At 45.0% G+C, this 129,012-nt stretch overlaps 13 protein-coding genes across 21 annotated transcripts in view; 10 read left to right on the top strand and 3 right to left on the bottom strand.

Moving 5' to 3' along the window:
• The window catches only part of npy8br (neuropeptide Y receptor Y8b), a 1,567-nt gene extending 1,226 nt beyond the window's left edge, over positions 1-341 (top strand). Inside the window, exon 1 of the mRNA XM_067227881.1 lies at positions 1-341. This exon is cut by the window's left edge and continues 1,226 nt beyond it. The gene's annotated coding sequence lies outside the window, so the exon portion shown is untranslated.
• A 4,922-nt stretch (positions 342-5,263) lies between these two features.
• Positions 5,264-10,289, top strand: LOC136932677 (beta-centractin). Its single transcript, XM_067227880.1, has 11 exons — positions 5,264-5,402; positions 5,899-5,963; positions 6,083-6,158; positions 6,271-6,396; positions 6,694-6,818; positions 6,920-7,136; positions 7,574-7,666; positions 7,768-7,942; positions 8,069-8,130; positions 8,379-8,419; positions 9,143-10,289. The coding sequence occupies exons 1-11, from the start codon at positions 5,355-5,357 to the stop codon at positions 9,243-9,245; spliced, it is 1,131 nt and encodes a 376-aa protein (XP_067083981.1). The 5' UTR covers positions 5,264-5,354; the 3' UTR covers positions 9,246-10,289.
• A 533-nt stretch (positions 10,290-10,822) lies between these two features.
• kctd9a (potassium channel tetramerization domain containing 9a) lies at positions 10,823-15,304 on the top strand. Of its 2 annotated transcripts, XM_067227912.1 has the most exons (12): positions 10,823-10,955; positions 11,147-11,268; positions 11,481-11,524; positions 11,629-11,725; positions 11,814-11,872; positions 11,966-12,094; positions 12,192-12,259; positions 12,357-12,452; positions 12,543-12,692; positions 12,989-13,094; positions 13,341-13,474; positions 13,637-15,304. In XM_067227912.1, exons 1-12 carry the CDS (start codon positions 10,908-10,910, stop codon positions 13,751-13,753), a joined length of 1,170 nt encoding a protein of 389 aa, XP_067084013.1. In that variant the 5' UTR covers positions 10,823-10,907; the 3' UTR covers positions 13,754-15,304. The 2 variants fall into 2 exon arrangements, with proteins under 2 accessions (XP_067084013.1, XP_067084012.1); XM_067227911.1 differs by having other exon boundaries at positions 11,814-12,094.
• Positions 15,305-15,722: 418 nt separating this feature from the next.
• LOC136932787 (progonadoliberin-1-like) lies at positions 15,723-16,317 on the top strand. Its single transcript, XM_067228042.1, has 4 exons — positions 15,723-15,736; positions 15,819-15,957; positions 16,052-16,150; positions 16,253-16,317. Exons 2-4 carry the CDS (start codon positions 15,820-15,822, stop codon positions 16,292-16,294), a joined length of 279 nt encoding a protein of 92 aa, XP_067084143.1. The 5' UTR covers positions 15,723-15,736; position 15,819; the 3' UTR covers positions 16,295-16,317.
• A 151-nt stretch (positions 16,318-16,468) lies between these two features.
• Positions 16,469-18,015, top strand: ankrd39 (ankyrin repeat domain 39). The gene is made up of 4 exons (XM_067228183.1): positions 16,469-16,879; positions 16,966-17,069; positions 17,173-17,376; positions 17,497-18,015. The coding sequence occupies exons 1-4, from the start codon at positions 16,789-16,791 to the stop codon at positions 17,644-17,646; spliced, it is 549 nt and encodes a 182-aa protein (XP_067084284.1). The 5' UTR covers positions 16,469-16,788; the 3' UTR covers positions 17,647-18,015.
• Positions 18,016-25,555: 7,540 nt separating this feature from the next.
• fgfr1a (fibroblast growth factor receptor 1a) lies at positions 25,556-50,480 on the top strand. 2 transcript variants are annotated; one of them, XM_067228231.1, is made up of 18 exons: positions 25,556-26,229; positions 29,291-29,468; positions 35,263-35,517; positions 35,679-35,765; positions 36,415-36,587; positions 39,146-39,269; positions 40,380-40,570; positions 42,171-42,315; positions 44,098-44,288; positions 44,717-44,862; positions 45,443-45,564; positions 46,857-46,967; positions 48,048-48,238; positions 48,447-48,569; positions 48,675-48,745; positions 48,845-48,982; positions 49,128-49,233; positions 49,345-50,480. In XM_067228231.1, exons 2-18 carry the CDS (start codon positions 29,384-29,386, stop codon positions 49,519-49,521), a joined length of 2,436 nt encoding a protein of 811 aa, XP_067084332.1. In that variant the 5' UTR covers positions 25,556-26,229; positions 29,291-29,383; the 3' UTR covers positions 49,522-50,480. The 2 variants fall into 2 exon arrangements, with proteins under 2 accessions (XP_067084332.1, XP_067084331.1); XM_067228230.1 differs by lacking the exon at positions 42,171-42,315 and adding an exon at positions 41,150-41,300.
• A 7,600-nt stretch (positions 50,481-58,080) lies between these two features.
• On the top strand, positions 58,081-65,130 carry lgi3 (leucine-rich repeat LGI family, member 3). The gene is made up of 9 exons (XM_067228232.1): positions 58,081-58,448; positions 59,670-59,741; positions 60,363-60,434; positions 62,465-62,536; positions 62,641-62,712; positions 62,820-62,989; positions 63,080-63,244; positions 63,432-63,522; positions 63,620-65,130. Exons 1-9 carry the CDS (start codon positions 58,234-58,236, stop codon positions 64,347-64,349), a joined length of 1,659 nt encoding a protein of 552 aa, XP_067084333.1. The 5' UTR covers positions 58,081-58,233; the 3' UTR covers positions 64,350-65,130.
• A 423-nt stretch (positions 65,131-65,553) lies between these two features.
• On the top strand, positions 65,554-68,585 carry chmp7 (charged multivesicular body protein 7). 5 transcript variants are annotated; one of them, XM_067227983.1, is made up of 11 exons: positions 65,554-65,578; positions 65,969-66,261; positions 66,376-66,547; positions 66,634-66,819; positions 67,005-67,138; positions 67,227-67,275; positions 67,359-67,478; positions 67,598-67,696; positions 67,793-67,850; positions 68,009-68,242; positions 68,334-68,585. In XM_067227983.1, exons 2-11 carry the CDS (start codon positions 66,005-66,007, stop codon positions 68,372-68,374), a joined length of 1,350 nt encoding a protein of 449 aa, XP_067084084.1. In that variant the 5' UTR covers positions 65,554-65,578; positions 65,969-66,004; the 3' UTR covers positions 68,375-68,585. The 5 variants fall into 5 exon arrangements, with proteins under 5 accessions (XP_067084084.1, XP_067084082.1, XP_067084081.1 ...); XM_067227981.1 differs by having other exon boundaries at positions 68,006-68,242; XM_067227980.1 differs by lacking the exon at positions 65,554-65,578 and adding an exon at positions 65,774-65,833 and having other exon boundaries at positions 68,006-68,242.
• Positions 68,586-68,825: 240 nt separating this feature from the next.
• On the top strand, positions 68,826-75,988 carry entpd4 (ectonucleoside triphosphate diphosphohydrolase 4). 2 transcript variants are annotated; one of them, XM_067228346.1, is made up of 13 exons: positions 68,826-68,973; positions 69,409-69,526; positions 70,170-70,367; positions 70,496-70,701; positions 70,939-71,089; positions 71,241-71,344; positions 71,471-71,530; positions 71,666-71,799; positions 72,419-72,585; positions 72,790-73,114; positions 73,432-73,517; positions 73,834-73,995; positions 74,490-75,988. In XM_067228346.1, exons 2-13 carry the CDS (start codon positions 69,519-69,521, stop codon positions 74,722-74,724), a joined length of 1,836 nt encoding a protein of 611 aa, XP_067084447.1. In that variant the 5' UTR covers positions 68,826-68,973; positions 69,409-69,518; the 3' UTR covers positions 74,725-75,988. The 2 variants fall into 2 exon arrangements, with proteins under 2 accessions (XP_067084447.1, XP_067084446.1); XM_067228345.1 differs by having other exon boundaries at positions 71,666-71,823.
• A 2,889-nt stretch (positions 75,989-78,877) lies between these two features.
• Positions 78,878-87,632, top strand: slc25a37 (solute carrier family 25 member 37). 2 transcript variants are annotated; one of them, XM_067228326.1, is made up of 4 exons: positions 78,878-79,139; positions 82,761-82,989; positions 83,327-83,383; positions 83,629-87,632. In XM_067228326.1, the coding sequence occupies exons 1-4, from the start codon at positions 78,945-78,947 to the stop codon at positions 84,156-84,158; spliced, it is 1,011 nt and encodes a 336-aa protein (XP_067084427.1). In that variant the 5' UTR covers positions 78,878-78,944; the 3' UTR covers positions 84,159-87,632. The 2 variants fall into 2 exon arrangements, with proteins under 2 accessions (XP_067084427.1, XP_067084428.1); XM_067228327.1 differs by having other exon boundaries at positions 79,131-79,139; positions 82,766-82,989.
• A 4,272-nt stretch (positions 87,633-91,904) lies between these two features.
• On the bottom strand, positions 91,905-93,095 carry nkx3-1 (NK3 homeobox 1). The gene is made up of 2 exons (XM_067228247.1): positions 92,826-93,095; positions 91,905-92,699 (listed from the first exon to the last, which is right to left on the bottom strand). Exons 1-2 carry the CDS (start codon positions 93,010-93,012, stop codon positions 92,302-92,304), a joined length of 585 nt encoding a protein of 194 aa, XP_067084348.1. The 5' UTR covers positions 93,013-93,095; the 3' UTR covers positions 91,905-92,301.
• Positions 93,096-95,779: 2,684 nt separating this feature from the next.
• Positions 95,780-98,703, bottom strand: nkx2.7 (NK2 transcription factor related 7). The gene is made up of 3 exons (XM_067228497.1): positions 98,415-98,703; positions 97,504-97,907; positions 95,780-95,785 (listed from the first exon to the last, which is right to left on the bottom strand). Exons 1-3 carry the CDS (start codon positions 98,701-98,703, stop codon positions 95,780-95,782), a joined length of 699 nt encoding a protein of 232 aa, XP_067084598.1.
• Positions 98,704-106,051: 7,348 nt separating this feature from the next.
• On the bottom strand, positions 106,052-108,916 carry stc1 (stanniocalcin 1). The gene is made up of 4 exons (XM_067228188.1): positions 108,802-108,916; positions 107,096-107,238; positions 106,660-106,871; positions 106,052-106,358 (listed from the first exon to the last, which is right to left on the bottom strand). Exons 1-4 carry the CDS (start codon positions 108,914-108,916, stop codon positions 106,052-106,054), a joined length of 777 nt encoding a protein of 258 aa, XP_067084289.1.
• Positions 108,917-129,012: the final 20,096 nt, after the last annotated feature.

Below are 129,012 nucleotides of genomic sequence, written 5' to 3'. Positions count from 1 at the left end.
ATTGATCTCCAGTTGTGCTGTTCAGTGATAACTAGCAGGGAGAACGTGTAGCTCTGAGACGTGTGTCACAGGCTTCTCTTCACGGGTTTTAGCGCTCGACCAAGAGGAAGTTGATAACAGAATTACGGTGCAAAGGTCTTAGTAATGTAAAGGATTCTAGAGAAAGGGCTTTGCAGAGGCATGCTATCGTTGTGTTATTATGTATATTACTAAATGTGTGGTGGTCAAACTTTTATTACACAATGGTATTTAAAGGATTATCTCAGAGATCCTCTGTATTGCTTTTTATCTTCTGTAGACTCGTTTTTAAGGGTCCGTAAAAATAATGATCTTGAGTAAAAGCTGGGGACAGTTCTATGAATATGAATCTATATTTCAAATGTTTTATTCTGTCATTTTCACTGTAGAACTCTTCTGGTGGGGTTCCTTGAGGGACACGTAGCACTGTAATGCTGTCTAAAATTCACATTATGCACATATTATCCTTGCAACATTGTTGTTTGTTCCTCTTCAGGACATTTTTGTGAACAACCAAGATTACTTTTAGTTGCTGTAAGTATTTGTGGTATCTATCCAATTCTAACCAATTGCGTCCAGAGGCATTTTTGGTCTGCGTCCGTTAATAACGCCACTTGGAAATCGAACATGAACTGAGAGGTTTCAGACAAATACACAGTGGAAAATTGGTCTGGCGTTGCCAGTTTGTCTATTCATCCTTTAAAAGAAAAATCCAATATGCCAATCCACTTCAGTGGATAAACTCGTGGGGATGAAGCACTAGTTCACTGATAGTATTCAGAGTGTATTATTTACTACCTTGTCTCTATCCAGTACCTGAAGTACCTATAACATAAATTACCTATTTTCCATTCAAAATATTCATGCATGATTTAGTGGTAGATAACATAAAGTCGATTTATGTTCAAAATAGGTTCATATTTTAATAACTTTTTACAGAGAAAACCTCGCCAAGGACAGACATTGAGAAATATTAGCACAGGCCACCATTGCTGCCGCAAACCATTACTGCCATTTTTCTTTCTATCCACAAAGGTTTACAGTCAAATATATCACTGTGTTGGGAAGGTTGCTGTAATAAAACCTATGTGCCACAACACAACTATACATCAGTGCCTGAGACAAAACAAGAAGCAATGAATGTATGTGTCCCCACTGTAAATAATCACCTTTTAGAAGCACCCACTGTAGATCTGGTGTCCAGTCAGACACAATGTGAACCGTATTTCATGTAACTTGTACAAAAAGGTCTCAGAATAATAACAGTTCTCTAAATTTTCCTCGATCCTGCTGCGTTACATGTGAGGTTCATCTCTTCCTCTGGTCATCCCACAGGAAGGGGGTCCATTTTGAATAGCTCACCCACACCCCTGAGGCTAAAGCATGGGTGTCTTAATATGTTTGAATATGGTCCATTTATATGGTGTTAATGAATCACGTCAAATTGAAATTGGTGAAATACATTTAAAGTGTTATGCATTTTCTCTGTCTACACACTTGTCTACTGACATTGTGTAGACATGCATTACCTTATATCATCACCCATTCATTAGTCCCACTCAAACACATTTAACAGTGTTGTCAAGATACCACAATTGTTCGTTAAGATATTCAACCTCTTCAAACTTAAACCTCATTATTTTTAATGAGTAACTGGCTCATAAGTTATTCCTGGTTCTAAAATAAGACAGACCACTTTGTGCTATTTTAAGAACGATTGTTGAGTACACCATTGATATTTTCTGAGTTTATCATGCAAAGAAGGTTTATCATTTGTTGTAATTACGTTGCCTGGTTGGGTATGTACATACAGCTCTTCAAAGATTGTTATAATGTACTTATGGTTTATTATGGCGTATGAAGGATATGTTTTATGAAAGTGATATTTAAAGCTTATTTTTGTTATGTTTAATGAACTGCCGTAAAATGTTTGGGCACTTGTGGTATATGCTATTGATAGTCATAGACATTATGTAACTTTTAAGTAAAGTAATACAACAAAACAAGGCTGTGTGTTTATTCTTCAAGTTCAATTTAAGTTCAACAACTACATATAAGCATGTACCCTGTTGCCAATCACTTTTTTGGTGTCTAACCCTAAACAGCAGGGAACCTCCTGTACAAGATATGAGTTCAAATGTTAATGAATTTTCTTTGCAGCCTCCTGTGGTCTCACAAACTCACAGCAACCTCTGTAACTTTGACTCCTTCATGGAAAAAAGACGGACAGGAACACAAGATGTGTTGTTCTGGCTCACCAGTAAAATAAATCACATAGAACAAGCTTAACTTCTTAAACTCTAATCTAAAGTACTGTATGTACAATAATGCAAATCCCACCTCAAAGGCTGGTGACGCCAGGGTCAAACTCACTTATGACCTTGGGTCAGACTCTAGTTCCTGTATTGTGTTTATAAATTTGCCCTAATTGGCTACAAAGTGTTGACCACTCTGATGCCCTTAAACTTAAACATCTTTTGTTTACTTTCGAGTTTGGATCCGTACCTCCCAAGGACGTGTTTTTCTGAATTCTCTGCGTCCGTTCATCATGCATCATCAAGATTTATTAAGAGTCTGGGCCTGCTGAAACATCTCAAGAATATATGTCAGCTCAACCTTTTCAAGTAAAATTCTACGGTGTGTAGAGTATTATTTTGTGTTAATAGCATCTTAAATGCGAATGAAAAGTCAATTGAGACAAGGGTATGAAACAGTCATGGCAGGAGGGTGCTTTGTCCCACTGTGATTGTGTATTGAAGTACAGCATGTCTTTGTCTCCAGTCACGTACCCCAGGGGATCTCCCAAGGCAAGAGAGAGGAATCTAAACAGAATCTCCTCATGGGAAAATGACACATATAAAGAGATTGGGCTAAAGTTTACTCAGAAGGAGGTTGTTTCTATTTAGAACATTGGACTTTGATGATAAAATGTGACTGGCTTGTATATGCGTTGCATTAAAGAGAGCCCAGTACTACCATATATTTCAAATTGCTGAACTCAACTAGTCAAATAATAATATGTAACTTACATTATATATGATACAGTCCTATGTCATATGAAAAGAAGAAAATTGAATGAAAAGGATAATGGAGACAAAAATGTTTTTAATATCCTGGCATGGTTGAGGAAGTAGAAAAACCATGACCATGTGCTAAATGTCAATTTTTTTTTATTCTTGTTGTCCCACACAGAATAAATAATTTAATTATTTACCAACCATTTTTGCATACAGTCCTTGATCAAAGCCTTGCCACTCTATGCATTAATTTATGTATGTGACTATGTTCTGCATAGGTGATGCTTAATCACACTTGTTGGCTTGGTGGTACTAGTGCTGGGTACCACCTGTGCTTTCAACGCACACACAAACACACATTTGTGTCTGCAAATATCTATTCCTGTCCTTGCGTGTGACAGAAAGTCAAGTTACAATATTAGTATCATTCTACTTCTAATTTTTTTATGAGATCTTATTCATTTTGTGTTTGGTCCATTGTATAATCTATGTCTACTTAAGCTGTGGTCATTACTTTGCTTTATCCTGAAGTATGGCTAGAGAGGTAATAGACCTTGGACTGGTTGCCTGGTTACAGCTTCCACAGGTCCACCAGTAGGTAACCTTGTAGCTACGGAGCAAAATCTATCAAGCAGTCTTATTGGACTCTGCATCAGAAGAACTAGCCCAAGCAGATGGCCTATCAAGAGAAGCACTCCATCTGATAACAACAATGTGTTTTCAGAGATAGGCGGGGGGGTTTCAGTCAGCACGACTGCACAGCGTTATGTGAAAAACAACCCTCTACCTAAACTGTACCCCTAAAAAACGAAAGAGAAATTTCTCTGCCAGGTTCTTAGCAATTGAGACGCGATATTTAAGTGAGAGTCCTTAACTTCGATGGTTATCCGGTCTTTCCTCACCAGGTGTGTTGTTGTAGAGCTCAACAGGTCTCTTTCTCTCCAGATCTTCCTAGCTTATTTCCCCCATCTAATGTGACACCACTGTGGGAAACCAATTAGAGCAACCCTGAAAGACCTTGCAGCTTTCAGAAAGCTTACCAAGTGTCTTTCCCTGGAACATGTGATGTGTGCTTGAGGTAGACTGTCCTAGCAGATCCTGAGGATATCCTTTGTCTTCTCATAATGAACAGTTAGTTATCATCTTGACTAAATAGAGTCATTACTAATGAGTTGATTTATTGACTCACTATCACAAATTGAATGTGTGACTTTGCACCTTATCGAATCACTTTCAATAAAGGAGAATACTCCATATACATGGTTCACGGTCTTCGATGCTAGTGGGTCACATTTCATCAACAGGAACTGATAATATGGCTTGTGTGTTAGCCCAGAATCAGCAGGGTGAGAGATAGACTGAAACACTTTGAACACCACCATTTATTTTGGTAGATAAGACTACATCCCCCCAACCTGTTCAATTGTCAACAGGATATTAAATGTCATTGTTTCATTGTCAAATTTATTTTATGCATAAAAGTGTAGTCCCATGTTTGAGTTCCATGTTCTATAAGATAATAACAGAACAACCTTTGCATAGTCTTTTCATGAGTCTTGAGACACTGCCCAATGTCATTCCCAGACCACCCATTTAAAATCACTGTATTTCTTCCGTTTGAGCAATAAACCTCCCTTGTATCGTGCTTTACTGTGTGCTGTGCCATACATTTACATTTACATTTAGTCATTTAGCAGACGCTCTTATCCAGAGCGACTTACAGTAAGTACAGGGAGATTCCCCCGAGGCAAGTTGGGTGAAGTGCCTTGCCCAAGGACACAACGTCAGTTGTACGAGACGGGTACTGCTGAGTGAGGTCCAGGTTTGACGACACTGCATAAGCGGATGGTGTGCTCTGTGCTGTGCCTAATTATCAATGCCACTTGCTGAATTCTCACATCTCCATTCGCTGTAACGAGTCTCATCAGGTGTTTCGCAGTGTCCTCTAGTGGTTAAAAGCTGTAAGTACACCAGTCCCGTCCCTAAACATGCCATCAATGTCTTCTCCACCTTATGATGCAAATATCTCTTGCCTTGATTTTTTACGTATTTATCCGTTGTGTGGCAGTAGTGGACTGCTGGGTGTGGGAACGTACGCTGCTTATATGTGTCGGACACGGGCGTCAAGATCCCCACTATAGAGATGGCGCAGATAGATATATAACAAATAGAACGCATTATGGCACCTTCCCGCAGTCAAATTCCATGTAGCTACAGCGTTTAGAATTGTATTTTTCTACATCCTGACCAGGCAGGTCTGGAGTGGAAGGGTATATCGAGTCTAGTAGAGAGTGGAAGGGTGTTGCTAGCAAGTTCACAATGGAGTCCTACGATATAATAGCAAATCAGCCGGTCGTGATTGATAATGTAAGTTAATAACGTCAATTAAAAGGAACAGTTAACGCTATGCATGTTGCTAGGCTAGTTTAGCTAACGCCTGGCGATATCAATGCATATACTAGCTCTAGCTATTGTATGCTGCTGAAACGCCAGTCTTGAACAATCAAAACGTACTGGTGGCTAGCTAGCTAGCCTAGTTTTGTTGACATACTAGCTAGCTCGGTGGCTAAAGTTGGGTAGCTAGATTACGCCGGTAGCTAGCTAGTTAACGTTCCTCACTGGTGGTGCTGGACTATTTAACTAGCACCACCATATTCTACGCCCCAACTAAGCTTATTCGTGAGGCTGGCTAGCTACATTAGCCCATTCTCATCAATTAACATTATTTGGGGATGGAGTAGCCTCGCTAGCTAGCCAGACAGCAACGTAACTTGAGTGTTTAGTTGCTGTTTAGTGGCGTTTCTAATAAACTGTATGCTGTATGACACTGTCGCCTATTTTGTGTCGTCTTATTTTTTTTCAGGGCTCTGGTGTTGTTAAAGCTGGATTTGCAGGGGACCAGATCCCAAAGTACTGCTTCCCCAACTAGTAAGCCATCTCCATCTCAAGCATCTGCAGGCCCCACCTTGAATGAACCCAAACCCCAACAAGATTCAAGATCCTTGCACGATAAGATATTAAATGAATTATGTTTGTTTTTGTTTTAGTGTGGGTCGACCCAAGCATGTTCGGGTGATGGCAGGTGCTCTGGAAGGAGATCTCTTCATTGGACCTAAAGCTGAGGTAACTCGACCCCATGACTCTACTGGTCTGTTATGTTCCTGACGGTGAGAAGTGACAAGTGCGGTTATTTTGGTTTTCATGTCTGACCATCCTTTTCTGTCTGTGGTACTAGGAGCACCGGGGTCTTTTGTCTGTGCGTTACCCCATGGAGCATGGAATAGTGAAGGACTGGAATGACATGGAGAGGATCTGGCAGTACGTCTACTCCAAGGAGCAACTTCAGACCTTCTCTGAAGAGGTAGGCCGTCAGGTGGCTGAGCGGTTAGGGAATCGGGCTAGTAATCTGAAGGTTGCCAGTTCGATTCCCGGCCTTGCAAAATGAGGTTGTGTCCTTGGGCAAGGCACTCACCCTACTTGCCTTGGGGGAGTGTCCCTGTACTTACTGTAAGTCACTCTGGATAAGAGCGTCTGATAAATGACTAAATGTAAATGTAATATATGATGCATAAGCGTCCTCGCACCTCAATGATTCACATACAGTAACCTTTGGATGTCCTGTCTTCCTAACATGTTTGGTATGTTCTACTTAATCCAGCATCCTGTGCTGCTGACAGAAGCCCCGTTGAACCCGATTAAAAACCGGGAGCGGGCTGCAGAGGTGTTCTTTGAGACCTTCAACGTACCGGCCCTCTTCATCTCCATGCAGGCAGTGTTGAGCCTGTATGTTTATATGTTCCCTCCAACATTTACAATTCACAACATGCAAACTATGAGTCACGTATCTGTGACCTACACCAATGCGCGGGGTGTCCGTTTTACAGCTATGCCACAGGGAGGACCACGGGAGTGGTGCTGGATTCTGGGGACGGGGTGACCCATGCCGTGCCCATCTACGAGGGCTTCGCCATTCCTCACTCCATCATGCGGGTGGACATCGCCGGGCGGGATGTCTCGCGTTACCTGCGTCTGCTTCTGCGTAAAGAGGGCTATGACTTCCATACATCCGCAGAGTTCGAGGTGGTCCGCACCATCAAAGAGGTACATACTTTGCAGTGACATGGGCGGTCAGATGGCTGAGCGGTTAGGGAATCGGGCTAGTAATCAGAAGGTTGCCAGTTTGAGTCCCGGCCGTGCCAAATGACGTTGTGTCCTTGGGCAAGGCACTTCACCCTACTTGCCTCAGGGGAATGTCCCTGTACTTACTGTAAGTCGCTCTGGATAAGAGCGTCTGCTAAATGACTACATGTAATTACATTCTGTCGAACGATGCATGGCACATTTGAATTCCACAGTCTTTCCTACAGTTCACATGGCACAATAAATCGTACATTTTGCTTATTTTGCTTCTTTTTTTGGGGGGGATAAAAAGTATCACATACAGCAAAGGATTAAGAAGCTGAAGTGCCTAATTGTGACAGAATTTCAGTAGTGAAGTCCTCTTAAGCCCTGTCACATTTTCTTCTGTCCTTCTCCAGAGAGCATGCTACCTTTCGTTGAACCCACAGAAAGATGAGACCTTAGAGACCGAGAAGGCGCAGTACACCCTCCCTGATGGCAGCACCTTGGATGTGAGTCATGTCTGTTGTTGTTGCCACAGTTTCAGTATTGCGGGGGGTGCTATGTTTCCTTTCGGAATTCTGAATCACATGACTGTCATGCCCCTGCGTAGATTGGTCCTGCCAGGTTCCGAGCACCTGAGCTTCTCTTCCGTCCAGACCTGATAGGAGACGAGAGCGAAGGAATCCATGAGGTTCTGGCTTTTGCCATCCAGAAATCGGACATGGATCTGAGACGAACTCTCTTCTCCAACATTGTCCTCTCCGGAGGCTCCACACTTCTCAAAGGTATTCGCTGAATTTCAGTGTTTCATTTCTTCCTGTGACAGCAGCCCACGTATCAAACATCGCAGGCCAAACTCCAAAGCATTGGGTCGGAGTTCCTAACTCTATTGTTTTCTTTCTATTCAATAGGTTTTGGAGATCGTTTGTTAAGTGAAGTAAAGAAATTGGCGCCAAAAGATGTAAAGATCAAGGTACATACTTAGAAAATTATCAGAAAACGTATTCATGTTTTATTACATTCCCCTTGGGAGTTTCAGCAAATATGTTGAAATTCATCAAGTATAAAACAGAACCCCTAACAGCACTAAACAAATCAAATTGCTTTGAATTGTCCACTAGAAATCACAATGGGGAATTTAAGCTAAATAATAGATTTAGATTTATTTCCGTTCTGAGTTCTCTCTGATGTCATGTCTACTGTGTTTTCCCTCCATTGTAGATCTCTGCGCCTCAAGAGAGACTCTACTCCACTTGGATAGGGTAAGTAAGGTAGAGGGGGGTGCATTTCACGACAGGCTTAATGCACCCCCTGCTAAGCCTGACTAGGAAAGTGGTACATGCCGGAAACTTACTGTGGTTACTCATACTAGTGCCCTCAGTGTACAGTAAGAATCATTTGATGCTGGGATATACAGAACAGACAATAGAGGGGGGTGCATTTCACGACAGGCTTAATGCACCCCCTGCTAACCCTGACAAGGAAAGTGTTGCATACCTGAAACTTACTGTGCTAACTCATACTAGTGCCCTCAGTGTACAGTAAGAATCATTTGATGCTGGGATATACAGAACAGACAATAGAGGGGGGTGCATTTCACGACAGGCTTGTTGTATTCCTTCTTGCCGTGAAATGCACCCCCTGCTAACTCTGACCAGGAAAGTGTTACATGCCTGAAACTTACTGTGGTTACTCATACTAGTGCCCTCAGTGTACAGTAAGAATCATTTGATTCTGGGATATACAGAATAGACAATAGAGGGGGGTGCATTTCACGACAGGCTTGTTGTATTCCTTCTTGCCATGAAATGCACCCCCTGCTAACTGACTAGGAAAGTGTCACTTGCCTGAAACTTACAGTGGTTACTCATACTAGTGCCCTCAGTGTACAGTAAGAATCTCTCCATCTAAGGTTTACAACACAAAAAAAACACATTTTAATTCCACATCTGTTCTTTTTTGTTTGTCCTTGTTGCATGTTCTAGGGGCTCCATCCTGGCTTCCCTTGACACCTTTAAGAAAATGTGGGTGTCAAAGAAAGAATATGAAGAAGACAGAGCTCGTGCCATCCATCGGAAAACCTTTTGAAGAAGAGGGAGGGAGAAAGAGAGAGAAGGAGAGAGCTCTGTCTACAAGCCTCTGAATGGAGTCCACCAACTACTCTACACTGTAATACCCCTTCCTCTTCATCTGCAAGGAGAGGGATGGCATGCCTTCTACAGAACCCCCTACACACATCCTAAACTGGGGAGACAGGACAGGACTGCCGATGTTGAGCAGAAAGATGGACATAGTTTCTGTCCCAAATGACAGCTTTAAGCGGGCATCTCTTGATTTTATTTAATTTTTTTAACGTTTATTGTTTAATGCAATGCTCATCATCATTTGAATGCAAAAGTATAATTTATTGTGCTTCTGGTTTACTCCATTTCAAGTAGAAGATTCACCAGTTGACATTGCTAAGTAAACAAGCTGCTTTACTTTATGGATTCCGTTAAGAAAAAACGTGTCCTGTTTGGCTTTGTAACTATGGCACTGCGTATATATATACTGTAGATCCCTAAAGAGCATGTTATCACTTCTCCTTTCACACAAAGACTTGACACAGTTACAGTGAATTGAAATTATACAATTATCAGTCACTTTCTGTTCCCTTGTCATTGTATGTAGTACCCAATGAACGGAAGAAGAAGAAAAAATTACAGAGCAGAAGCCATGGCAGCTTGGATGATGGTGGTGGTATTATTAGATGTTTAGAAGTACAAGCCAAGTGTATGAAACCTGTCCTGTATTTAGGTGATCATCATATAACCGTGTTGATAACAGTGGTATGGTTACAAATTCCTGAGGGTACCATAAAAAAGGCACTTTATAGACAGCGAATCAAAATAAAATGTAAAGTTGCTCCACAGTCGTATACTGGATGACAAGATGCACCTCAATGATGGTATTTTACAGTGTAATTGGAAATAAGTGTTAAACCTTGGAATTAATAATTTGACCTTGAAACATTTTGAACATACTCTTGTTCTCTTTAGTCTAAGATTTAAGTTTAAAGTTGATGACTGCTCTAAGTGATGGTTATTCATGATTATGTTTTGTATCATGGCAAATAAAGGTAAATTCACGTTTTATTGTGTTGTGGTTATTTTAATGGTACGCATTTATGAATTGGACTATTATATATACGGTGTTCTGAACATTATCGAAAAAACAATAAACCGTTCTCTGTCTGGGTGCCACGGACCACTTAACAATGCCCAGGCGTATTAAACGAGTATCATTCACTCGGGCCAGTGATTGGTTCACATAGTTTCTGATTCAAGATTCTATTGGTCCGTGATTGAGCATGAAAGTGTACTTCGTTTGCAATCACTGACCATTCCGTGGTGCAAATATCTTGAAATAAATAGCCAAAGAAATGTTATGAGGTGCTTAAAGGACATGTTTACCTACCATGGGCATACATAATTGCTTTTGAAATTTTACATTTCGGATACAATTTTTTAGGTATTAACAATACCTTCCCGAAATATTTATATTCTTCTTTATGTGACCGGGTCGCACCGTATCATTACCCAGTTGCGCAAAACGAATAAACCTTAAAGAGGTGACTACTGTCATGTCTTGTCTGTGGCGTCTCTATTACTGACTGCGTACAAATAAAGACTCGATAGTTTTGAACTAGCTAGCTTGTAGAGCTACATTTGTTCACACGTTGCATTTGATAATCAGGACTTGGTATAAAGAATGAGAAGAGTTACCTTATTTGCTAACGGTACATCCAAAAATGGCAAGGTACGTAGCTTCTAGCAAGTATGTATCTAGCTTGCCCCACACACATAGCCTACTGCTACTGCTGCTGTCAGCTAGCTAGATGGTTTGCTAACGCGGCCCATTAACGCATAGTCTATATCCATGTTTCGTGTACCCAGACTTTATATTTGAGCCCAAACTTAACAGCATTATCACTTTGCCTTCTCCAACAGGTTGTAGCTGTATATGGGACCTTGTCCGACTTGCTATCTGTAGCCAGCAATAAGTTGGGAATCAGAGCTTCCAATTTTTACAATGGAAAAGGTGGTCATATAGATGATATAACTCTTATCAGGTAAGGCTAGGCATCTTTTCTTGCTCTGCCCAGGACTTATAATATTAGCGAGTTAGCATACATATAGTCAAAAGTGTCTGTAGTTTGTTCAATTTATCTTTAGCGCGTTGCCTTGGGAGCTGAACTTGCTTCCAAGAAAGTGATGATTACAGCGATATTGACCTGACACGTGTGGGTGTTTGCTTTTGGTGTGATCTGTCACTCTTAAACAGGGATGATGACGTGTTGTATGTCTCAGAGGGAGATCCCTTTGTCGGTGAGTTTAGGTGTCTTTAATCATGCTTATTCTCTCATCCTCGCAAACCACCTCATTGAAAAACTAATAACTCCTGTATACTCCTGTATACGTGTGTATCGTAGACCCACAGAGTGATATTAAGACGACCAGCTCACAGCCTGGGGCACAGACTGATTGGTTGACTCTAAATATTGGTGGACGTATTTTTACTACCACACGGTAAGATGAAAACCTTGTTCCGCGATCTACCCACACAGTAGTGTTGGTTGGTTCACCCTGGTGTTCATGAGATCTCACCCCTTCACAGGAGCACCTTAGTCAGCAAGGAGCCGGAGAGTATGCTTGCACACATGTTCCGGGAGAAGGGTGAGTTAGAAGTCAAAGATGAACATGGTTCGTGTTTCTCCGGTTGTGTTATTCATATTACTAAGTTCAGCTGTATGTTTGTGTCCACTGTAGATGTGTGGGGGAACAAGCAGGATGAACATGGGGCCTACCTAATCGACCGCAGTCCTGAATACTTTGAACCTATTCTCAATTATCTGCGTCATGGCCAGCTCATTATAAATGAAGGAATTAATTTACTTGGTAAGTGTGGCATGCAAATTCGGGGGATATACTTAATCACTGAAAGACTAGACCACTGGAATTTTACCATCAGCAATAAACTTGCTATATCTTCCAGGTGTATTAGAGGAGGCACGCTTTTTTGGAATTGAACAGCTTGCAGAGCAGTTAGAAGTAGCAATAAAGGTGAGTGAACTGCTAACATGCCATGTTTATGTGCTGTTATAATTTCCCTAACATATTCAAGGTACCTGACCTATTTCCGCTGTGTGTCACTTCTTAGAACATCCAGCCGGCTGATGACCACTCCCCCATTTCTCGCAAAGAGTTTGTTCGGTTCCTATTGGCCACGCCCACCAAATCCGAGCTTCGCTGTCAGGTATAGGACAGGACTATTGCTCTAAAACCACTCCACCATTTAATACATATTCTGTCCATTAGGTAATAACAAGTGCCTTTCTCCGATAAGGGTCTGAATTTCAGTGGGGCGGATTTTTCTCGGTTGGATCTGCGCTACATAAATTTTAAGATGGCCAACCTCAGTCGCTGCAACTTGGCACACACCAACCTGTGCTGTTCTAACCTGGAGCGAGCGGACCTGTCAGGGGCCAACTTGGATGTAAGTTCCCCCTATCGTGGTCCAGCAGAAAACTGCCATCAACTACATTTACATTACATTTAGTCATTTAGCAGACGCTCTTATCCAGAGCGACTTACAGTAAGTACAGGGACATTCCCCCCGAAGCAAGTATGGTGAAGTGCCTTGCCCAAGGACACAACGTCATTTTGCACGGATGGGAATCGAACTGGCAACCTTCAGATTACTAGCCCGACTCCCTCACCGCTCAGCCATCTGACTCCCAACTAATACGACACAGATTCACTGTCCGCTGTACTCTCTGCTTGCTGTTATAGGGCGCTAACTTACAGGGGGTAAAGATGCTCTGTTCCAACGCTGAGGGGGCCTCGCTGAAAGGATGCAACTTTGAGGATCCGTCTGGATTGAAGGCCAATCTCGAGGGTAACCTATTGTATTTACATACCTACTGAGAGGCTATTTGGGATTGGTAGCAACACTGTTAAAACTGGAGGATAGGTACAGTATAGCCCAGTGGTAGAGAGATACACTGCAGATCAAGAGGTCGCAGGTACAAATCCCCCTGGGCTTTGAATGAAAGCATATGCTGAATGATTACATTACATAACAATGACATAACCATGACATAACCATCACATAACCACCGCTTGTGGATGTCTGACTCCTCAGGTGCTAATCTGAAAGGTGTCGACATGGAAGGAAGTCAGATGACGGGTATTAACCTTCGTGTGGCCACTCTGAAAAATGCTAAGCTGAAAAACTGTAACCTGCGGGGTGCCACGTTAGCAGGAACAGATTTAGAGGTAAGAAACATGAAAGGGATGTTGGAGGGGTGAAGGATTAATGGATGGTCGGTCCTCACAACCCATATCTGCTTTTTAATCTTTCATTTAATATATTCGGCGGGCACCGTTTCAAGTTTCCAGTCTTACGGTGCCATCGTTGTGTTTGCTGACAAATTCCAGAACTGTGACCTGTCTGGTTGTGACCTACAAGAAGCCAACCTGAGAGGCTCCAATGTGAAAGGAGCCATCTTTGAAGAGATGCTGACTGCACTGCACATGTCTCAGAGCGTCAGATAAGTCTGCTCGTTAACCCCCGACACATTCCACCTGGGCCCAGCCCAAACCTCCAGCCCTCCCCCCGCCCAATCACACCTAGACGCCATGGAACTTCCTGTTCGTCTACTTGATGCACATCCATGGCATTCCACCCCGTTTCTTTATTTTTTAGCTTTAAATCTCTTGCACTGTAGCACTCTCCATGGTTCTTGACCCTTAGTTGTCCCCAAAACCAAAATATCTAATGTTAGAACGTGTGTTAAATCCTCTGTCTACCTTGCAATCCTAGCAGTGACATTTTTTCATAGTTTATGCTTTGCACATAAATATCTATTTTGTAACTTGACAGCATTTGTGTAAGCAAAAAATGATGTTGAGAACGGGATTCCACCCTCCAAAGCTCGGCTTTATGGGACATAAATCAAGGCTGGAAAGGCCAAAGACTGATGTGATGAGTAACTGTCGCTGTGCAACTACATTTATATCAAAGAACCTATTGTTCAGGTAGCCTATGCTTTAAGATGACATTTTTTTTAATGAACAACAAGCCATAATAAAACATGGTCAACTTGGCCAAATATTTTATCAGAGTGCACCACACAAATACTATGCTATGGAGTATTCTGGAAAGAGGCTCTAAACAAACTTATGCAATGTACTCTTTCCAGCGTTCACTTGTCGGCTTGTGATTCTCTTGAATAGTATAGTCTGTCTTTTGTTTTTGTGTTCTGTAAATCTACCTCCTGTTTACCCTGCCAGACTGATTTGTATTTACATTTAGTCATTTTTGCATGCATTTCACTGTGGTTCTGCGTATCGTTGACGTGTTACATTGCATCTGCCATTCTCTATATTCAAATGTTATAGCAAATAATTCACCTGTAATGTAGTTTGATGGAAGGAAGAGTTTGTTATTATATACTGTCTGTGTCATGTTCTAGCTCTGTTAGGAGAAGGATAGTTATGGAACCACAGTCGTCCAGTGTGGACCAACTAATGGACTGGGAATATCATTCAATCATGTTTTGAATTTAACGCTTTGCACAAATATGTACAAAATGGTCAAACTGTTATGTCACACTTAATCAAAAACACCAAAAATGTGTATGGTGCTTGTAGATGGTAACCTAATGCATTTCCAAACCAGGGCTTCCAAGCAATCAACGTCAGTAGGATAAATGTTATTACTGCTGGACTGTGTTAGTCACAGAAACAATCGTATCTTAGTTCTTTAAGGACAGTGTCTGCATTTTTTGAGACTGAGTGTAATCATCTTTGATGAGTGAAGTTTTCTCTTGCTGTATCATAAAGCTCTTCAGATGCAGCATTTGCTCTGTTCTAAAGTAGGTGCCCTGCCTATGCAGATAATGAAGGCAATCATGCAGAATATTGCACCTTGAGTGTGCAGATTACACCAGGAGAATGTTATTAAACGAGCCATGGAATTTGTTTTGACACATACTGTATTCAATATGGCGAAAAGACAGTGGATCTATGAAGACTGGGGGATCCTCCCTGTCTATAATTATTGCACTCAACACGGAAATGTATTTCCATAAATAAAATGACTGTTATGAGTAAAGTGTCGAGCTCCTTTTTTTAAATTACTAATTGGCGAGTCATTTTTCTTAAGGTTGCGGTTAATGTCTGTTAGTCTACTTTGATGATCAGACCTGTGAAGATTAAAATGGCCGCAATAGGCTGTTCACTGTGTAGCATTCCATTTGTATTGTTTAATGAAAAAAAAGGCATATATATATATATATATATATATTGAAGAGCACTATCATACGTAAGTATACTTTAATCCTCTTCTTTAATCTTTTGAAAGTCTCTTCGGGGTGCCAGTGGGGGGTTTAGGACCTTGTGGATAAACATGTCTGTAATCCCACTTTGTTTTCACCTGCACTGGTGAAAGGTGAAGCTAGTAGGATCCTATAAAACCTCAGAGGAGACCGGGGGCTGTATCACTCACCCAGGACAGGTTAGAGAAGAGCCAGTCAGGTACAGTATCATACTACCTTGTTGTTCTGGCTTTTTAGTCAATGTTTAGCCCGTCTAAAACAGGTGATGTTGTCTCTTGTAGGATGGGAGAGAGGAACTTGGTGTTGTGGCTGCTGCTGTTGGGAGCACTGATGCCCCAAGCCTGCTGTCAACACTGGTCTTTTGGACTGAGCCCAGGGGGGAAGAGAGCTGCTGATGGCTTGTCAGAAACACTGGAAAGTGTAAGTACCGAACCTTGATGTTAGAGCACAATGCATTAATGCTGATACGTGGTTTAGTTCTGCTGCCTCTAATTCTGATGATGCATTTCTGCAGATTGTCGAGGACCTTCCCAAGATGGATGGACCCTGCAGTCTTTATGACTGTACTAAAGTCTGGCCTAATGTCAGACTGTACAGACTGAGGACATTGCTCGTGAGTTACAAATGATCTGATATATATTTTAAATTAAAGTATTTGTCTTGGATTCCTACAGAACATCATGACCTGATCTGCAATTGATGCATTTTTGTTTAGGCTGGCCTCACGGAAAAAAACAGTGGACGGCAAAATATTTAGCAAATTGTATGCAACATTTCTCCAATAAACTTTCACCGAATCCTTAGTGTGTCTATTATTTTTGCACCCAGGAAGGACCTGTAGTTCTGAATATGGATAATTCCTATGCATGTAATTCATGTACTTTACGACTTACGCAGGACCTTTATTTTGAAAGTGTACTAGGCGAACATTAGGCAGGAAGGCAGACAGCTAGCTAGGCTCGCAAATGCATGCTCTCAGACTTTTAGTAGGCCTAACCTACGTGTGTGAGTAGTTTTTCTTAGTTCATAAAATGCCGTAGATGTTGATACAGTTAAAATCCGTAATTAGTTTGTCTTGCTCAAGCCCAAGGGGTTTCCAAGAAAGTCATATGACCGCTGTTTACATCTGTGGTGTTAATTCAAGCTGACACTGCAGAGCTAGCCTCTTCCTCACAAAGTCTACTCGTCTTACACGCCGGGTTTGCCCGAATACGCAGATGATATAGGAGTCTTCTATCTTCTATTCTCAGGATGGAGTCTAGTCCGCATTGTGCGCATTGTAGCCTCCAAGCTGCGTCCGCGAGTACACACCAAACACTAGATGAGATGGATTTTGAAAGAGGTTAGTTTTCAATCTAGGCTACTATTTTATTTTACACAAACTGAGGCCCTTAGTTATAAAATGACTGTAATTTAAAAAACATGCAGGTATATGGTCAGCTGCAATGAATGGTGACTTGGGTAGGACACAAGCACTTCTCCAAAAGGGAACAGAGCCAAACCAAAGAGACTCCTCCAATTACACCGCCTTGGTGAGGATAATTTTGTCAAGCCGTTAAATAATAACACAACTGTTGCGTTCGGGATGAAAAAGAAAAGCGTTCTAACTGCGAGTGGTTTTGGGATTTGTTTCAGCACTATGCCAGTCGTAGTGGCCATGAGGCGGTTTGCAGATTGCTCCTTGACAGTGGAGCATGTGTCAACGCCTTGACGTTAGGTCGCGCTACTCCGCTCCATCGCTCTGCCTACTGTGGGCATCATGCCGTGGTGAGGATGCTGCTTCGCCACGGTGCTGACCCTCAGCTGTGTGATGACGATGGATCTTCTGCCTTACACAAGGTACAGCAACGAATCCAATTGTTGAAAAAAGCCGTGTCATTGGCAGCAAATTATACAAACTTAAAACAATTGCGGTGTTGCACTTAGCACAATGTTTTTGTGATCTGTTTTAATGAGCAGGCTGCGGCGCAGGGTCATCAAGAGGTGTGTGACCTTTTGATTCAGCACTGTCCAAATCTACGGAATTTAAAAAACAAGAAAGGACATTTACCTTACCAACTTGCACCAGAAGGACACCTACTGCAGGAACTTATAAGACCGCCTCTTTAAGTACAAGACATTTTTGATGACAGTCACAACATATAGCTATAACATTTTATATTAACTGCGACAGCCACTGATTTCAAGGGCACCTGTTTGGCCAATGTCATACATGTCAGTGATTTCTGTTTAGTGTCAGTGTAGCCAGCAGGGGGAGCTCGTATACCAGCTATCGTTTTTTACAGTCTCGCATACGGATGTTGGCATGTTCACAAAGTTCAATGTCATCAGAAGAAACTTGTGTCTGAATGTAGAAGAAATGTAGCTATGAAAAAGGTGGACAAAGACAGTAAATGAAAAAGTGAATGAGCTATCTCGTGAGAGCATTCTGTCATGTAACACATGGTGTCAGACCAACCTACAAAATAAACAGTTCAATATATAGTTTTCTTATATTATTTATTATACTAATATGGTATGAGGAAATTGTTTAGTATTTGTGTTTGGTGTATTGAGTGTTACCTTGAACGGTCTGTGATGCTACAATAGTTTATGTCTCACAGGCCCTGGATGCAATATTTGTTTACCAGTTGACCGGATGTCTTTGGGTGCTTATGTTGCCTTGGCTTGGAAGGGCTGGAGGCACAACATTATACCCTGTCTGATGGCTTTTCAGACTAGTCTCTCCTCATTGCTTCACTCATGTAAAACTGAGAATCCTGTTCTATCTCTTTCTACGTTTCTTTCTCGATTGTTTTTTAACCCTCGTGCTGCCTTCGGGTCACATGACCCAAAGGTTCATAACGAACGATCGTTGTGTTTACCCAATTTTAACCAATACAAAAACAAATAAAAATAATTTTCTTTTAACCTTTGCAATGTGGGGGGTCTGAGACAGCCCAACGGTTAAAAGAAAATGCTTCACTTTGTTTTTGTATGCGGTAAAGTTGTCGCAATACGACGGTGGGTCACAATGACTGATGGGTCAGAATGACCCGAAGATAACACAAGGGTTAACCTTATTTTCATTTATGGACTCTTCCATCCAGTCTGACTCCTCCATCCAACATCCCTTCCTTCCCCTCATCCAGTCCTTACCTTCACTCTTCCCTCCTCCTCCTCAGCCACCGCGCCTCCCTCTGTGCTCCTAACAGACGCCGTGAATGTGGACACATGACAGAAACCACACGCTGGATTCGGGGGAACTTTCATTGGGCCCGCTGGTGGGTGGTGTTTCCACTGTGGCCGGCTAACCACATCCAGCACCGTGACTGGAGGGGTGCCAGGCCACATCTGGAGCTCATTGCAGCTGACGCCACGCTGCATAGGGGAGGGGGGAGGGATGAGGGAGAGGGTGAGGGGGGGTTAGGGTTAGGGACTTAGCAAAGGGGTTCTTAAGCCTCAGTGGCAAGGAAGTCCTTCCATGTAGCTGTGGAATATAGGCAGAAGGCATGGGCTAAGCACTCATGTCAGTTCATTCTGTTGTCCCTTTACGGTTCATAGCGAGATATGGTATATGCATGCTTACTGCATGCAGTACAGGAATAATCTGCGTTTGTTCTTTGAGGTTTCCATAGAAAGCATCATGTGCCACATGAAATGGCTGACTTCAGATGGCACACAGATTATCATAGACATTCATATTTGATTGTTCCTCTGCCAGATTCTGTGAGAGTTAAACAATCACACTCAAGAGCTTGTGCTGTCTGAGGTTGGCCAATAAGAGAACTAATGAAAACCCCATGTGGAATCGGGAAACCGGAGGAATGTTAAAAAGCTTTTCTTTCTGAAATTTGTTTTCATGGGCTGGTTTAAATGGTAGAATTTCTGTCTTTGATGTGTGAAACTGGTGGATGGAAACTGGCTTGAGTTTAGCCCAATCTACTCCCTGTTTTACATGGATATGGCAAACTGTGTATACTGTACATTTCAGCGAATGCTTTTCACTTGCTCGCAAAGCCATAATAAGCCTCGTCGCCACAAACTGTGCTCATGGTTTTCCTGAAACCATCAACCAATCGGAACATTAAATGGGGACTCCTCACCACAACGAATGGGAATATGTCTCTTAAAGACATTTATTTGGAAAGCTTTGAAACGTCCTGGCTGAAGATCACACTTACTTGACAATGAGCCAGAGTTAAACCAGAACTGGAGGTTAGTCCTCATAGAGGTAGATCTGAGAGCTTTGGTTGAGACGTATTTAGTTAGACCTGGAGAATTTACAAACAGACCACTGGGTGGTGAATAACAGTGATTCTTGGACTTCTGAAATTAAAGTGGAGTTTAAAAACACTGTTGACACTTCTCAACACCAGAGTTTGCCACGAATATGTTGCACTTGTGGGTTGGTTCGCTTGCACCTTTCTGTCCATTACATCCCAAATCAGCTCAATGGGATTAAAGTCTGGAAATTGCTGTCTGACTGCGTCCCATAATTTGAAGCCAAACCTTTTGTTCTTTTCTTCTAAGGTAGCTCTGACATAGCCTGGAGGTGTGGCTTGGGTCATTATCTTGCTGTCGGATGAACCTTTGACCAACTAGAAGTATACCAGAGGGTATTTACATTTAGTCATTTAGCAGATGCTCTTATCCAGGGTATTACATGGCACTGCAATATACTGCCACAGCCTTTTTTATTTCAAGGTGCCACTCACATGGTGCCACTTGTTTACCATTTCAGTTCATCCACTGAATCTGACCTGCTTAAATGTAAACAAAAACGGGGGTGTTCTTAAACCTTTGACCGGTAGTGTATATGTTTGAATAAAACCGGTCTCATGTGTATTGGATGAGCAGTTGTGAATGAAAAGGGCCATCTGGTTTAGATACAACTTACTCCATGGCCTGGTCTCTGTCATCTTGACTGTGGGAAGCGTTCTTCTTCCACCTGTTCAGTTCCGGAGCCTGATCCTGGTCATACAGCTGTGGAGCGGAGCAGAGTAGGCCCTGTGTGACAGGCTGAGGTAATCAGGTAAATAGCTGGCAGATGGACAAATGTTTAAAAAGAGAGTGGAGTTCCAGACAGTGGCACAGAGTATTTCCCTCATATTATCTGATGTACATTGTAGGGAGGCTGGGGTGGGCTGGAGGGACATAATCAAATCTTAAGACAGCTGCTGCTCAGAGATCCAACTTAATCTAATTGTGCCCCCACTCTCCGCTTCAAAGCAGTATGTTTTCTGATTGAAGTGATGTGGGAGATCTTCCCTTCCTCCTGTCCAGGTTAGCTGAGGATGGAAGACACGGGTCCAGAGGCGGATGGGTAACCAGGGGAACCTGGTTGCCACCCGGGTGCCTCAGGGGTGTTCAGATAGTCATTTCAAACGCACCTCAGGTTGAAGACTAGTGTTGCCCTGCCTCATCACGACTGCTCATTAACACGATGAGAACATACAAAATTACCATGAAATTCATTAGCACTCATTTCGATTTTCCTAAATGGGTTAATAGCATTGACAATAAGGAGGGAGGGACACACATTCTACTCATTTGAATAATAATTACACCTAAAAAGAAAATGATGTGTAAACTATTACGACAGCAAGTTTTTGTCATACTAGTTCCCAGATGTAGGGAATAAGACTAGTTAACATGTTGAAATACAGACTACAGCAAACTTACATTCCAAAGCTATCAGAAATGTTTCTGAAACTCATTTTGTTTGTTACACTGTGAAACCTCTCTAGAAATGTTGTCAGTTGTTAAAAGTTTCATGGATAATAAATAATCGTAGTTTCCAGACACACAGGAGTAGTTTCACTGTATTGATTATGGAGATGCAATCTCCTCAAAAGCATGCCTATACAAGTAAACCCTATCCTCTTTACCATCACTCAGAGGACAGCTGTGGTGTTCCTGTTGCATCACATGGATCATATATCTCCTTTCTGGGTTCCATCATGCAAAAGTAATTGACAATCGATCATCCCCTTATATAAACATCAGGGATGCCATGTGAAAATGAGACCCAGCTTAGCAACTAACCCAGGTTGTTGTCATGTTTAAGACAGTGGAAGAACACTAGTGCGTGACTGGACTGAGCATGCTTCAGTATCTTTATCTAAAAACACACTTATTTTGGGGGGTAATTGTTAAATTCTTTGTTGTTTGTTTGTTTATGTAAATAGGTCTGGGGACAGGGAAAAAAAAAACTTTTGTTTTCCCAGGTGTCTTTTTACAACTCACTGTCAAGCTGGCTCTACATATTGTATGAAAGAGAACAATGGTTGACTACATGTGTGGGCAAGATACTGTCAAAGAGAACTTCAGCAACACCCTACTGTTGTCCTCCTCCTCACCTCGGATTTACCAAGCAGCTGTCCTTTCACAGTCATGTACTGCCCAGAGCCTAGAGACAGATAAGGGATGGTAAAAGAAATCTGGGGGAAATAGGCTCATTGAAAAAGGACGATCTGTTGCGTCAAGTGACATTGACCCCAGTTAGGACAATGAATCATCCAGCTGCATTCAGCACGGTAAGATCGAAACAAAACAATATGCGTGTAAACAATGGGGCCGCCTTTCACCCTGCGTACATAACAATTCCATGCTACACATGTAATTGAAAAAGATAATTGTGCTGATGAACTGAGAAGCGAAGGCACACAGGCCCTCTGTCAGCAGGTGCTGAGCACACACTAGGCCATTCATATGCGCATTCCTGTCCCTCCACTCTCTCTGTCCCCGGCCCAGCAGGTTCCCCCTGGCCACTCAGGACAGGGCTGACACACAAAAGGGTCTTCAATCTGTCTTAGACAACAGCCTGCATAAAAGCCCGGAAAAGCCACAACAGCGTGATGTCAAAGACCAGCGTGGGGGTGGGTGGTTGGTTGGAGTTGGGGAGCTGCATGCGGGATGGGGGTGCTACTGATGGATGGATGCCGGGTGCGTTTGGTCTGGGCGTCGTGGCAGGACTGACGGGGGGGGCTTTTTGTTGTGCATAAAAAGGATATTTGTACATGCCTAGTGACAAGGGAATGCAAACAGGGAAGGGAAGGCATGGACGATTAAACAACCCTCCTGGATGTGAGGAGCTAGGTAAATCAGTATGCAAACCTACTCTGGGCAGATATTGTTCAATAAGTACTCCAGGGATCCCCTGCTTGTTCTCATGCTGATGAGTAGTTTTCCATCTCTTTAGGTTTCTTTAGTGGACAGTGTTCGTGTATCAAACTGTCTCCTGGGTATTTTCTTACACTGAACAGTGGAGAGGGGTTGAAAGTAATGGGGTGCTCCGCCTTGTCAAACAAACTGATCATCAGTCCCATTGTGGCATAATGAACGTTCAACTGACTTTTAGACTGACTCAGTCGAGGCCCACCTCGAATGGAGATTCGACTCGATCTCCACGTGTGAGTAAACGCACGCTCATAAACCAGTTGAGACTTTTATGTTTCTATGACCACGGGGACATGAAAGCATTAGAAGAGAGAGTGGTTAATAATTTGTTAAAGGTGCATTTCAATAAACCTCCGATAACACAGGGTTCGGATTTTAATGGCCCCCTTGCATCACTCTTGAGCTTCTTGTCTTTGTTCTGTCTCCCTGTGCTGTAGTTAACCAACATGCCGGTCAGATAAATCTATCACCATTCCACTCACACCACCATTCCAACCCCCGCCCCAGACTTCAGTTACCATCATAATTCCTCATTAACTCATACTGTGTGCTACCCTCCTTTAAATAATGCAGAGGAAGAAGTGGGAACAACAACAAAAACATCTAAATAAAAAGTTAGGCCTACTTCTCTGCTCTTACAACAAACTGGGTAGTTGGCTAGCTTTACAGTGTGCATATCTGTCTCTTTACGTATTTTGCTTTCATATGAATAGGTGGTGGTTTTTCATGTAATAAACACACACAACTGTAATGATTCCCATTGTGTTCCTTTAAATCAAGTGACTGGAATAAAGAGACAAATAAAAAAAAATGACAAGAACCACCAGCAGATGTGGTGGCTTTGAATCTGTCTCTCATGTGTCTGGTCGTAATATATTTATTTAGAAGTCAAGGAACTCGTGCAAGATTGAGGGGTCCTTCTTATGAATAAGAACAAACAGAAAGCATATCTGGTTTGAAACCATCCTGTTTCCATAAGCTTTACGTGCTGAACCAAACGTTTGACACTGTGGAGGGTTGTGAAACAATCTGGGGATTTAAACTCCCCACTACTCTGCACACTTTAGTTTTTTTGAAACGCAAGCATCAGCTCAGCTTTCTGTTTATGATCTGCTCCCAGGTTTTCCTCCTCCTCCTGTTTGTGTGTGGACACTGAAAGAAAAGATATCAGGGTTTTGAGGAAATGGATCTGTCCAAAAGAAACTGTGTGCGCTTGCCTGGAGCTGTAACCAGTCCAGAATCCGAGAGAGATTTTGTTTGTTCACTCTCTCATTAAGCGTAAGGGGAGCACAATGCCATTGTCGTCTGTGAGATGGCTGGGGGCTGTTTCCACTCATGAAGCTCCACACCCACGTTTCTCAGTGTCAAATCATACTTAATCTTCAGCCATAGGGTCCCAACTCCCTAACACGCACATGAAAACAGCATTATCCACCTAAGGATGTCTATAAGGTTTGTTGAAATTATGATTGGTAATATAATAAATGAACCCCCTCTCATTTGGTAAGATGAACTGGGATCCAAGTCAGATGAAAATAATTAAATAATTGCAAAGTTAAAGAATAGAACATCAAAAAGAGAGAACACATGCTATTCCCCAGTATAAAGTATGTGTTTGATCAGCCAGCACTGGTTAGCGTTAGTGAGTAACAGGATCATAGGCCAATATTCTGATGGTATTTGAAATGGTGCCAATGTTCATATGATGTATTTTTGTATTACTTTAAAGATGCCATATGCTTATTACTGTCAATGCACATTGGTGATGAATGGATTTTTCTTCGTTTCATATCCAACATCTTGATCCCTCAGAGATCCATTAAGTACTGCTCTGCTCCACGTTAAAGAATGATATTCTGTTCTATTCTACTCTACTCTATATAGTCTAATGTGATTTCCTACAGACCATAATTCTTCATGCTGCATGCCCCCTCTCTCCTGACCTGTCTGACTGTGCTCCTCATTAGTCTCTGTTGGACTAGTTCACACCTCATTGCCACCTCTATTCACTGCTACATTTAGTGATAAGCGCTCTTTAGTAGGTCAATAGGGGTCTTTAAGATCCACATGTATGCTCTCAATAAGAGTAGGCCGGGATGGAGTGTGGGGGACAACTCCATAGATCTAATCTTTCTTTTACTTAGGAACTGTCCTGATTTACTCTTCTTCCAGAGAAGAGCAAGATCTGGAAGGTGATTCTCAAATTGTCTTCATTGCAAAAGTATTCCTTGTCTGGTGTGTTAATGTTGTGATAGGCCTTCATTATAACCACACTCAGCATGGAAACATTTAACACATAAAGGGATTTCTTATCTAACAGTCTGACTTCCACAGACATGCACTTTCCCTCCCAACTATTTTTTATTCCTGTTTCCTTTTCCTTTTTTAATTATTGTTTATTTTATGTTTCGAAATAATGTCTACCAAAATCAAAACAGTAAGATATGGGCTTCTCTATCTGTTCTACAGATTTGGGTATTTAAGATTTGTAAGCACAACTACAATCCCATAATGCAAAGAGGGTAAAATGTGATGTCTGCACGATTTGTATACCAGCTCTTGCCTAATGAAAAGTGGTTTCCAGCGGGCAGATTGACTGATAAAGCTGAAAGTGGCACGGACAGTGTTTATATGGAATAACAGAAAAAGGAAAAAATTAGGTTTGATAAAAGAAAATGATTTCCTTCAGTAAAAAGATGAATGATGATTCATCTATGATCCTAGATTTAAAAACTAAGGTACATACGATGCCTTCCCGGTGACAAGTTGGCTGTCTCCGGGATACAAAACGTGTACACCCTCTTCTACAGAGGTGTTGCGGATGGCAGGGGTTCCTTCCATCTGCTGCGAGATGCAACCAGGCTGTGCGATATTAGTGGGGGAGGCATCTGCGAGTACGGAATCTTGTTGTTTGAAAACAGTAATTTGCCCCAACGACGAAAACAAACTATGATTGAAAAAGTTACAATTGAACATCAAAGAAAGAAATGACCCATTCTTGCATATATCGTTAACGGTCAGTTGATGCACTTTTTAACTTTTGGAGGACCGATTTACTTTTTGTCAGGACGCATGAAACGACCGACTGAAGTGCTCTGCCGTGGGTCATATACACTGTTAGCTGCTGCGGGATTCTCATCTTTGGAAAGACAGCCAGTAGGTCGATGCATTTATTAGTGGGCAATCCTGAAAAGTCTGTCTGTGCTTTCATGTCCCAAATATTTTTGCGGTCAAGTAGTATACTTTTCCCCTCCAAGCCAAGGGAATCAAGTATTATTTTGATAGTAAGCTAGCTAGCAGTTCTTCTTGCGCTTCTTTTTGTCGTTCTTCCGAACTAGTAGGTTAAAGATGCATAGAGGTTTTGAGTTAGCTTAAATGTTTCATGTGTAGGTACAACGCCATTCGCAGTACTTTACGGTGGGAGATATACTGTTGGATATCTATTATCTTTTTGTGAAAAGTTTACCATCAAATCTCAGACTCGGAGTCCGACATTTTTCTACGCTGGCTGTTCCGTCGCCCTCAGACAAGGTAAATTCGTTTCAAGGTGCAGGCATGGCTATCTTTATAAAACACGTTTTTTCTTTTCTTTTTTCTTTACATATGTTGTTTACAGTTTTGGGAAGAATAAAAATTACAGACATACTCAGGATGTAATGTAGTTTAAATGAATCTTGTTTAGTAAGGACTATAGATGGTAAAACAAGTTTTTTTACGCGGTTTTAATTATTCGAGACTCAGTGTTTGGCAAACCAAGATTTGTTGTATCAATTATTTACATTACAAACGTTGTTTTAATTTAAATGGTGTTTGTTGGCATTCATTCCCAAAACAATGTTTGGAGACCACTTCAACGCACATAACTTCCGATCAACGTTGCATTCCGTTTATTTGCTTGCTGGTCTTTATCAACCTCATAACATAACACTTAATGAATCTTTCTGCTCTGATAATTCAAGATAAAACAGGTTTTGTGAAATTAGACGAGCCTTTTGCCGTTATCGTTTACAATGATTAGGGAATCCCGGATCTTAATCAGTCGGCCAGTGAAGGAGAAGATGAAATGTGGAGTTTAGCGCCATCTCCACCGAGAGTTCATCAGGAAAAAGTCCTCTTAAATTAGTCTGCAGAAGAGGAAGTGAGGAATTTTCGTTCCCTCTAATTTACCAGACGTCTGGATTGGCAGACTTATTGTTGCTTAAGTTAATGATAGTCTGTATTCTGTAGTGAAATATGACATTAGCTCAGTATGTCTCATCTTAGTAGACTTTTTGTGCAATTAGAAAGTTTTGTGACAGTTCTTAAAACATGATGTAGTCCTAGACCAGTTTATTTCATGACAATAGATTGCATGTAAACATTACCAGTTGGAACTTTCAAACTTTCCCTGAAACAGTGGTGACATATTTTAGGTGTAATAGAAAGACAGAGTAAGTATTGTAATAAGTATTCTAGTAAGTCGAAGCACTACAAGAGCAGAGCTTAGTACTCTAGGCACAGACAGACTGCTCTGGGAGTGGAGGAATGACTGGGGTTGTGCCACAGAATCAAACAGGGGAGCTGAGGAATTTTATGCATGGATGGCAGCGAACAGTAATTATGGGGCCATGCTTGAATCTCTTTGTACTCCCAAGGAGGGGAAAAAAGTGTCTTAATCCTTATCAACGAACAGGACCCTGCCCATCCCCGTTTTCTAGATTTGGACTAGGCTACAGCGACCTGCTGTATGACCCCTGCAGGTTGGGTCTCGTTACGGAAGGCTTGGTGCCTCCAGCTCAAACACAGTGCTGTTTAATCAGCCCTTATGCTGGACTGTTGTCTCAGCGGTCGTGTTGTTATGGGAGCCCAGGGAACGTGGTTGTGGCTGCATGCTTTTCGGCTCGTCTTCTGTCTGGCAGCAGAAGTGGATTCCTGGAGCCCGACCAGGCGCTGAGTGTCTGTGATGACCGCTCGTCTTCAGCCCCCAGGACCTCCTGATTCATCTCAGCTGCCGGAACAAGTCGTCGTTCTTGGAAAAAGTGAAATTCAATTGGTTTTTCATGAGGGCACACTCATCAAGGTTATCCGACGGTGTCTCTAGTTTGTGAATGAATATCATGAGACATTTCCTTTTGGTTTGTCACAGGTTTTTACCCTTTGGCTCTAGACCTTAGCTGCTACAACTTTCAAGTAGATGACGATATAAGTGACTCAACCACCTCGAGTGTAGTGACTCATTGGGTAACCACCGTAGCTTATTCATCCCAAACTACTATAGGGTTAGGGTCTGGTGCATGACTGTTCAGCCATTTGTTTGTTTTTTGCCGTTTCTCAGATTGAGTGGTTTTAAAGTTGATTCTCTGTTTTTTTTTCTTCTTCAGTAATGATGTGTTCTCTGAAACAAACCCCCTTACAACAAGCATTTGTTCCACCCCAACTTGACAGGCATGAGAGCAAATGGGGGTTGGGGGTCGGGTCACGTTGGGGTTGGGTCCAAAACCAACTGTTAGGTGATAGATCTCCGAGTGTGGAAACGATGTCTCGCCGGCCTCCCTACAAGGGTGTCGCGTAACAGGCCTTCGTTTTGGGTCCTTCGAAAAATTCCTCAGGGGGGATTATGAGGGTTACTGGCAAAGTGTTAATCTCGGAGGCCAGATGCAACAGGAGTGATGGTGCAAGCAGATGTACACAGGAGGGTCGACCGCAGCGCCGTGCCCACTTAGAACACACAGCCCTGCCCTCAGTGGCCTGTGCCCCACAGGAGGAGGGTCTACCTCAGTGGTCCAGACAGGAAACGTCATGAGAAACATCCATACTCGTAGCCTAGCGCTTCCTCTAGGAATGTGTCACTGCATCAACCAAACGGCAAACGATCCGGTGTCGTTAATGTGACACATTCATCGATGGATCCGTGTTTGTTTTCAGACTCAACCTGGCCTGCGTGATTCCTCTCTGTACACTCTCTTACCTTGTAAGCTTGTTGCTGTCCGCCAGTTAAAGTGTTGCTCGCGCACTAGGGTTTACATCTAAGCTCCTTACGTTGAAGCAGCGTTCTGGCAGCAGCCAAGAAAAAGGAGGTTTTTACACGTTCCCGTTGCATTACGGCTCATTTTGAGTTATCGGTGTCATCGGATTGTTCGCTAAAACCGTTGGCTCCTTGTGTGTAGGATCGCATCATGATGAAACTTGCGATTTACACCCCCTAGCTCCCCCGCTCTCTAAATCCCTGGTGTGACCCTTTGCTGCCCTTCTGTCTCTCTCCGGGCCCTCTGGGAATTCCTCCTCGTCACTCTATCATTTTGAGATGGAGGTGTTCTGCTACAGCATAGATGACCTTCCGTGTAAGCTGTTACGGCGTCTTAAGCCGTAAAGACAAACGATCTAAAAAGTTCTTTGTGGATTAACGAGAACGCGTAGACATGCCAGTTATAGCGGCCCAGTGTCTGTTAGATTCTTAATTAAAGTTGGACATCCCCAGGTTCTTTCATTCCGTGTCGTAAAAGAAGGTGCTCTTCCTACAGGTGTTCAAATGTATAGGAAATAAACCGCTATTTAATTTAATTTAAATTCGAATGACCCATTAAAGGTTGGTGTCTGTTCCCCCCCCCTCCAGGTTGTCATCGTGAGCGGCCCAGTGCTGAGGCCCCACAAGTCGTCATGGAGTTCCTGTCTCAGAGTGGTGAGCAGTTGTAGCACCGTCAGCAGCATGCTGGTGTGGGCTCCTCTGCTGGCCCTCGGACTGCTCGCCCAGGTCCAGCCAGCCCAGGCCCGCCCTGCCGTCATCAACGAGGGTAAGACTCCCGAGCCTTCACCCCGGAGCTCTCCGTCTTACATTTACATTTAGTCATTTAGCAGACGCTCTTATCCAGAGCGACTTACAGTAAGGGACATTCCCCCCGAGGCAAGTAGGGTGAAGTGCCTTGCCCAAGGACACAACTTAATTTTGCACGGCCAGGAATCGAACCAGCAACCTTCTGATTACTAGCCCGATTCCCTAACCGCTCAGCCACCTGACTCCTACGTCTTCCACGTAGACTCGCTCTTTTCCTGTACGTCAATCCCTCTTCTAGATATTTTGAAAATGAATCAGCTGTATGTTATTATTTTTTCCCCTCCAGTGCGTGAATTTAGAGATGAGACATGGTTAGGGACATAAACTATGGCCCACGTATATGACTTCACGTCTAGAGAGCTCCATCTCCGTACACTGCTGAAGTTCATTTTGCTTGTGGCGGTGTAGAGTAATGAGAGGCGGTGTCTCTGTGCGTCTGGTCTCTGTGTGTCTGTACTCTGCCTCTCCAGACCAGCATCCTACGTTGAATGTTGGATTAGCTGAGCTTGCCTAAAATCTGTCACACTAGGATAGTTCCTTGAGCAAAAAAACTGTGTTTTCACTGAGCTGTTCGTTGTTAAAAGTATGGTCGAGATTTTGGCTGGTGGATTTCTTTATGTTGGAAGCAGCTTGACTTTGGCCGTCTTGTGTTGGTTTACTGGTAGTACATCGGAAACTGAAGAACTATCATACTGTATGTATAGTTAGTCATGGGGGAAGCAAGAGGGGTATTTCAACCAAAACAGTAATTTACCTGTTTATTAACCACAACCCTTCCCCTCTTTAACTTAGACACAGTCTCTGTGTTCTTGAACAGGCTAGAAGGCTCAACTGGATTGCCTGCCAAAAGGCACCCGAATGGTTACACAAGTTCAGTTGGGGAGGGGGGAAGGGGGGGGGGGGGGAAACCCAGAAAAGGCAGTGAAATTGAATCCTGAAAAATGTATCACTTGGCCGTGTTCCAGTAGTGTAGCCCGAAGGCTGCCTGAACCTGTGGCTAGGAGCCTTGGATGTTTACACCCAGCAGTCGGAAGTGGAACGCTACAAAAGGAATATGATAAAGCCCCGGTATTATAATGACTGTAATTATGAAAAAGGGGTCTCTCTTGGGCAGAAAGTCTTAAAATAAACTAGGCAGGCCTGTGTTTATCCCTGAACCGAGGCGAGCGGGGAGTAAATGGCTGCCATCTGTGGCTGAAGGGAGGTTCTACCTGGCAGACCCTGCCCCTCTCCTTTCCCCCCCTTTGTAATGAAGAGGGTTTTGTTGTCATTGAGAGAAAAGGGAACTGACAGGGAAACTATAAATTAGAGAAGAAAAAAAAAAAAGATCTTTAGTTGGAGCCCTCCCCACACCTCAGAGATAGGGTTTCGCAGAAGTGGATTGGTTTACGGACGAATCTCTTGGATATATTGCAGGGTGGGGAGAGTGATGCATTGTCTCTACAGCCCGGTTTTCAATCACCAAATGGCCAGGTACTATCTATGCGCTCCCCTGCTTATCCCCCGCCCCCCCCGGTCCACCCCACCCCCAACACTGCTTGGGTATGCATCACTTTTCCTCCGCACCCCCGTTGGGTGACTGATGGCTTCAGCTGTCGACAGACAACCACAGCAGAAGCATTTGGTCACATTCCTTTTGTCTTGGGGCGGGGAAACGAAACTGCTAAATGACGTGGAAACAGCCATGTTTTATGCATGTCTCTACATTTACATGTAGTCATTTAGTCATTTAGCAGATGCTCTTATCCAGAGCGACTTACAGTAAGTACAGGGACATTCTCCCCAAAGCAAGTAGGGTGAAGTGCCTTGCCCAAGGACACAACGTCATGGCACGGCTGGGAATCAAACTGGCAACCTTCAGATTACTAGCCCGACTCCCTCACCGCTCAGCCACCTGACTCCTCCTCTTTGGTGGGCTTCTCTGTTTGTCCCTACGTTCACTTGAGAAAATATTTAAACGCCTGTCCAGTTACCATCTGCTTCACATTTTTTAAAGCCTGATATCTATTCAAGGATCATATCATGAGCTTGCATATTTTTTAATTTTTAATTTTTTAATTTGGCCATGCGAACAGTTTGACAAGCACTAAAGTCAATTAAATACCATTACATTTTTTATTGCAGGATATTCTGACTGCGACCTGTGTCGTTCCCCCCCCCCCACCCCCCTCAACATATTCATTTATTGTAAACCTTATGAAAGAGTGAACTCTCTAAAGGAGAGGAGTCGTTCAGAGGTCCCCATGGGAACCTTGCTCATCGAGAGTCCCTCTGGCTCCTAGCTCCACTTCCTGTCTGGAGCCCTGCAGCTCTGTCAGTCACAGGAGAAGTGACCCTGCCTCTTCACTGAAGGACCCTGGGAGCCGGAGAGCCGGTTCTGGGCCTTGAGAAGGGGCTTGGGGGGGGGGGCTCTCCTCGCCTGAATATCACATAGCATGAGGCTAATGAAGTGGACTGAAGGGCCGGGCTTGTGGCCGTCCTGTTCTATGGAACACCTGTAACCATGGCATTCTTACAAGGCTGAGGACTCTATGGTAGTCGTGAAGGACTGTTCTAAAGAACAGTGTGCTTTTTTTTTTTCCCTGTAGGACTTTGGCTCTGCCTTGCAGTAGTTTTCAACAGAGGGAGTCGCCTCATTGACAATGCTAATGCCAGATAGAAAAGGCCATGTGGCTATTGTGCCTCTAGAAGACCCTCTTCTTGCCCCTCCACCCACTCATCTTGAGAGTGTTCTTTCTGCCAGGGATGTGCTAATGTGAGAACGTAGTTTTAGGGGTATTTTAAAAGTTAAATACTTTTAAAGAATTCAGCCTTACAAAAAGAGAACATGGATTTGAACAGCTTGAAAACGCCGTGAAATATTATGTCTGGGTTTCCCTTTAAAAATAAAATACAAGGAAGTTGTACGTTTTATAGTAAATGTTATTTCAATATGGTCGCTGATTTAACGCGCATCCTTAGTACTTTATCATGTGCCGTGTCTGTGCTCTGCCTGTCGCAGAGTGCAGCAGTCCACCATCACTCCAGCCAGACCAGGAAATCTCTACGGTCGTTCACACAGCGTATTACTTCCTATTCTGAAGCCTAAGCAGGTTCTAGAAACTGCCGCCAACACGCTCTGTTTTTGGAGTCTGTCTTGAACTCACCACCCCCTGCCCCCCCCCCCCCACACACACACACACACACACACGCACACACACACTAAGACCCACTCCTCCACCCCCGCAAAACCTGGGGTTGCAAGTTTACTTCTCGAAACTAAATCTCTTTCATGGTTTGTGTGATTAGGATGATTTTCAGGGATGTCAATCACTATTTTTTTTCTCAATTGCTTGGAAAGGATGCATGAGAGCCAAACTATTCCAGCTGGGTTGCTCTCTGAAAAAAACGGTCCTAAATCTGTCTTAATCCCATCATAGAATAAGAAGAATTTACAAGAACAAACTTCCTCATAGACAGACTGGAGTTTCACCTAATTGTTTCTTTTCTACACACCTTGTGATATTATAACAGGAAATGGTGGGGGAGCAATAGTTTAAGTCTTGTAATATCGTGCTCTTTGACTTGTATGATCACACACACCCAACTGGAAGTATAATATACTCATAAGTAGGAAGTGTTGGGTGTGGAGTGACTCCAGCAGCGGGTGTTGGACCCCATACACAAAAAAGACGGCCTTTGCCAAAGCATCAGGTCCATTTTTACAGCTCTTACTGGGTCTTTATGGGATGTCTGTGGGCTAGATAAATAGCTGGGATGTTGACATAGCCTTATCAGTGACATCAACATTTAGAGGGTGAGAAGGGCCCCCACACACAGCAAGGAGAGCTTCAGTTTGAAGCCGCGTGTCTCTTCTGGATGGTTCCCTAAATGCCCCCCCTGCTTTCCTGTCCCCCTTCTCTTTGGTTTTGTTTTTGAGGAGAAAGTTGATCCTACCCCCTGGCCTCCTTCCTGCTGGGATTAAGGGGCTGTCAGACATATGGGATCCAGGAAATACCTTTACTAGGCCCAACTGGGGTCACCATGGCAACTGGCACTGGAACCTGCCGCTGCAGGCTCTCTCGCGCTCGCTTGCTCTCCCTCTTTCTCTCTGTCTCTTTCTCTCTGTCTCTCTCTCTCTGTCTCTCTCTCTCTGTCTCTGTCTCTCTGTCTCTCTCTCTGTCTCTCTCTCTCTGTCTCTCTCACTTTCTGTCGTTTTCATTCAAAGTCCATCTCTTTCTGTCTCTTGCCTGTCTATCTGTCCGTCTCTCTTTCTCCTTATACATCTCCAGTATAGAGATATCTGTAGTGGAGACACCATATCAGCTCCCACTATCCAGTTCTCTGTCTCTCCCGCTCTCCTGCACACGCTCTCGCCCCCACCCCCCACGCCCCGCTCTCCCCTTCATTGTTTGGATCCCTTTGTTGAGATGGGAGGGAGGGATTATTGTGATCAGGTTTGCTCATGTTCTCCTGAGGGGAAGCCTCCAGGGCTGTGCTCTCTGTTTGGACTGACAGCCCGGTTTATGTTCCAGACACGCACACAAACCGTGCATACCCAGCCTTCGGGACATTAGATGCCGTCAGTAGATTTTTTCCAAACACTTGTCGGCGCCCGTAGCGACGTGCCTCTCCGCCCGCCTTCACAACCTATCGTATCAAAGCCCCCCTCAGTGATTATAGGCTGTCAGCGTGGGCTACTGGGCGTGCGGACATCGATCCTGCGGCACGCCTAAGCAAGGAGGTTGAAGGCAGACGGCGTTCGTGGAAACGATGGCGGACGCACCACGCCCCCCCCCCCCCCCCCCCCCCCCCCCGCACGCACGGAGGAAGAATCTCAGGACGTGCTCGGCCTCCGTAAACAGAAAGACGACACCTGATGGACATTGTGTCAGCGTAATCGGGTTACACCCCTTTCCCCCCCTCCACCCCTACCCCCCCCACCCCTCTCCCTGCCTTTCCCAGACTCAGTAGCTGAAGAGGGGACTCAGGTGTCTAGCTACGTGAAGCCGCCCCCTATCCATTCCTCTAATCTAATTCCACCTTCCTCTCACAAGGAGCTCCCTGCCAGCCTGGCGATTGGCCTCTGACTAATTCAGGAAGCGATTTAATTTGGGGAGAGATGGGTGAGGGGGGAACGACGGACGGGGGTTGGGGGGGGGGGGGGGGGGTGTTGGGGAAGGGGGAGCGGGCGCTGCTTGGTGTTCCGCTCAGCGCGAGGCCAACCAGGGGTGGGATTCAATAAGCCTGGTGTGAGGGGGGATGGAGAGAGAGAGAGAGAGACGGCCGTCTGTCTGACCCCGTCTCTGGGATGGGAAGGCGACGTGCCCGTCTGTCTGACCCCGTCTCTGGGATGGGAAGGCGACGTGCCCGTCTGTCTGACCCCGTCTCTGGGATGGGAAGGCGACGTGCCGGTCTGTCTGACCCCGTCTCTGGGATGGGAAGGCAACGTGCCCGTCTGTCTGACCCCGTCTCTGGGATGGGAAGGCGACGTGCCCGTCTGTCTGACCCCGTCTCTGGGATGGGAAGGCGACGTGTGGTCTGAAGTTGTGGACGGCTCCCTTTACTTTCGGCTCACTGGATCTTATGATGTGCGAAGGCCCGCCCTTACACTGTGTGAGTCTAGTTATGGCTTATTGACGTTGCGGTGCAACTCGACTAACTTCTGACTCCCGTCGCCCTGGCAAGCAGATTGTTTGACCTCCATGCTCCCCCTCCCCCTCTTGGTGTCCTGCTGTGACGTTTGCCCCTTTGCCCTGCTGCCCCCCCTCCAGTTCCCCCGGAGGCCCAGGCGGAACAGTACACCCTGTACCCCGGAGACCGCCTGGAGCTGAGCTGCACGGCCAAGGCGGAGTCGCCCCCCCAGGCGGCCAACTGGACCAAGGACCAAGCGGCCGTGCTGGACGGCGAGCACACGCACCTGCGCAACGGAGCGCTGGAGATCAAGGGGGTGGAGCCGGCCGACTCCGGCCTGTACGTCTGCACCACCTACGGGAACCACAGCCTCTACTTCTCCGTCAACGTTTCAGGTGACTGACCCGACCGACAAGGAGAACGTATTATATTATTATATTCGCTTTTTGAGCTTTGAGTCTTTGTTCATAAGTTCCTGGTTTTGGGGATGTGAATCGTTTTTCGTGTCTCCTCTTTCCCCTCTCTCGTCCCCCCCCCCCCCCCCCCCCCCCCCCAGTTGACGTCCACATCTCGTCCGAGGACGAGGACGAGGAGGAGGAGTCGTCCTCGGAGGAAGCCAAGCTGTCCAGCAGTCAGCTGTTACGTGAGTACCTCACCTGACGCCGCCCGGCCATAACATTAGCATAGCCGCTTAGCGTTTCCCCCCCCCGGGCGTGCCGGTGAAGGAGCCACATCTCCATCGACCCTGTTAATGTCGCTCCGACAGCGGGCAGGAATGTCCGGACGGCGGTGACTTACCGCTCGGCGCTGGACTCTGCGGGGCGTTCTAAAGGCAGCCAGGCGTGCTCGCCTGACTGGCCGTCATGCCTGTGCCCGAGGGGGGTGTCACGGGAGCCCATTACCCCTGACCGTGACCTTCAACAAGGGACTCATTAGCTGCCTCTCGTGTACCCTCCCTCCTTTTCTAACTCCTTCCTTCCTTCCCTCTTTCCACATTTTTTCCCCTCTCTCTCTCTCTCTCGCTCTCTCTACCTCCCTCTCTCTACCTCTCTCTCTCTACCTCTTTCTCTCTCTACCTCTCACCCTCTATCTCTCTCTCTTTCTCTCTACCTTTCTCTCTCTACCTCTCTCTCTCTACCTCTTTCTCTCTCTACCTCTCTCTACCTCTACCTCTCTCTACCTCTACCTCTCTCTCTCTACCTCTCTCTCTCTACCTCTCTCTCTACCTGTACCTCTCTCTCTTTCCTTTCCTCCCTCCTCCTCTCTCGGTACCCTCCCTGTTTCTGTCCCAGCGATGGCCCCTCAGTGGGCTCAGCCAGAGAAGATGGAGAAGAAGCTCCACGCCGTTCCTGCCAGTAAGACCGTCAAGTTCCGCTGTCAAGCCAGCGGGAACCCCACCCCCACCCTCAAGTGGTTCAAGAACGGCAAGGAGTTCAAGAGAGACCAGCGCATTGGAGGTTTCAAGGTAAATGACGACAGCTCAAGAGGTCACGGGTTCAAATTCCCAACATGCACCTTGCCTTGGATAAAAGCAACTGCTAAATCAGTATATTAAATACAGTATTGTATTGTAGTATGGTTTCGTACGTGTGTCGCATTGGCAACAAACTATTGTGCCTCTGGAAGCTTCGTATCACAATACACCCGTTGAGTTTCCGTGAATATATTTTGATTATAACTTTTCACATTTATTTTGGAAGTCATACTTGACTGTCTGACATGAAAAAAAAATAGACAGACGACTCACTTCCCATCATATCACCACAGTCTCGCTTCATCGGAGGCTCCTTTCTTCCTCCCCTACCCAAGAGATACGAAGGGGTCGTAACAGCCCTCCTCTCTAAGGACCCCCAGACGGTCCCTTGAGTTCCCCGTGACCCCGAGTGAATCAGGCCCCTGACCGTGGACGGAGATATGCTGGAGATCTCATCCCCACACTAGCTCTCTCCCTATCCCCGCAAAGTTAGCAAGTGGAAACCAAGAGGCAAAACTCACACCTCGCTGGGGGAACAACGCTAGATGAAACCCTACTCCACGAAGGGAGGGGCCGGGCGACAATAATAAGGCCTGGAGCAGGGCTGTTCAGCCAGCCTGTACAGGTGGAACACCCCTGGATGTCCTCATTACCTGGGCTGGGTGTCTGTTGTTGCCAACCTGGATCAGTTCGCTGTACTGAAACAGAAGCCTACAAACATGTCCGAAAGCAATGAGTCCTCTTACATATTATACCATGACCTGGGTGGATACTCGATTCTGATTGGCTGGAAATGGTGTGCATTCTTTTGCTGCATGGTTGGAAACCTCTTCATGGTTCAAAATGAATGAGCTTGTTTCGCTGTCTCAGCTTGATAATGTACCGCTGTTTAATAACGTCAATGATGCCACGACTGACAGTGATATAGCCAACGCATATTTGACATGGAAAAGTTCTTGATTTTGGGACACTGGGACAAGCCAGCGTTTTTGTCAAAAGTACTGTCAGATCATATTCACTGTTAAACATAGACAAAGTTATTGACAGGTTTGCTGTCAAAGTTATTTTTGGGGGGGGTCAGTGTCACTGGCATCAGTCCAGATTTAATCCGGTTGTCGGTTCTGAGCGTGGAGAAGAACCATTATCATCCTCTTGAGAAGGATGGAATCTGCATGCTGAGTCCTTGGCTTCCCCCTGCACCCCATCTGATACTGGCTGGCCGTATCAGGATGTTTTCAGGGGGCTTGTCTCCCCCAGCCCCCTCCTGCATCTGGTCTCCCCATCAAGGTGTTGGCCAGCCCTCCCCCTCCCCCCCCTCCAGCCGGGACACATTAAGGCGTTTCCTCCCTGCTCCCCTGCTCTCCCCGGCTCAGCCAGCACACGCCACCATCTGGCTGCTGTTTATTCAGTCAAGGTGCAAAGGTCCGAGTCGGCGCCCCCCCCCCCCCCCCACACACACACACACACAGACACACACACCTCACTTTTACAACCACGGTTCTATTGTTCATACAGTCAGAACTTACGGAGACGGGAGCGACGCAGAGGGGCAAGACCACGTGCTTGTTTTAGCCGAGCTCCACCACATCTGGTCGCGGGCCGGCCTCGGCTCCTCCCACCTCCTTGGGTCTCTCCGATGCTGAGTGAGGGGCCGCTGTACGCCAGGGCCCGTGTGGACGTTTGATGTTCCCTCTGGGCCCGAGCGGTCTCTGGGAGTTTAATCATTCACTGCCGGTCTTGGCAGATTTATGTCGAAAAAAATCATAACATAAATACAAAGAGCCGAGCTTGCGGCACATTAGCGGAGGGGGTAACAAGGCAGGCCCCCGCAGGAAGCTGCTGTGTCTGTCTGGAGTCGTACGACCTGCCTCCCGAGAACGACAAAACGAGCTGTAGGAGGGGTCAGACAGGCTGTAGGAGGGGTCAGACAGGCTGTAGGAGGGGTCAGACAGGCTGTAGGAGGGGTCAGACAGGCTGTAGGAGGGGTCAGACAGGCTGTAGGAGGGGTCAGACAGGCTGTAGGAGGGGTCAGACAGGCTGTAGGTGGGGTCAGACAGGCTGTAGGAGGGGTCAGACAGGCTGTAGGAGGGGTCAGACAGGCTGTAGGAGGGGTCAGACAGGCTGTAGGAGGGGTCAGACAGGCTGTAGGAGGGGTCAGACAGGCTGTAGGAGGGGTCAGACAGGCTGTAGGAGGGGTCAGACAGGCTGTAGGAGGGGTCAGACAGGCTGTAGGAGGGGTCAGACAGGCTACAGGGAAGCCCTCACTCCAGAACCAACACTGTGGATTCATCTTATGACACAGCACGAGACGTTTGTACACATCAGCCCCAAATTTACTACCAGGATAAATGTAATATGTTCTCGGGAAGTTAAAATGCTGTAGATTGTGATGAGATATAAATGGTCCACATGGTTTTCTCTGGCCTGCTACTTGTACTACATCCTGGGTGGGGTAACCGTACCTTCACATATGAAGTGTCCTCACATGGCCTTTTTGTGGTGCCACACCTCTTCATACCCCCTCTCGCTCTGACCTCTGACCTTCGCAGGTTCGAGAGCACATGTGGACCATCATCATGGACTCTGTGGTGCCCTCCGACAAGGGCAACTACACGTGTGTGGTGGAGAACCAGCATGGCAGCATCAACCACACCTACCAGCTGGATGTCGTGGGTAAGCTTGCTCCTCCTCCTCTCCCTCCTCCACTTCCTGCTCCTCCTCCTCCACTTCCTGCTACTGTCCTTACCAAACACCCCGACAAATAATACTAATATGGTTCTAGAATCGTGTTAGTTCTAGAACGGCGTCACAGCACTGGGTCATTGGTTCAGTGTGTCTTAGCGTAGTGGAGACCCAAACCGAACTAATTAGCTTCAAGATGTCCTTCAAACCAGAGGACCAGAAGAGAACTCCATTTGGGAGATTGTTTACTTGCGGCCTGATGGATGAAGGGATTTAGAGGAGTGATTATCCCCTCCTGGATGTTCCCTGTGAGGTTCTTGCGCACCATCGGTTCTGTAAATCAAAGTTCCGCTTCCACAGACAGCAGAGTCCTCTGGGGTTGTTCCTGGCCTGGTGTTTCGGCCCCCCCTGCTTACCTATCACACTGCATATCTTATTTTATATTTTACATCTTATTTTATATTGTATAGTATTGTTTAGAATTACTTAGAACTGTTGTACATTTTCTACATTTTATATTTATTCTTTTATGTTCTATCTTCTGCACATTCCTGCCACAGTAAATTCCTTGTTTGTGTAAACTTACCTGGCGAATAAAGCTGATTCTGATTGTGAGTCACAGAGCCGGTGAATGGGTGCTAGAATGTTCCAGGTGCCAATTTGAGCTGAAAAGTAAACAGGCTCACCGTATGTGTAGCTCTTCCAAATGCAGCGTTCTCAAACGTGGTTTTGTCGAGTTATCAGTCATCAGAACGGCGCCGGCACAACATTCTTTTCTCATGGCAGCAGTGTAATTCCTACATTTTAGGCCTAATGGCAGCAATTAGACTGAAAGACCCATTACCCTGGCTGTGACATCGCTGTCTGAAAGTTGTGATGTATTTTTTTCACAAAGGCAATTGTCTTTCTATGGCTTTAGGCATCATCTTGTATCAAACTGATCTGTGTATGTGTTTATGTGTGGGTGTGTTTCTGTGTGTGGATATATCTGTGAATATGTGTGTGTGTGTGTGTGTGTATGTATCTGTGTGTGTGTGTGTGTGTGTGTGTGTGTGTATGTATCTGTGTGTGTGTGTATGTATCTGCGTGCGTGTGTTTCAGAGCGCTCCCCTCACAGGCCCATACTCCAGGCCGGCCTTCCAGCCAACCGCACGGCAGTGGTGGGCAGCGACGTGGAGTTTGAGTGCAAGGTGTTCAGCGACCCCCAACCTCACATCCAGTGGCTGAAACACATCGAGGTGAACGGCAGCCGCTTGGGAACCGACGGCCACCCCTACGTCCGTGTCCTTAAGGTACGAGCTAGCCCCGCCTCCGCCCCTCAGCCCTGACTCCGCCCCTCAGCCCTGACTCCGCCCCTCAGCCCTCACTCCGCCCCTCAGCCCTCACTCCGCCCCTCAGCCCTGACTCCGCCCCTCAGCCCCGACACATAGCCTTTTAGCATGAAGTATGTAGTCAAAAAGATGTAGTCAGTAATGCAACTGAGTAGTGTTGGATGTCAACTAAACTGTTTAGTTCTTTAACTGTAAGTTCAGCTCTTTGTTGGGTTAGTCTGGATACTTTTCACTTCCTGTTATGCCATCCTCATTCATCTTCTGAGTACAGGCTGCCAGTAGAGGGTGAACACCATCACTCTGCAGAGACTTGATCCCTCGGTTTAACAAGGCCTTTCCTCCGCCCTGTTATTTCAACCCCTCGTGAAAGGAAAATGGAACCCCGTGCTGACAAACGAAACGTCTTATTCAATACCGTGCCCCCCACCCCCCCCCCCCCCCACCCTCTCCCCCCCACCCTCTCCCCCCCCCCCCATTTCATTTAGTTAATGTAACTAACAGATTTTGGTGTGCTTGTGCGTGACCTGTTTTTGTTTCCAGCACTCTGGGGTCAATAGCTCGGACACTCAGGTGCTGACCCTCTACAATGTGACCGAGGAGGAGAGCGGGGAGTATATATGTAAAGTGTCCAATTATATAGGGGAGGCCAATCAGTCGGCCTGGCTGACCGTCACCAGATATGAGCCCCAAGGTAACTGCCCGGCAGCGGCCCAGCACCCTACACCCCTCCTCAGGCAGGTGGGGCCCCTAGGGGCCCCCTGGAGAGCTAGGGCCCCATGTAGGGACCATCTCAGCAGCTCCTCTTCTCCCTCCCTCTCTCTCTCTCTCTCTCTCTCTCTCTCTGTCCCTCCTCGGTGCTCCTGACTGTAAATGACGCGATGGAAAATTCTCAGCAGAGCGCTTGAAAGTGTTTGGGGGCTAAGGTTTATGTTGGACTCCTTCTGCATTCCTGCCCCTGTGCCTCTCCTCTCTCCCCTCCCTAACAAGGGCCTCTCCTGCCATCCGCTCCTCTTACTTTCACTCCTTTGCCCTTCACAGTCCTGTGCTCCCTCTTAACTGCACCACACACACACACACACACACACACACACACACACACACAGGCTTCTTTTCCAGCCGTCTCACTCTTGCCTCTCTGTTTCTCCCTCCTTCTGTGTTTTGTGGCCAGACTGTGTGTGTGTGTGTGTGTGTGTGTGTGTGTGTGAGCTCTGCTGGGGACTTCTCCATGCATCCTGCATGTCGGGATGTGAGGAGGAGATGGGGAGGCGTGTCATGTCTGGTGTTGGTCCGCCACAGCCTAACCGGCGCGGCCTCTACCTAACCAGCACCTCCGCTAACCAGGCCTGAACGGCCCTTTCTTTCAGCGCCGCCTGTCCTCTGGGGTTTATATGGTGTTTGGACTGAAAGGTGGAGGGGGGCATGGACCCCCCCCCCCCACCCACCTGCCTTCCGTCCCCTCCTATCTCCAGTCTGTCCCTGTCGGAACTCTCTTATACTCATGGCTGTCTCTCTCTCTCTTCCGGGGCCATCTGTTGGTTCTCCTTCCATTGTTCTGTTCTAGACTGCGGGCCTTAACACCACGGACAAGGAAATGGAAGTTCTGCAGCTGAGAAATGTGTCTCTGGATGATGCTGGGGAGTATACGTGCTTGGCGGGCAATTCTATCGGGTTCTCTCATCATACTGCATGGTTGACCGTGTTCGAAGGTATTAGTGGTTCTCTCTCTCTCTCCCCCCCCCTCGTCTATCTAATATATCTAACTGTCCCCCCCCCCCCCCCCCCCCCTGCTCTGTCTCCTTGCTGTTCATCGCCCACATTGGTCAGAATGGGGTTCTTCACCCCAGGCTCTAATGTGAGAGAAAGCTACTAACACCCCCCCCCCCCTCCCCCCCTTCCTTTCTTTCAACATGGCTTCTGACCCATCCAGTCTCTGTGGATTGGGTAGCACAATCCATGAATAAAACTACCTCTGTATATATTGAAATCTCAGCACATGCCAAACAACCTCCCAGACTCCATATCCAAAAAGCCGAAAGCCAGAATGTGGCCTATTTGTCTGAGGTAGTGAGCAATAGAATCCTGGAGCTGGTTGTTTGGCAACGCTGATTGCATTTCTCTCTTATCTGTGTCTCCCATTCTGGTTTCCAACTGGTGTTTACATTTGATTTCGTACAAAGTTTTCTGACAAGCATGACGGATGACATGTATTTGTGATGTCATATCCTGCTGTGAAGACAGCGCCTCGCTTTGATAATTGGGCTGGTCTCAGCGGATGCCTCATTCACCACTGTGGGAATGGGCATCTGGCCAATTATCCTGCTGCTCGTCATTAAACCTCTCAACACAAGGCCAGTTTACTTGTGTTGGTGGTGTTGTGGCACTATTGATTGTTGGTGTTTTCACCCAAGGGAGGAAAAGCATCTGAATTGGATTGATGAAGGTTGTGTTAGGGTATATAAAAAAAACCTTCCCTAATGTTATTACCAATAAGGAGACTCCATGTCAATTTACTATTTGTATATTATTAGGCAGTTGCTGAAAGGCCTAGGTCAATTTATTGCTGAATCATAGACAGCCTATTACCAACAACCAACACAGTGATGACTAATCCTTACAAAACACAGTTCAGACCTCATCAGAGCTCAGAATGGGAGAACTCCACTAAGAGGAGCAGTTATTACTGAAACAGATTGAACACGTACTATTGTATACCTTGTGGCATGCCATGTGAATGAGAAGATCTGTATTTGTGATGGAATTGATTTGCAGTAGTTGTGTTTCAAGCGTGGTTTGTGTGTGTGAGTGATGTTCCGTATAAAAACCAGAGCCTTTACACCCCACTACTGCCCCACACCGCATTTCCGCCACGCGATTTCCCCACCAAATTCCTCTGGAACTCTTCCAAATGATCTGGACCTCGGACCCACTTCTAGACTACCTCAAATCGTCAAAGCCTTTATGCAAGTCCTGTGGGTCCCAGCCTTTTAAGCCAGCAGGTCGTAGCATGTGTCCAGATGGCAGCTTAACGACACCAGGGTCTAGGAGTGCTGACAGTCGCACTGGCAGAGAACGTGGAGTGAAACCCGCCGCTTGTAAGAAGCGACAGTGCTGCCGCCACCAGAGTTGGAGCCTCCCCCCTCCGCGCCAGACATGTCCCAGGCTCTGCTTTTCATACCGCGACCGAGTGCTCTTTTGTGAACGCGTCTGAATGCCGTGTTTTGTAGCGAGCTGAGAGAGTCCCTGCTGGGGAGTGGTGTGTCGTACAGTGTGAGTGTGAGTGTGAGTGTGAGTGTGAGTGTGAGTGTGAGTGTGAGTGTGTGTGAGTGTGAGTGTGTGTGTGTTGTGCTGCGTAGCGTGATTGCTGAATGTGTGGCTGTACCTGGGGGGTCTGGATTGCACAGACCTCCCAGCGTTTTTTTCATTTGACCCCGTGTGCCTGACCTCCCCCCCCCCCCTCCCCCTATCGCCCCTGGTTACCCCTCACCCAGCCGTGCCTCGCTTCACCCAACCCAGCCACGTGTACCTGGAGGTGGTCATCTACTGCGTGGGCTTCTTCTTCATCGCAGTCATGGTGGCCGTGGCCATCCTCTTCAAGATGCGCAGCTCGTCCCGGAAGAGCGACTTCCACAGCCAGCTGGCCGTGCACAAGCTGGCCAAGCGTATCCCGCTGCGCAGACAGGTAACAGAAAGTAGATAGGGGGTTTGAAAATCTTTTTACACCTTTTCCCCCCCCCCCCCCCCTTGCTGTCCTTCTATAACCTCCCTCGACACCGGGGGAACTTTTCCGTCTAGTGAATTCAAACACGCACGCAGAAAATGTGTATTGCAATGAGGTGATGCCATTTTAACACACTGAGCTTCTAACCCCTCCCCCCCCCCCTCCCCGCCCAGAGAGTCCATGAGGTGAGTCAGGTGGGTATGTTTAAACACCACATAGTCCTGTCCTGTCTTGAAACCAGGTTCACAGTTAATGAGCCATTTTCCTTTTACCACGCTCATGTTCTGACTTTTCCGTCCACTCTGGACACCCTTCTGACGCTCGTCCTCTCTCTGTGCCCGTGTTCCTCTACGAGAGAGTAATGTGAGGCTCCCCTCCTCCCCCCTCAGGTGTCCGTGGACTCCAGCTCCTCCCTCCACTCGGGGGTGATGCTGGTGCGCCCCTCCCGCCTCTCCTCCAGCGGCTCCCCCATGCTGTCGGGGGTGTCTGAGTACGAGCTGCCCCAGGACCCCCGCTGGGAGCTGAGCAGGGACAGGTACCGTACCCCCCCCCCCCCCCCCGCTCTCCTCCTCCTCCCCCTCCGCCCCACTCCTCCTCCCCCCTCCTCCTCCTCCTCCCCCCTCCCCTCCTCCTCCTCCCCCTCCTCCTCCTCCTCCTCCCCCCTCTCCACTCCCCTCCTCCCTCTCCTCCCCCCCTCCTCCTCCCCTCCCCACTCCTCCTCCCCCATCTTCTCCTCCCCCCTCTCCTTCCCCCCCCCTCCCCCCCCCCTCCTCCTCCTCCTCCCCCCTCTCCTCCCCCTCCCCATTCCCCCCCCCCCCCCCCCCCCCTCCTCTGCCACCTCCTCCTCTCTCAGCTCTGGAGGAGATGCAGAAAACACACCAGCACACCAACATGATTACACAGTCCCTGGTCACTTACTGTCACTTAACCGCCTGATTACGATAGACTGCTAGGAAACAGTCGAGGAGGGAAGGACGAGAGAATTCCATGTACCTGTACTTGTCACAAATGGAAATGGAAAATAAACGATGATGCATAATATTTACACCACCGTTCAAATCATGGTCAAGGCTGGTTTCATACAGCAGTGACGTCAGTGGTGTTTTGGTCTCCAGGCTGGTTCTGGGCAAGCCCCTGGGAGAGGGCTGCTTTGGCCAGGTGGTGATGGCCGAGGCTCTGGGCCTGGACAAGGAGAAGCCCAACCGGGTGACCAAGGTGGCCGTCAAGATGCTGAAATGTACGTCCGCCCCTTTTCTTACCCGTTTGTCATAGTGATGCTGATCAGATTCTGTGTGTTAGTGGTGGTGGTTGGATTTGGACGTTTCTGGAAGGGCTTTGATGGTTATGTTGAAAGGGGTTTGTTACTCGAGGCGTTATAGCCCTTATTTAGGGGAGGGTACGGTTCAGTAGTTAGAGCACTTGGCTGCAGATCAAGAGGGCACAGGTTCAAATTTCCCCCTGTACTGCATGTCGCTTTGGTCGAAAATGTAAACGGATACATTATTATGATTATTATATTTAGTAAGAGCCTCAGTCAGACTGGAGGTACCCTGAACTTCTTCGAAACACCCAGAGGAACTGATTTGACCACACACACACACACACACAATCACACAACGAGTCGAGGTGAACACACGCACTCCGAGCTAGTGACCGGAACTCTGGCCACTCTACAAATGAGAGACCAGAGCAAAACATTTATGAGAGCCGCTGACTTTGGCTATACGACAAGGTTCATAAAACGCTGGAGAGCGAGGGAGAGACGTTTACTGCCTGGTGCTTTTCTAAGTGCCTCTCCCCAGAGATGTCTGCTTCCCCTGCAGCCTCTCTCTAGTGGTCAAGTGGCTGAGCAGTTAGAGAATCGGGCTAGTAATCAGAAGGTCGCTGGTTCGATTCCCGGCTGTGTCAAATGACGTTGTGTCCTTGGGCAAGGCACTTCACCCTACTTGCCTCGGGGGAATGTCCCTGTACTTACTGTAAGTCGCTCTGGATAAGAGCGTCTGCTAAATGACTAAATGTAAATGTAAGTGCCTCTCCCCAGAGATGTCTGCTTCCCCTGCAGCCTCTCTCTACCTGCATGAGCCCCTTGAGAAACCTTTCTCCCAGATCTGCCTGGCTGGGGTCCTCTCCCCTCCACAGATCAGAGCTTCAGAGCGTGCCCCCCCCCCCCCCCCCTCCCTTTGTCTCTCCGATGCATTGAAGAGATTCTGAAAGTACATACTCTGCACTCTTAGATTATGGCACGAGAAAGCAAACTATTTGAGTTGTAAAATATCAAGGAAGCAAGGCGGTGCTATCGGCTCGGATCCCTCCCAGAAGTTTTAGTCTTGTTCACACTTGTTCCTCCCAGCTACTCAGGGTGTGTGTGTGTTACTCTCATCACTGACCCAATGTTCCCCCTGGGGAAAACGCACTATGGCCTAGCCACGTTTACTTTTACAAGGTTTCATTGTGACCCTTTCTTTTACTGTTGAACACCAGAGGGTTGATGAACGTGTGTCCTGACGCTGTGTTTCTCTACCTGCTCAGCTGACGCTACGGAGAAAGACCTGTCAGATCTGATCTCGGAGATGGAGATGATGAAGATGATTGGCAAGCACAAGAACATCATTAACCTGCTCGGAGCCTGCACGCAGGACGGTAGGTCCCCCTGACCTCTGACCCCATCAGCTTCCTGAGCTGTTTCCTGGGCTCTCGTGTTGTTGAGCTGAATCAGAAAAGGCCGGGCCTGATTTTATCACAAATGGGGAGGCGTGCGCGTGCGTGTGTGTGTAATAGCATGAGTAAGCGATTCTGACATCGGCTTCCGAGCTCTCAGTTTGAGATGACCACAGCTGCTACCAGGGTTGCCAGATCTTTCAAATCCCCCCTGACAGGCGCTGGCACCAGGCTCTCGTTCCTGCAGAAGGAGAGCAACATTAGCGTCCACTCTGCTAAACACACTCTGGGAACCTGTTCTCTGTTCCGCCTGTTTGTGTGTGTGTGTGTGTGTGTGTGTGTGTGTGTGTGTGTGTGTGTGTGTGTGTGTGTGTGTGTGTGTGTGTGTGTGTGTGTGTGTGTGTGTGTGTGTGTGTGTGTGTGTGTGTGTGTGTGTGTGTGTGTGTGTGTGTGTGTGTGTGTGTGTGTGTGTGTGTGTGTGTGTGTGTGTGTGTGTGTGTGTGTGTGTGTGTGTGTGTGTGTGTGTGTGTGTGTGTGTGTGTGTGTGTGTGTGTGTGTGTGTGTGTGTGTGTGTGTGTGTGTGTGTGTGTGTGTGTGTGTTATTGTCTTCCGTTCCTCTCTCATGTGCCAGACCCATATGGAAGTCCTCACAGTTTCTGCCCTTTGAAAAAAAAAAAACGTTCATGTTTGCATTTAAAAGGAAGCCATTTTGAAATCGAGTTGTCCCCCGTTACAGCACGTTAAGTCCTAATGGCTGAATTTGTAATGCAGTTTTTACCCATGACAACTGGTCTCCCAGTCCCTGCTGTTACCCCCTCCCTCCTCCCCCTTAGCCCCCCTCCCCCTTAGCCCCCCTCCCCCAGTACCATTAGACGTAGGGCACCACTGGTCACACAGCTGTCAGAATATAACTCAAGTCTTCCACATGACATCTCAACCTGGAATGAAACCCCTGTCCAGTGAGAACGAAGTCGAGCCCCCCTCGTTGTCCTCCGTCCAGCGCCGTGGTAACAGGTCGCGTCCCAGCGACCAAACCAATCAGAACGTGTTTCTTTTCGGCAGGCCCGCTGTACGTGATCGTGGAGTACGCCTCCAAGGGCAACCTGAGGGAATACCTGCGTGCCCGCAGGCCTCCTGGCATGGAGTACTGCTACAACCCTGACCAGGTGCCCGTGGAGAACATGTCCATCAAGGACCTGGTGTCCTGCGCCTACCAGGTGGCCCGGGGGATGGAGTACCTGTCTTCCAGGAAGGTGAGGACGGGCGGGTCCCACAGCTGCCTCCTACAGATCACACTGTTACTCTACCTCTCTCTCCCCCCTCCCCTGTCCCTCCTGGAGACACGCTGGTCTACCTCACCCAGATCCAGGGATTCAACTGAACTAAGCTCATTCTCCTATCTTTTTCTTTCCATCTCTCTCTCCACTGTGTGTGTGTGTGTGCGCGCGTGTGTGTGTGTAGTGTATACACCGAGATCTGGCGGCCCGTAACGTCCTGGTGACCGAAGACAACGTGATGAAGATCGCCGACTTCGGCCTGGCCAGAGACATCCACCACATCGACTACTACAAGAAGACCACCAATGTGAGGACCTCAGTAGCGCTGGTTGTTGAGCGCTTGTGATTTTCACTAACACTGTAGGCACTGGTCATGGTGATCTAGTTTTTAACCCAGTGATCTAACCAACAGGGTCGTTTACCAGTCAAGTGGATGGCTCCGGAAGCCCTATTTGACCGCATATACACTCATCAGAGTGACGTGTGAGTATGGACAGGAAGCTGCGACCGGTTGCTGGAATACAGGGACGAGGGCTTTGGACTTGTGTGATTGGGTCTTAACCTGTGTGTGTGTGTGTTCAGGTGGTCCTTTGGGGTGCTGCTGTGGGAGATCTTCACCCTGGGGGGGTCTCCGTACCCGGGCGTTCCTGTGGAGGAGCTGTTCAAGCTGCTGAAGGAGGGTCACCGCATGGACAAGCCCTCCACCTGCACCCACGAGCTGTAAGCTGCCGCCATGACACCTAGCTATAGACCAGACCCAGTCATAGACCAGACCTAGCTATAGACCAGACCCATAGACCCTTCTCTGGTCCTTTTGACCCTTCTCACATTAGCGTTTTCTCCCTCCGACCCCCCTCCCGTGCAGGTACATGATGATGAGGGACTGTTGGCACGCAGTGCCCTCCCAGAGGCCCACCTTCAAGCAGCTGGTGGAGGATCTGGACCGCACCCTGGCCATGACGGCCAACCAGGTGAGGAAACACCCGCTCCTCCCAGCAGGACGACGAGGAAGCCTCCGAGTTCACATGTAGCCAGCGTATCTAACCACAGGCTTGTGTGTCTGTGTGTGTCTGTGTGTCTAGGAGTACCTAGAGCTGTCTGTGCCCCAGGACCAGTATTCCCCCAGCTACCCAGACACGCGCAGCTCCACCTGCTCCTCCGGAGAGGACTCGGTCTTCTCCCACGACGCTGCCGCAGAGGAGCCCTGCCTGCCCAAGTTCCCACCCAACTCCAACGGCGTGGCCCTGAAGAAGCGCTGATACCTCACCTCCCTCCCTCCCTTCTCCCATCCCCCTTTCCTCCAATAGCAGCTGGGCTGGACTCTTCCACACCATCCCCTCACCCGCCTCACCCCGGCCCCCAGAGATGAAGCTAAACACTGGTGCTCTGAGAGAGAGGGGGCTTGGAGGCCCCCACCAACCCCCCCCCCCCCCCTCCCCCCCTCTGAAACTCTCACAGCAGCCTGTTACAAGGACTCAGGAGTTTCCTGCCTCCTCATGGCTGATGTGGATATTTGTGTGGTCTCTTTTTCAAAAAAAAAATTGGGGGCCCTCTCTATCGCTGAGATGGGTTTTCTCTGTCCTTGTACTGGAGCAGGACAGAGCCCTGCTGTCTGCTCCCGTCTTGAGAGTTCTACAGGACGAGAGTTCTACAGGACGAGAGTTCTACAGGACGAGAGTTCTACAGGACGAGAGTTCTACAGGACGAGAGTTCTACAGGACGAGAGTTCTACTGAGGAAACGTAGAACAGTGATCTGGGTGCCTGTTATTGTGTCTGATGTATTTTTCCAACTGTTGCTTGTCGGTAATGTATGAAAGCGTTTTGTTTTCCAAGACCAAATTTTCTGAATATATTATCAAGAGACATTCATATCTTGTATATGTTAGGGCGGTGATCCATTTGTTTCATTTAAATTACAATCTTCTTGTAAATACAGTTAGAAATTTATAAATATGAATATATATTTACACTTTACCCTTATTTTTTATTACCATATTTGATTTACTATTGTTTTTGTACAAGGATGCTAATGTTTTGTTTTTTTGCATATAGTCCATAGGGGCCATTGCTACATGAAATTGTATTGAAGATTACCTGGCCAGTTTTTTGCTATTTGACATTTCAGCTTTGCTTTTCTCCTTAGTACTGGTTAACGACCCTAGGAAATACGTATTAATTTTCCGTGTATTCAGGTCCGCACATTTCTTTCCCACAACACAACTAAACTGCATTCTTTTAGTGTGTGAGGCTTGTGTAAAAAAAACGTTAAAAAAGGCAGCCATTTTTCCTTATTAAAATCCATGCTGTAGTGTGAGTGTGTGTGTGTCAGTGAGAGATGTTGAGAGAGTGTGTGTGTGTGTGTGTTAATGTCATCATTTGTGGACTGCACCAGAATCTTGTCTATTCATGATTGGTCCTTTTGTTTTAAGTATGGTCACAACTGTATAATTTGTGGTTGTTAACCGTGCTTGTATAAGCTTCATAAAGCAGAATGCACTTTTACTGTGCATGCCATGTAATGAACAGATCCTTTAAAGGCTTTAAACAGGAGACTTGTCAGACAACTTCTGGTAATGGTTTGCAGAGCACATATGTCATTGTAAAAAGGATTACATAAAATAAAATGCTATCAAGAAAACAAATCGTTAAAGCTTTCAGAGTTTGAAAGAACTTAATAAACGGGTCCATAAATATCTTGACGTTGTCGTGTTTGTGACGTAAATCATTGTTCGTAGAGATTCGCCGACAGCCATTTCAATCTCATACCCATTTAACACAGGTTACCAGGGGCGATCAAATATGATAATGCGCTGCTGACATCAGAAGAATCATCCGCTATTTCGCGGATCCGCTAAGTCGTAAACATGTAATTTATTGCACGGGGAAGTGCCCGGCCAGTTCTGGCTGCAGCACCAGCTCTCAGGCTCCATCCATCAGAGGCTCCGGTGCCCACGCCCGACGCTGGCTGTCTGCCACGGATTGATGCATCACCTGGACTGCCGTCTCCACGCAACAGGCTAAAGCCGGCCACACAGTGTGAAAACCTCTTTGTTTACCTTTTTTAAGAGCTGGATTTTTACTGCGGGGGCCAATGAAGCTAGTTTGTACATCAGTAGGGAAGAAGAAAAAGCATGGAGGGGTGCAAGATGGATTTCCAGGCAGGTTTATTTAAGGGAGTGTGGTGAAAATACGTTTTGGCCTCGTGAATTGAGGTACTCTGACCAAAACGCCCAAAGGAAATAGCCTGGAGGGAATAGGATGCAGGAGATAGATTAGTTTGGTATCACCATCATGTTGTTCCATTACCTCCCACACTGCCCAGAGGAACTGCCAAGAACCCCACAGGCGGAGAACAGCCTCTCACCTTCCTGAGAGCGTCAACAATAAACCTTCTTCTGAATGTTGTTGTTGGGGAGGGATTGTATTGATCCCTGGAAACGTGTCCCTATAAAAGCTGCTTGTGTGTGCGGTGACTGCGGCGACCATGAAGGACTCTGTATGGAAATGGAGTGGACCTCGGAAACGGCTCTATGACAACATAATGGACCAGAGAGAAGGCAGGAAGTGGCTGTTAGGTAGAGAGGGTGTTATCGCTTCTGACAGATGGTCCAGGAAGAGATTGCTGGGGGCAAAGGTCGTCGAGGACTGTTTGAAGTATGTTACCTTAAGATCATCTGTGTTCTACTAATAACTCTCTACCTTACAGGTACAAGTTTTAAGAGAATACAAAATCACAACTTGTTCCAAATCTTTAACTTTGCCTTGGCAGTGTAACAATGGGGCTAGTTGGCCATTGGTAATTGAGGCATAGTTCAGAGGAGGTAAAAAGCAAACCGTATCTAATTATTGACGAATGGTCTATGAAAATGTACAAAGACAAACTACTGGCCAGAGGAAAATCTGATTATGGATGCTTACTGATTCTAGAGGTTTGGTATGCTTATTGATGTCTCAACACAAGTCCCGCCCACGGCCCTGACGAATGACCTTACTTCCTTGTTTACTTAAGTTGACTTGATTTATTCAGGTGGGCGCCCCACCTGTCTGCTCCATGTTTACAGATAAACCCCCTCCATTCTTTTCCACACTCTGTGGCGTGTCAGTGCTGACAGATGCCCTGCCCTTCACCTCGCAGGCACCCCTCTGAGGTGACGCTCTGTCAGTCAGGGGGCATTACTCTGCCTTCATGGAGAGTGGAAGCCTGAGAGGGTGTGGTGAGGGAGGGTGTGTGTGTGTGTGTGTGTGTAGAGGTGGGGGTGGGTGGTGGAGGTTGGTTGGTGTGTGTGAGTGGTGGCGGCAAGGGGGGATGGGGGGTGGTGGCAGGGAGGGGGGGTGGGGGCACTTGCTTATTAAAGCCTGTACTCGAGAGGACTGGTGACATCAGCCTGTTGTTGTGCGCCTCTGACACTGCCACCTTTGCAATCGAGCAGATTATTTATGGGAAGAAAGGAGAGAAGTGAAAGGGGGGGTGGTACATGAGGAGTAGAGGGGGACAGGAGACAGCAGGGCAATACAGAGACTCATGAATACCAGTCTGGCCAGCTTCCATCTGCTGTGTGGAGGAGACTGACTGGTGCTCCTGGAGAAGGTCCTCCACAAGCTGGGCCGACCCCTGAGAGAGACAGAGAGAGACAGAGAGAGAGAGAGAGAGAGAGAGAGAGAGAGAGAGAGAGAGAGAGAGAGAGAGAGAGAGAGAGAGAGAGAGCGAGCGACAGAGAGAGACAGAGAGAGAGAGAGAGACAGGGAGAAAGTTAGAGAGAGTCAGAGAGAGAGTGAGAGAGAGAAATAGAAAGAGAGACAGAGAGAGAGATCCGAGGAGCTCACTATGTCGACTCCTTCAATGTTTAACTCCACCCAGACAGTATCACGCTGGATGGGGGTGTTGGAACTAATGTTTCTTTTCAGTTCTTAAAAAATTGTTGACATTTCTAAATGACAGTGTTATAAATGGAAATCATTGTTTGCTTGGGTTGTTTCTCCGCCCTCTTCAGTGAGGATTTGTCTGGTCCTTTCTCCACCATGACCACTGTGGCACTGGGTGGAGTTGACTTGCTGCAACACAACTTGCTGAATGGGACAGAATATCAAATCCTGTTTTATTGTAATAGCACACACACACACGCACACAAACACCGGAGGAAAAAACAGGAGTCTCAGCAGCCAGGAGACTGTGTTGAATATGTAAGAGCGTTCTGTATCTGAACTGACAGGCTCCAAGGTAGTCCCTGCCCTTTGGTCGTTTTGGACGTGTGGCTCTGCGAGGAGGGCTGGGGCCCCTGTCTGTTGGATGGCTCTGGGCCCCTGTCTGTTGGATGGCTCTGGGCCCCTGTCTGTTGGATGGCTCTGGGCCCCTGTCTGTTGGATGGCTCTGGGCCCCTGTCTGTTGGATGGCTCTGGGCCCCTGTCTGTTGGATGGCTCTGGGCGTGACAGATCCCTGCTGCCCTGCAAGCTCACTGGGACCGAACTGACAGATGGGACAAGCCCAGAGCAGGGCCTGTCACTCAGCGAACGTCAAACTATTGTCTCCTTAGTTCCTGCCCTGTACCTCCCTCTTCCCACACACCACGCACGACGCTTTGGTGTTTTGTGCTCGGACAAATATAATGTTGGTGTTGAAAGGACTGCCGGGAAGCGCGAACAATGCACACAATGCGGTGCGTCCACCATCTTTAATTCAGAGCGTGGTGAACCCAGAGTGGATGGAGTTCAACGAGAGTCAGCTCTAATTGGAATAAACAAGCCGGCCTCTGTAGGCACGCACTGCATTCCAGCACTTTATGAAGGTGCTCTGAAGTTTGAAGTGTTGTTATTAAAGGTTGTAAAAAGAAAATGGAAAGTGAGTGTGTATTTCTGGGTGTTTTATAGGGTCTAGTTCTGCGGGTGTGATCAGGTTGAGAAGGGGACGTGAAACAACCAGAGGCCGACCGTGTCTGGTCGCTTTGGCGTCTTCACAAAAAGCGTCCGCCTGCGGTCATTGCCCCGCCCCTATCCCACCAGATCGACTTTCTTTAGCGGAGGAATGAGACACAGACAACTCCTCCAGGCAGAGACATATAATCTGGGCCTGTCAGGACCTTTATCAAACAGGATCAACTGGTATGCCGGGCCTTTCTCTTCCATCCCTACAGGCTCATGCATTCCTCCGGTTCCCAGGAGGTGGATCGTCTGTCGTTTGTGGCTCTTCCACTCCAAAGCTTCTGAATCTAAAACTAAGATGAAAAAGATGGGACTCGCCTTGAAGAAAGCTCCCGTGATAATATCACCACAACCCTAAGTATATATATATACGTATTTAAAAAAAATGTGGATAATAATTCAAAAATTAAGAAACACCCTGTTCCTTGGTCCCGGTTCTGAAGAAACACATCTAGTTGGAAGTGAGTTCATCTTGTCTAGCCTCAAAGAAAGTCGTCCGTTATCAGTTACCGATCAGATGATGAAAACAGTGGGTTATTGATCTACGGTCAGATAGTTTGTTTATGTTCCTCTCCTTCCCGGGGATGGTCTCTGCTCCTCGATCCTTTCCCTGCCGTCCCTGAGTCCTCCCCCTCTTCTCCAGGGCCGAGAGTCAAGGTAGCACAGGGGATGAATCAAGCCTGGGTCGTCGTGACCAGGGCTCTAATCACATCACTTGCTCCTGAGCCATATGTCTTTGTACTCTCTTTAATTGAATTGAGTCCCAGATGGTATTGGCTGGCATACCTTCTTGTGGGCTTTGGTGTGAGACTTCAAGGGACGAATAACAGCTCTTTGAAATGGTTTTGTTGTGGTCTGTTTTACTTTCTGGAAGGAACCGGTGCCTCAGAACAGGGGAGAACATATTGGATTTGTCTTGAACACTAGATATCATTACAGCCCACCTGCACGTCACTGAGGTGTCCAGTCCTGCAGCAACCAGGTGTCAACTCTGTCTGGGGACCTCCATCGAATTATATGAAATAATCATGATTTTTATAGGTGTGTTTGTGACGTCTGGATTGCTTGTAAGTGACAGGCTCATCAAACCTGACAGATTTGTGTCGGGCAGTACCTGTTGTGACTTGTCACTTGCCTTATTGGATTTCTGGATCGTGTGTTTTTGTTACTGCATGCGTATTTCTTCCTAGCTCACCAGTGACGGTGCAAGCTCCGGGGGGTGTGATGTCACAGCGTGTTCTAGGACGTTCTAAGCCCCTGATTCTGATACATCTACGTGGATGGAAGATACAGAGAATAAACAGTTCAGTTCATGGCCTGGAGACATTAGGTTCTTGGCAACTCTTGTTTTCCACTGATCGCATTCATGTTGGAGAGGGAAAGAAGAAAAAAAAAAACATCCTCTCGTTCAAGTGTCCTGTCTCCGTCCAGATATTAATTTGAGTTCTGTAATTGCTATGTGACTGGAATCTTAACGTTGACTGATGTCTCTTCTGCGTAGCCGAGGGGTGGGAAGCCTGTGGGAACCTGTCGGAGCACAACCTGCTGAGTGAGACCATCCTGTGTAAATACACTACCTGGGGCATGTGGGATTTTCCACAGTAAGTGCACAGGAACCGAGGTAAAACTGGAAGCATTCTCGCTTCCTATGTTCCCTCCTACACATAGCTCCGGAAAAACTAGGCAGCCCAAAGCAAACAGATGTGAGAGCGAGGACAGAGGGCTCCTTTAACAGGCTGCTTGCTTCGTGGTTGGGCAGGGTGGGATGTGGCTTTCCAGATGAATCCAGCAGTGTGGACTAACCCAGGTGGCGCAGAGAAGCAGTAATCCAAACATGGTAGATATCCAAAGGTAATGGTCATGGGTCACTGAGGCTGGTCTGGTGTATAGATGAATACACTGATTTAGAATCAGCATGTACCTCACAGGGAGGGGGGGGGGGGGGCGCAGTAGGATACAGCTCTGTATGAGCGTCACATGACCAGAGCCAACACAGAATCTTTATACGCCAAAATGTAAATGTCTTTTTCTGAATGAATAGGGTTCCGTGACTTGAATCAGGTTTACAGAAAAAGCTGACATGTTGAAAAGGAAACAAGCCTTTTTTTTTTTACTTGAAAAGCACAGCTGGTGATGTCGTACCTGTGGGAGAGGCGCTGAGGCAGGGGAACTTGTAGGAACATGTCTAATCACTAAGTTTTCTACTCAACGCTGCAGCTAGGATCTACAACAGCACCTTGTTTAGTCTAGAGTGCAGGATTTTTCATTCTACACACACACACACACACACACACACACACACACACAAAGCCTGACAGAAAGCACATTTACATTTTTCTGTTCGAACAGGTAAAACCTGGGATCAACACGAGTATAAAAAGCACAAAGGCAATTTGACTGGCAGTCTCTAATCAGGAAGTTGCTATAGTAAAAGGATTCATTTAAAATACAAAGTTGATTAGTTTAGTTTCCCTATGAGCGTTCACACAGGATTCGGGTCTGAGTTTCCATTCGTAGCCTAAAACCACTGTTGCAGCTGGAACACAGTTTCATCCTCTTCTCTGTCCTGGACACATCAGTGTGCAAGGTCAAGGGTCATTGTTGTCAACCCCCTGAATGAGTCCTCTTCCCTGAGCTCAGTCCGAATGCACACGCCTGTTGGAAATGACTTGTTGCTAACGGCTGGAACAGAACAGTGTGTTCAGGCCTAGCATCGACATGCTGGACAGTCTGACGCTGGCTGAAAGGAGGCGGCCCTTTTCTCGTGACAACGATGTTGTTGTGAAGGAAAGCTGCCCGTGCCTGGCACTGAAGAACTCTGCCAGCCGCTTCTAGCCACCGTAGCCGGTGACCACACAACGGCTAGAGCTCCTGCTTTCTCTATTGTGTAGGCTGCAGCTCTCTCTAGTGGTGGAATGCAGTTGTTGCAGAGATGTTCACAATTTCAACTGAGGTGTGTTGGGTATTGGATGTATGGATGTATGGATACTAATAATAGAATATCATGATAATATAATAATACAATTGCACCACACTGACTTATTTCTAATTACATTATGGATAGACATGCAATTTATGTTTCTGCTATTAGTTCCAAACAGAAAGGTCCATGGGACATATTGTGTGTGGATATTGTAAACAGACAGGACAAGAACAATGTTCGTTGTAAACGTTGAATTCAAAACATGACATCCAAAAATCTTTACTGCATTATTCTGAACCTTTGCAGATATGCAGTACTTACTGCAGTATTTTCCCAAGACTTATTTGTAGATGTTGGCAGAAAGCCCAAGCACCTAAACATTTCATCTCTCCTTCAGGATCTAGCCTACTTTCCTCACCCTAAACTTCTGCTCCACCTTATATAAAAAAAATCCCCCTGTCTCCCTATCCTCACTCCTAAAAACAGACCGGTAGAGATGAGTTTGTGGGAGTGAGAAGAGAAGATACCAGAATCTCCCCCAGCCTCCTCAGCCTCCCTCCCGGCTCTGACACCAGCCTCCCCATTTCTCCCCTTTCTCCCCTCCCCCCTCCTGCCGTCGTTTTAATGCTTCTGTGTACTATAGTAAATAATTCAGTGTCAGCGGCGCTGCGTACAGGTCCTGGTGCGGAGGATCGCAGCCCGAGCCTCGCTCCCGCAGTGTGCACAGACAGCATCTCCGGGGTGTGTGTGTGTGTGCTCACACACACACACACACCGGGAAGCTGCAGCGCGCGCACACACGCGCACGCACACACTCTGAGTGAGCATACCACAGACTGCTTTTGCTCTCTCTGTCTCCCTCTTCATCCCTCCCTCCCTCTCTCTCTCTCTCTCTCTCTCTCTGTCTCTCTCTCTCTCTCTCTCTCCTCTCCTCTCCTCTCTCTCTGTCTGTCTCTCTCTCCTTAACTCTTCCTCAGTCTTTCCACAGTGCAGCATCGCAACAGCTGCCGTCGATTTCACCGCCACCGGTACTGTTCTCAAACCACTGAGGGGCAGAACCTAACTTCCAGAAGCTGACAGCCCCGAGGCACCAGGTGTCCCGGTCTCTCTGTCCACCCCCTGAAGGAAGGATGCTGGACGCCGGAACCAGGAAAGTCCCAGGATGGCTGAGGCTTATCTTTCTAGTCAGCCTGAGCGTGCTTCTGTGTCTGGTGGAGGACTCGGAGGCCAGGAGAGCTCCCAAGATCCCTCGCTGCCCTGCCACCTGCTCCTGCACCAAGGACAGCGCCTTCTGTGTGGACACCAAGACTATCCCCAAGAGCTTCCCCCCTGGAATCATATCTCTGTGAGTAAATCACCTCGTTATCAGTCTACCTATTCCTTGTCTCGCACTAGTTTTAGATGTGAATTTTAAATGGCCATTATCACATACGAAGCATTCCATATTAAGAATTTCAGGATGAATCGTTTCCAGATGTTCTGCCTGATATCGTGGATGACATCCCCTCCTATTGACTTTTTTGTGTAATATCACACAAACCCACGCTTCTCCTCGCCTGGGGGATATTAATGTTTGATGAGAGACCCCAGAGGGACTGAAGACGTGCGTGTGACCATGGGGCTGTGTGATTAGACGGGGAGGGGGCAGGACAAGGTCAGCTTTGACAGGCTATGAAAAGCAAGCACTCTGCGTCCCTGTGCCCCCATCCTTCCTCAGAGCGAGGCAGCGCTGACTGAGATAAGGCGACGTAGATCGGAGAACAGCAGTGGGACGTGCGGCTGGTCCAACAGGGACAGGGACCTCACTTACAATAGATTCACCTCTGAGAACCCACGTGTGTTCGGTCCTTGGAGGGACGTCACCCTCGGTCAGGGTGGATGGGATGCTCTCTGAGTAAATGGAGAGCCCTTAAGGAAATATAAACAATTACCCTGAGTGCGGTTAGAAAAACAAGGGGAACACAATGTGTGATTTAGCATCCCTAAGTGGAAGAGCATTTAACGGCAAATAAAGAGATTGCAGATTAAATCTGCCCCTGTATGTCATTTTGTAGAAGAGCGTCTGCTAATTAAAAAAATATGAAATAATTGAATAATCAAGATGTGTCTTTGAACTGAAGGGCTCAAGTAGGTGAAGGTGGCCTCATTCTTTACAACTGCGAAGACAAGGATGTGGAATGAGGAAGCTATGTCCTAGTTTTAAAACACCGAAAGTACAACAGATTTGCTCTGAGCTCAGGGACCTCTTGATAAGACTATGTTTTGTAGTCCCGACAGGTCAGGTCGATACATTGACTAAAGCCCTGGACCCATGCAGACCCTGCATATTAATTTGGTGTAATGCAACTACATAGTCCATCAACTGGACAGGTTGCTTCTTCCACTTGTCAAAATGTTTAGTAAAGGCTGGCAAGAGGAGGCCGTTACATTTTTGGAATAACGTATCTACTCGCAGCTTCTTAAAAGGGTTTCCAACAGACGAAAAGTCATCTGGATGGTTACGGAGTATTGTTCCAGGATGAGCTGCACGGTTCTGACGAATGTTATCTGTTCCTGTTGTGAACAGGACGATGGTGAACGCAGCTTTCACGGAGATCCCAGAGGGAGCGTTTTCTCATCTTCACCTCCTGCAGTTCCTGTAAGTAGAAATGCCTGGCCCATCCCTTCCCCCCCATCTCCTCTGCAGCAGATGAACCAAAACAAGCCTAACTTCTTCGTCTGAGTAGCATGACACATGGAATAAAAGCCAGAATGTAGTCATTATGCAGCTGGATATTTTACAGTCCTGACAAGCACCAGGCAGATCATCTGATCTGACTTTTGTTACACATGGACAATAAAATCAACACAACCACTATGAAATAAATGGTTATTCAAGTCAGTGGTGGTGACAGAGCAGTGATGAGTGTCTCTGTATCAGTGTCATCGCCAAGGACTGACTCCCTTCAATTCTTCTCTGGTTCACAAAGGATCTTCTGTCCTTGCACATTCAATGGACTGTGTGTGTGTGTGTTTTGGTGTGTGTGTGTGTATGTGTGCGGGTGTGAGGGAGCGTGTCTGTGTGTGTACATGCGTGTTTGCGTGCGCGAGTGGGTGTTTGAGTGCGTGTATGTCAGTGTGCGTGCCTGCGTGTACGTGCATTTGCGAGTACGTGCGTGTGTGTGTATGTGAAGCGTTTATCTGGGATGTGCAAGTTTACACCTGGCCGTGTCGAGTTTCAACCACAGCTAACCCCTCCTCTTTCTGTCCATGTCATCAGTCTGCTGAACTCCAACACGTTCACTGTGATCGCTGACAATGCCTTCGCAGGTCTGTCACACCTGCAGTACCTGTAAGTACACCCCACCAACACCCCCCCCCCCCCCCCAAAAAAAAAAAAAAAAAAAAAAAAAAACACCTATACAATCTAGAAAACGTATTTATGGTCAAATGAAATTAAGTCTGTAAACAACAGTGCTCCACCAGACAAAGATTGCTTGGGTAATATTGAATATTGATTCCGTTCAAGCCACGGGGAAGCCGATGCTGTCTTGGTACAGCCTGATAAAGCTGAGCAGGCCATTCGGTTAATTGATAGGTTCTGGGACGTGCGAGGCTGCGGCTGCTGATGGCTTGGTGTTTGCTGCATTAAGAGGTGGCGATGCATTAGGCTCCATAAATGATTTGAGGCTCTGGCTGTAGCGCAGGCCTCCTCCTCCTCCTCCCTCCTCCTCCCTCTTCCTCCTCCCTACTCCTCCTCCTCCCTCCTCCTCCTCCTCTTCCCTCCTCTTCCCTCCTCCTCCTCCTCCTCCTTCCTCCTCCCTCCTCCCTCCTCCCTCCTCCTCCTCCTCCACTTCCTCCTCCTCCCTCCTCCTCCCTCCTCCTCCCTCCTCCTCCCTCCTCCTCCTCCTCTTCCCTCCTCTTCCCTCCTCCTCCTCCTCCTCCTTCCTCCTCCTCTTCCCTCCTCTTCCCTCCTCCTCCTCCTCCTCCTTCCTCCTCCCTCCTCCCTCCTCCCTCCTCCTTCCTCCTCCCTCCTCCCTCCTCCCTCCTCCCTCCTCCCTCCTCCTTCCTCCTCCCTCCTCCCTCCTCCCTCCTCCTCCTCCTCCACTTCCTCCTCCTCCCTCCTCCTCCCTCCTCCTCCCTCCTCCTCCCTCCTCCTCCTCCTCTTCCCTCCTCTTCCCTCCTCCTCCTCCTCCTCCTCCTCCTCCTTCCTCCTCCCTCCTCCCTCCTCCCTCCTCCTTCCTCCTCCCTCCTCCCTCCTCCTCCCTCCTCCTCCTCCTCCTCCTCCTCCTCCTCCTCCACTTCCTCCTCCTCCCTCCTCCTCCCTCCTCCTCCCTCCTCCTCCTCCTCCTCCCTCCTCCTCCTCCTCCCTCCTCCCTCCTCCTCCTCCCTCCTCCCTCCTCCTCCCTCCTCCTCCCTCCTCCTCCTCCCTCCTCCTCCCTCCTCCTCCTCCTCCTCCCTCCTCCTCCCTCCTCCTCCCTCCTCCTCCTCCTCCTCCTCCTCCTCCTCCTCCTCCTCCACTTCCTCCTCCTCCCTCCTCCTCCTCCTCCACTTCCTCCTCCTCCCTCCTCCTCCCTCCTCCTCCTCCTCCTCCACTTCCTCCTCCCTCCTCCTCCCTCCTCCTCCTCCTCCTCCTCCTCCTCCACTTCCTCCTCCTCCCTCCTCCTCCTCCTCCTCCTCCTCCTCCTCCTCCTCCTCAGCTTCAGCCTCGGGCCTCTGCATCACCAGCTACCACAGGAAGCTCCCCCCAGGGAATGCTAATGAACACGGATCTCCACATAGACGGCTCCCTCACGTTTGCAGACTGGCTGCACGCATGATGGCTGGCTCGTAGACGCCGCTTCCTTACATGAGGAAACGTAAAGAAGAGAGCAGATGTCCAGATCTTGGAAACGGGCTGTTTATGCAGAAATACTTTGTTGTTAAATACTAAATGTTGCCTAGGCAGCAGTAAATCCAGTAGATCATATTTCCTACTTAAAAGCTCGACAGGCTAATGGAGTCTTTGCCATGTTTTATGTTTATCTGGTAGGACACCTGTTAAGTGAATCGATCAATAAATCTGTATGTACAGGACATCCGAGTCCCTTTAACTGTACTCTTCCTCAAGGTCAGTCTTACAGTACAGTTATACCCTGCCTGGTCTTTTCCCATCAAAGCTGATTCATATTCAGGCTGTGTTCCCTGCTGCCTTCTGTACCTTCAAGCATATTTGACATATATATGTGTCCCCCAGTAACTTGAAGGAAATAAATGAAAAGCTTAAATTGTGGAGAAAAGAGTCACCCATTACACAAACCGCTTTCAAGTGGTTCTTGTAATGGGTAGCTTGATTATAGTTGTGTTTGCCGTAGTAACCCTCTCTCTCTCTCTCTGTCTCAGGTTTATAGAGAATAATGACATTCAAGCATTGTCAAAGCACACCTTTAGAGGTCTGAAATCTCTGACCCACTTGTACGTATCTCCAATTCCTGTTTTGTACAAGAAACTAAAATGAGTTTCACCATGTTTGGAACAGTAATAAAAGAATTAACACAAAAAACGTTTCTCTCCTACAGATCACTGTCTAATAACAACCTGAAGGTCCTCCCACGAGAACTCTTCAACCACCTGGACATTCTGACGGACTTGTAAGTGTGCATCACATTACATTTCATCTCCATAGCTTTAGAAGAGTTATGGAGTCAGGGAAACAGTTGTTTATTTCAAACTAGGGATTTTTCTTTCCATCACCCAGAGACTTGAGGGGGAACTCTTTCCGCTGTGACTGTAAAATCAAGTGGCTGGTAGACTGGATGGAGAAAACCAATACTTCCGTGCCCACCATTTACTGCGCCAGCCCATTTGAGTTTCAGGGTCGAAGGATCCACGAGCTAAACCCACGAGACTTCAACTGCATCAGTGCAGGTTCGCCCTCAGCCAATCGCATCTCTCGTTTATTCATTAGCTAATTTCTTTGAACCAGAAGCATTGACATACATGCATCTCCCCCTACAGACTTTGCAGTCTATGAGACCTTCCCATTCCAGTCTGTTTCAGTGGAGTCCTATGAGTTCAATGGAGACCAGTTTGTAGCCTTCGCCCAACCTGATTCAGGCTTCTGCACTCTGTATGTATGGGACCATGTGGAGATGGTCTTCCGGAAGTACCATAACATCACATGTAAGTTTATCAAAGCTTTTCTGAAGTCAATACATTACATCTTCGATCTTCCATGTTAATGTCTATTTTCAAAAAAAAATAAAAAAAATGCTAGACCCTTAGGATAAAGCTTGTTGTACCATGATGATAAAAAAACATAATAAACCCATTGAGGAAAGACAACGCCATCTTTGTGTGTGTTTCTCAGCTCGCTCTGCTGTGTACTGCAAGCCTGTGGTGATAAACAACACTCTTTACATGGTTGTGGCTCAGCTATTTGGAGGTTCCCATATCTACAAGTGAGACGTGGTTTTCTTCAAACAATTTCCTCTAAAAGCCTTCAAAGTAACACAATCCTGACTTTTTTTTACATTCATAACAAATCTTTATCTGCAGATGGGAAGAGGACCCGCTGCGGTTTGTGAAGATCCAAGACATCGACACAACGCGTGTGAGGAAGCCGAACTTTGTGGAGACCTTTCAGCTGGACGGGGATTGGTACTTTGCCGTGGCGGACAGCTCGAAGGCAGGCTCCACCAGCATCTACCGCTGGAACAGCAACGGCTTCTACTCCCACCAGTCCCTGCATCCCTGGCACCGTGACACTCACGTGGAGTTCCTGGAGGTGGGAGGCAAGCAACACCTCATCTTATCCAGCGCCTCTCAACCCCCGGTGGTCTACCAGTGGAACCGCAGCCAACGCCAGTTCGTCTTCCAGTTACAAATCGTAGAGCTGGCGGACGTGCAGATGGTCAAGCATTTCTGGGTGCGGAAGGTCCTCTACCTGTGCCTCACCCGCTTCATCGGCGACTCCAAGATCGTCCGCTGGGACGGGCAGCGCTTCGTGGAGATCCAGACCCTCCCGTCCCGTGGATCCATGGCTGTGTATCCGTTCACGGTGGGCGTCCGTCAGTACCTCCTCCTGGGCAGTGATTTCTCCTTCTCCAGGGTGTACCTGTGGGACGACCTCACCCAGCGTTTTCAGCCCTTCCAGGAGCTTAACATGAGAGCGCCCCGTGCCTTCAGCCTGGTGTCAGTGGACAACAAAGACATTCTCCTGGCCGCCAGCTTTAAAGGCAACACTTTGGCCTACCAGCACCTTCTGGTAGATCTGAGTGCCAAGTAGAAGACAGGACAAAGTGGATATTGTGCATTTGTTGAGAGTATTTATTAACACATGCTGTTCTTATGAAGAAAAAAAGAACTTGTCTAAGCCATGTGACTAAATGCCTGTTAGCTACCATGAATTTAACCTAAAGTAAAGACTGATGGACAATGCATTGTTAAATTCAAATGTGATGTCAAAATAGTTCACCATCTAGATATACGTATAATTATGTCATTGTAAATAAGTGTCATATCACTATGCAATTTCACTGCTTATTCTATCTACCAGCTACTTGGCAAATTACATGGGATGTGACAATGCTGATGTTTATGCACTGATCTTGGAGACAATACAAGTGAACAGTGAGTGGTGTAAGAAGCATGATCACCCTATATGTTTTCTATGGTACAAATGCATATTCATATAAAATTACTAACTGTTCACATGGGATTGGGTATGAAGGCCACAGTGTTCTTTCACCTTCGTAAAAAGCAGTATTACTAGGACTAGATAATAATTAGCAGAAGTTTTCAGCAGTAATCAATTTTATAGGACAATTAAATTAAACAGCGTTTGTTATTTATTTACAGGGACATTGATATTTATCGACACACAGCTTTTTTTCTCACAAATCTGAATGGACAACTGAGAGAAGAAAAGGAATTAAGTTCAGTAATGTTCCTGTAAACATATTTGGATGTGCATGATATTGTTCTGTGTGTCCTGCATCTTTTATGTGGAAGTGAATTCCAAGTGATTCTAAATCTGATATCTATTGTGGATCAAATAAAGTGCAGTAATTGACATCTCAGTCAATATTATATCATGGCAGTATGTGTATTTGGTCTTATGTCCTACAGTTAAATTAAAATGTTAGATTATAATTTAATCAAATTATTAATTAGATTAAGATTAAGAGAATTTATGAAGACAAACCAAGAGAGATTGGCTAGTCTACACAAGTGAATCTGAGCATGTATCTATATTTGATCTAACATATACACACTCATATATACACGTTCATAGAATGCTGAAAGATGCAAGGGTTAACCATTAAAACTAAAACTAAAATAAACCAGAACATAGATATTCTGTCAACATTTTCTTTGTCATATTTAGTACTTGCCACAATGTTGCGCAACCTAGAATTTTGTGATGGTCGTGAACACTTTTTTTGCGAAGACACAGCGCATGTCTGCTAACTCACTGACAACAACAACACAGAAGCACAGCACACTGACTGAGAGGTGAGCTTTCGATTGTTTCAGTGGCTGTTTGACAGTAGTTGTACAGCTTGTATTCATTAAGCAGCGTAGTAATAATTAAGTAGGGTAAGTTGCTCGTTAACTAGTCGTGTAAATGTGGATATAGCGAAAGGAATGTCTTAAGAGTGCATGTCGGGCCGCATATTCCGAACAAGACCCGAGTCCAGAGAGTGTAGTAGCCTACTGAAACCGAATCCGATACAAACCGGACCGGATTTCTGTTTCTGATGTCCTGTTGTAAGTATAGGTAAATCTACTTGTTTGAAGATCTATGCTGTTGTGATTTAACAACCTACAAGCAGTATTGCAGTAATCGCTCTTAGATTCACTCCTAGAGGGCGCATAGTAATGATCTTTTGTGTCTCTCACTAGGCCTTTACTAAACGGCTCAAACCGATTCTGGGAGAAATGTCTTCAGAGTCAACTTTACCACCGGAATGGGAGGATGATGAACGGATGAATTTCCTATTTTCTGACTTCAAAGAAAACCGAGAAGTAAACACAACGGATTGGGACAGTAAAATGGACTTTTGGACATCTCTCATTGTACAGAACTGCAGGCGGCGTGGTACAGTGTGTGTTAATCTGCAAGATTTGAACGACACCTTCCGAAGAAAAGGAAATCTCCCTTTAGGTCTTGGCACTGTCATTCAAAGCATGGCCAGGTATAACCTTTTAATTTTCTTGTCATGCATTGCACTCCTTGCTGTTTTGAAAACATCATGACTGGATCCCGTGTCAGGATAACTTAAATTAACTGTCTGTCTGTCCACTGGCAGATGTGGCAAGACACAGAGAGAATCGGAGTTTGCAGCAAATATAGACTCTGGTTGGCTGTCCTGGGGTGTAGGCCTGTTGCTGGTGAAGCCTTTAAAATGGACCTTCTCCACTCTACTGGGCAGGAGTCACATTGCTTTGGAAGCATCTTTTGTCGTTATTGAACTGGTGAAGGTGTGTGGATTAGGTCAAATTTATTATAGAAACTAAATAACATGTGAATGTATTTAATTTGTTTCTGTTGTTTTTGTTTCCTGTAGGAGAAGGCAGCGGAATTGCTGGCTGTGTACCGGAGCTCGCCATTGGCCAGTCGCACTCTCCTGTCCTTTCAGGAACTATGTACTTTAGCCTCCCACGTTTGTGTTGATGAGAGCACCCTGTGCATGGCTCTGTTACAGCTGCAGAGAGAGAAGCAAGTGGTTGTGGCGTTACAGGATGGAGAGAAGGTGAGGCCTCGTCTGTGAACTAGATCACGGAGTCAAGGACTAGCTGTATCATAGGATACCGGTACATTTATTGCTAATCGAGCAAGCATATCTCCTTTAAGGTTTGTGCCTTTCCACAAAAATGGAGACCGTTTTTTTTCTTTCACTCGATCCATGTTTGTGTTTTGCGTTGTGTATCTGTACAGATTGTCAAGTTTTCGCAACCAGGACAGAACCGTATCTCTCCTGTCAGCGATGTGGACATGGGCATCTACCAGTTGCAGCGTAGCGAGAATATGCTTGAAGGGAAGGTGGAGGCGCTGGGTCAAGAGTCTGAGAAGTATGAACTTGTAGCTTACTTGTGATTTGGATGGTGGGCAGTATTACTTTGGGGCAGGTGAGTGACATGTTGTGCCGTCTGTGTGCAGGTGTAGAGAAGAAGCAAAGGTGTGTTTGCGTCAGGGCAAGAAATCCCAGGTAGGTTTCCACCCATCTGACGATCGAGCTCTCTGAGTGTGCTTGAACCTTGTAAACGAACTTTGGCTCTTTCCTTCCTACAGGCTCTGAGGTGTTTGAGGAGCAGAAAGCGTGTGGAGAAGAGAGCAGACCGTCTGCATGCTCAGCTGGAGACGGTCAAGGGCATCCTGGACAGAATAGCACACTCACAGACTGACAAGCTGGTAAGGCGCACAGCGCACAGGGGCGTTAAATCATTGGTTGTTGACTGCAGTCAGTTAGCGGTCATCAATGCAGTGTGCACGTCTGTTTAATGGGCTTCTTGTTCTTCACGCGTCTGTAGGTTGTACAAGCTTACCAAGCTGGAGTGGCAGCCCTTCAAGTCTCTCTGAAGGATGTGACCGTGGAGCGAGCTGAGAGTCTAGTCGATCAAATCCAAGAGGTCTTGCTCTGTTTTGAGACAGTCTGGTGGTGCTTTCTAGTGAGCTGTTCGGTGTCCACGTTGTTTAATTAAAAGTCTTACCTGTTCGTGTTTCAGTTGTGTGACAACCAGGAGGAAGTGAGCCAAGCTCTGTCTGGTGGAGGGCTCAACCCGGGTAAGTCAATAATTTATTCATCTCTATACCGTGCTTCACATCCTTTTTTTTTTTTTTTTTCAATCTTCCAAAACTTTTTTCAAATTTTTTCAACCTATACAAACAAAATCCAAATTTTCATGTTAATATTCAAGCGAACGTTCCTCTTTGTTTAGCAGACGTAGACACGGATGAGTTGGAAGAAGAGCTGGAGTCTTTACTGAGAGACTCGGAGCTGGTTGGGCCTTCCACTTTACCTGACGTCCCAACTCACCCCTTCTCGCCTGCTACAGAGCCCTCTGTTCTTGGGGACAACCTGCTAAGCTCTTTGCCTTCGGTGCCTCAAAACCACTTCAATATCACAGACGAGGAGTTGGACACAGAGCTGAGCCGTCTTACCTTGACAGAATCAGGTTAGATTCTCCTTTTGTTTGGAAAGTTCACGTTTATTTAGTACAATTGGGATTTGGAGACTTATTCTTTCACTTCTGTCTTTATCAACAGGTATGATCTCGACAACAAAGATTCTTGAACCTGCACAGTAAAAACACTAGCACTAACAGAAGGACGTTTCTGCAATGGTAATTTCAGACCCTCTATGAGTGGCTGTAAAAGGCCACCAATAGTAACTGTCTGTGTTCTTGTAACATGTTTATTGATACCTGTGAACGCCATCAGGGACTAACTTTTAAAATATATTTTAAGTGGCCTTTTGACATTTTAATTGTACCACTCTAATAAAGAAAATATCATGATGCCAAATGTTTTATTGCAATCGTCAGTTATACATATATATTATATGATTTAATAAAAACTTCAGCTGCAAGACTGGGGGATACATTAAATTATTCTCTGTGTTATTGTGGTGTTTGTTGAGGCGAAAATTACACTTTGGGCTATTTTTGCCGACCAGAATAAACAGGAAAGCACAAACGTTCAAATAAAGCGTACCTAAAAGTCTTAACGTCGATTAGAAGATTGACGCTTGCGCGGTAACCGATGTAGCTCGTGGCAGCAGTAGCCGTAGGGGTTGCTTAGCTAGCTGTTAAACTAGTTAAGCTAGCCATTCCCAGTCTTGCCATTAATGGTTACCTACCAAATGACCTATTGATGTGAAGAAAGGCTTTCAAAATCCGATGCAATGGTAAGTGATTTATGATAGCAATTAGCTACACTAGCTTGCTAAATGGTCGTCACCGTCAGCTGATAAGGTAGCTGGCTAGCTAGTCTAGTAGTGCTATGCTTACTAGCTAGGTGCAGCTGGCTATATTTCCCAACTTGGCTGTACAGCACCGTAACAAGTACGTGGCAGTGCGGGCTAGTAGATAGCGAGTTTAGCAGTTGATCTACATAGCTGGCTGCCTTCCGTACGCTTGGCTGGGACTACGTTAGGTAGCTTGTCAACTTGGTAGTACACCGTGTTCTAAGAAACGTCAGAAAACCATACAGCAGAAGCTAGTGAACAACACAGTAATACAGCCAATATCAATCTAGCCAGTTAACGTCTTATTATCAACGTTAGTGAGCTAGCAGCTAATAACATTACGTTAACCTTTATGTATGCAAATATTATGAACAGAGGAAGAAACTTAGGCAATGGTGTCTCGAAGCCAACACCTTCTGTCTCCCCTATCCTGATTGTCATCCATCTAACAACCGTCTGATCGAAGATTGAGAACAATCCACACCATGGGCAGGTATGCTTGACATTGGATTCTTCCAAGCTTTGGGTTGTCCTATTGCCTGTTGGTGCTTAATGTTGTGGTTGTCTAGAATGTGGTAGGACCATCTATCTTGAAGCTTGGCAACCCAGTTACTGAACAGCTACAGTCCTGTAGGTTTTTACGCCAACCCAAATTTAGCACACCTGATTCTAATTTCAGATGTCTGATAATCTGAATCAGGTTATGTAGTTAAAACAGTGGTCACAGTGAAAAGAACCAGACTGTCCAGGAACACTGTATATTCCTGAACTAGTTGAATATTTGATAAAACACCTATCCTTAATGATGGTTTCAAATGACCTAAGCACCATTAACATTAACCCTTGTGTTATCTTCGGGTCATTCTGACCCATCAGTCATTGTGACCCACCGTCGTATTGCGACAAATTTACCTCATACAAAAACAAGTGAAGCATTTTCTTTTAACCGTTGGGCTGTCTCAGACCCCCCACATTGCAAAGGTTAAAAGAAAATTATTTTTACTTGTTTTTGTATTGGGTAAAAAACACAATGATGGTTCGTTAGGAACCTTTGGGTCATGTGACCCGAAGGCAGCACAAGGGTTAAGAGGTACTCATGGAGCATTCCTTATAATTCTATTTCTCTCTCCTGGCAGGATCAGTTTCTCGTGCCTTTTCCCTGCGTCGTGGCACTTCAGCCTGTCCCCACAGGTTCTCCCTCGTTTCCTGTTGCCATCGTTCCGTCAGCTGATCTTCATCTGCCTCCTGGTGGGCCTACTGGGCCTGCTCTACGTCGTCCTGGTAACAGGAAAGGGCCAGGACAGCTGGATCAGAAAGGACAGTCACTTCCACAGGTATCTGCCTACAGCATATCTCTGGATCAGTAGGGTGTTGTTTCTCATCTCACTGGGGGTGAAGAAGGTATCTGTCTGTCTTGATGAAAACCTTTTTTCTAACCCAGTTTTTTTTGTTTACTCGCAAGGCATTTGGCAAGGGTTACAGACGTGGAGGCAACTGACACCAGCAATCCCAACCTGAACTATGGTCTGGTAGTGGACTGTGGCAGCAGTGGCTCCAGGGTGTTTGTGTACTGCTGGCCCCGGCACAACGGGAATCCACACGACCTGCTGGACATCCGACAGATGAGAGACCAGCACCGCAAGCCGGTGGTCATGAAGATCAAGCCAGGTTAGTCATAATGGAGACGGCTCCAGCTCACTGGTAGAACCTTGGACCGCAGATCAAAGTGTGTCACTTTGGATAAAAGAGTCTGCTAAATGAATGAATGACTGTGCATGAAAGGGTTTACGACAGAAATTGGGCATCCTTCCCACTGTCACATGAGACGGTCGTTTTCATAACTCGTTTGACATTCCCAAGATCAAGCTCGGATTCCATGTTCTCCTTTGGGCTTCCTGTTTCCAGGGATCTCTGAGCTGGCCTCTTCACCAGAGAAGGCCAGTGATTACATCTACCCCTTGTTGAGCTTTGCAGCTCTGCACATCCCCAAGAACAAGCACCAGGAGACTCCTCTCTACATCCTCTGCACAGCTGGCATGAGGGTGTTGCCTGATAGGTAGAGATGACTTCAGTATTCAAAAACGAATAAGGAAATGACATGGCATTTACATGACAGCTATCCAGTTTTGCACTTGTTTTCAACGTAGCGAGAAGGGATCTGTAAATATTGACGGTGTCACATTTCTATTGTGTTCTGTGCTTCTCAGTCAGCAGGAGGCTCTCCTGGAGGACCTGAGGACTGACATCCCCGTTCGCTTCAACTTCCTCTTCTCTGATTCCCACGTGGAGGTCATCTCTGGAAAACAGGAAGGTCCGATTAGCGTCATTCCACGTTCTCTGTGTCGATGCAGTCCCGTGTCATCGATGTGCGTCAGGGCAGCTGTGAAAGGCAAGCTGGGGAAGGTGTTATCATTAATCCGCTCTTTGTGTTTTGTAGGCGTGTACGCCTGGATCGGCATTAACTTCGTCCTTGGACGGTTCAATCACGTTGGTAACGGTAAGTAGTCAAAGTGACACCTCGTAACTCGCGCACTCAATTCAATTCTGTGAGTTGGTTCTAATATCTCTCTATGCTTTTTTGGGGGGGGATTCACGTTGAACCTGTTTCTCTCCTCTCCTCCCTGGGCCCTAGCCGACAGGGAAGCCACGGTGGAGGTGCAGATCCCTGGGGCCGACCACCAGGAGGCGCTGGTGAGGAAGAGGACAGCAGGGGTGCTGGACATGGGTGGCGTCTCCACGCAGATTGCATACGAAGTGCCCAAAACTGTAAGCTTTGCTTCTCCACAACAGGTTATTATCCACAATTTCCCTTTTTTTGTATTGTCTTTGGTTTTGTCACTCACCCCGTTTCTTGTGCCTCCTCCGCCCCTCCCCCCCTTCCACCTCTTTATCATTTCCTGGTTAACCCTGTATACGCCATGTTATAACTCCTGGAGAGGAAGTGCTCTTTTGGACTGTTGGAAGCCTTCGGTCAAGATAAGCCTGTTGCATGGCCCAATAGCAGGAGTTTGGACTTGAGTGTTAAGATCATAAGTGTGGCAAAAGACCCTTATGACTCATACCATAAGACCTTCTATCCCTGCTCCATCTTTTTTATTCACCCTTTTCAATATCCATTCATACTTTTCCGATTTTAAGAGTCGATTTGATTATTCCCATCCTCTTTGTTGGTTTCACTTTAAATCAGACGCAGTTTAGTCGAAAATGAATCGAATAAGCTTACAATGTTACCTTGTGGTCTCTTGTGTTCAGACGCTTCTTCTTCAACACAACATGCATGTTACTAATTAGACGTGAGTGTGTCGGTGACACCGTGCCAGATGTAAGTGGATCGGTGTTCTGGGAAGCTAGCCAGTTTGTTGCTGACTTCCTATGCCTCGTATAGGAGGAAGTGGCAAAGAACTTGCTGGCGGAATTCAACCTGGGCTGTGACGCTCATCGCACAGAGCACGTGTACCGGGTGTACGTGTCCACTTTCCTGGGCTTCGGGGGCAACGCCGCTCGCCAACGATACGAAGAGAACCTGTTTCGGAACACGATCACTCGGAACAAGTAAGAACCTACCGCACAGTCCAGGTGTAGGGCATGGGTCCATTCCGATCAGCGTTAGCTGAGTCGGAGGCGAAGAATGTATGATGCGGGTCGAACTTGTTTTGATGCACTGCTGTGACAGGGCAGTTTCCCGTAGGGAAGGAAGAAAGTCCTGGTCCATCCGTCCCAATGTGTCCATGATACTAGGATGTTGTTTGGTTCCAGGCTCCTGGACCAGCACGTCGGTGACACAGCGGAGTCCCCTCTCTTGGACCCGTGTCTGCCCACAGACCTGAAGGACGAGGTGGGCCCGGGCGACCGCAGGCTCCACCTGCGAGGCACCGGGGACTTCGACCAGTGCAGGCGGCTACTCCAGCCCTTCCTCAACCACACCAACCAGACTCACTCCTCCCTCAACGGAGTCTACCAGCCGCCCATCGACTACTCCAACAGCCAGTTTTACGGCTTCTCCGAGTTCTACTACTGCACCGAGGACGTGCTGCGCATGGGCGGGGACTACATCTCCTCCAAGTACAGCAGCACGGCCAAGGTTAGACCACCACCACCACCTCCTCTGGGGGAAAACAGGGAGTCAGGTGGCTGAGCGGTTAGGGAATCGGGCTAGTAATCAGAAGGTTGCCGGTTCGATTCCTGGCCGTGCAACAAATTATGTTGTGTCCTTGGGCAAGGCACTTCACCCTACTTGCCTCGGGGGAATGTCCCTGTACTTACTGTAAGTCGCTCTGGATAAGAGCGTCTGCTAAATGTAAATGTAAAACGCATCTGACGAAGCAGTTGGCAGGACGTTTGCTGTTACGAGATCACCTTAGGAGGTTTTTTTCTTCCCCTGTTGTGCTTGCTCTGCAGAGTTACTGCGCCACCCAGTGGAGGACTCTGAAGGAGAGATTTGACGCCGGCTTGTACGCTTCTCATGCTGACATGCACAGGCTCAAGTATGTCTAACCAGTAGAACACGCTACAACGTGTCTGGTCTCCCAGAAAGTAAAAAATGCCTACACCATACAATTTAATATACATTTAATTTAATATACAGTATAAGCACCCATTATTTTGTACATTAATATTGTCTTAAATATAACATTTGTTGTATCCTGTATTTGTGTGGCAGTTTAAAAGTGCAATGTTGAGAATTTTTGCTTGACTTTAAATGTTTGTTGGGCCCAAGACCTTTGCACAATACACCACTAGCTTTTGAGTAAATACGGAAGACTGATCATTTGATTGAGTCCATGTTTTGCTTGTGTGCAGGTACCAGTGTTTTAAATCGGCGTGGATGTATGAGGTGTTTCACTCTGGTTTCTCCTTCCCTGCGGATTATAAAAACCTCAAAACGGCTCTCCTGGTGTACGACAAAGAGGTGCAGTGGACTTTAGGAGCCATCCTTTACAGGACCCGCTTCCTGCCTCTGAGGTAAGATGTGTACATATACAGAATGTATAGACTATACACTGTCAGAGATTTTTCACATTATTGTGATTTTAGATGTGTTTTTGTCATTGGAAAAGAGCTATATTTCTATCATTTGTTTAGTAAATATTTCTATATTCTTATTTTAGCATTTTTTTTTTGTGCTTATTGTTTTTACTTGTGCACTAAGATTTTTGCTGTATCGTATTTCTATTTTATAACATCCTCTGATGGGTCGTGATTAATTCATGTGAGGCTCCCTAGTCAGTTGGCTGAGCGGTGAGGGAATCGGGCTAGTAATCCGAAGGTTGCCAGTTCGATTCCCTGTCATGCAAACTGACGGTGTGTCCTTGGGCAAGGCACTTCACCCTACTTGCCTCGGGGGAATGTCCCTGTACTTACTGTAAGTCGCTCTGGATAAGAGCGTCTGCTAAATGACTAAATGTAAATGTAAATGTAGCTCCATCACTCACAGCCGTGCTGTTCTCGTCACCCAGGGACATTCAGCAGGAGAGTCTTAAAGGAGTGCACTCTCACTGGCGACACAGCTTCTCCTTCGTCAACAACCACTTCCTGTTCCTGGCCTGCTTCCTGGTGGTCCTGCTGTCCATCCTGCTCTACTTGCTCCGCCTACGTCGCATCCACCGGCGCACGGCCCAGCGCTGCAGCTCTTCCCCTGTCCAATGGCTGGAGGAGGGATTGGTCTCCCCCTCGCTCCCCATCACCCTATAGGCTCCTACACTTGTCACTCAAACAAACTGTTCTCCTTGCCTCACCCACCTCAGTCCATCTGTGTACACCTTCATCATAAGGACTTGTTTATTTGTGTGTATATCCTGAAAATGGCTACCTTCTTGGTTGGGAGCCTAGGGAACTATGAGAAGCAATGTTGAGATTCAGGCAACGCTAATGTAAAACACGTTGCATGTTGAATTTGTAGCCTTGGATTGTCTTCGGTTTATTTTTCCTTCTCAGTTTATTTATTTTTGTTGATATGAACAAATTCTGCCTTTTTCTATTACGAGAAATGTGAATGAGGTACAGAGAGACTGTTCTTGCCTAATGTTTTAGTGTTCCCTTGTGTCTGGATTATACATAGTTAAAATGGCAGCTGCCTCACCATTCCCACTTATAAGTAATGTCATAGACAGTTACTGGACAACATCTGGCCATGTAACATAAATAATACTATAAATACTGTAGATTTCATGACACATTTTCATGTTATTTTATGTTTGCCTTTTTGGATGTGTGATTGGTGAATGTTTCTGTATTGGGATAAGTCAAGCTTTAGACCCGAATGATCTCATACTTGGTTTGCTTGGCACAACGTATTTTTATATGTTTTGTGATTCTTTCTACTATTGTTTATGAACTCTTATGAAAAACGGACGCAGCTCCTGGGAAATTACGGAAAACATATTTCTTTAGTTAATGAGTTTAAAAGGAATGGACTGAAGAAACTGGGAAGTTTAACTACCATCTGTACCAGTCCAGTGCTGTTAAATGATTTACAGGTAATTTCCACGGGTTAAACGATGGGGTCCGAGTTCAGCGTAGGTCGTCTCTCCCTGATCTATGTCTTCATGCTTCTGTTTCTTGATTGGTTGCTGAACAGGTAGCTTAAGTCCGTGCAAGCTACAGCAGTGCAATATTTATTCATGTCTTATCACTGTGGAGCGGTCGTGGGGCTCCAGGACACTGCAGCTGATTCTCCTGAGCTCAAGCTCTGGGGTGAAGCCCGGTCAGCTGGCTCGGATAAGTGGGGTCCAGCGATGGCGTGTCGGTAACGATTCAGTTAGGAACTCCCTTCAGACGTATTCCCAAACGCACTGCGCTTCATTTTTCAGAAGCTGGGAAGTCACTGCTGATCTGTGGGGAAGTTACTGAAAGCACAGTCACTATATTTATATTCAAGTAGGTGAATTACTGTTTGCACAGACCCTTTGTCAAATCATCCCATTGCTGTTGGAAAAATAAAAAGGATCCAAAAATGTTTTGCCCTTGGTTGAGTTATTCAGTGTAATAACTATGTGCTTTCCCAAATTCATCCTTCAGCTTGAAGAATTTCCTCTTCAGCGGTGGGACTACTTTTTGCGTGGGGTATGCCCCTTGTAGAAACAGCCAATCAAGAACATATAGATTGGCTCTGATCATGATCTTGTACTATAACTGATGTGTATAATGTCCCTTAGTCCTTCAGTTGAACCTGAGTGATTTGAGTCTGGAGGGCTTGTCATGATAACCTAAGGACTGCAGAAGCATACAAACATGCAGCACCAGAGTTCATAGCTCCCCAGCAGGACAGGAACAACAGCTGTAACCCCAAATGTCAGTTGAACTCACTAAGCTGCAGACAGCCACTAATGGCCAGGTCAGCCAACCACGTGTCACATAGGAGGCTGCGTTGTTGGAGCCAGCCTGTCTCTGAGTGTCTGGGTGGCCAGGTTGGACACACACTGAAGGAGTTTGTTTTCTGTCCACTCTCGTTGGGTTATGTTTCAGGTCTGCTACTGACAGAAGAGGGATGACCTAACAGTGGAGGTAAACTGTGAAGATGTGTTTAGAAATAGACTGAACTGGTACTGAGAAACTGATATATAAAATATCCATATATATAAAAAAAGGATAATATAATGGATTTTCTGTGATTATTTGACATGTTACATATTTTGTAGGAAAAGCGACTGTTGACTTTCTCAATGTGTGAGTGTAACATACTGGATCCAAATTATTAGTACTCATATGGTCATATTGGTTTTCTTTTTCAGTGTGATATCCAAGGTCAAGATACCAGTCAATGGAGGTGACAGAATATAATTTGGCGGATGTATCTGACATTATTTCACATTGCAAGATGCATACTGTGTCTTAGCAACCAGCTCACACAATAAATTATGTATCTCCTGCACAAGCAGCAGTTGTTAAGAAGCAACCATTTAGACTCTGCAGTCATTTATAGGTGATCCCTGTTTACATCATTTGACATGCACTGATCGTATTGTATATAGTCAGTCACTGTAAACCTTTCGACATTTACTGTCTGACTATATATAATACAATTATTTCTGGACACACGTTATGTAAACAATAGGTTTGTGCTGAGTCACTCTCCCGATACATAGGTCAAGCCTCGTGCCCACTGAGAGAGATACAGCAGTCAGCTGAGTGTTCACATCCGTGAGTAGGATGTTTATTTTACTGCTGTTTCTACCAGGAGTGATGCCAGATCCATTGGAAAAGTAATAAACTATGAGTCAGTTAAATTGTTTCTAGTTCTTTTCACAGAAAACATGTTTATTGATTGTGATGGGAAAATAACTGGCATTAGATTGGCACCCATGGAGAACACTTTAATCTTCAGGTGAAATTCAAACTTCTGGTCTGCAACAAGAGTAGGGGGAGACACAAACAGACAGCAGATAATACATTATTGAGAGATGTAAAGTAGGAAATGAAACAATGGCTTAGCAGAAAAAACATTCTGCAGCATGATTTGTTTATTTTGGCCCACTGGAATGAACCTCTAAAAAACTGTGTTTAGAAGTTCAGTGCAAGATACTTTTTGTGTAATTATTGTTTTATAATCAAACCTTTCTGTAAATAAAACCACATGTCAGTACATCCAAGTATTGATCCAATGAAATTCCACACAATGCTCTCTCGCAATGCTGACTTGTTGACATGTTGTGAACGTCAGATGGGTGAGCGGTTAGGGAATCGGGCTAGTAATCAGAAGGTTGCCGGTTCGATTCCTGGCTGTGCGAAATGACGTTGTGTCCTTGGGCAAGGCACTTCACCCTACTTGCCTCGGGGGAATGTCCCTGTACTTACTGTAAATCGCTCTGGATTAGAGCGTCTTCTAAATGACTAAATGTGAACGGGTAATATGTAAAACTAATGGATTGTATCCACTTTAGGCTAGTTCATAAGACTACTGTTCACATGACTAACGATGGGGGAGAGTATGTGCAAGTCAGGAGAACAAAGCAGGATTGATCAGTCTATCTGGGCATAAGAAACCAAGAAATTCAGTTCCCTTACTTGAGATATTATGAAACACAAAGTTGTGTTGCATATAACCGGTTGCTACGGTTGCAGCTTATGAAGAAAACTATATTTTCACAACCATCCAAGGTTATTGGCAGACAGAATTTCCTTCACGACTCTGTCTACATCATTCTCAAAGTGTGAGCGACACTTTTAGAATTTACGGTGTAGTCCTAAATTAAAATGACATAAACCCAGAGTTAGATTTCATGATTGCTGTAGTAATTTAAATAGGCCTACTCTCGATCTACATTATGTAATGATAGTAAATTATGCAGATGTATTTTACATTATCAGATTTTGCTTTAGTGAAACAATATGAGCGACCAAAACAGTCAAACTATTTCCAAGAAGGGTGGGGAATATTGCCTTCTTGTTTCAGTTTGCATAATCTAGCTCTATCCTTTTGAACAGATGTTGTTATACAAGCGTACCACACCCTACTAATCTTTATTCGTTCTCCCAATGACAGCTGGCCCGATGGATCCAATTAAAAGTTAATATACTATGTAATTTTTCTGTTATCTAACAGTTTGTTCACAAATCACTGACAGTGGCATTTCACCAGTCTCACTACTATTTAATCGAAAAGCTATATAAGAAGACCACGTTAATAGAGGACCCTTCAGTTAAATAAGTTACTGACGGAACTGTCAACTAAATTGTCACTTTACAGCAGTGTATACCGGTGGGCACTTTTTATTGGCCAACCACGACAGTGAGTCCGCCTTATTTTCAGTTTTCTTGATTTTCATTGGCTAAACTCGAAAGCAGACGTCGTTCATGTTGCTGACGTCATCAAGGCGCTGGAACTCAGTGATAGTGATGTTGTGGTTGTCCATGCCGCCGAGGTCCCCGGTAGCTTACGTCTGAAAATCTTTTTTAGACTAGTGTCCCCCCGCATGGAGTTGAGTGCGGACCCAGTGGTGGCAACCTTGGAGATGTCGGAGATTAAAAGTAAAGATACCGAGTCGTCGGAAGGCGACGGTGACTACGAGAGTTTGCCACCTCATGTCTCAATAACGACCCACATGACAGCAGGAGCCGTGGCAGGAATACTGGAGCACACGGTGATGTATCCCGTGGACTCTGTCAAGGTAAGCTTGCTGCACTACTCTAGCCAGCTAGCGCATCGTTAGCCTGATTCCCAAAATGCACAGCAGTATTTTTACAGCTTGCTCACCTCTTTCCGATTTAAGATTTTGTCCCATTCCACAGGCAGCAGAAATGAAAGCTTTATGCTAGCTAGCTATAGCTAGTAAGTGCCGCTAGCAAACTTGTATAGCCAGGGTCAGGGAAGAGCCGCCCTTGTTGGCTAGCAAGCTAACTGCATTGCCATGTACACGATCATGATAAGAGTAGCCCCAACGTTACGGACATTGGCAGCTTGAAATTGACATTCGGTGTTTGATAAATGCTTGACAATTCCAACTTGTTCCAAACCACCCTATTGATGGCGGAGTCCTTTCGCCAGCTAGCTACTAATCAAGCTACCGACATAAATCTTGCATCAAGTTAGCCAACGTTAGCTAATTACTTGGCTACTTGCTTAAATGGTCAGAATATTGAGATTTTCTGTCGTTTGATCAGTTAGTTCTTGCAGAGACTCTGCTCTGACTTCTACTCAGATCACTCTCTGTCCCAGTCCAGCAAGTGAAGGTCACATTCTGGACAGAGGAATGTTAGGTTTCAAAAGATGCCAATATGATATTAAATCTGCAAGCATATACGCGTTTGTCATTGGACTCAAATAAGTCCATGAAATCCATTGAAGGTTCTGTGTGTCACTGTACACCCCCCCCCCCCCCCCCCCCCCACAAGAAAAACAAAACTGTGCAGTATACTTTATGTAGTGGCTTCGTAAACTTTGCCCCCTGTCATGCCCTCTCGTGCTTACTTATTTTTTCCGGCTTATTCAGATAGTTCGAGGTCCTGACACCAGTGTATTCATACAGTTACACAACATACATACACAATGTCTAAACTCTTAATCACTATCCATTTATCTATGACAACGAGATGGTTTTGACATGCTCTGAAATAAGTCATTGTTTCTATTGAATAGGCTTACACAAGCTATTGTGGCCACTTCCTCCAATCTAGCTGCCAGGATCTGCCTGTTGGACTGATAACTGTCCATCATGATACCAATGGCTCGACTGGAAAACATTTTTCACATACAGTCAAACAATGCATAGATGGTGTTAATATATTACTTGGAGACTTATTACCAACTTTGGAGAAGCCTATAATAAATAAATAAACATTCTTGATGAGGCCGGATGCTATTTTCTTGCTGAAGAGAAACATGTACCGCAGTTTAGCAAGAAGCCTTTCATCGAATTGTGGTATAGCTAATTAACAGAAGACTTGTCACTGAGAATCCTTTGATTTCTCTGTGGAAGTTAGACTTGTTTATTATTTGATAAACAATAAGCCATTCTGTGACTGCAACGCCAAGGCCTGTTTAGTTGCGGAGGGCGGCGATGCAGGGAGCAGGCGAGAAGTGTAAAAAACGTTGGATAAAGGGGACGTAATCTTTCTGGAACATACGACTCCTATTTGTGACTTCTGGAATCGGAGGTATGCAGATGTAGGGTGTACCAGGGTGTGTAGAAGTAGGGTTGCTGCTCCTCCTACACAGCTGATTAACAAACCGCCATGCAGCCTCTCCCAGTACTGCTATCATATCATGCACCTAGGAAAACCTTCATCTGTCAAACACAAACTTTCCTTTTCTCACCCCAGACCAGCTGTATTCATCTCCAGTCCAAACTGGCAGGATGAACTGGAGTTACAAAAAAGGGATTTCCAACCAAGATACCAACCACATTGTTGGTATTTCACAACCCAGACAGAGTTGTTAACACTCGGTTTTGCACCAACGTGTGGTCTGGGTTTTTAAGATCTTGGAGAGAGTTTGGGCGCTTGGCGTGAGCATATTACGCAACCATGCTTTTTTATTAGATCACTGGTATAGAATGTCACAAAAATGTTTTTCATTCAGGGATTGCATTTCGTGTTAGTTTGCACAGGAACATTGCAGTGAATGAATTTGTGTGATTCAACTGCAATTATGCCAATACTTTTATTGTGACAGCGTGACAGTTCCCAGATACACAGAACCGAATAATGAAACTTTATTGAAACCTGTCGTATCAGGTTATCATTACATTTCCTGTTTCTTTGACACTGCCGAGTAGCCATCTTGAAGACCTGAGGCAGTGTAACGTCACAGGAGACTTTCCAACGGGATATAACCAGTTGTACAATGCGTTAACCATATTGTCCAATGCGTTCAGATAGATAGAGACAAGATGAGCATAGCATTAAGTAATGAGTCATCCTCCCCCCCCCCCCTCTCCTGGGGTTTCTACAGACTTGCCCCTCCTCCCACTGTTTCTGTAACTCTGTCTGCACACCTGACGATCTGGATCACGAATACTCAGGTGATAAACACCCTGATCTTCCCGGTAGTGCTCATTACATTTACATTTACATTTACATTTAGTCATTTAGCAGACGCTCTTATCCAGAGCGACTTACAGTAAGTACAGGGACATTCCCCCGAGGCAAGTAGGGTGAAGTGCCTTGCCCAAGGACACAACGTCAGTTGGCATGACCGGGAATCGAACTGGCAACCTTCGGATTACTAGCCCGACTCCCTCACCGCTCAGCCAACTGACTCCCTCATTACGCAGAGATAATCCCATGTTGTCAAGTGCATGGGGTTATCTTTGGGCCAAATCTCTTAAGTACGGCGTGCTTGGATAGGGCGATTGATGATGAAAGGTAAAAAATAGTCTGTTGCTTAGAAAATTAGGTTCATGTTCTGTAACCGCACATGGATACTGGTCATATAATCCAATGACGCCAAACAGATTTTTAGGACAAACAAACGTCTCAGAGGTTAATGACATTGATATGTCATTGTTGAAAAGAAGGAAGGAAACACGAGGAAATATGTTGAGGAAGATAGAAGTGGTCGGCCTTCTTAGCTACCCTACGCTTTGGGGCAAAATACAATTATTCTTTGTGCTGTCCAGATATCTTGGCATAAAGGAGTAAAACAAAGATGTGTCATGACCCCCCCACCCACCCTGTGCTGGGAGAGACACGCATCACTTAGAGAGGACTGGCTGAGTGTTGTCTCACTGGTAGAGACCTACAGCAGAACTGTGGAAGACAGTGCTTCGACAGCCATTGGTCCTCATCGGCCCATCCTGGCCAATCAGGGTCCGAGTTCTCTTTCTGCATCTGCATCCGGCTTGCTAGTGCACTCCTCGCCAGGCAGGTTACCACAGTGTTTTATCGACATCCAACCCCAGACCTAAATCACAGCTCTGGGACCTTTTAATACTTGGAAGCGAGGCAACATTTAAAGAAATAATCGAGTTATTTTCATATTTACCAAGGTCCGAAGTACCTTGGGTACCTCAGACACTGCCCTGCCCCTGTGCGTCACAATGACCCGAAGGTTCACAACGACCCATCGTTGTGTTGCGACACCTTTACCCAATACAAAAACAAATAAAAAGCATTTTCTTTTAACCTTCACGCTGTGGGGGGGGGGGGGGGGGGGGGGGGGGACAGCCCGACGGTTAAAAGAAAAGGCTTCACTTTATTTTTGTATGAGGTAAACTTGGCGCAATGGCCAAGGGTCACAATGGCCCCGAAGATAACACAAGGGCTAAGTGATTGTTTCCCCGTTCCTCCAGACCAGAATGCAGAGCCTGCAGCCGGACCCCAAGGCCCAGTACAGCAGCGTGTACGAGGCCCTCAGGAGGATCGTCCGGACGGAGGGCCTCCTCCGGCCCTTCAGGGGCCTCAACATCACCATGATGGGGGCCGGCCCCGCCCACGCCCTGTACTTCGCCTGCTACGAGAGGGTGAAACGCAAGCTGAGCGACGTCATCCAGAACGGGGGCAACAGCCACATAGCTAACGGTACAGTCAACATCCCCCCTCGGGGCTCACGTTGGAACACTAGGGAGTCACGTGGCTGAGCGGTTGGGGAATCGGGCTAGTAATCAGAAGGTTGCCGGTTCGATTCCCGGCTGTGCGAAATGATGTTGTGTCCTTGGGCAAGGCACTTCACCCTACTTGCCTCGGGGGAATGTCCCTGTACTTAGTGTAAGTCGTTCTGGATAAGAGCGTTAGCTAAATGCCTAAATGGTAAACATTTATGTCCCCCTTTTGTCGGCGCAAGCCTTGTGTCTTGAGGTTAGGGTGGTATTAGGTGTGAATATGTTCTGATGCTGATTCTTGTATCTGTCTGCACCAGGGCTGGCTGGTAGCGTGGCAACCGTCCTGCACGACGCCATCATGAACCCTGCGGAAGGTAAGGCAGGCAGGCAGGCAGGCGGGAGGGGGAGGTGGGGGTGGGGGGGGGGCTCTCACTGTTGAATACAACCAGCCGTTTTTGACCAGAACATTCTGACGCTTTGTGTGTTTGTGTCTGTCTGTTTCTCTGTGTGTGTGTGTGTGTGTGTGTGTGTGTGTGTGTGTGTGTGTGTGTGTTTGTGCCTGTCTGTGTGTGTGTGTGTGTGTGTGTGTGTGTGTCATTGCTGTGTGCCCGTGACCCAGTGGTGAAGCAGAGGATGCAGATGTACAACTCTCCCTACCGGGGCTTTCTGGACTGCGTGCGGACGGTCCGTCAGACCGAGGGCCTGGCCGCCTTCTACCGCAGCTACACCACCCAGCTGACCATGAACATCCCCTTCCAGGCGGTCCACTTCATGACCTACGAACTGATGCAAGAGCGCCTCAACCCCCACAGACAGTACCACCCCGACAGCCACATCATCTCCGGGGCGGCGGCCGGGGCCGTGTCGGCCGCCGTCACCAACCCCCTGGACGTTTGTAAGACGCTGCTCAACACGCAGGAGAACGTGGTCCTCAACTCCATGCACATTAGCGGTCACCTGACCGGCATGGCCAACGCCTTCAGGACGGTGTATCGCCTGGGGGGCATGTCTGCCTTCTTCAAAGGGGTGCAGGCGAGGGTTATCTACCAGATGCCCTCCACAGCCATCGCGTGGTCGGTCTACGAGTTCTTTAAGTACTTTCTGACCAAGCAGCAGTTGGAGCACGAGGCTGGGACTGGGCCGGCCTGAGGTGGGGTGAGTGGGGGTGGAGGACCCCCCCTCCCCCCCCGCTCCCCCCCCTCCACCTCTGGACTGGAGAAAAAAATCTGCCAGTAGAATCAAATCAATGCAAAATCCCTCTGAAGAAAAGGCAGTGTGTTTCTGTGTGCTGTTATAATGTCAGTGTATTCTCTCAAAAGGGAAGCCACTGGGGTTCGTGGAAGTTTTCGCGGCACCAACAGAGCGTGTCCCTCGCGAAACTTACCTACCCAACAGAACAGAAGCAGAGGCTGTTACATGAACAGGAAACGTACAAAGATCTTTCTGGAAAAGCAAACAAGAGTAAAGGGCATCTTCAAATAACGACACTCCTTTTTTTTTTGGGGCCAGAGCTCCTTACACGACATTCTCCTCGCTGTGTGTGTGTGTGATTGTGTTTGGCTTCATTTATATGTTTATACATCTGAAATGGAAGTATTTTATTTATTTCAGTTGATTTCCTGGACCTGACGTTTTATGGTTTTGGAAGAAACGCACAGCTGTTTGCTTGTTTTATTTCCTTGTATGTTTATGAAGGACAGTTTGATTGAATTCCTTAGTTTCACTGCACAGTAACCACAGTACAATTGGGCTTTTAAAGTGCCTCTTAATTGTTGAAGGCTGCCTCTTCAACTAAGTTTGTTCCCTGGTAGAAAGGACTGGTATAGATCCTTATCACCCTTATCTCTGCTTTCAGAAGGGCTTCTTATTATATTTGAGTGTCTTTCTCATGTGATTCAACAAAACACATAATTTCCCTAAACAAAAGAATAGTAACAAACTGTGCAAACAAGATGTACCAAATAGAATCCTGTTATTTGTCTTAATAGAGAAAGGTTGGCAACTGATTAATATATTTTCTATAACTGCTGTGTGCTTTCCCTTACCAAGGAACAGTTCCTGTGATACCTACTGTCTGCTTCACAGTTCACATCCTGAAATATATAGCATCTTCCCTGTGGACCAGTGTTTTTAGCCTGAATACAACTGAAGGTGTTTGATCTTTTGACCACAGGAAGTGATTTGTCTGTCCTGCTAGGACAGCGATTCCTTTGCATATCAGAGGAATATAAGCCGCAACGGGTCCAACGTTAACCTTGTTTTAGCATAGTATGATGCTCTTAAAACACGCACAATATTATTTAGTGTTAACGTAAAGGGTATAAATATCTTCGATGTTGCAGAGTAAAGGCAGCTTTTTATATATTTTTGCAAGTGATCGTTTCCTAGGGACTTCATTATGCAAGTGCACCAGACCTGTCCGAGGCTGCCTCGAAGCTTCACTCCGATACATCTGTGATGTTGTTAATGGAAAGATTTTAAATATGAATTTAGTTTGTTATATAGATGATTTAAAGCTATGGAATATTTAACATGAAACCGGGCAAGTTTAGATTTATTCCTACTGGAGCAGCCTTGTGTTCTCAGTGTTCCTGAGAGAACTTTGTGGCGTGAGTTTAGCTGGGTCACTCAGTTAATCAGTGGAGTTGGCCAGTTTGTGACCATGGAAACCGTAATAACGGCAGACCGAATCAGCTGGTTGGCAGACTGCAGTTCTCCTCTGTCCCATTTCAGTCACAAACTTCCTGTTCTCTGCTTGCTCTCTCAGCCTCTCTCCTTTCCCCCCTTGGTAGTCAGACATTCCTCCATTGCTGTAATCCGCAAAGCCCCAAGATTTGTTTGTTTGCCTTTCATTAAATGCTTAGTTTTCTTGTCTTATTTTCTTCCACCAGTGAAATACAGATGTTTCTGTGATATTCACTCACGCACATGTATTCCTGGATACTGACCCAAAGATGGGCTTCTTCCTCAGACACCTCTAGTTTTGATGTTGGAAGGAAATTGTGACGATAACTTTGAACTGAACTACTTACGTCTGTCCTTAACGTCAGTTTAATTATCAGGCTCTCATTCCATTTGTTCTCTGCTGCCAAAATCGCTTTACCATTTTAGTGTTTCCTTTCTGCTTTAACTAAACTTGCCATTTAACTGTTTCTAGGCTCTGATGTATGAAATATTATGGTGTTGCCTCAGCGCACTATGAAGGGTAGGACACCTTCCGGATGTCTCCGTGGAGATGGTTGGTTGTGGGACGCTGTGTTTCAAGTGGGACTAGTAGGTTACGACGCATTGATGCTGCAGTATTTATTATGGAGAAACAAGATTACACAGCGCTCCGCGTTTTATATTGCTTCCGTTTTTTGTTTTTCCCGCCTCATTTTATAGACCCTATATGCAATAGATCATACCTGTCCATGACATGGCAGTGTAAATATGCAACATAATAATCACATTGGTTTCTCAAAGGTAGCCCTATTCTGTTCAGTCTTAAATCCTACACTGAAGGCCTTTTGGGATTGATTCAAACAGATATCTCTCAACGCCTCTTTATACAGACATGTATAAATCCCATAGTTCATTCAGGACTTTAAGGATCCCATCGCAATATTGTTTTGATGTTCGACCACTACTCATATTTCCAAGAAATATTGGCTTAGAATTGGGCTTTGATGGTTGAGCTGCAATTGGGGACATCTGGTTCGGTCATATTCATGAATCATTCAGAACAGATTGGCTACTGGACAGTGTCTGATCTGTTTGTACTGGCCCAGTAGTCTTCCCACCCCTCAACGCTGGCCTGGGGCAGACTGAGAGGAGCGTGTTAGTATGGGTAGTCAGAGTGTGCTTGTTTTATTTTGTTAGTCAAGATTGAATAATTGTACATTCCTTCCAGGGATGTTTATCATGTGGATTTCCAGTTGCTTTGTACGCACAACGAAATGATGTTGAAACTGGGATGATTTATGACTTAATAGTGCCATCTACAGTACGAGAATGTTTAACATTTTGAATTAAGACCATGCAGATGTGAAATAATTGTGGTAAAGCTGCTACAGTATGTAACACTGGAGCTGAAATAAAATACAGATGATTAATGAAGGAGCTCCTGTTTTATTTGAATGTAAAGCCTCTAATGTCAGTTAATAATTGTTTTCACACAGATGAGAAGTTAAACTCATAACATGTGGGATTTGCGTGGTAATAATCTTCATTTTGCTTTTGTCATCTTTCCCGAGAGGATTGAAAGCAGGCTAACATGGTGCATCTCTTTACCAGTCTGGACTGACAGGGTGGACTGGTTTATACAGTGGTGACATTACACCTACCTACACGTTTCATCACCTAAAATGAATCCTCTCAGATAAATGGATGCTGTCATACAATTAGAGGACAATGCAAGTGCCGAAATAACTCCACCTTTGCTGTCAGACTGCCATAATTCGCACCAGTAGGGGGCAATAATACAAAACCAAATGCCTCAAAGCATTGAGGCCAACGGGAATATCAATCATGTCTCATTACCTAATGTAAGAGATGGCTGAGGACAAGTGTCATTATGTGATGTATATTAAAATATGTATCGCATTTTTATTTGACATGTATGCATGTGTATGTATGCATTAAAACATACTGTTTGATTATACAGTTATCAATCCCACCGCCGTTTTTTTCCACCAACCATCCTGACAATGAGGACCTGTATGTTGATGGACGGCTGAGATATCGTACATGTCCTGGGCCACGTACCCGCTGAGAGGCTCCTGGAGCTTTTGTGTTTTGTTTTGCTCCCTGTGCTGGCTGTTTATCTGGATCGTACGATGAAAAGCCCCACTGCCCACACACCACAGTCCTCGCCCTGCTGCTGCAGGATCGCTGCGTCGGTAATAAAATGGCCCTCTCTCTCTCTCTCTCTCTCTCTCTCTCTCTCTCTCTCTCTCTCTCTCTCTCTCTCTCTCTGAGAGTCTGTCTCTCTCTCTCTCTCTCTCTCTCTGTCTGTCTCACTTTGTCTCTCTCTCTCTCTCTCTCTCTCTCTCTCTCTCTCTCTCTCTCTCTCTCTGTCTGTCTCTCTTTTTCTCTTTTTTTTTCTCTCTCTCTCTCTCTCTCTCTCTCTCTCTCTCTCTCTCTCTCTCTCTCTCTCTCTCTCTCTCTCTCTCTCTCTCTCTTTGTGTGGTTGTTGGTCTCACCCATGCTGCTCACAGACACCACCTACGTACCAGTGCCTATCAATGCCACCCATCAGATGTGTCGGATGTGAGGGAGTATCAGTTGATGAAGAATAGGAGTCTTGCTGCTGGTACCCTCAACATCAGGGATCCAGTTGCACACAGCTCTCCCTGGGAGTTTATGAAGTTTCCCTTGTACATGGATATGGGCTGTTTTAACCGGCCTTATCAGATTCAGCAAATTTGTTAGCCGGTCAGGGCGTATTGGAGCGCTGACAATGGTTGTCTTTGTCTGGTTGTCTGGTTCGGGCCCCCCTCCATTTAAACGTGTTTATATTCCAAAGCATGAGTGGCCGCTGTGAGGATCAGCATGATGGCTGCAATGCCCACACTGCCCGCTGGATCCTAAGGGCCAATCAGATCCCAAAGACCAGATAAGGAACAGAAAATAAAGAACGGGTGAATTGGAGTAGAAACCGAGAGAGATTTGCACTGAGAAATGAACCTGGAGGTCTGTCAATGGCAATAACAAAGCAGATTTGTCAAGTGCAAAGGTCTTTGTATGTTGATTTCATTGACATTTTATTAGGTTAGCTGATGCTTTTGTTCAAAGAAACACAAATACTATAAATAAAGTATAGATAATCAAGGATTACAAGTGCATAGTTCTTACTGTATTTTGTCAGTTAGGAAATACAAAGCCAATGAAATACTGGATAACCGTAAATTTAATAAAAAATAAAACCTTTCTTTGTGTGTGTTTTCTTTCATTTGGAGAACTGTAGAGTTTTGAAAAAGGCAACAACTTTTTTTTTAATCCTAGCCCCGTATAATGTTTCGCAATAGCATAACTATTGTAGCTAATGTACCGGTAATGTAAAATACTATTCATGGCTACCCCTATCTGAAAGTTTGGAAAAGCCAGTTCGACTGGGTGGTGGAGAGACACACTCAGAGACACTCCCTCCATCTGACACTCAGGGGAGATTATGAGGAGGAGGAAGTGGTTTCACTTGGCGGCGTTTGTGAATCAATGTACCGTGTCCCTCTTAGCTTGTGGAAGTGCAGACATCACAAAGCCAAGTGGGGTAATAATAGTTCTAACCTTCAGCTGTGCCCGTCATCAACCTCTTTTTTATCTGATGGGCATGTCTGTACACCTTGTTGCCTTAGACACACTGAGCGATACTGTCAGATGTTTTAATCCCGTCAAAACAGATGCTATCTCGACTGTCTTGTCTTATTAGTTGTTTTCACTGCGTGTGTTTTGAAAGCTCAGCTCAGTGCACCAGTGTACACCAGAGGTAAAGTGACTTTTTTGTTGCACCCAAGCAATGGATAACATGTTAACATAACACAGGTGCAAGATCTTGACTCAACTATGCATGTGTCTTGTTGATCGACAAGGGAGTGTTATAAGAACTGTGTACATGCATGTCCCCGAAAGAAGGACATCCTAAAGATCCAGTACCTGTATGTTAAGCATGTGTAAAATGTATGTTAAGCAATGCTTACAATAACTATTTTTGGTGGCGGTGGGCGCAAACAAATGGACAACAACTCATAATCAAGAGTGCAGTACATGAAGTTTATCCAAACTATTTGTTTACTGTTTCACCCGTCCAAATAGACACTGTGTTAGTAATCAGACTTGACTACATCAAGTCTCGCCCGATCCCAACACAAGCTCTTCTCCTGTCTGGTCCCCCAATGGTGGAATCAACTCCCCACCTCCATCAGGGACACTGACTGTCTCCCCACCTTCAAGAAAAGGCTCAAGACGCACTTGTTCCGGGAGTACAACGGCACTTAGGAATGCTTGGCTGGACCTGATGTTAGTTTCCTCCAGGATCACAATGACTCGGATTGAGAGACTTGTTGCTCTTGTTGGTTAGTTGTAACGGTTTCAAATTCTTGTACTCGCTGTGAACATTTTACTGTAGATTGTTTTTTCTACAGGTACACTCTTGCACTCTTGTGGGGAGTTTCATGTTGTTCAATTGTAACTTGTTTAACTGCATGCTCTTATGGTTCTTCCCTTTGGCACTTATTTGGTTTTCCAAAATGTATGCTACATGTTTTGGGTGCTCGCAATGTTTGGGGCTATCTCGTTGTTATGATCAATGACCTATGCTCTTTTGTAAAGCTCTCTCTTGGAAGTCGCTTTGGATAAAAGCGTCTGCTAAATGCATAAATGTAATGTAAATGTAATTGAAATAGATTACTTGTTAATACTGAACACATATAGCACACTCTATGACAAGGAAAGGATATCTCAGAGATATCCATCAAGTCCAGTTGATACGGGGAGTCAATAGCTGTATTGTGATACTATGTCAACTTGAGAAACCTTCCAAGGTCATTGAGTCATCAGGCAGAGACATGTTACTGTGGTAACAGCTCTGACCCCCAGGATGAAGATTAACTATCTGATCAGGATCAGGCCTCCGCTCGCAGGGATGTATAACTGTAAACATGCCCTTCCTAAAACTGCACAGCCACTAACTCAGCTAATCTGCACTGTGTGGATGAGACAGGCCTTCTTTCTCTTATTTGTGGCTTCAAAAGAAAGCCTTCAAAAAGACAAAAAGAAATGTATTCCTTTCATTTTTGTCCACCGGCAGGGCTGTGGATTTCATCCATGTGTTTTCTTATTGGAGGCGCTCTATATTGTCATGGTTTGTTATAGCGACATTGAACAGGAATAAACTATTCCCAAGGAACCATACATCTTGGAAAACAGGATCTCAGCGCTGCAACTGTTATGCAAACAACTGCTAAGCCCTTCAGTTGTGTACAAGCACCTGCCAGATTAAACACATGGATAATATCAATTGGCTCATATTCCTCTTTAGAAGCAGACAACTGGACCAAGTGCATTCCACATCTACCACTGAGGTCAACGGAATGGCAATCCACTCATCTCATTAACCATATCCCTGCTGGCCCAATGCTTATCTCATCATGAAAACAGTGTCAACTGAGAGGTTGCAATTATTAAGCAGCATGACATTTGAGCAAAGAGATCACAATGCATTCTGGATGCTCCTCCACATGGCGGATGTGCAGACAAAAGTACCTTCTTATGAATCTCAGATAAGCAATCAGAAATCCTTCAGACAGAAAGATCCACCAGTCCATCTAGTGCCCTTTCTATCCAAAACGTTTACAATAACAAATCAAAAAGGAATGACTGAATTCCTTTGAATGGTATGTTTACGGCTCTGCATCCAATGTGACCTCAGCAGTTTGTTGGAGGAGATATTTAAGAATTTCTCTTCGCTGTGTGGTACACAGTTTCCCTCTCTGCTTCACCTAGCTTTTGTGGTGGGTCATACAAGCATGGCTTTCAGTAGAGGGTACTGAAAGCCATGCTTGTGAGTATGATTCATGATGTCACCATAGAGAAACTGTGAACCACCTGCAGGGCAAACTAAAAACATCTTGATTTTGAATGGAGCCTCACTTTAAATAGATGATAGGGGCTCTTTTATCAGTTTGAGAAGTCATGCATCGTTGTTTAGAGTGGGCCCTCATGTTTTTTTTAAAGATGCCAGTCTAGCTCTTATCTTCTTGTGTAATTTGCAATTTTATCAGTTTAACTTCGGTAAAGCCATGTTTTTGAATGGAGTTGCACTGAAGTTTCACTTCAGCATGCAATGGTTGCCGTACAGCAAAGCATAGCAGTAAAGACAATATGACAAATGTTTGTTTTTTTTACCAAAACTTGTATTCAACAATTTTCACATTATTTATTTTATTATATTATGAGTCTACAATAAGCATTGAACGTGAAATAATATTTTCTGTAAATATTCTCAATATTTTTTATATGGAGACACGTGATAGAATTGATTAACAAGAAGCACATCTGATTCCAAAAAGCTCTTAACATCCTATTAAATTCGATAGCAGTCGAATTTGTTTTGGGCATGCAGCTGGAATGCGTCTCATTCAGTTTTGCTATTTATAATTAAAACTACTGTGTACACACAATAACAAAAATCGACAAAACACATTATGGAAAATGACATTTAGCCTTGTGGATACGTTATATGATGCTCTCAACAGTTGTAAAACGACGTTATTAGTAGCCCACATACAGGCCTATGCATTGTTTTCAGGGGTTCTCACCAAACCATGGGTCTCCAGACACCTCCAAAGTCACACAAATACGGTCGATATTGGTAGGATTTGTAGAACGTGTCAAAAAGTGATGCTCTGACACAATCGTCCTCTATACCAAGTCCTTCTGATTTCCTTGTGTCTTTATGTAACTCCGTGGCTTGTTTCCTTTTAGTCTTGTATCTTCTGTTCTGAAACCAGATTTTTACCTGGGTTTCAGTTAGTCTTAAAGTGTTGGCCAGGTGAGATCTTTCGGGAGCGGACAAGTACTTCTGGTGATTGAATTTCTTTTCCAATTCAAGAACTTGCAGATGCGTAAAAGCAGCGCGAGAGCGTTTTTGCTTCCCCAATGATGTAAAACCTCTCGCTGCTTCGGAGTCGTCGAAAGGTATGTCACTAGATTCTGAAAAAGAAATATGCCGTTACCCTTAGGCTACATAAAAAAAGGAAATCAGCGCAGCAAACATGTCAGATAAGTCTGAATAAACAGTAGGCAATGTGGGCTGTTAATTGAATAAAAGATGCTCACCTTTTCGTGCTACAAATTCGGTGTCCTGCAAGTTAAAGTGATCTGAAACCTGGCCAGACCGTTCGTCAATCCACAGCGCGCACCCATCCGTAGACTGATTTGAAGCACACCTGGTGTTACATTGTGATTTTTCCTTGATTGACAGTATGTCCTCGATAAAAAACGAAGTCAGAGGCTTAGTAGACATTTTTGCCTAAAATAATCCACGGTTTGGATGACAGTTTACAAACTTGGCGCAAACCAAGAATGTCGCCTCTCAACAGAGTTTCTTCTTTGGGACAGTAGGCTTTTGATCAGTGACGACGGAATTTATACCCGCGATTTCTGACTGCACTGTCAACCTCTGTGGCAGAAGCTCTGGGGCGGGCCTTGCACGTCACCGGCAGCCTACCTCCAGACATGCCATCCTCTGTTTTGATTTAGTCAGATGTCTGTTTGCCAGATGTTCTATTTATAATATATCAAGCAGATTGTATTATATATGGCCTCTTCAGAATTACTAATTGAGGGACATTCTTTCAGCAGTCTTATTCATACTTCAGGACAGGCGTATGATAAATACATGTTTTTATTTTGTTTTAGTGAACTGAAATCAACTGCTTACAAATCTCAAAATGGTTTCAAACTATGTTGATTGCTGAATCCAACATCTAATGAATATTCATTGGAGTATTGTAATTATGAGATTGTGCTGATTGGGTGCAACAGGATATTCAGTTTGAGCCCTGGCCTGTGTTTTAGTCCCCTAACCCTCAAGGGCAGGGGAGTGAACTCGGGGTCTACGCCTGCAGGGGGTGGCCAGGGAGGGGTCTGGGTGGGTGGCCAGGCCTGGTAGAGGGCCTAATGTGTTCAACACATTTACACCGGCTCCTAAACTGACACATACATTGTTCAGCGCCTGTTTGTTTGTTGTGCTCCATGCTTCTGCCTGACCTCCTCCCAGGAATGGGGTTTTCACAGGGACTCCAGCCCTCGCAGAACCCAGTCTCTGTTTGCAATAACATGAATCTGGGATGACAAACACATCTACTGTCTCCTGGATGCCCCCTGCTCATGTTTACTACCCCCATCCACTGCCCTCAATGCTTTCCTTTTTATAATCAGGGAGACCAGTGCCTGCCCCATATGCTCCAATACATGGTAAACATGGCTTCTGTAGTTCTACTCTCGTCATGTGTGCTGGTTCTCAGAACACATGAACTCAGAACTTTAAGTATAGTCCATTTCATCTCGATCATTTGCTGCTTTCATGTAACACTTCATCTTAGTTTTGTAGCTTAATGTGATTCCCCTTGATCCCCTTCTCCAGGTCTTACTGAGTGTAGCTCTGAATCAACAGTCCTCATACAAGAGACCACAGTACACCTTTGTAAAGCTTCTTTCCTGTTTAATGTTTTTCTGATGCCTATCTTAATTGTCAAAGCCCAAACTCTGTTTATCAAGCGTGCAGTATCATCCGCTTTGTCATCCCCAGCATCATCCAAACTGTGTGATTAGCATCGCTCATGTCATGTGGATACTATTCTGTCTCACTAGGAAACCCCTATGCCAAACCATAAATCACCAAAGGTAACAGGTATTTTGGTTGCTTATGTAGCTTCTCTTCTTGACTGGGCCTAGACTAGATGTTGGCTTGTTAGAATCTGACCCTTCAACCCAGGAAGTCGTTTATCTTCCACCGTGGATAATCCAAGAAAATGTTGTTTTGTTTGTACCATGTCAAGATGCCTGACTGAACTATCAATCATTCTTTTGTTTTCCATTCAGGACTGCAGTCGTTTTCTTGATTGAAATGAAAGTGTAGAGTGAAGAAAACTTTGTGTGGGCGTATTGAACACCATTCTCGATGTAGATAATGAACTGAGAAAAATTAGGATGGGTAAGTCTTGTACCTTTTATTGTTGCTGCAAGAATGCTATGTGGTGAACTTGGTTAGGATGAAAATTCTGATTGCTGTTGCAGTGAAGCCCTTAAGAAAGCACTTTCTTAGATGTTGTTTATAGTGAATGCAGAATGAATAAGAATGCTCTTCTACCTGTCTATCAGTGGTTCTTTGAGTGTCTGAGGGCTTATGTGTTGGCCCAGGGTTTGACACATGACACCAGCTCCTCTGGAGCCAGTTGAAGAGCTATCCTTCTCTTGTCTTTCATCACCTCTCGTCTGCCGCATAGCATCCTGACTCGCCCCTGCTCAGGCATGTTATTATCTAATCTTCCAGCAGAGGGAGCTCTAATGGTACCTATGCCTTGGAGAGCAAGGGACTTAATAATATGATATACTGTATATGTTTTGATATATTAAATATATAACGTTTTTTATCATGTTTTATCACATCACCTCAAAAAACTTTGATTCAGATCCAACAAAAGAGGCTATGTTAATTGCATTCAATTGACTGATTTAAAATATTTGTATATATGCCTATACAGTATATTTGATAACAATAAAAATAAATGACTAAAATAAAATATTTTAAATTATAGCAGTTGAATATATAAAATCTCTGTCTGGGTGAAAAATGAAATGTGAATGAACTTTTTTCTGACCAGATAGAGGAAGTGAAAACAGCTTAGTCTAAACAAGGAATGAGGACCTCAGAGCAGAGAAAATGATTCAACTCCAAATATAATTCAAGGCCCAAACAGGGCTATCTGATTTTGTAATATTTGTCGGCACCTTTTCAGCATTGCTCATCGCGGGACGCAGCCTCTTGTTATCTGCTTCTTACTCTGATATCAGGTGTATGAGCTCAGTCCCTTGGAAAGACTGTTTAATTCATCCCGATTCGTGATGTCTCCTCTAACTCTTAACAGCGCGCTTTGTTGCAGTTCTTTCTTAAACACAGACACACACACCTTATCTGTTCATCTCGAGAGGCCCTGGTCTCCACTCTGTCTACTGCTAAAATCTACTCAGAGCCCCTTCTGGCCTTATCTCCGGTGTGATGGACTTCACTATCTCTAGCCCGGAGGCAAACAGGGAATCCACATTCAAAGTCATGCAGCCCCGCTAACAGGGAGCTCATTAGTTGAGTTTGAGAAGGAAATACATAGCCTTACATCACTGTTAATTTGTAGATTTGTCTTTATTTTATAAAATCACAATAAAGGTAAAAACATTCATCTAAATACCCGGTCCTGCATTAATAGGTAGGCCTACATATTCCAATCGTGGACTTTATCCTGATATTTAGTCAATACATTTTTGCAAGGGGAAAGTCAAATTAATAGCCTATATATAGGCCCTAATTGCGCCATCCAGTCAACGCAAGTGGTGGTAGGCTACACCTATCAATGGCAGACAGTTTAGATTGGAACGTTTCCCTATTTGATTGAAAGCTAAGAGGTAAAGAGTCGCTGTGTCTACGCGTTTGTTTACCAACCCAAGGCCCATGACAGGACACGCTCTCAGGTCTTATCGGGAGTGGCATTGTTCACCGGCTTTGTCAATGGAACAGGAATGACCTATTGGTTTGATAACATTAAGATTGTGGAACCTCGTTTAGCTGTGCCTATTTTCGTCATTATAGACATGTAGCCCAATGAACGGGATGTATTGCATACAGTACAAGTCCTCACGTTCACATTTTGCGCGGAAATTAGTCCAACAGCTTTTGCCTAAACTAAACTGCAATCATCACTTTGGCTAATTCGTAAATAAATATATAGCCTACTCAAAGATCTAATAACCAAAATGTAGACAAATAATTTGCTCTAACATTGGTTATTTGAGTTCTTGATTTAACATTTCTACATGGAACCTAGCGTCCTGAAAATGGGTTAAAAAATGAATTGACTTTTTTTAACGAAGGGTTTTCTTATTGTCTATGGGGCCCATATCTCAGGAATGTTTAAGAAATATGTATTCGTTGAACTAGGCCCAAAAGAGGTAGAATTTTTTTTTTGCCACTCACCGAAATTAGGCCTGTGTCCTTTTTGACGCATAATATACAGCCTAATACTACTTCAATTTAAATGACTACAACTCATACCATTTCTAATAACAATAACATCAATCATAATACAAATAATAACGTTTTGGGGGATATCATACTGCCTTAATAATAACAAAATAATGCTAAATCATTAGCCTGCTGGTGTTGACATTTTGAGTAAATCACACCAAACATGTTTAGGTTTATTATTAAGTTATTTTTAACTGAAGCAGGTTCGTTGAAGCCTAAAGAGGTTATAGGGCTGTATCCAAAAATAGACCAACATGTAGTACAAATTCGTTGAGAAATGTAAAATAAATATTTGCCTAAATAGTGGACGAAAAAAAATCACAAACGAAATAACTATAATTGTTTACATGTTACGGTTCATGTAGCCTTCACTGACATGTCTATGAACAGTGTTCTACAAACAAAAAAAGTAATAAAAAAATCAGTCTAAACGAATCTGACAATTCGGGGTTTTACTCTGAACCGCTGATCTATCAAAATAATTCACATTGCTGGACAGAAAGAATAACTTACAAGAGTCCATTTAGTTCCTCACCACGCTCTAACCCCTGACAAAGTCTGAAAGTGTGCCGGCTGACCGGACCCTCCATCGGCACGTCCCACTGTATCAAAATCTGTTAAAGCGCTGTTCATTTGCGTTGCATTTATAGATGATACACAGGGAATAGATGGCATACAATGATAGTTACAACTATACGAGTTTTTTCCATATACATGGTAAGGATTGTAGGAGCCAATTGTCATTTTGTATGGTGAAGAAGACCCACCCATGCAAGGCTTGCCATCTCGGACCAACACGGGAACCGCAACCCGCCTGGGTGGCGGCCGGTAGCTTGCCATTTCCAAAGATTTGTCTTGTCTTTGTCTTTTGCACTTATACCTTCTGTTCTGAAACCATATTTTGACCTGAGTGGAAGTTAGCTTCAGAATGTTGGCAAGATGATCGCGCTCTGGCGCAGAGAGGTACCTCTGCTGTTTGAAGCGCCTCTCCAATTCAAACACCTGTGTCTGAGTGAACAGTACTCGGGGCTTTCTCCGCAATCTTGATTTTGCCGTTCCTATTTTCTCAATTTGTCCGTCACAGCCAAGCGATTCGTCATGGCTGCACATAGACCTACCTGTAAAGACAAAAAGTATCCTCTTCTTAATTGACAGTAAATCCTTGAACATAGGCCTATACCAGAGCCAAATTACACTATAAGCCTATCCCACCAAAATTAGTTATATCAAATAGGCCTTGCATAGGCCTATTTAGGCAAAACAATTATTCTGAAATGTGATTATATTATTGATTTATTAATGCTTTATTTATTTAATTGTCGGCTGTTTGAGATGTGTTGAATTGCAAATCCCATTAAAACTAAACAATATTAACATTCAAAGTATATATTCTGGACTATTTGGTTTTCAATGTAGCCTACTAAAGATCGAAAGTGTAGACTAACTGAAAATGAATTTTCCAAATAAAATAAATGTTCATTTATTGCTAGATATATATAGGCATATGTTCATTTCTTTAAGTGCTCAAACCATCTCATTTCATGACTGCAGAATTTTCCGGCAGTCATGAAATGGGATGGTTTGAGCACTGAAATAAATGAAATATTTATTAAAAACGTGCCTACCTGGGTCCTCATTCATATCATCTTCTGTTGAAATGAAACTGCCCCTCAGGATGTCAACAGCGTCCGAATCACAGATGCCTTTCACCTGCTCCCCAGAGACGCACAGGCTCTCCTGGCTGTCGAAAAAGTCCAGCCTGCACAGTGCATTGTTGACGTGCTGCAGATACACTGAGTCCTGGTCTGGTATCATAAATCCTTGTTGGCTCAGAACATGGTAGGAGTTCTGATGATCCAGTTTCAAGATATCCTTAACAGAGAAAGGCGTTGAAGTCACTGGACTGGCAAACATCGCTCGATGATTTAATTTCAGAGCTGCAACTGCTATAAGGCCTGAATGTTATTTCAGAGCAGGTGTAGTCTCCGTAATAGGATGGTCCTCAAAACGATTTGTTATAAGAAGCAGGTTATTCTGAAGACAGCTCTCCACTGAAGTTTTCGACCAAGACACATTGCTGCTTTCATGTAAACTATCCAATGAAATATAGCCAATGGCCGGGCGCGTGATGGAAAAACAGCTCAGTCACAAACCACTCCTTTTTACTCATCTTACATACGAGACGGCCCACACACATTTTTCTTAGATTATAAATAGGGAGGAATCCGTTTTATATTTTGTTCCAAATATTTTATTATTGTTTTACTTTGAATGTTGATAATTGGTTAATATAACATCTGGATCATAAGAGACACGCTTTTTTTTTGGTGAGAAGTCAAGATGGATACATATAAAAGCCTTTACTCGGCTTAAATATGTTTAAAAATCATTTAAATATATTAATGACCAGGTGTCTCATTGATGGCACATATGCCAAATCACTTCACCCATGCCCTCTGCTGGAGCTGCTTGGTTGAAACAACATTGGCACCACCATTGCACCAAATTAGTGTGCAGGTCCTCGCGGTTGAGTGACCTTTAGCGTCTCGGTGGATGTCGAACGAGTTTACACCGATGCTGACTTCCAACGACCTATTAGTGTGCTTAGACCACAACAAACAGTAACATTACACCTTATGTTGTGGAAGTGGAGAGGCTACGGCGCCAGTCTGCGATGCTTGGCTGATGCCCAGACGCGCCGGAAGAGAGATAGGCCCTACCTTCAGCAGGAAAGATGTTGAAACACACTAATGAGCTCGGAGCCAGAAAAATACCAATGTTTTTAATTTAGATGCAAAATTACCATTTACGATTTGTTTTCATAAACATTTTAGAGTGGTTTAAAAATAGGGCTATAGCCAACATTGAAAATAGTAGCCTATAGGTGTGGACGCCAAACGTTTTAGACGATGAAACGCAGTGCAAGTTTAATTTCTATTTCTTTCAGACTAGTTTGACTATTGAATGAAAAGCCCTTTTTTATTGTGGGTTAATGAACATTTAAAATCACATAAACAACTTTTATAAATAACTGTTGTAAAACTATTTTGATATCAGTTTAGCCACCTTTTCCCACTCATGACAGAAATGTCGATCTGTTGTATTTATTGGATACGTTCTTCATAATCATTTATTAGAAATAGCGTACGGTTCGTGGGAGATATGTATTAACCACAATGCGGCATGACAATATTTCGGGGTGGAATTTCGTATGATGTAGGCCTATGAAATAATATATTTTTTTTCACTCAAGTAGCGACATATAATGATGTCTCTCTTTGTAAGGACAAATATGTGACATTGCTCTGTATTGTAAAAAACCCAAACTGAAATAGGAATTAAAGAGAGGCACCTGACATGACACTATCAGGATAACAAGCTCAAACTTCAAAAGCTTCTTTACAACATTTCACAGCAACAGGCAGGCATTAATTTCGGGAAATTGATAGGTAGGTTTTGAGGAGAGACAGAAGCTTACCTAGGGGATTTTAGGGTGTTCAGATTGATGGCTAAATTACACTACGTCAGTGTTCTCTGAACGCTCGGAGGTGCCTTAGAGGCCAGGACACTGCACGTTTCAGCAGGGCCTCCATAGACCAAAACAGCCCCTCTAATTCAACCATTTGTCCCCCTGCTGTAACGTAAGAAGCCAGTTAAGTGCCGTTTACCACAAACTACCCTAATTCATCATACTGTAAAAAGGAGGATGATAGCAGCTGAAAGAAGAGCTGGACTCATCTTGCTTTGAATTAAGTTGAGCCCCATCTCTTTTGACCAATTTGTCACCAAGGATCTTCATTAAAATGTTACGTGAGATTCCTCTTCATGAAAGTGGGACATTTGTGTGGAAGAGCCCCACTTCATGGCCTCTCTAATCCCATCCAGTAGAGCAAATACATGTTCACGGTTTCAAATGACTACATAAACATTACTAAAATGCTTAATATTATAAACCGTGAATAAAGTCTTGCTCCTTTGAGAAGACGACTAGATATTTTTGCGTCGCGCTGACTTTTGCTACAGAAGGATGTCTATGACAGACATACTCTAATTCAGCCTGCCTGCTGAGAGCAAAGTTTTCAGTTCAGTCTTTTAGGGGACCGTGCACAATTATAGTTGAACCTGCTTAAATCCAGCTGCATCCCTGTTCAAGTTGATCAAAAAGTTGATTTTGGTGAGTTATCTGTGGATGATTCACATAAGGCAGGGGGGAGGGTGACAGACGGATCCTTGTCAAGTAAACAGGCTGTCGTCTGTGTTGCTCCTGGGCAGAAGTCCCATGAAGAGAGGCCCACACGTCTTCAAGTGCTGTCAGTCAGCCGGAATCTCTCCATACAGTCAACACAGCTCTGGTTGTGCCTGCAGCTGGAGAGTTTAACCTAAAATAAGATGTCTATTTTCTGCATTTAACGGTTTAGTCACCGATGTATGCGTTCAGATGTAGAGAGATTCACCTTTTTTGTCACCACTAGATGTCTCTCCTAGACTGGAAATATGTAATGTAAACAACAGTTTTTATAATCCAGGAGATAAAACGAATTTTAATAATTTAAATTCAAGAAAAAAAGGGTAAGACATCTTTGTTATCAATTATTTTAAAATTGAATACGGAAGTCTGGAACAATCCTTAGAGAAGTAGGCCTACAATCAATGACATGTGCATAACACACTATTTTGTGATCTCATAGGAATGCTCTTTCTGCAGGAAGTCATCACAGCGCATTGTTGGTTACATGTTACATGGCAATGATGTTGCTGTGTGCTGGTGTTACTGGGGATGATGGCAACGTGCTTTGACGATTACATATCACCCTCTGGTGGTGAAGATGGTCGGTTCACTTGCGGTTCCACCCAGCTGGCAAGTCGGCAACATTGTGAAGAAGGCTTTAAGGGAGCTTTCAGTGCAAAAAGCCTGCGAGTGTGACATGTTCTGTAGTATTGTAAAGTGCTAAAATCGATGTAATTCAACAGCTCAATCACGAGTCAGGATGCGAGAATAGCATTGTTTTGATGTTCGACATGGAACAATTGACTCCACAACTAACACACACTCTGTACAGCCCCTCTGCTCCCTATCTACTGTATCTTTGGTCAGATTTGGTTTCTCATCTTCTTTCTCACAGAAATGAAAGGATTGTGGGAAGACTGCTGGATGGGTTAGAGTGAACCTAATCCCCTCTGCGCTCAGTCACACTGTTTCACTGCACAAATGATTTGTCATGCTGCCGAACAGTGCACCACAAATGTATTGGGAAAAGAGGATGACATATGAATATGTAAAACATATGAATATGTAACCAGTCTGAAATTCAGGACCCACTTAGCACACTTATGACAGCACATTTGACTATCCCATTGAATAGTTGGTGGAGGAAGGCAGCATATTTGATGGATGTGGACACTAGAGTTGAGAGTTCAAACATGAGCTGGATATGTGATTGTACTATGAAATTGGATTCACAGCCGACGTGTGTGTGTCAATGTCTCTTTAAATCACAAGTACTAGAGTGTTTCTGTGCAGCACTGTGGCATCACCTATCCCCAAGACTAGAGAACAGGAGATGAGAAAACCCTCCAGGATTTTTTTTCTTAATTGGCATGAAATTATATCTCCCTCCGCCCGAGATATCAGCGCTTCCACCAGCGTAACTCTCTCTCTCTTTCCCCCGGGCTCCCCGCCGAAGCAGGCGCTCTGCAGTTTCGGCTCATTTGTGCTCAGATTTCCAGAAAGTTCATTTTCACAGGGATGCCCTTCGTTCTCACTTCGTAGGTCCTGCTCGATTTGTCACACCCTGCATGGGCGTGGAGGAAACTAATTGGTTAATGTAATATGCTTTGGTACCTCCTCTCACAATCAGAGCAGAGATCCTGTCTGTTCTTGTAGGGTTGTTTTCTATTCAGTGGAGTCTGTAGCTTCAGAGATTTTAGTGCCATAGTTGTATTTTTGACCACGACCATGCAATAAGAGAGGTTGCAGTACATGCACTTACCGATTTGACATGATGTGAGAGAGATGAGGCGGGCATGAGAAAATGAGAGCAGTCAACCAAGTTGATACCATATGCCAGATATGATATTTTATTTCTTGTCAGCAAAAGACACTGAGTTGATGCATTTGTATCTTTCATAGGTTTTCAGAACAGAGAAAAGCCCATACACATATACAGTACGGGTGTATAAGAAGATGGGTATGTTTAAAGTGCAAGTGATTCACAAGGATCGATCATGCGTATCAGAGCTACTGTGTCTGGAAAACATCAGCCTCAGATTCCTAAGTTGCCTGATTGCCTTTGAGTTTGAGAGCAAAGTAACCACACTGGGTTCATTAGCATCGAAATACTCCTCGTGTTTGGAGAAGCGTGTATTCTGGCAGAGTACTGAAACACACACACACACGTATATATTCATATTTCAAGTCTTAAGAGGAAAGAGTACCTTGGAGTTCCAGAGTTCAGGGAGCCTACTTGCCCCTCTGTTATATTAGTCTGGGGTGTGACAGGAAACCTTAGTTGCTGATGTCACAGATTTTGCCATGAGTACATTTAACCACTACTCCCCCATCTCCCTAGAGCACCACAATGCGGACATCTAACTAACATTCAACTGAGTAGAACTGAACGGCTTAAATTTAAAAACAGATTTATCTTTTCAATTGCTGTGTCTCAAGATTTCATACAACCCAACAGTACTGATACACACATTCCTGATCTACACTGCTGAACCTTCCGGGTGAGGGCATATCTGCAATACACCAGACATTCATAATAAGGTACATTCTTTGAAGTTACCCAGACCTTGGACTTGAAACTATAAAAAAAAAAAAAAAATGCCCTTGGTAAATCAATCACTGAAAGCATTATTCAGAAACAAAAGCAAAAAAAAAATACAGGGACACTGGATGATACAGAGTAAAAAAATACAGTATTAGATCGTTTTGTGGAAACATAATGTATATCTCTGACATTGGTAGATACTGGAAATAGATTACATTGTAGAATGAGGTGGGGACATACAGTATGTTGGGTGGACAGTCTCATATAAGGAAATAAGCTTGTTTAGCAGCAACTATTTGGTTCTGGATTCACCCAGGGTCAACACAGACATAGGAACAGTACATATACCGGTAATAGCCCCAGCTCTTTAGAATGCAAAAATATTTCAACTAATAATATCTGGCTATTGGGTAAATAAAATAAATGTTTACGTTTAACAAGTGCTGAATGTTTCAATGCCCTTTTATAGAGGTCATAAGATGCAAAGTGCATATTTAACTTGATATACTACAGTGTGAATACAGTCCTTGGATATCTGAGTGATTCTTTTTAAGCTTGTCTCTTTTCCCCTCTGCACCACATTACTACAAAGAGCAAGGTTTTATCATATTCACAGGAAAAAAGAAACTTAAAAATAAAACAACAACAAAATTAGACAACAGCAACAGAACCAGCGAAAGAACAGGAAATGCAGGTTGTATGTCCAGCAGACAACACTGTTGCTATGGGGATAAACAGGCTACTGCCTGATTCAAACGGCATCATCTGACACTAGATGCAACAAAGGGCAAGGTTCTATTTAACTGTGAATCTTCTTCGTGAAATATTATTGCATAGTTTATGAATTCTGAACGCTGTTTATCATTTGGTATCGAAAAACCAACGCATGTTTTTGCAGTAAATTCTCTGATCCTTTCCGTAATGTTTGCCTCTGAAAGCTCCTCTTCCGCCCAAACATAAACGATGTACAAATACACACTTCCAAAGTCTAGCTCATCCTCTTTTCAATGAAGCACTTACGAACTATTTCATAAGAATAAACCATCGAAGATTACTCGATTTTCGAACGTGTTGTATGTTACACTGAGGATGCGCTCACCTAATTTCCTAGTTCGATTTTCTTCTAATAACAGACAAACTGTCCTAAACTGTGTGTTGCTGTGTTCTCATCTAACACTCTTAAAGATCACTTGGGGTTAATGACCAGGTCGTTCCTCTATGGCCAGCATAGGGTCTTGACACAGGTCCTATTCAGTCAGCAGAGAGAATCACTAGAGGAGTGACAATTCATCTATTTGATAATAAACCCCTATTCAAACATAGGAGCCATTATCAAAATGGACTTATTTTAAATTGTATATCCGCAAACTAACTAAAACTATGACAACATCACAAAATAAAATTTTAAATAATATAGTAGGAAAATAAATATCAATATTATACCAGCAAGACTTATTAAATAGTCAATCTCAACACTGGAAGTCAGTGTGTATATTAATCCCCTCCATGTCAGTTTTGCCCAGGAGAATGTAGTTCAACAGTCCGAGAAGGTAACTTCTCTTGTCAGCCTGTACCCTGCTCATAAATGTAGACTACACCACTGTTTCAAATGAGAATAACCTAACTACCATACATCGTCCCAGGGACAGGCCTAGCTCAACTCGTTACTCATCTCTGAGGGATACTGCTGTCCACTTACAGATTTGGCATAGTCCTAGAAATGTTTATCAACTGTTTGTATTTTTGTATTAGATGAGGCCAATTGGAACCCAGGACACCTGAGGTCCTGAGAACTCAACACATGCTCCAGACTTGGTGCTGTATATGTTGCCATCAACGCTAGTTTCAAGTTCCTCCCAAGGATCTCACTATGGCTGTCTCAGATAAATATGTACACATAAAATAATCTGGTGTGTCCAGACCGTAAACTTAAGACACACATTTCAACACCTCATGCTCACTAATAGCTGGTCTCATCATACAGAATGTAATAAAATATCTGATCACATCTAACAGTAATTATTCAATGATCACAATACATTTTCTATCGAGAAACCGAATTGATGAACTCGTATTCTATTTATGGATGGACGTCTGTATCCTGCAAGTTCTTTTCCTCAAACTGGGGACCACTTGTGCTCTAGAGATCCTGTCAGGCAGGTTTGTGCTGGGGATTATGGACGTGTTGGTCTCAAAGGATGCTTGTCAAGTTTAAGGTAGACAGGGTTAATATTGGACCATATTCAATAGAAGTCTACGGTTTAAGAGATAGTTTAGGTGAGGGGTGGGAGGCATTTAAACCTAAGATAATAGAACTATATATCCAACAACAATTAAAAAAAAATCTGAACAAATATTCTTGTTGGACACTCTCTAGAAGTGCATAATATTCTGTCGTTTGATAATGGAATGGAACACCCTGGAGAATAGACCCCCCTTTTCTGTTTTAAGGGTTTTTGAGGAGGGTGTTTGTGAGCGTCAGGTGGGAGTTAGGAGCTGTCGCCAGCAGAGCGCTTCTTGCCGAAGTGACTGGCAGAGTCCCTGTTCCGCAGATTAGGCTGGATCTTGTACATGGACCAGCGCCAGTTTCCGGCGGGTTCCGCCCCAGGCGAAGCGGCGGCGGCGGCAGCAGCAGCTGAGGGGGTTTCCGCCTCAGACGAGGGGCAGGGCTTGCTCTGTAGCAGCTGGAACAGCATGGTCATCTCCGGGCCAAGTCTGGACACCATGCTTTCTCGCACCAGGTCCACCGTCTCCTCATCACAGTCCATCAGGCTCTGTAGGAGCTTCCCATAGAACCTGCAGGAGGAGTTGACATGTGTATCATGTGTGTAGGAGGTGTGATGTGTATCATGTGTGTAGGAGGTGTGATGTGTATCATGTGTGTAGGAGGTGTGATGTGTATCACGTGTCTAGGACAACATTAGGTAGCATTTCTGACAACAAGCTAACCAACAACCCAGACACAAATTCTCTTTAATATTATTCATATACAGACTGTACTTTTTATATTCATCGTATACATACTGTATACTCAAAGCCCATCCACTTCCACTGTACAGTTGGTACAGTATGTAGTGGCCAAGTCTTGGGGGCTTACCTGTTTGGGAAGTGACTGGGGATCTGTGCTACTTCTCCTATAGCATCAGGATTAGCCCTGGACACAGTGCAGATGTCCAGCTTGCTGTAGCACTCCTCCTGCACCTCGGAGATCATCCTCTGGAAGGTGGAGCATCGCCGTATCGAGGGGAACAATCTGGAGGTGATGCCATTGGCGATGCACTTAAGGCTCTCCTTCACAAAGGCTTTACCCTGCAAGACAAGCCCAGCATTGCATCAGGCTCACCGTATTCCAATCAGGTGGCTTTGAATTGGTTGCACATCTTGAAAATGGCTACCTCACGACATCGTACAGGGTTTTACGCAATACCACAGAGCTGATAGTGTTTTGCATTTGTTCAACTTCTGAAATGATAATCCTCTGATTCAGCTTTAGGTTTCTGAGATGTTGTGGAGAAGGGTGAAATAGGTCAAACCTGAGTGTCGAACTTAGCAGCGCTGTAGAGGAAGGACTTGCAGATGTCGTGCATGCCATCTGTGTCGCATGTGGAGTTCTCCAGACAGGCGAAAGTCCCACAGCCTACCTGAAGGGCACTGTTCAAGCAGCGGGCCACGTCTGCTGTAGAAACACAGAATCCACCATCAAGAAGTGTGTGTGTGTGTATGGAAGTGACAGGGGTGTGTGTGTGTGTGTATGTAAGTGTCTGAGTGTTGCCATGTCTTGCTAATTTGATATTCCTTCACGTCATTTAAACTAGTGACAAAGTGACTGGTTCCTAGACACCTTAAACTTTTAAAGACCCCTGATACTATTTAGGATAATTTCTCTTTTTCTCCTGGCAATGAATTTTACGTATATTCCAGTGTTTTGGTTTTGGAAAAAGGCTAACGATCAACAGCACCAAAAATACCCTATTCTCTCTGGGGAGTATTTTGAGGGTTCCCACACACACACACACACGCACATACACACACACAATGGTACTGTGTGAAGGGTGCCAATTTAGTATCAGGTTCTGCTGACTGTGACTTTTGGCAGCAGATCTTTGTTTCTATTACATGACAAGACAACAGCATGACGCTCCATTGGCAGGCGTGCACGATCACTTCTGAAGCAGATCTACACACTTCCCATACACACACACACACACACACACACTTGTACTCCGAGTTGGCTCTACGCCCATTCCTATAAATAGACTTAATGTTTAACTACAGTATGTCGCAGAGACTTCATCTCAACAGCAAGTGGGTATTCGGCAGCTGTGGAAGACTCTTAACAGAAAAGCTTTTTAACCAAAAAGAAGTAACGCTTCCAAGTTAGTGAATATGTTATACTGTAGCATTAGACACTTGAAACTGCTGACTTATAATGCTACACAGAAAGGCAAAATGTGATACATTACATCATGTATAACAAGCTTTTTAAGAGTCGGTCTTGCTGGCAGAAATGCTTAGATACAACGTGCAGTGTGCCCATGGTGCTGCTGTAGAGATATCAATGATAATACCATACTTGGCCTAAGACCAGTAGTTTAATGTGTTCACCGGAGTAGCTTTCACTTTTGCAAGCCAAGTTCACCAAATTGTGTCTCACAGCCCAGTATGATGTTGAAAATTCAGATTGATTTACAGTATCCTGTTACATCCTGCAGTGCACTAAGTTGGCATGGTAAAATAACCTTATCTTCTAAAGAAACAGGTTGCAGAGTAACGTTTGCATTGCATTGTTTTCACACCTGTAATTCTATACGTCTCAACCTAAAGAATATTGCATAGTAACATTTAGGCCAGGTAACACTCTTTGAAATCTGATGGACGAATTTGTCCAATCATTGACAACGTTCTCCAAATATTCAAACAATGTGTGACAGCTTAAAATATTTAAACACAATTGCGTTACCTCTCCAATATGACAATCCTCGCGAGCAGGTGTTGAAGAATAAGCTCGCGCTCATCTGTTGCCGGTGAAACGCCGGTAAACCTCGGCGAGGCTTTTATGTTTAGACTATTCAATAATTCTTCCTATCAAGGCGTTTACTTGAAAAAAACGTTGCTTATATGGGCTTATGCCAAACATTAGTCCTTATAGTGAGCTATGTACAAGATAAGCGTGCAGAGATAGGAATGCAGCATGCACTCTGACAGATGTAGTGAAAGGGTTAGGGTTACTGTTACTTACAGGGGCTATTTGCAGAAAAGCGTGCTCTTCTTGGTGAATATGACTCGTTTTGATCCAGTTCATATGCAGATGCTGTTAGCACCATCACAAGAAGAAGTCCAGTCCTTAGATGCATCGCTTCTGTATCACAGCCGATCCAGAAAAATATTAAGAAGAGCGTTTCTTTAAACTAATAGTTAAAATATCTCTAATGACTTACGACACCGGGTTCTCTACATGTAATGATTCTACTTCAGGTAGGCAGAAGGCTTTTTAATGCGGCTAAACCTCAATATTGGACCGCACAGCTCACAGAGTTCTTTTGACGTGTGTGACAGATAGAGCTACGGTCGGCACTGGTTTATATGGGACTGCTGCATATTACGAGTCTCTCTTTCAGCCCAATCAAATTACAGCATTCCCTGCCATGCTCGGTGTCTCTGGTGCCTAGGGTCCTGCCTTCATTTGCCTATTTCAATTAATTAAATGGCATGTGCCAATTGAAAAGTTTTTGTCTACTTAAGGCAAGCGGATCAAGGCTATTTCAGTCATCATTAAACTATTTGATGTGATAGTTCGGTGTTTCTGGCTACAATTTGATTCTAAAAACAGAATGAAACTTCTATACCTGTATCTTTAACTATTTAAACTGCACAAGACGGGTCATTTGATTGTGTTTGCAATAGGCAAATAAAAAAAAAAACTGTTCCAATATTAGCAATCTCAATAACAACAACAACAATCTGAAACATGACAGTGTGACAGTTGACTATGCATAATGCTGTACACTGACATATTTAGGCCATTTAGGTGGGCATGGCGCTAAAGAACAAACCTTTTTTGACTGGTTTTGTCCACCAAGCCCCTGACTGCTCGAAGCTCAGTTTATAGGTTTATAATGTTGATTAAGTAATCTGTGTATCTAACCAACCTCGTGCGTTTTAGTCAAATGTAGTAGGCTCTTTGGCGTACTTAAATGCCTTTAAAAAAACATAAACATAAAATATTCAAATCATTTGTCTTTTATCGCATTGGCATTTTCCTGAACCATGGTCAATAAACTAGAATATGTTGCTTTAACTTACAGTACGACATGGAGATAAACTACGTTTCATTGACATTAAATACATTATATTTGGATAGCCATCTTTGCTGACGTGAACATCAGCCTCTCATGAAAGTAGTCAAACGAGTTATTGCACGTGGTAGCGTGTAGCCACCGTAAATGACATGCCAAGGGAGTCCAATAAGTACATGCCATTCATCTATACACGTGTCATCATGAGGTGAGTCATCCTACAGTGATCAATACGGGACATGTTGAACTACACGAACTAGGATTCCAGAGGTCTGTTAGATATCAGTTCACTCAATTTATGTTCAGCTCAGGGAAACAAACTTATTATCCTGACAAGCTGTCTCCTAAATATGTGACATTGAGTACTTTATGTACTGGCTGCTATATAGGAGCCAGATTCCTATTAGTTCAGCATTTTGACAAACTGTTTGTTTTCTTTGTTGCAGTTTCAAAGAGAAACACGGCTTTAAAGGTGCCTTGTTTTCTGTGTTTCTTGGTTCAGATTCATAACATTGGTTGTACCCTGGGGTGCTGTTAGACAAACAGACATTTTGTCAAGTCCTCGTGGCCGTTTGTCGTCTTTGGATAATAAAAAAAAATGGCAACCGTCTAATTTACACAAGATGGGAACCTTGATGGAAAAGCTGTAGGCTGGATAGTGTTGAGATCACACTATATAGCACTTTGTTTTGCTATGATGGCATTTCAATAAACTATTCTTACAGTCACAACTCCTAAACCTGTTTATATCTGATGATGATTTCACTGTCTATCCATTTCTTCTTGAGCAATCTACAGTGATGTATGGTTTTTCATAGTTCACCATAACATGTAATTAGGTTGTTGTACATATTTATTCATCTATTTACTGACATTTGAGGAGTTTTCAGCATTTCCATGTGGCTGTCAAATGTCGGTCAGGCCTTGTGAGGAGTCAAGCACAGACTCTGCCTTTGGGAACGTGACAATACCGCAAAACATATTTTAGAGGAGTATATCTGTGTCTTCAGCTTCAGAAATAATGAATCCCTTTGTCATGGCTGGCACAAGTATTTCAGATCTTTTTCAGTGTAAACGGATAGCGTCCATGTGGTGTGAGAGGTGAGGGCATAGTTCAGACAGAGGGCATGTGCTACTCAGAGTGAACATGTCACCTGTTTCTGCATGGTGGTGTAGTTTTGCATCCGTTTGCATTGAGATAGTTAAGCTGACTCCCTGATTAGAGGGCACTTTGCATCTAGTCCATCACAGGATGTCCCTGTCACTTCCCCTACAGGGCTGAAAATTACAAACATTTTAGGAGGAGGAAATAAATTGTATTTAACAGCTGATTTGAAATGGTTTTGCCTTGGAACGTTGCTCTGTTGCAAAACTTGAAATGTGTACATTTCTTTGACATTTTTTTATTTGTTTCCACAGCAATTGTGTTTTTTCTTTTCTTTTTGACGTGGCAATTAAATGTGTATGTGTCTGTGAGTTTGTATGTTTGTATTTCCCGCCCCAAAAATAGTAATGCTAGGTGTCAATAATTAACCCTAATGTAATGGGATATGAACTGTACTGCAGTAGCAACACCGCCCGAGGGGGTTGTAATTATGCCTCTGTCCACTAGAGGGACTTTGAGTAGGCGGTGTTCTCACACAGGTAAGTTCTGGGGTTGGTCAAGTGATGCTGCATGAGGATATAGCTGCTAAAACAGGAAACTGACTGTAAATATAATAGATTGTATTGATGAACTTGCCAAAAGCTCATAGCGGTATGACATGTTTTCTAATATTGCTAAAGTGCTCCTTACTCAGCAGAATTTTAGTGCTTTTTTCCAGTAGTTCCAAAAGTCAACAATTTATTTTCTCCAGAAAAGTATTGCCAATATTTATCCTGAGCATAAAGCTGCCTTGGCACTAGAATCATAAACGACTGCATAATTTTATAGACAGCAAACTCCCATCTCCAGTCCAAGATGTTACAGTTATTATCCTAATAACTACTTAGAAAAAGTACACATGAAGGTTTTTATGAGTTCAGTTTGGCGCTGGCATTACTCAGGGTCCCTACACCCTCTCTCACGACAGTGGTGCTGTTCATCTTGACTCTATGAACTGATCACATTCAGGATGATACTTTGTCTTCCCCTGTAAACAAGCACCTCTCTAGCAGTAATTCAGTGTCCTACCCGTGCTCAACACCAGCAAGGGATGAGCGCGGCTGACTTTGGTTTAGAAAAAAAACAGAAGACTTTGATTTATAAGATGCAGAATGCTGTGAATCCCCACAGTGTGTACAGTGAGAGTGGACCTCCTCCATCCCCTCTGATGAGCCGCTGCCAAGCTGACACGCCCATCTCTGGTGCAGCAGGGTACAGGTTTGTAAAACTGTGTTGGCAATTCTGAGAGGTGTAACCCTGCTGTGAGCTGGGGCGCCTCACAGACAAGGAGGCTAGCAGCTGGCAGGAGAGAGAGAGAGAGGGGGAGAGGGAGGGGGAGAGGGAGAGAGGGAGAGGGAGAAGGGAAAAAGAGAGATAAGAATGAGGAGAGAGGGCCGATTGTAGAGATGATGGAGAAGAGATGATGGAGAAGAGAGAGGGAGAGCAGAGAGGAAGGGAGAGGAATGGAGAGGAGAGAGAGGAAGGACGATAACAGTAATCTTTCAAGGAGACACAGTTAGACACTCCTATCGTACAGCCTGCCTGACAGGGCGAATGGTTTGTTTACTGTAACGCAGAGGAAAAGTGTTCTGATGTATCAAATGCCTCAGAACCCTTTGATGAAGCTTTAAAGTAAAATCATAATTGAAATGCAGCGCAAAGTGACATCGATACGATACAGGGGATGGTTCCTTTACACCTGACCAAGGAACATTGGGGCAGTGTAAAAATGTCTCAGAAGAACGGGTATCAACAGGTCAACTTCCTCTTGATAGAGTGGAGGAAGGATTTGGCCTCTTGTCCACTCTTGTCTGTACAGTACTACCTAGACTCTGCTCCTCTTTGAATACATCCTTGTACCTTGTCCCAGCCCTCCATCTGGTTCCAGTTCAGGACCATCTGGATTTGTATCCAGCCCAGGAATTTCAGGAATACGTTTTGGATCGGTGCCCACATCCGTTCACGCAGACAAGTGTTTTCAATTACTCTACTCTAAATGTCTCTAAACCCCAAAATGATTCTTTTTTTCTTTTTTTTAAGGAGACAGTGCTGGTGGTAAATGGGTTGCTTCAAAGAGAAAAGGTGACATAGAGCTGCAGAGTGAATTGCACCTTGAGTGACAAGCTGTGACTTCAGAGACCAGAGAGAGGTTGTCTTGCCTGGGGCTGGTTCCCGGCTAGTCAGCTGTAGAATCAGGAAACAGATAGTTAGCCAACGTAAGAGACTATATTAGTGACCACAAACATCCTGTCAACCAAACATGAATGCACTCCAGACTAACGGTCCTGACAATAATAAGATCTGGGTGTATGTCATAACTGTCAACTTCTTTGAAAAACACTCTTCAACAGGATGGTTTTGCTAGGGTTCGACAATATTGAGGGAAAACAGTGAGCTATGACTGCTTCCAGTATGTGATGTCATACTATGAGGCATACTGGATGCATAAATGTTCTTGACTGAATCCATACTGTACAGATGCATGAGTGGGTATTGAAGTGAAATGAAAATAATTTCTTTATGAAACGTTCAAACAAACAGCACCACAGTCCTTGCTTTGGAATTGTTCTAGGACAGTACTGTTTACAGTGTGTGTGTGCATGTGTGTGTATGTGAGTAGATATCCTGTATGTCTGTGTGTGTGCGTTAGTATGAATGTCTATTCATGTCTGTATCCATGTGTGTGTGGGGGTAGGTATACTGTATGTGTGTGTTTGTATTCATGTTTATGTGTGTGTGTATCTGTGTGTGTGTGTGTGTGTGCAGAACACTGTGCCATGGGCAGTGTTCTTTTCCAGCTCAGATTTCAGCTGTGGCAGAGCACTGCCTTTGTTACCTGGATCTATTTTAGGATGTGACCAGTAATGGCTCCCAATGTAATGAATTAAATCACTAAACAAGGGTTGACCTTATTCTGGAAGCCCGCAGGTTTGTACTCATCTTGGTATTTCACTTGGTGTGTGATAAGGCCTACACAGACAGAAGCAGAGAGTTAATCCAAAAGATACAGTACAAAACCGCCTTTTTCCAATTTGCATGCTAATGCAGTTCTTGATTTCATCAGTGTGCAAAGTTATATCTTGAAGGTAAAGAGGTTGCTATGTCATTCACACCAGCGTTCTTGGTTAAAATAACATTGACACTTAAAAGAACAACGTTCATGGTTCAGGAAAAATAAAATAAAAAAAATAATCCAATATTGGTAATATGGTATCTCTCTATAACCCTCCCTCAAGGCATCACAGCTGCAGCCGTGACCTCTTAGTTGCCTAGCACCGAAACAGTCAGCTGTTTCCAAGAGCTGGCTTGCACTGCTGGCCACCCATCTGAATTCTAGAACTTGCTCTTCAAGGAAGGCTGTTTGTTTGCTTCACTGCTGGTGACTAACTACAGTTGTTAGGTTGTATGTGTGGTAGTTTGTAGCACAGACATCCACTCACATGTTTACTTACAACTTAAAGTCATAGTAGAAAAGGTAACTAACTGCACTATTCAGTTTTCCTGATTAATTCACAATGTCCCCTGGGGATCAATTAAGTATCTACTACTACTACTGTTATTTATCTTTTATTCATGCACTAAACATTTTGAAACAAACTGAAATGGTACATTCCCCCTCACCATGACCGGTGAGCTGCGTCGAGGTTTATTCCCTTTGTGAATCTGGAGTGTCTCTCAGTCACCTGGAGGAATGTGCAACATCTCTGCATGATTCTCAGTCAAGCATGTGCATAAAACTCCATCAAGTAGCCTTGACAGTGCTCGGAGAACGTACATTACATTTACATTTAGTCATTTAGCAGACGCTCTTATCCAGAGCTCAGCCATCTGACTCCCAACGTAGACCTGGTGAACTTGAGCATGTTGCATGATGGGAACACAAGCCAGATGTGGAGATGTTTACAGGGACGTTGTTCTGTGGGCACCTCTGTACACAACCCTCCCATCACACTCTCCCCAACCTCCTACTCCAATCCCTGCCCCCCCCTTCCCCCTGTCTTTCTGCAGAATTATTTTTCCATTCCCCATCATCTACTAAACCTATACAAAGAATATTGCAAATGCACATAATATGTCACACAGCTAAAGTCAGGTTGGAATGTCTTGTGGCAATTATAGCAACTTTTGTAAAGTATGATAATGATGTTGAAGGATTACTTACTGAAGCTTCATATTGACTATTTTTTGAGCACAGCTGGAGAAAATAAAGACTATTCTCATATTGAGTGCTTGTGCTGTCTGTGCCCACACAACTCTCGCATTGTCAGCCAAGGTTAATGATCATTTACTTTCTTGCTTTCAGCAGAGGGGTTTGGTGCTTGGCATATAGACTAACTTTCTCATTTAATTTTCAACCACAGTCCTATCATTTAGTTTAGCAATTACAAAAAACCAGCCTCCACCTAACCTCATTAGGCTCAGTTAGAAGAATACAGTTCAGACGTTGAGTTGGTTTTCAGATGACGTGACAGTCCACTGGTTTCAGGGCAGTGAACCCCAACCCAATCCCAACCACACAACAACTCACAACCACTGAGGTGAATCATGGAAGCAGTTTGGGGATTTACATTTAGTCATTTTTACATTTAGTCATTTAGCAGACGCTCTTATCCTGAGCGACTTACAGTAAGTACAGGGACATTCCCCTGAGGCAAGTAAGGTGATGTGCCTTGCCCAAGGACATAACGTCAATTTGCCGGGAATCGAACCGGCAACCTTCAGATTACTAGCCCGATTCCCTAACCGCTCAGCCATCTGACTCCCTGGATTTGTAGCTGACACGCTGCATCTTCTCTCTCAAACGCCGGGCCGTCTCTTCTCGGGCCCCATCAGCCAGGCTGATCACTGTGAGTGAACACAGATGCTGGTGATGCCCAGCAGTGGAAAAAGAGGAATAAACGGATTTAATGAAAGCATTATGGTGCAGTGAAAAGCAAGTCCAAGGCATCAGGGAGCAGGCCCCCGGGGTAGGAAGATGGGATGGTGTGCGTGCTGGGGGCTGGATGCATGCCCACACCCAGGAGCAGTGTTGGCCCTTGGTGGGCTCCTGACTGTCCCCTCCCTCCCTCACCACACACCACCTCCAGGGAGCGGGAAGAAAGCGGATCCACCAGGCTACAGGTTCAAGCCATATCAAGGACATTCAATATGCTTGGAAACAATGAAGATTCCCTTCCCCTGATGGATTTATTGCCTTGTAGTGTGTTGGGAGGAAGGGTGAGGGCCCTGAGTTCATTCACAGGAGATACTGACTTCCATAATCCTGAGCACTTCCAGAACTGTAGTGTGCTAGAGGCTGTCAGCTGATGCGCAGTGCTCACAAAGTTCGAAACCAGTTTTTTCAAAGAAAAGAGTAAGGTTTGAATGGCCTACGCCATTTATGGAAGAAGTAAAACGACCAGTTCAAAATAAATGTTCTCTCAGCTGGTGAGAGTTGCGTGTAGCTATGGTAGCATGAAGCATTTTCCCTTGTTGCCACTTACCACCCCCCGGGCATGGAGTGCAGCAACAGGGCGAGAGATTAACATATGTATGTATTTTGGCATTTTTACTGTTTACCTTTGGGAAAACTTAAGAGAATTTATCTTACTGCTGAACTAAATGTATTGCCTTTGGATAAATAATAAATTAGCTGTAGACTAAATGACAGTTACTCTTAGATAGGATAAGGATTTGTTTATTTAAAAAAACTCAATTTAGAACCTCCAGGACAAACTGTCAGAGCAGGCCCAAAAGTTCCAGTTTACTTGCGCTTGAACTTGTTACAAATGGGCAAATCAACTTCAAACTTGAAACTCTTCTGCTCTGAGAACTTTAATGGACTTATCTTCCTTTTCCAACATTAGATATTGATCTTTTAACAGTGAAAAGATCATTCCCCACCCACACATTGCAATCACAGCTGACGTCTAACCACTGATTCATGCAAAGACTTTTTCGGTCGGTGTCCTTGTCTTACGCTTTTGTCCCTCTGTTCCTTATAGATACTTTCTCTGTGCTGTGAATAAAGTCTGGTTTTTAGAGCATCCTCATCAATAGGAAGCATTCTTCCCTCTGCCCAGGGTGAGCTCTAGCTTTGTAGTGTGTTCCTCCAGTCTGAGGTCACCCTGCACAATGGTGCCTTTTCATTACACGCTCCTGTTCAACTGTCCCTTTGCTTTTAGATTGACGTCTTTATCCCTGTATGCTCTCATCACAACATCCCATCACCCTACTGTAGACGCTCTGACATCTTAAAAAAAAAAAGTAGCGTTGTCTCATTTACTTGAAAGTCGTACGCATCACACTCGTGACCGAAAGATTCCCACGCAAGGAGTTTTAATCGTACAGCGGGTGACATTGGTCACATCCATGCAACATCAGGGAGTGCAATATCTGGTTGGTATCTCAGCAGCTGTAGACAGCATGGGATGCTTTCCTCCCACTGTGTTGGGTGATGTCAACAGTATGGACGGCAACTCTGTTTACAGCTACCAATTAAAACCGGCAGCAGCCTCAGAGCTGACAACCAGGAAAAGGTTGCCATGCATTTTTCCACAGATCCATCAAGCTTGAGACAAACTGTACAGGGGTTTATGGAGTGGAAACCGAACTAGGAAATGACCTCCTCCCTGCTTTGTTGTTTGGGAGGAGCGGATATTGTATGTGAATTTGAACCCTACTTGCTGATGACACAGGTGAATTACAAGGTGACAGAAAGGAAGAGAAAGCATTCAAAGCTGTCAGGCTCCAAAAATGAAGAATTTCCATATGAATCTTCATGCTGCTGGAGCAGAAGGTGAGGACTTGTATTGAAAGATATTTAAGCATGGCTGTATACCTTATTTCCTTTGGTCTAATCACTGTAAACCGTATAGAACATGTACAAAGTGACAAAGGACAAAGATGAAAACAACTACAAAGGTCGTTATGACCCTCCATTCTTGGCTTTCGAGTTCAACCTCCACACGAGAGAGTGTTTGAACGTGTACCGAAGCTATGATGCCGTAATAGTTAGTCATAAAGTTCAGGTGCTGGCTGTTTGCAACAACTTCAATCACTGCTCTCCAGTCCAGCTGCCTTCATCACAGACCTGGGAGGGCTTGGCCCGCTGACCACAGCTGCAAATAGACACACATAGAGAGCCCACACTTGCTGCCCCCCCCCCTTATTCCTCTTTTTCTCTACCACTCTTTTTCCCTCTCTCCGCTTTTCTCTGTCTCTCTCTCTCTCTCTCTCCCTCCTTCTCTCCTCTCTCTGATGGAGGGCGTCCCAGGTCCACAGATCGTGGCCCTTGAGGGGACCGGGTGTGGCAAAATGACATGATCCCACCATGAGGCAGATTATCTCTCCTCTCACCCGGACTGCAAATGTAGACCATGGAGAACCTTCGGTGTCTTCTGAGGCCTCACCTGACAAAACGCTGACATGTGCAGTTGAAGAACAATGAGTTTGTCAACGATAAGATAGGTTACAGCACACACTGCCTGACTTCAGAGTTGACCTTGCTGTTTATTTTGGCTTAGGGTCATGTGATAGGAAGGTATAGAAAAGTGGAGCAAAGCCACGGGTTTGATGCTGTGTTGTGGAACTGTAGTCCTCACTGGACTTGTTTGCATTCCTGCTCAAGATACCAAATACCTTAGCTACATTCTGTGCACTGCAGAGAATGTAAAAACACAGTTTCTCACAGTTGAAAGCCAGGGGCTGTTTGCCATCACCAAAAGCTTGCCTTCCTTGAAGTCCTCTGCAGCCATGCAGGCTTAGTCTATGATCGGTCATGTTCAATAACCATCAAACATCATTCACAAAAATAAAGTGGAGCATTTGCTTTTAACCTTGGCATTGTGGGGGGATCTGAGACAGCGCAAAGGTTAAAAGAAAATGCTTCACTTTATTTTTGTATTAGGTAAAGTTGTCGCAACACGACTGTGGGTCACAATGACCCGAAGGTTCACAATGACCCGAAGGTAGCACAAGTATTTTAATGTTGCTTACGCTAAATGTTGTCACTTAAATCCTACACCTTACAGGCAACTAACAGGAAGTGAAAATCACTTAAAAGGAAATGTAACAGGTACACAACATAGCGTCCTCATGTGGGGATATTTAGGTATCTTATAAGTATTGAGCTATTTAACATAGTAAGTTATGCTACTTGACTATCCTATATTACTAGAAGTTCAGTGAAACTAATCATTTGAAAATAGCTTTCTATGTGTGAGGCATAGTACAAGTATTGTAAAAGTTTATTCTGGTAAAAATACCAGATTAAAAGCTCTCAATTAGATTATTTCATTTTACGTGGCACTTAATGTGCTGTAATTTGACATCAATTTATCGTATAGGAATGAACTCTTGTTTATATGTCTTTATATGATGCTTTCATCAGTATCCAGACTACTGGATGGTTTGAGCTTGGCAGTCAACTCAGCAGTGGCTTGTTTGACAGCTGCCATTATGGAGTAAAGAGGAGAGCATTCTTGGATGGAAGTGTGTTGTTCATAAAGGAAACTTTCTTACATCAAAATTCCAATAGCCCTCAATAAAAATGAAAAGTCTCATGAAATAAAACCATGAAGAAAAGAAATGTTGGAATTTTAACTAAAGTGAATAGCTTTAAATTGGTGCAGTCATTTAAATTCACAATGTATTCATTAATCAATGCGATAGACGTGAATACTGTGTTCCCTTTGTAAGTCACTGATATGATCAAATCAAATCAAATTTATTTGTATAGCCCTTTTTACACGCAAGCATGTCACAGAGGGCTTCACATACGCCCATAGAACTGCCTCTCAACCAACCTAAACCCTCAAGGAAGACAAGGAAAAACTCCCAGAAAAACTCCCAACAGGAGAAAAAATGGAAGAAACCTCGGGAGGAGCAAAATGACGGTTCAAAATCTGCATCTCTTGGATGGCTTGTCAGGTTTTCCTGAATATTAAATATTTCATAGTGTGTTACTGTGCTTGTGTTGATATAGGATTTGAAAAGAACCGTCAAAGCTTCAAGGGAGTTTTAAACTGAAACAGACCTTTGCTCTGGGGGGTGACTGTGTTATGGGAAAATATTTTCCATTAAGAAATTCATGAGCTTGTAAACACCTCTGTTCTGGGAAGCCTCTTGTGTCTAGGATGATAACCAGCCAGTCTGGTGAGAAATATCTCTCATTTTGTTTTCATGGACATACCTATCTCTGAGAGTTTGTTCCCTGACAGTACCTCCTCTTCTCTGGAGCACCCTAGCCTTGGACACTGGCCGTAGCCTTGGTTACACCTCTGCCTCTTCCGTAACCCCTATCCTCAGACTGGCCTTTGTGTGAGCTATTTAAAAAGCTGTACATCACAATCGGTTTCAAAGTTGTTTAGGAACACGGTTGCTTTTCATTGACTGCATCCAGCATTTTCATGTCAATTTCATTGTATTCAGTTTAATTTCAGCTTAATTTTACCAGGATGGGTAATTAAAAACATATTCGTATTAGCAATACAGGCCTAGCTAAAGTTGAAAACGCCTTGTCTAGAGGCTGGACTTTAACTGTATGTGTGTGTGTGTGTGTGAGGGTGTGTGTGCGTGCCCCAGTGTAGGTATACTGGAGAGTGGTTGCCTGTTACAGATGACTCAATACAAAAGCCATTTGTCATCTCTATACTTCAAAGAGGATGCTAGAAACTTTAAAGGGCCACCTGTGAGAATCTGAATTTGGTCCATAGACTTTGAGTCATACTGTTTCCCAACATCTTTTTTAACTGTTTTTTCCATATGGAAACTGCTGACATGTAGTATCTGTTCATCATTTAAACTACATGTCAAAACCATTGTACCAAATATTTTTCTATGCATAAAACTTCCCTTGGGCTATTTCATGATCTGAACTTTAAATGTAACCTGCTTTAAGCAGGTTAGCACCAATTCCCATCCACTATTCACACTTTTACTGTATATCAGTAACAATTCACTTGCATGAGAGAAACTGTTGAAGCTTTAATGAAGCTTAAATTAGAAAATAATCACAATCCGAGTACAATATAACTTTCATTAAAAAGGGAGAAAAAAGTTTTTTTATGTGGTGAGTTAGTTTGTGGGAAGCCTCCAGAGAAAAAAACATTAAAAACATTAAAATGACCATTTGTTAAATAAGAACATTGTTTCTTTATTCAACTGCTCTATTTCTCTGTTCTATGTGGCCTTTACAAGGTGTGAAAATCTGGGATTCATTTTCTGTTCCCAATCAGAATGGTCCATTCCAGAGGTTATGTAACGACATCTTCCTGGAGAGCAAAAGCTATTTTTGGTAAATACTAAAACCCAAGTATAAAATCTTAAGTATCTCTTAAAATGTCTCTCACCGGAGTCTATGATTCATATTGAAAACTTAAACCCTTGTGCTGCCTTTGGGTCATCGTGACCCACCTTAGGTTTCAGATTCAGGGTAGCTGAGAAGAGACCTAGCCAATGACGATTCCAATCGAGGATTCCTCTCAAAATACAGAAAGTTTCCAATTTGGAAAAAAGGTAAACTTATGTTGTGGTCTTTCTGAGTCCACTGTGGGCTAAGTTCATCAGACTTTTATTTGCTCTAATGAAGGACGATAATTGACGACGCAGTCCAACTCTTTCTTTCACTCACTCACTCACTCACACACCTTCTCCATGCACCTTCCAGCATCTTTGTTGTGTGAACCACCTACAGCAGAAACTGTTTTCAATGTCAGTATTTGGATGAACGAGCTAATGTAACAGCAAGAATCGGGCCCTGTGAACACCTGCCCTCTCAAGCACTCAGTCGTCAACGCTAATCATCCACAGCTTACACAGGAAGCTGCTCAACTTCCTGTTCACTTGACTTCATTTCCCCTCCTGTTGCTAGAGCCACATTGTTTTCTCCTGTGTTTCTTCCTCTGCATGTATATTCTGTGTTCACACGCACATTTATTCAGTCCTTTTGAGAGGCCTGTCTGCCCCCATGATTGGAGATATTGATAGTGCAACACAGTTCAAATGGCCTCCCCTGTCTGTGCCAAATAGCCAGTCTCTTTCACACTTTGCTAAATGGGTTCCCATGTGCTTGGAAAGCAGCTCAATCCTCACCTGCTCATATTTGAGGCCATCAGCATCCCAGAGGCTGTCTCTGCTCTGACCAGCTGCTTTCTACACTCTGCTTGCTGGAAACTTAATCTTCATGCAGATAACATTAGATTTAGCCTTTTGTTTACTTAGCGCTGAAAACGGAACCATTCTACCTAGAACAGTCATGGTCCCTAAAGGGGTCAGGGCTAGGCTATAGATAGCACAGTAGGGTTTAGGATTCCCCTAAGTAGATCATGGGCCAGCGGTGTGTTAGCTGTTTTACTGGTGGATGTGGAAATGGGATAGAGGAGTCCTGTAATTGTAATGGTTGTTTCATCAATGTCTCTGCCTGGCCTGTCGTCGTGACGACACCCCCTTCAATACACGATGACGCATCTTGTTTGACAGGAAATTAAACCGTGAGAAAGCTTTTGCAACGGGGTATCCTTGGACGCAATGTGTAAGTAAGGAGGGTTTCGAGAGCAGCGTGCGAGCGGCGTGTTAGAGACAGCAGAGGAAACAAGTGGCCTGGGCCTTCTCATCTGGCAACATGCCAGAGAGCACATGTTCTGGAGAACACTGTTCTTACACACACCAGAGACGCCAGACGCAACCAGCAGAGGATATAGAGCTCAAAGCACAGTACTTTATCTTGGCCAAACATAGCTTCCGACTAAACTATGACGAGTCATTTGTCAGTGGGAAAGTTGCCACGCTCCTTTCATCCGCTGTGACTCAACGTTTAGTTTACGGCGTCCCATGTTGGACTGAGGTGGCTTAGGTGGCTTCCTCTGGGTTAGGAAGGATTTAGCAATCAAAGGTGTGTTGAGAGGCTCCAGTCTCCTGGCTGAATCAGTGCTTAGATCTTTACATGAAGGAAGACGCGCTGGCCTGCTGTGCTAATGGTTCCTCAAAGCCCATTCTCTCAGACTTGGCAGAAACTCAAGAATGTTGGTTCACCTTTGAACTGAATTCAATCAGCAAAGTAATTGACCGAATCCATCGGCTGTAGGCAACGTTCTATATATTTTCGAGTTTTTGTGATTGTTACATTTGATAGATTCAGTCTCACTGGGTTAGGTCAGACCCTATATGGTTTCATGACTGCATGTAATAAGACTGCATAACCTAACAAGAAGCACCACGAGAGCTAGCCAGCAAGGGGCATAGTGCTCTTGGCCTCAGTGATATGCAGGAGGTATTTTAAGCTGCTTTGAATAAAGCCACAGTTCAGTGTTCTCTCTGTGGGGGTGTTCAGATCTACCTGGTTCTGAGGGCTGCTATTAGCTGAACTAATAAAGGCCAGATTGTGGGAAAAGTGGTGCTGAATCTGATCCTGCTGTGTCTGACTGAGGCTCTCAGCAGTCAGTGAAGACAGACGAGAGCTGGTTCACTTTTCTTTCCACGGGAACGATGCCATCAGCTCCTACGGTGAGGTGGACTCTGTGTTCCACTGTTATCTTGCCATCAACAACAAGATTCAATGACAGACTCTTTACTGGGTTCTCCTGCAAAGTTCTCCTGCATGAAATGCACAAAGTGGATTTTTTTTTTTACCAAAGCAGTAAGGAGTGATTTCTCAAAGGCAGCACAGACGCACTTTAACTCGTGCTGCATCTTGTTAGACAATTTCCACCTCATTCACATCTTCAACCCTCTAATTAACATCCTGCACTTTACCTTAAAGCTTCAGACTCAACAGGAGAGCTCTGGAATAGCCTCCGTTCCTCTGCGTGAGACAGTCTACTTCGAGCTACTGTGGAGCTCCTGCGTGACGGGCAATTTCTCCGAGGCCTGATTGGGGCCAGAGCAGTGGGTTCGGGGTGGGAAAATGACTAACCAGGGCAGCCTGGGCAAACACACAGCTTTCTGCCCAGCGTACATGCTTTTCTTTTCGGTCTTGTGCCATGAAAACCAACTCTCTTCGCATCCACTTTGCTCAGTAGGCCTATCGATCTTTTATCTAACTCTCCTCCAAACTCTAACGAACGGCACTCTTCCGACCATTTGCCTGCTAGCACTGGATCCATCCAGTCCGAGCAAATCTCTTCATAGAAACAAACACGGCTTTCGAATCCATTTGTGTCTCCGCCGTTAATGGAGCCTCCCCGCGTGCCACACTTAAATCCAGGGTTAGACCCAAATCTGTTCCCATATTACAAGATTACGAGGGCTCTTCGAAATTGTTTTGCACGTTCAGACCTCTACTGCACGGTGCAGAATGACTAGAAAATCCGAACTCGGTGATCATTGAAACAGCAGGGAAGTGAAAACACCGAAAAATGCTTCGTCGTGTTTAGTACACCTAATGCAGGCTCTTTCTCCATAAAGGAAGCAGTTATCATCTCCATTATGCTGCATGCAAATATGTGCAATAAAGTACCAAACGGGTCACAGTACGTTGCAGTGTTACAAGACTCTTTTCTGGGTAATTGCATTTTATAGACCTTTCTTGTTTGAAGACTGGAGTTGGAATTGGAATATTCTGACCCCTGCTGAGTGCGCGTGTGTGTGCGCACGCACATAGATTGGTTTGTAGACTCTGGATGCCACCCTATTGGGTGTTTATATTAAATGTGTGTGTGTTTTCTGTGGGGGAGGGTTGGGGGGCAAGGGGGAGGGGGGGCATGGAGAAAAGCAAATACTAAGAAGGAAAAATTGTCATCCCGTTTTTACTATCAGGCTATTTAAAACTTGTGTGTTATTTCTGGCCAGACACTCTGTCTTGACGTTCCTGGACAATAGTGGAACATTTTGGAAAAATATGTTTGGAAAGTGGTCTCATTAAACTGAGCACTTCAATTTTGCAAGTGATGCATCATGTGTAACAACCCAGAGAAAAAAGTACCGTGATGGTGAATATTAGTAACACTTTACTTAAAAGGAAGCTTTGGAGAGTTTTGAGTGTCTTACTGTAAGTCATCTATTCATTTCTAGCATTGTTCACTCATTTTAGTTCACTTTGGACCTGGACCTGGCCCTGGACCTGGCCCTGACCCTGAACCTTCCAGGCCCTCCTCTGGCCCTGACCCTCCTCTGGCCCTGACCCTCCTCTGGCCCTGACCCTCCACTATCCCTGACCCTCCCCTGACCCTGACCCTCCACTATCCCTGACCCTCCACTATCCCTGACCCTCCCCTGACCCTGACCCTCCTCTGGCCCTGACCCTCCCCTGACCCTGACCCTCCTCTGGCCCTGACCCTCCCCTGACCCTGACCCTCCTCTGGCCCTGACTCTCCCCTGGCCCTGACCCTCCTCTGGCCTTGGTTCCAGCCCACCCAGATTCTTCCACAGCTCTGTGAACAAGTCCGGATCTCGCCTGGGAGGAGGAATGTTTTCTCTGGGAAGTTTGGGATTAGAAGACCCCTCCAGGATTTTCATACAATTTCTCATGTACCTCCACTCCAAAGGAAGCACCATTCTTATGGAAGTCATTTGTATGGATGAATGAGGTCCATGTAGCAGAACAGGAAACTATGCAGTGTACAATAGTACAGGGTGTCCATGCCTGCTCTTCTGGACATTCATTCTCTCTCCTCTCTCTCTCTCTCTCTCTCTCTCTCTCTCTCTCTCTCTCTCTCTCTCTCTCTCTCTCTCTCTCTCTCTCTCTCTCCTCTCTCTCTCTCTCTCTCTCTCTCTCTCTCTCTCTCTCTCTCTCTCTTTCTCTCTCTCCATGCCTTTCTGGAAAAATAGATCTCCTCTTTCTCCTGTCTCTTGAGTTTTACAGTCAGAGCTGAGGCTGTACAAGATCACTGTGACTATAAATTACACAGAGTCCAATTATTTTCAATGGTTTGTAGATATGCACAGTTTCATATAGATTACTCGCTGGAGGGTTTCGAAATTTATATGCAGAGCATCATGTTACCGGAGTCTCCTGTGGGATGCCTACAGGAGATTTGTTGAAATGAAGTAATCACGTAGGGTATCACAGCATGTTTATCACCTGGTTGTAAAAGAGACAATGTTTTAAACAGCTGCCACTCAATCTCAATCAGGCGAACAGCAGGATGAGTTTAATGGACACTGAAAAGGCAGGTGTGAACAGCCTCCTGATGATAGGAATCTGCAGTTCCTGAGTGTTTGCAAATTCGCCACGCCGTAGATAGGTGATTAGTATTTATCTTCGATTACCTGCTGTGTAACCTACACCTGAGTCCGGTCACGCTCTCCATATCAAGCAAAACGATCTCAGTGTTTCTGTATGCACAGTGAGCAGAGGCGTCCGTGGGTGTGTTTGACAGGGAGATAGGGAGGAGTGGATGCTCCGTCTGTGTGCGGGAGAGCCCCCCCCCCCCCCCCCCCCCCCCCCCCCCCCGGAGGGTAACTTCCTGCTGCTCGGTTCTACGCCCTCGATGGGAGGTCGGCGATACCGTGAGTGTGTGGGCGCCGGCGGTTGAAGGTGACATTACGGACAACCTTTGAAGGAAGAGGAAGTCAGTGGAGCAGGAGCAGGTAGGAGGTGGATGTCAGCTTCAGGCAGGGGAGGGGGGGAGGAGAAGGAAGTGCTGTGGGCTGGCGGGGGGGGCAACATGAGGTACAACGGCGACAGGTCAGACTCAGGGCCATGTTGTCAATCAGGGATGGGACGTGATGATGAGTCACATGATGATGCCTTACATGATGATGAGTCACATGATGAGTCACATGATGTGTTTGTGCCTCTGTTCCACACCTGGCCAGGGGTGAGTCAGCTAGTGGTGAGTGCCAGAGTTGGCCACCGGTCGGGTCATTCTTCTCATGACTGCGTTAACCTTTCGAACAAAAAGCCGTGACGCGAGCAGATTCCAGCGAGCCCTGCGTGGGGAACCGCCTTGAATGCTGGGTATTCATCTTCATTCTACCGGTGTCTCATTTTATACCAAGAGGAGAACATCTCTGGGGTAACCATTCTCCAGCGCAAACTGTGAATGTCGCTGACGTTGTTGTCTGTTTGCTGCGGTTAAACACGCTACAGATTTAAAGCTTTCTGGATTTTCAGTGTACCCGGTGACCTATGACCCGATAAAGAAAAGACCGTTGGCATTGTCTCCCCGTTGTCTAACGCAATGTAATTCTAGTAGATACACACACATCATTCTTCCGTGGCACCGAGGGAATGATCGTGTGGGGCCGGGAGAGAAAAGAGGGCGTGTGTTGGTGTGTCACGTTCTCCCCCGAAACCAGCCGCTGTTACAAGATCCTGAACTTTTCCCTCTTCCCAGACAGTACAGGCTCGGCCACACAATGAACACATCCTTGGAGATGATTTGTTTACCTCCAGGTTGTCAGGGACTCCTCCACAATCGGGCAATAAGGAAGGGGATTATTTGCTTTGGCCGCAGTGAAGGGTTCTAATCAGATCAGTTAGGACATGTTATTAGTCATTTAGCAGACGCTCTTATCCAGAGCGACCTACAGTATGTACAGGGACATTCCCCTTGAGGCAAGTAGGGTGAAGTGCCTTGCCCAGGGACACAACGTCATTTTGCACAGCTGGGAATCGAACCGGTAACCTTCAGATTACGAGTCCGACTCCCTAACCGCTCAGCCACCTCCTTTTTGCCCACCCAGCACTCCCTCTCTCCTCTCCGTTCTCCCCTCCCCCCTCTCTCCCCTATCTCTCTCTATCCCTCCTGCTGCTTGACGTGATTTACAAGTGACACGTCTCAGGCTCTGAGTTGAGTGTGAGTTACAGGGAATATGAATGAAGCAGGCTTGTCTGACTGATCTTTTGGAACAGCTTACATGACTCAACAACCACACATTGGTATCTGAATGTTGGGATTGTCGTAAAGTATATGTGTAAACCGGCAACACACTGCATGTGTGTTTAATAAAGAATGTTAAAAAGATTGGCTTAACCTAGAAACATTTTTGGCATGTCTACATAGTACTGTACTGTATGTGGAAAGAGAAAGTGAGATACAGTAGATCGCCTAAGTTTGTGGGTTAGGCTTTCCATGGCAGATTGCCACATCGACCGTCTTATCTGATCGTAAAACAGTATTATTTTAATAAAACGCCAATGGACACAAGCCAGGAGAGGTGAAGATGATATGACTCAAGCCATTTGTGGCACAATCCCATTCTTTCTGTCTCTGGGATTTCCATGTTCTACCCTTCCAGGAAGCACTGGGCATGTGAGGGCTGGATGTGGGCTGGAGGATGGCAGGTAGACCAGAGGAACCTCTGATTACAGGTGTATCTCCACATCATTGTGCATTGTACTGCAATATGTGGGAGTCTGTTGGCTGAGCGGTGAGGGAATCGGGCTAGTAATCCGAAGGTTGCCAGTTCAAATCCCGGTCATGCCAACTGACGTTGTGTCCTTGGGGCAAGGCACTTCACCCTACTTGCCTCGGGGGAATGTCCCTGTACTTACTGTAAGTCGCTCTGGATAAGAGCGTCTGCTAAATGACTAAATGTAAATGTATCTCCACATCATTGTGCATTGTACTGCAATATAAAAACTCCATTCAGATACCTCACGTACCTCATGTAAAAGCCTGACAATGGCTTCTTATGAGAAAGGAGAGCTCTTATCTGGCCACATTCTGAAATGTACAAACCATGAACAAACGCAAAGTTGTCTTAGTCTGACTAATGTGTTGCTTGTTAAACAGGCAGCATTAGTCTTTCTATTCATAAAGTCTCATAACCTAATCTTATCTTGTTACGGCCTATCTCTTGAACAGAAGCCGAGATCATAGACCTGGCTATTTATAGACCCCGTATGAGACTATGTGGAGCATGTGTGCCAGGTAAAGTGTAGGACGTACAGTTCAGTCCCTCAGCTGTTGGTGAGGCAGAAACTCCTCAGCTCAGGGAGCCTCTTTACTGCCTCTCTCTGGTGTCCTGGGGTACTGCACGCTACTATGGGAAAACGATTGCTGTTTTAAAAGGAACGTGTGAGTATTTAAATCGGTGTACTTGAAATATACAGAATGTTCAATCTGCAGTTTCTTTCTAGTCGCCA

The sequence above is a fragment of the Osmerus mordax genome, chromosome 24 (genome assembly GCF_038355195.1).
Source record: "Osmerus mordax isolate fOsmMor3 chromosome 24, fOsmMor3.pri, whole genome shotgun sequence".
Classification (NCBI taxonomy): domain Eukaryota; kingdom Metazoa; phylum Chordata; class Actinopteri; order Osmeriformes; family Osmeridae; genus Osmerus; species Osmerus mordax.
Note: the sequence above shows the minus strand (reverse complement) of the source record. Positions and strands in the feature narration are given on the sequence as shown.

Coding starts and splice junctions, on each gene's coding strand:
- LOC136932677 (XM_067227880.1), top strand. CDS start 5,355: ATGGAGTCCTACGATATAATAGCAAATCAGCCGGTCGTGATTGATAAT. Junction 6,159..6,270: donor TCATTGGACCTAAAGCTGAG/GTAACTCGACCC, acceptor CTGTGGTACTAG/GAGCACCGGGGTCTTTTGTC. Junction 7,667..7,767: donor CTGATGGCAGCACCTTGGAT/GTGAGTCATGTC, acceptor GCCCCTGCGTAG/ATTGGTCCTGCCAGGTTCCG.
- kctd9a (XM_067227911.1), top strand. CDS start 10,908: ATGAGAAGAGTTACCTTATTTGCTAACGGTACATCCAAAAATGGCAAG. Junction 11,726..11,813: donor CGTATTTTTACTACCACACG/GTAAGATGAAAA, acceptor ACCCCTTCACAG/GAGCACCTTAGTCAGCAAGG. Junction 12,095..12,191: donor TGAAGGAATTAATTTACTTG/GTAAGTGTGGCA, acceptor TATATCTTCCAG/GTGTATTAGAGGAGGCACGC.
- LOC136932787 (XM_067228042.1), top strand. CDS start 15,820: ATGGGAGAGAGGAACTTGGTGTTGTGGCTGCTGCTGTTGGGAGCACTG. Junction 15,958..16,051: donor TGTCAGAAACACTGGAAAGT/GTAAGTACCGAA, acceptor GCATTTCTGCAG/ATTGTCGAGGACCTTCCCAA. Junction 16,151..16,252: donor ACAGACTGAGGACATTGCTC/GTGAGTTACAAA, acceptor ATTTTTGTTTAG/GCTGGCCTCACGGAAAAAAA.
- ankrd39 (XM_067228183.1), top strand. CDS start 16,789: ATGGAGTCTAGTCCGCATTGTGCGCATTGTAGCCTCCAAGCTGCGTCC. Junction 17,070..17,172: donor CCTCCAATTACACCGCCTTG/GTGAGGATAATT, acceptor GATTTGTTTCAG/CACTATGCCAGTCGTAGTGG. Junction 17,377..17,496: donor GATCTTCTGCCTTACACAAG/GTACAGCAACGA, acceptor TTTAATGAGCAG/GCTGCGGCGCAGGGTCATCA.
- fgfr1a (XM_067228230.1), top strand. CDS start 29,384: ATGCTGGTGTGGGCTCCTCTGCTGGCCCTCGGACTGCTCGCCCAGGTC. Junction 40,571..41,149: donor CCTACGTCCGTGTCCTTAAG/GTACGAGCTAGC, acceptor TTTTGTTTCCAG/CACTCTGGGGTCAATAGCTC. Junction 46,968..48,047: donor CGGAGCCTGCACGCAGGACG/GTAGGTCCCCCT, acceptor TCTTTTCGGCAG/GCCCGCTGTACGTGATCGTG.
- lgi3 (XM_067228232.1), top strand. CDS start 58,234: ATGCTGGACGCCGGAACCAGGAAAGTCCCAGGATGGCTGAGGCTTATC. Junction 59,742..60,362: donor CTTCACCTCCTGCAGTTCCT/GTAAGTAGAAAT, acceptor CCATGTCATCAG/TCTGCTGAACTCCAACACGT. Junction 63,523..63,619: donor GGAGGTTCCCATATCTACAA/GTGAGACGTGGT, acceptor CTTTATCTGCAG/ATGGGAAGAGGACCCGCTGC.
- chmp7 (XM_067227981.1), top strand. CDS start 66,005: ATGTCTTCAGAGTCAACTTTACCACCGGAATGGGAGGATGATGAACGG. Junction 66,548..66,633: donor TCGTTATTGAACTGGTGAAG/GTGTGTGGATTA, acceptor TGTTTCCTGTAG/GAGAAGGCAGCGGAATTGCT. Junction 68,243..68,333: donor TCTTACCTTGACAGAATCAG/GTTAGATTCTCC, acceptor CTTTATCAACAG/GTATGATCTCGACAACAAAG.
- entpd4 (XM_067228345.1), top strand. Junction 73,115..73,431: donor AGTACAGCAGCACGGCCAAG/GTTAGACCACCA, acceptor CTTGCTCTGCAG/AGTTACTGCGCCACCCAGTG. Junction 73,518..73,833: donor GCTGACATGCACAGGCTCAA/GTATGTCTAACC, acceptor GCTTGTGTGCAG/GTACCAGTGTTTTAAATCGG.
- slc25a37 (XM_067228326.1), top strand. CDS start 78,945: ATGGAGTTGAGTGCGGACCCAGTGGTGGCAACCTTGGAGATGTCGGAG. Junction 79,140..82,760: donor ATCCCGTGGACTCTGTCAAG/GTAAGCTTGCTG, acceptor CCGTTCCTCCAG/ACCAGAATGCAGAGCCTGCA. Junction 82,990..83,326: donor CAACAGCCACATAGCTAACG/GTACAGTCAACA, acceptor TGTCTGCACCAG/GGCTGGCTGGTAGCGTGGCA.
- nkx3-1 (XM_067228247.1), bottom strand. CDS start 93,012: ATGTCTACTAAGCCTCTGACTTCGTTTTTTATCGAGGACATACTGTCA. Junction 92,700..92,825: donor CGAATTTGTAGCACGAAAAG/GTGAGCATCTTT, acceptor TTTCTTTTTCAG/AATCTAGTGACATACCTTTC.
- nkx2.7 (XM_067228497.1), bottom strand. CDS start 98,703: ATGTTTGCCAGTCCAGTGACTTCAACGCCTTTCTCTGTTAAGGATATC. Junction 97,908..98,414: donor TGATATGAATGAGGACCCAG/GTAGGCACGTTT, acceptor TTGTCTTTACAG/GTAGGTCTATGTGCAGCCAT.
- stc1 (XM_067228188.1), bottom strand. CDS start 108,916: ATGCATCTAAGGACTGGACTTCTTCTTGTGATGGTGCTAACAGCATCT. Junction 107,239..108,801: donor CTTTTCTGCAAATAGCCCCT/GTAAGTAACAGT, acceptor GTGTTTCTACAG/CAGACGTGGCCCGCTGCTTG. Junction 106,359..106,659: donor CCCAGTCACTTCCCAAACAG/GTAAGCCCCCAA, acceptor CTCCTCCTGCAG/GTTCTATGGGAAGCTCCTAC.